General features: G+C 27.6%; 4 protein-coding genes and 2 long non-coding RNA genes across 17 annotated transcripts in view; 4 read left to right on the top strand and 2 right to left on the bottom strand.

The window, feature by feature from the left end:
• Positions 1-45,533, bottom strand: part of LOC100204665 (voltage-dependent L-type calcium channel subunit alpha-1D) — a 196,755-nt gene extending 151,222 nt beyond the window's left edge. The window contains exons 1-3 of one of the 4 annotated variants that reach the window (XM_065798025.1): positions 45,223-45,533; positions 35,846-35,966; positions 369-587 (exon numbers count right to left, since the gene is read on the bottom strand). In XM_065798025.1, the coding sequence (XP_065654097.1) occupies positions 369-587; positions 35,846-35,937 (311 nt within the window). In that variant the 5' untranslated portion in view covers positions 35,938-35,966; positions 45,223-45,533. Of the gene's footprint in view, positions 1-368; positions 588-2,540; positions 2,619-2,988; positions 3,250-28,191; positions 28,613-35,845; positions 35,967-43,012; positions 43,362-45,222 lie in introns of those variants that run through there. The other 3 variants (XM_065798024.1, XM_065798027.1, XM_065798026.1) reach the window with 3 other exon arrangements.
• Positions 45,534-59,489: 13,956 nt separating this feature from the next.
• LOC136080811 (uncharacterized) lies at positions 59,490-64,769 on the top strand. The gene is made up of 4 exons (XR_010638657.1): positions 59,490-59,715; positions 59,927-60,524; positions 60,735-61,008; positions 61,272-64,769. It is a non-coding gene; the product is annotated as an uncharacterized LOC136080811 (long non-coding RNA).
• Positions 64,770-67,764: 2,995 nt separating this feature from the next.
• Positions 67,765-106,254, top strand: LOC101237114 (uncharacterized). 5 transcript variants are annotated; one of them, XM_065798019.1, is made up of 12 exons: positions 67,765-68,018; positions 69,903-72,030; positions 74,808-75,026; positions 81,246-81,468; positions 84,062-84,195; positions 96,519-96,689; positions 102,549-102,624; positions 102,760-102,993; positions 103,162-103,380; positions 103,561-103,645; positions 103,747-103,822; positions 105,826-106,254. In XM_065798019.1, the coding sequence occupies exons 2-12, from the start codon at positions 69,955-69,957 to the stop codon at positions 105,940-105,942; spliced, it is 3,630 nt and encodes a 1,209-aa protein (XP_065654091.1). In that variant the 5' UTR covers positions 67,765-68,018; positions 69,903-69,954; the 3' UTR covers positions 105,943-106,254. The 5 variants fall into 5 exon arrangements, with proteins under 5 accessions (XP_065654091.1, XP_065654094.1, XP_065654093.1 ...); XM_065798022.1 differs by lacking the exon at positions 67,765-68,018 and adding an exon at positions 69,547-69,675; XM_065798021.1 differs by lacking the exon at positions 67,765-68,018 and adding an exon at positions 69,547-69,794.
• Positions 106,255-108,911: 2,657 nt separating this feature from the next.
• Positions 108,912-109,529, top strand: LOC136080039 (uncharacterized). The gene is made up of 2 exons (XR_010638401.1): positions 108,912-109,138; positions 109,286-109,529. It is a non-coding gene; the product is annotated as an uncharacterized LOC136080039 (long non-coding RNA).
• Positions 109,530-119,236: 9,707 nt separating this feature from the next.
• LOC136080809 (uncharacterized) lies at positions 119,237-124,240 on the top strand. Of its 3 annotated transcripts, XM_065798018.1 has the most exons (5): positions 119,658-120,184; positions 120,567-122,459; positions 122,657-122,757; positions 123,612-123,773; positions 123,953-124,240. In XM_065798018.1, the coding sequence occupies exons 2-5, from the start codon at positions 120,623-120,625 to the stop codon at positions 123,962-123,964; spliced, it is 2,112 nt and encodes a 703-aa protein (XP_065654090.1). In that variant the 5' UTR covers positions 119,658-120,184; positions 120,567-120,622; the 3' UTR covers positions 123,965-124,240. The 3 variants fall into 3 exon arrangements, with proteins under 3 accessions (XP_065654089.1, XP_065654090.1, XP_065654088.1); XM_065798017.1 differs by lacking the exon at positions 119,658-120,184 and adding an exon at positions 119,237-119,622 and having other exon boundaries at positions 123,612-124,240; XM_065798016.1 differs by having other exon boundaries at positions 123,612-124,240.
• A 3,552-nt stretch (positions 124,241-127,792) lies between these two features.
• LOC136080808 (uncharacterized) lies at positions 127,793-131,892 on the bottom strand. Of its 3 annotated transcripts, XR_010638656.1 has the most exons (4): positions 131,353-131,892; positions 130,871-130,924; positions 129,236-129,349; positions 127,793-128,895 (listed from the first exon to the last, which is right to left on the bottom strand). XR_010638656.1 is itself a non-coding variant. In XM_065798014.1 (3 exons), the coding sequence occupies exons 1-3, from the start codon at positions 131,678-131,680 to the stop codon at positions 128,834-128,836; spliced, it is 444 nt and encodes a 147-aa protein (XP_065654086.1). In that variant the 5' UTR covers positions 131,681-131,892; the 3' UTR covers positions 127,793-128,833. The 3 variants fall into 3 exon arrangements, 2 of the variants coding, with proteins under 2 accessions (XP_065654086.1, XP_065654087.1); XM_065798014.1 differs by lacking the exon at positions 129,236-129,349; XM_065798015.1 differs by lacking the exon at positions 127,793-128,895 and having other exon boundaries at positions 128,960-129,349.
• Positions 131,893-144,179: the final 12,287 nt, after the last annotated feature.

Raw genomic sequence — 144,179 nt, 5'->3', positions numbered from 1 at the left:
GTACCCCATGAAACAAAACAATTATATAGGGATATAAAAGTATATATATACCTATATATATATATATATATATATATATATATATATATATATATATATATATATATATATATATATATATATATATATATATACAATTATTATATATATATATATTACAATTTTTGACTGAAAATATTATTTGCTAAGTTTGATTATATTCAAAGTTATTTTTTACCCATTTTCTTTTTAATCAGTAAATTAGACAATGTATTGCAACTGTATTGAATATGTATTAATAACTACAACAAGAAACTTTATAACAAGCTATTACACTTGTATAATTATTGTTTTCATTGTTTGAATAAGATAGATAAATGAAAAGATACTTGTTTTCCACAATTTTTTTGCAATAAACTCTGACAAAACTATTTTCTGAAAACACGAACAATGATCTATCCGGTTTAGGTTTTACAACATTACTTTTGACACTTTGTTGAAAAACAGGTGTTACAAAATTACGATCACATCTATACGATCTTTTAGGAGGTAACCGAAGGATTTCTGTAGTATCTTCTATACTTAATAGGTCTTCATCACAAGCAGATCTAAAAAATTTAAATTTTAACTTAAAGATAACTGTATGTAGTTTTAACCTTTTAAACCTAAAAACCTTTTAAAGTTCTCCTTAACAATTAGTTGAAAGACTGGAGCAGAATTATACAAAGCTGATGATGTTATTATTATTATTATTATTATTATTATTATTATTATTATTATTATTATTATTATTATTATTATGTATTTCGCCGATAAGAATAGTTTACAAGTTTATACAATACAAATATATAAATACATGGCTGGGGAAAGAAGAAGACAAGTTCTGTCTTATCACCAAATGATATTATTTTAAGTTTGAAATAATTATCATAAATAAAAAGGTTTTCATTTTAATTATTTTTTTGATTTATAAATAAAGAAACTATTAGTAAGAAAGTATTAAAAAGTAATTATTAAAAAGTTGTTAATTTTCAATTTTTAATGAAGTATTTTTTTTAATTTAATTATTTCATTACTTGATTATTTTCAAAAATTGGAAAGCAGTAGATAAAGATTCTTGAAATTATAATAATTTTATTGAAAATAAATTTTATAGTTAATTATAAAATTTATAAGTTTTGCCTGATTATAATCATGTTTTTTGTTTTTTATTTTTAATAATAACAAATATTTATTATTTATTACAAATGAATATTATACTTATTACCAAATTCTGTTCAAATAATGAATCATTAAACATCCAATTATTTTTATCAAACAATTAGCCCATGTTAATTGTAAGCTGTAAATCATGTATGTTTATTGAAATTATTTAACCTAATTGCACAAGTAAAAAGAAAAAATACCTATGTTATCAGATAGAATTGATTTCTTTTCTTTTTACTCAAGTCGTTCAGGACAGGTCATCTAGACACTCTATAAATAGTATTTCTAGGGTTCTAGATCTACTTATTTTGTTGAGAATACCATGATTTTAAAAGCTCTTCTTGTTTCTAAAGACACAACTTATTTTAAATGTCCTGATTTTGAAATAAAAGTGTCTGGGCACCTAATTTAGGCACCTATTATTAGAATCAGGAAAAGTGTATAAAAATCAAGACAATCGTGATAAAATCAGGACATTAGAGCACCTAAAAAAAACAAAACTGTTTATTCAATTTAAGGTATTAGAATCATCATACTTTCTGATATGAAGGTTTCTAATAATTGCTCTCGTATTTCAAATATAGCAAACTCTCAAATTCACCATCTTTCAAACTCTTTATCACTAACAGTTCTCAACTTTTGTTAAAAGCCTACAAAGCTTATGTTTAGCTTGTGCTAGAATTTAGTACACGAGTGTATATATATATATATATATATATATATATATATATATATATAATATATATATATATATATATATATATACATACATATAAAAAATAAAGATCACGTAGTTTAATGCCTTTTGCAGCCTTATTAAAGGTTGTCAGCTTTGGTATCTTCTGCAAAAAGACTCATTTCATTATCAACATGTAGCATGTAGTAATGCATAGTAATTGTCTGATTCTAAACAAAGCCACCTTAAAACAGTGCAAGCAAACTATTTGTAAAGCATGGTGCCCATCCACTTAATGTTGTTATTCATAAGCAACAATACTCCTCTTTATTGTTATTGCAGAATAGTAAGAACCTCATTATAAAATCTTTTGTATTCTTACAATATCCATTAATGTATAAATGGAGAGTAGAGTTATATTTACGATACCTTAATTATTTATATTTAGTACATTATAATTATTTTATACTCTTTATTTTACCTACTGTATCCTTATTATTTTGGGCCTTAGGCTTGTCAATAAATTTGAAAAAAAAATTCTCTCCCATATTAGAATATATCTTTTAAAGTATGCCATAATATAACATAACTTTAATTAATTTGAAGTTGCAAAAATAAAATTGTTTAACATTACAACTTATTGTAATTGACATTGCAATCTAAGAAATCAGAACCTTACTTTTATAAAATCTTCTGACATTTTGACAAAACTAATGAGTAAAACCAGTACTGTACAAGTGAAAGCAGCACAAATCATCTTAAAAAGAAGTGTATAATAACCACAACATCCAAAAATAGATATTATTTTTGAAGTAACTTGTAAATTTATTATCTTTGAAAAATGGAGTAAATTACCACTATGTTGTGGGAATTTACTACAATATTTAAAGAAACACTTTCAGAAAAGAAATTCCCTTCAGATTTTCTTGAAAAATTAAAGTTTATGCGGCAACTAATTGTTTATTACAAAAAAATTGTTAGTCATAAAAAATGCTTGAAAATTTTTGCCGTTGTAGCGTAATTTTCAAGAAAAATATGCATTAGTTTTTTAGCTGGATTTTATATCCGAAAAAAGTCTATGAAAAAACAAATACTTTTAAAAAATAATATATTTGAAAAAAGCTTACAAAAAGATTGCAAGTAACTTTATTGAGTTCAAAAGTAATATAAAGCATTACACTTTCATAGGGGATAATAATAAAAACAACAATACGAAAAAAACTACAAAAAAAAAAAATTGATTTTATGATGCAACTTTTATCTGATATGATCTGAAGATCTAAAGAGCTTTTATAAGAAATGCAATTTGCATTTGCCATTTGTCTAGCATATTTAATTTATTTAATTCCTTAGCTGTACCAATAGCTATTATACAGATTAGAAGTACCAATGTTTTATTTTATTTTTTTCGGTTATTAACTTGCTCCAAAAGACATAACGGTCGTATCACAAAGAACCGTTGAAAAGCATTTAACCAGGAAGTTCACGCCTACTTCCTTATCAATGTTGCTTATCTGGACAGAGCCGGCATTGAACCAAGAATCTTTGGTTCAGAAGTTTTATAAGTCAGAACTCTTACCACTGCGTCATGCTGCTTAAATGAGGATATGTAGATGATTTGAAGTAAACAACTTCTGATGTGTGATGGGAGGAAACAAAATTACTGTTACACGCCCAAAAAAAGTAAGTAAGAGCCATATATATATATATATATATATATATATATATATATATATATATATATATATATATATATATATATATAGAGAGAGAGAGAGAGAGAGAGAGAGAGAGAGAGAGAGAGAGAGAGAGAGAGAGAGAGAGAGAGAGAGAAAGAAAGAGAGAGAGAAAGAAAGAGAGTGAGAGAAGAGCGGGGCTAGTGGAGCAATTCGTACTAAATCTAACAGATCTCATCAACGGTGCGTTGGACTTAAATAATTTTTTCAATATTTGAAAGATAACCTGCTAAAAATTTATAAAAAGAACCTATAGTTTTTTTTTTTTTGAGAAGATATTGCCTTAAGTTTGCGAATAGGGATGACACTTTTGCTTATTTTGATGTAAAAACACGAATTACTTATTATGTAAATTGCTTTACATAACGCATATAAAAATATATAATTTACTTACATTTAAAAGTAATTCGTTTTTTTTTATATAAATTACATAACGTGTAAAACTTAATTGCTTAAGTTAAGTTTTTTAGATGAGTAACCGTAACTTGAAAAAGTAATTTACTTTTACAAGTAAAAGTTATTTGCATTTTTACTTTTACTTGTAAACGTAACTTACATTTAATGGTAAGTCGTGTAAAGAAACAACTTTGAAAAGTAATTTTGGTTATAATTATGTAAAAAATTTACATCGAAATGTAATTTACTTTTTAAATGTAAAAAAAGTTATTTATGAAGTAAACTTACGTAAATATAATATTTAAAAAACATTACACTTACTTTACAAAGTAAATTAAAACTACATCATAACAACAAATTACTTTTACTTGTAAAAGTAACTAATTATCAAAAACAGCTTACATAAAAGTAATTTGAAAAAAAATTTTATTTATTTTTACAAATAAAAGTAAATTTTTTCTTTGAAACTTTATAATTTACTTTGTAAGTAAAATGTAAGTTATATTATTTACTTTCTCAAAGAACAGTCATTTCATGTTGATTTAACATAAACTTTGAGATAGGTAGCGTATTCAAATCCATTGCCTGTTTGAGGGCACTTTGGGTAACACTTCAGGTAATACTCTGATGTATGTGGGCAGTGTTTGTGGTGGGGAATCAGGAAAGGATCTTTTTCACGTATATCATAAAGAGTAGTTCTATTATAATTAGGGGCAAATATAGTCAACGTGAGGGTACACCAGTAGTGAGACGGGCTCCCTGCCGCATGAGTGCTAATAGGGGCTGCTAAATAAGTATTGATTTTTTATTTCTATTTTTTGTTGGGCAGAAATAGGTTAGTGCCCATAATGAAACTTTGGAGGGAAGGGGGAGAAGGGGCATAATTTCTAAACTATGGGCAATTCATGCATGTGTAAACCTTGACAGAGGTTTACACATGCATGAATTGCCCATAGTTTAGAAATTATGCCCCTTCTCATAGTTTCACTGTTCGTTAGAGCGCACTTTTTCTCCAGTTTTTTTTTCTTTGTAATTGCCTTTTCAATCAAGTATTTTGTTACGGTAATATGACGCAATATAACATTTTTGGTATCCGCAAGGACTGCTATAACAGTTTTCAAAAAATTAAAAGTCATTTAAACTATCTGATATAAATTTATATGATTAAAGGAGGTTTATCAGATATTATTTTTTGTTGCGTTTCATCATATATAATTTATTTGAAAAAAGTTTGGAAATGAAAACTGTTTAATCTTCTACTATGGGTTGTGGGCACCCTAATAACCTCCTTTTTGTTGCGTTGGTGTCCAACCCGCACAAGGATGATTAGAAAAGTAAAATCTTATTTAATTAAATTAGTGCTTTAGAATAAACTTTTTTTTTTTCCAAACTTTCCAGACTAGCTAGAGCTCTAAAACTTCCAGCTTTTGTGTAATTTAACAAAAGCACATCCTAAAATTGTTTTTAGAGCCAACTGGAGAACTCCACTTTTTTGAATCTCGTTTTTTTTGTTGATTTTAATTGATCTTTTAGACTTTACTTTATCTTGACAGCGTTTTGTGTAGTTCCGATGAAAATGCGTGTTAAATTTGTTCCTGGGCAAGGAGAGTCCCTTCTTTTTTCTCTAATATTTTGTTTTTCTTTAAAGTTGTAGTTTATAAGTTTTTAGAAAGAAAGATTTTTTGCAAAAAAGCTTTGAAAAGGCATTTTTTTGATTTATTTGATTTAGTGTTAATTTTTTTGTCGGGAGCAAATAGGTTAGCGGCCCTGATAAAAATTTACCGTAAAGGAGCCGGGCATATTTGTAGCAATGCTACTGCTTTTCGCTTCTCTTATTCAGCGTGGTTGTTGTAAGGGGCATCCCGCAGAGAATTCTCTTATTAGGGAGGGGTAGGAGGGGGTCGTATGTGTTTTTGCATGGCTGTCTGTACTAACAGGCCTCGTAAACGCGTTAATCGGGGCCTGGGGCTGGGGGCTATGAAAAAACAACAACAACTAAAGAAAAGTTTATGATTGCACGAACTTTTGCTTGTAAAAAACCATTTACATTGAGTATGCATGAACTATAGCTAATTTATTTTATCTTACTAAATAAATAAGACCAATTTATAAATAACAAGTTGACACAAAAATAAAAAAAAGGATTCTCTAGCTATAAAGCTTTATCTACAAAAACTAAACCTAGTAAAACATTCCCTTGCTATAAGGTGCTAAAAATCATACAAAATCACATAATCATTGATTGAGCATATACATAGAAAATATAGGAAATATATCAAGGTGGCTACACACAAAAAAAAAACCTGGGTATATTTTAAAGTGCAAAAACAAAAATTGAACATTTTTAGTCAAAGTGTAAGTAACAGCAAGATTGTAACAATTTTTAAAAAAACTCCCAAATTATAAATTAAAGTTATATTTTTTACCGAAATCACATAATAAGTAGAAAATACACAAACCATACTAATTTAAGGTCTACTTTGAAAAATTCAAAATCTTTTGTGGCTCTTTAGACGACCTTCGTGCATATAAATTATCATAGTTTTTTAAAAAAATGTTTGAAAGTGATTTAGCATGTTTTTTTTCCATATTAAAGTTAAAAGACTCTGATATCAACATTAGTACATTGCAGAGTGACTTTCGGCAGACTTTACGAACAATTTCATGAAATAATATATAAGAGAAAATAGTCCACTGAAAAAAATTGTCATTTGGTATCTTCAAACCTCCACGATCTATTTCTGCAGTATAATCACCAAATTCTCCATAGTAAAATTTAGCATCTTCTTGCTCTTCCTTTTCATTTCGCACAATATATCCAGCAATATATACTAATCCTGCTTTTGTATCTATTTGCAAACTTTTTCCAAACTCAGGCAAATTGTCAAATATATCAATAGCATTACTGCTAAGAAAGTATCCACATTTTTGGCAGTTATGTCCACTTTCTGCAGATAAAGAATCAATATCATATTAACATATTGTCTTTAGTCAACCATGGATCAACACAATCAAACTTTTTAAATAGTGCTTGGTTTAGCGCTCTTTATTCCTTCTAAGTCAAATTGAGTTTGTTCGAAAAGAAATTCAGAATCAAGCTCACAAACTGGTAAAATTCTGCAGAGATATTGCGGCCCCCCATAAAGTGACACTAACATAAAACTTAAAACAGTTGTTGCTAAAGAGTCTGGTCTATTTACTGCTTTACCAAAGACTGAGCCAGCATGATAAGTAAGCGATAATTTAACATAGACTTAAAAGTATACACTTTTTTTGCATTTCATTGTCAAGCTTTGAAAAAATGGACGTTATAGAGTTAAAAAACTTTATAACGTCCATTTGAGAAATCAGTTTTGAAGTTAGCTTTGTTAAGAGGGAAATACTTGGAAATTCAAAATCTTCCCTTAATCTTTCATATAATGATCTTGAAATCGCAAAATAATCAAATGCTCTAACAATAGTTTCTGTACTGTATTTTTTTTTCCCAATTATAGTAGAGCTCATGTCATGAATAAGCTGCAAAAGATTCATAATTTTTCTGCCTTTTGTTAAGTTATTCAAAAAATTAATAGCTTCTTGTAATTTTGAGAAAGAATCAATCATGAAAATCCTATTTTGAGATAGAGATGCAATTTTATACTTAACTCCACAAAAGTATCTCTCAAAAGTAAGATCATTCTTAATCTTAAACATAAATCTGACAATCGAAGAGTTTTCTTCAAAGTCTGTTGACTGAATGATTAGCAAATGTTTACCAGCAAAATACCAAGTTACATCAACTACACCAAAATCAATTTCTTTATTTTTTAGCTTCTGATGTAATGATTTAAAACATGAAATCTTATCAGCAGCTAAAAACATATCAAGTTCATCGGCTATAATGTTCCGGACAGATGAAGATGCTTTAAAAGTTGTTCTTTATGGTGGTGGAAAAGTAGGTATCAAACTAGGCTTGACACATGTGTAAACTGATAGAGGATCGCGAGGCTTTTTATGGCCAAATTTGGTAACTGTTAGATATCCAGGTGGAAAGTGTCTTTCGCAAACAACTGTATCTGGGCTGTCAGGTACATTATCTCGTAGAATGGGATTCATCCAACGGTTATATTCTTCTTTTTCAGATGGAAGCCGAAAAGCTTTTTCTTTTTTTTGCTTATTGTAATTACCATTACAGTTGGTCACGCAACATTTTTTAGGCATTCTAGATAGATTTTAGATTCAAACAAGATAATATTTTACTTAATTTGAAAATTAACCAGGATGTCGCTAGAACTTACAAGATAAGCTTAAGAGTATTAGATCACCCCCAGGTCCCGATTAACGCGTTAACGAGGCCTGTTAGTACATGGTGTTTATGGGCGTTCTACGATTCAACCTAATCGTACATTTCAATTTAGAACCGAATATGAGAAATTTATTACACAACCGAAAATATTCACGAAAGAAAATTAAACCCGAAATAATTTCAATCGAATTTTCGATCGAAAGTCATAATTGTATTTAGAACCGAGAAAAATTTCGATCGAATTTTCAATCAAAATGTCATAAATAATTTTAGAACCGAAAAAATTTCGATCGAATTTTCGATCGAAAAACGTGAAATGAAGTTTTTGAATTAAATTAAATAAAAAAAGAAAGGATTTTGTAATTCGATCCAAATTTTTTTCGGTTGTAAAATTCGGTTCTAAAACTTTCGGCGCAAGAAAGGATTTTGTAATTCGATCCTGCAATGAAAGTATACTTTTCGGTTCTAAATTTTTCGGTTGTGAAATATTTCGGTGATATTTTCGAGGATAAATATTTTCGGCTCTATCATGTGACACGGTTTTTTTTTGCCAACTAGAGACAAACACACACAAAATAAAAAGGGTCCTCGATATTTGACATTTGCCAACTATACTACAAAACTTGCCAATTGAAATGCTAAATGTACAAATGTGCTAACTCAAATGCATATTTAACAGCTGGAGGGAGGGAATACCCCCTTCACTATCCGTTCTGGACGGCTCTGGTCTTAACCAGTGTTGATAAATAGCGTAAATATTCTCGCCTCCACTTTTCTTCCACAGCAGACGGCGACTACCTCCCAATTAATTCTTAGCGGCAAAATTTTCTTTATTCCACCTCTTGTGGCTTCCACCTTTTTATTGGCGGTCGCAGTCAGAGTTTTTTTTTCGAGGCAAAATGTTTGGGAGGCCGACGCCAATAGAGAGACGGAATAGAGGTGGCCGCCTCCAGAAGAAAATTTGAAGGCAAAATCATTTGGACGCTGCCTCCAATAGCTTCTGCCTCCCAGCTGGCTGAGGCCGCCAAATTTGGAGGCGAAATTATATGCCTCCAGCCGGCGGACGTAATGAAAAATAATTGCACGTTTGTCTTTAAGTTAACGAGCAATTAAAATATTAACTGAGAACAAATGTTAAATATTTGACAAAGTTTTGTTTTATACAATTTATTGACTATTTAAATTTTTTTTTTTTTTTAAAGTTAAAATTTTGTCAGAGCGGTTGCTTATCTAGGACTATCGAATAAATTTTTAACTTTTACACGTTTTGAACTTTTTATCACTTAAAACTTTAAAATGTGTAAAAGTAGATGAGTCTATATTTTTAAACGTTTTAAAAGTATAGAGTAAAATATAAATAATATTTATAAAAGTATATATATATATATAAAGTTTATTAATTTTGTTGTTGTTGTAATTTGGCAAAACTTATTAGCGTAATACAGCGTGGTCGCAAATTTTTTATAAACATTAACAGATATTTTTTCAATAACTTTTACAATATCCAATTATTAAAATAAGTATTTAACATTATGGCAATGATAAAAGCATGTCGATTTGTTCTAAAAAACTTTAACTAAAATCAGTTAATTTAATTACTTTTTGTAATTTTATTTTTTGTCAAAAAGACTTATTCGCTAATGACGTAAAAAGTAAAATTTAACTTTTAACTTTTATTTTTAATAATAACTTATTTATTCTACTTATTTATTAGTTTAAAAAAATTTATTAGTTTAAAAAAAAAGACTCAAATTTTTAAATACTCAAAATTTTGAAAATAAATGAAACTTGATGTCAAATATTTAACATTTGCATTTAACATTACATCCGCCGGCAAGTGGCAAACATTTCCGCCTCCAATTTGGCGGTCGCGGCCAGTTTGAAGGCAGAAGCTATTGGAGGCGACCTCCAAATGATTTTGCCTCCACAATTTTTTCTGGAGGCAGCCACCAATGGCTTCCGCCTCTCTAATTCCGTCGGCTTTCAAAACATTTTGCCTCCAAAAAATAACTCTGGCTGCGGCCGCCAATAGAGGGGCAGAAGCTACTGGACGCGGAAGAAAGAACATTTTGCCGTTAAAAATTGATTGGGAGGTTGCCGCCAACAGCTTTTGCCTCCCTAAAAAGTCGGCCTTTCGGCAGAAATTTACTTTGCTGCCGGGCGGCATGATTAACTCTGGTCGTAACAACCACGCTAACAGAAATGGAAATTAATTTTTTTTTTTCAATTTATTTATTAATAGCTATTCATAATACTGTTGTCTGGAATGAACTAATTTTAATTAGTCTATTCCAGGTAATTATTCCTTTATTATTCTATTATCTAACAATTATTCTAGTTAGTTTTTTCCAGATTAACTCCAGAACGTCTTTTCCAAAATAACTTTCATTTTGGTTAGATTATCTTTTCCAAAATAACTTTCATTTTGGTTAGATTATCTTTTCCAAAATAACTTTCATTTTGGTTAGATTATCTTTTCCAAAATAACTTTCATTTTGGTTAGATTGGTTTTTAATAACAAGCACGCTGAATAAAAGAAGCCAATATACAAAACTTAGAATAAAATTGCAAAATACAGAGCCATTTCCAAAGCAAGAACAATAAACAAGAAAAAAAAACTTTTAAATAACAAATGTAAATAACACAAGATTAATTAAAAAATTAAAAAATTAAAGTTAAAAAAGTAACAGTAATTAACTTATAAAAAGTTTGTAACTTTTCATAACCACAACAACCGCTTATTTTAATTTATTTAATATAGCGAATTTAGAAGGAGGTTCAAAAAAGCACACTTTCAAATTTAAAATTATATGGTCAATTTTGAAGAAAAGTGTTTTGATGTTATTTTATCATACAGATGAAATAACTTCAAATTCTTTTTATTTCAGTAAAATTTTGTTACTTTTTTTACTTTAAATTTTCAAAAATATAAAGTTAAAAAAGTAAACAAAAGTGCTGATCGCAATATTTAAACAACCATATTCCAATCACATTTAAAATCAGGCCCGTAGCAAGCTTTTTGTTTTTGTTTGAGAATTTAACTTTATGTAACGACATGGAGCAAACTCCAAACATTTATATATCCATGTTTATGTAAAGCTTTTCAAAAGTTTTTGCGAATTGGAGTTTGTTAACAATATACCCTTAAAATGTTAACTTCCCTTTTATGCTATTAGTGTGAGAGCGATGAGTTTATAACATTTATAAATACATTTTTTTAACATTTTAAACTAAATTTAAGTTCATCAACAAGTCTCTAATGTCATGCAATAATCTTTTAGTGTTCAAAAACTATGACCATATAAATTTTGAGCAACCTCCCCAATTATTTAGGGGATTTAAAATATTATTTTTAATTAAGTTATAAGTTCGTCTGAAAATCAAATTCTGTTCCTCATTCAAAAGTTCGGAACGAAAGTTAATTTAATCAAATAACGCGGACTTAAAATTTTTCGAAGAATAACGAAGAAAATTAAGTTTTTATAAGTGACTTTAGTCTATAAGATCATTTATATTTTTCAAACAATATTATAATATTGTTCAAATTATTCTTATTTTTGTTATTGTTAATTTGATAATTATCAAATTAGTTTTTTTTTTAATTTAATTTCGTTATTGATTTTTTTTTAATTACAAAAAGACATTCTTTAAATGCAGTGGTTGATTTTTAATTTTTATAACTTTTTATTTTTCTAAATTTGCTGTTACAAATTATTACTTTTCTTTGGTAAAATATACGGATGACGGGGACAAGAAGAAGACAAAAGTAGTCTTATTGCCAAGCCCCTAAATATCCGTACATAATAAAGTCATTAAAAACTTATCATTAAAAGTTGATGATCATGTGTTTTTCTTAAGTTTGAGTTTCATAAGTTTATTTTAGTTGACAATTATAGTTTTATATTTTTTGGGAATATATCTAAAAAATTAATATATGTGTCGCTGAAATACCAAATTCTCCTGCTTTAGTATGTTATTTTAGAAAAAGAGAAAACATTTTCTAAAAAAATATACTAAAACAGAAGAAATGTTGCATAAATAACAGAAATTTTGAATAATTTTATTTTTTTAACATATAAATATAATGGTTTAAAAAAAAATATCCATGAAAGTATAAATTAAACAAAATACAAAATTTAATTTTAAATTGATTTAAATACAAGTATTGCGTGGTATTATACTACGTGGTACGTATTATACGCTTGGTATTATACTACGTGAAAAGCAATGTAAAAAGGTTTCATAATTTGAAAATGCGGCGATTCCTTTTATCACCAAACCGATTAGATTTACATAATCAGCAGCATATATAACTAACTATTATTAATAGTTACGTACAAATTTGGTCTTTTAATGTGTTGTTAAAAACTATATTAAACTTATTTAAAGACTTTATGGTAACCAATAGTATAATGATGTCTATTTACGAAAATTTCAGATGTAATATTATTAAAGTTATGAAAAACCAATGATTTTGGATAATAAATATACTTTTGGTAAATAAAACATACTTAAGTGCCAAACCTAAGTATGTTCTTGTTTATATCACATTAGAATGTTTAGTAAAATGTTGAAACAACCACCTTATTCGGTTTGCGTGTAAACTTTATATAATCATAACCTTTGAGTTTTGAATTTTAAAACCTGTTTACTTAAATTTAGTGTAAGAAAATAAAAATCAAAAGTTACTAATTTATTGCCCTCACATTTGGGGTAGGAATGGTAAATGTTTTAGGGTTGTTTTTTTTTCCAGGCCCCAATCACTAGATGCGTAGATTAAGACTATTTCTTAATCTACGTATAAATCGTTGCTTAGCTACAGCTCGGCTTATAAGTATATTGCACAGTGGCCTACCAAAGTATTTTTGGTCAGTAGATATACGTTGTCAAGGTGCCCAATTTCTGTTTCTCTGAAACAATAACTTTTCTAAAAAAAAAAAAACTCTTTAAATATATCTTAGGGCTCCTAAACCTTGCGACTCTAGGTTCAGTTGCTTGTGTAACCGTAAGATTTGCTTAAAATGGCCTTACGTTGTCTAGGCCACTGATACACGCAGATAAAGATATTTACGTGAAAAGTTCTAAATTTTTCATGCCCACATAAAAGTACCATAGTTGTTTAAACCAAGACTTTCAGAGCCAAAGGAAATTCTTGAGCAGGTGGACATTTTTTGTATCTAAGTGGCAAAAAATCTTTACAAAATAAAGCGTCCACTTAAAAAGTTCGGGGCTCCTTAATCTTCAGGGAATGGTGTTATAGCCCCCATAATTCAGGACAGGATTAAACTTTCTCTCCTTAGTTTTTAAATAATGAATACATTTGCGCAAAAAACTTGTTAAAAAGAACTAAATATTATGCCATTATTTTCCTTTCAAATAAACTGCCCTTTCTGAATCTCCCATGGATGTATGCGCCTTCTGCTAACTGCCTTGTTTCAGCTTTGTCTAAATTCCAGACCTTCCGAATGGTTGGCCAAAGAGTAAACATACTTGAAATGGTTTGATTCAGATAAAGTTTATTATACCTCAAACTATCATGGACCGGAACTAGAGAGGGTTTTAATCATGGGCAGAAACTTATTACTGATATTTTCAAACTTTACAGGGAAGAAATACCTAAAACCGCGCAAATCAAATGTTGCGGCAAATTAAATGTTAGTGCCTTAAAGTTTTGTAAATTAAATATAAGTAAATTTGTTTACTTACTTTATATAAATTGTTTTTAATTTATTTTACAAATTATATAAAATGTAAGCTAATGTAATTTAAATTTTACTTTGCGTAATTTATATTTAATAAAGATTTGTTATTACTTTTAATATAAAAAATTCCTACTTAAAAAATATGCTACCAAATGTAAATTTAATTTACATTTGGTAGCATATTACTTTTGTGTAATTCACTTTCATATGCAAGTTACTTTTTAATATAATTTTTTTTAATTAGTTAATTTCATAAGTAAATCTAAATTACAGTTTAAGGAACTTTTATATAATAAAATGTAATTTTCAAAAGTAATTAATTTTTAAATATAAAAGTTATCAGCTTTTTCATGTGACTTACTTTTCCATGTAAAAGTAAATTACTTTTTGATGTAATCTTCTTTTACATAACTTACTTTTAAAAGTAAAAAAACTTACATAATAAAGCAAAAGTCGTTTCAAAAAAATTAATTACTTTAGGGTCGTCCATAAAGTACGTACGGTCATAAGGGGGAGGTGGAAGGTCTTCAAAAAGCGTACGAAATAGTATGGAAGGGGAGGGGGAGGGTTCAATTTAAAAGTACGTACTTCAATTTTCTAATTTATCACAATTAACCTGCTAATCAATATAAAAGTTAAAATTCAGACAAAAGATCCTAGTTTGCCAACATAAAAAGATGTATGGTATAGGGAGTAGAGGGTATAGTATGCCTCTTTGCATATACATGCACGAGCGCAATCGTTTCAAAACTTTTTGTTCCCAGGCCTCTGCCATTCCAAATTTTTGCAAGACTTCTCATTTGGCATAGGTATAAACATAGTTAAGTTTGGAGCTTGCACAATGTGTGAAAGTGTCCTATCTAGAACATCAAAAAATCCTGCGGGAATATAAAAAATTTTTTGGGGGCTCTTCTGGAACCTCAAAAAAAATACAAAATACAAAAGTTCGTTAACTTACCCAACCCCGGGGTAAGTTGGCGCAAACTATAAAAAGGAATATTAAAGTACTATTAAGAGCAAAATTTTTAAACTATTTAATTTAGCAACAGTTTTAAGGCAAAAATTTAATATTACTTTAGCTGGTACCAAATATTAGTTCATATAACAAACCCACTTTTTATCTGTAAAAAAAAATTCTTTCATATTGTAAAAATTAAAAAAAGAAAAGTTTTATACAAATGAAGGGCTTATTGTGAAACAATTACAAGCCAAAAAAACAAATATTTTAGAAAAATGACTTTTAAGTTTTATTTAAATCTATAAAATCAGTGCTTACAGTAAGATGATTTTATAATTATAGCTCCAATTTTGGGAATTATGCCTTAATATCTTTTTGGCTATTGAGTATACTATTTATGATTATAAAAATGATAACTCATTTTTGAAAAAAGTGTGGCTTGTCATTGTTTCATAATAAGCCCTTCATATATATATTTCATATATATATTTATATTTCATATATATATTTTTTCATATATATATTTTTTCATATATATATTTTTCATATATATATATATATATATATATATATATATATATATATATATATATATATATATATATATATATATATATTTTTTTTTTTTGATTCATATATGTATTTTTTGAGGACGTTATAATCAACTCTAACTATTTTGATATTGAGAAAGTATCTAACCTCATGAATGCGTCACAAATGTTATTTTCAACTCTAACTTTAAACATTCGTAGTATGAACAAAAACTTTGAAAGTTTTAAATCAATGCTCAAAAATATAAACTCTGAGTTTACGGTAATATGCTTAATAGAAACATGGTGCAGAAATGAAAAAAATAATTTTCAAATTCCAGGTTATAAGGCAATCCACCAAACTCAAGGTGGTGGCATTGGTGGTGGTGTATGCATTTTTGTTCATGACTCAATCCATTTTCAGAAAATAGAAATTTTAAGTATTCAAAACGCGGACTTTGAATTTCTAACTACCGAATTATTAAACCACAATAATAAAAAAAACATTTTAATAACTGCTTTGTATAGACCGCCATGCGGGAATAAGAAATCTTTTTTAAAACACTTAAAATGCTACTTAAAAAAAGTAAAACACAAACAAATTTACATCACGGGAGACTATAACCTAAATCTTCTTAATGTTAAAACTGATAGCGATGTAAAACGTTTCTCAAACACTCTTTTTCAGTACAACATTACTCCCTTAAATAACAAACCTGCTCGCGTAACTCTTTAAACCGAATCTCTCATTGATAATATTTTTACTAACAACTTTACAACATGCAACATTCAAAGCGAAATCATAAAAAGCGATATAAGCGACCAATTTCCAATCTTTTTCATTTCGGATATTTTTAAAAAAGGAAAAAAAAAGCAAAGTACAAAGGGAAGTAAAAAGGCAGATTAATGAAATTAATATTGAGGCGTTTAGAAATTATTTACTCAAAGTAAACTGGAAACAACTCAATAATTGCAAAGATGCTAATATAGCTTATGATTTTTTTTACAATGAGTTCATTAATGCTTACAACAAAGCGTTTCCGATGAAGAAAATAAAAACTAAGCTTAAAAACCTGCAAAGTCCCAAAAGATTACAAAAAGGCTTATTAAATCTTCAAAGAAAAAACAAAGACTATGTGAAAAATTCTTAAAAAATAAAACTTATCAAAACGAAAAAAAATATAAAATTTACAAAAACCCGTTTGAAAACCTGAAAAGAAAAGCTAAAAAAAATTATTTCTCAAAATCATTACAAAATAATATTGGTAATAACAAAAAAACTTGGGATATAATAAAGGAAGTGATAGGAAAAAATAAACAAGATCATGGTAATACTTTACCAAAATACGTATACACTAAAGATGAAAGAACAGTAATTAATGAGCGAAAAGTTATTGCAGAGAGTTTTAATAATTTTTTCATAAACGTCGGTCAAAACCTAGCAAATAAAATAACTCCCGGAAATAAAAATTTTAAATCATATATTAAAGAAGAGGACTGTGTGATGGATGAGCTTGAAGTATCTCTTGATGAACTTCGGTTTGCTTTTAATATGTTAAAACCAAACTAAAGCTCAGGTCTTGATGACATAAGCCCAAGGGTTGCTAAAGAAGTTTTTGATATTATTGAAAACTCCTTACTAATTTTTAATCTTTCATTTAATAATGGTATTTTTCCTGACCTCTTAAAACTAGCAAGAGTAGTTCCAATTTTTAAAGACGGTGATATTTCTAAATTATCTAATTATAGACCTACCTCAATACTTCCATGTTTTTCTAAAATTCTAGAGAGAATAATGCATAATAGGCTATACAATTATTTTATAAAACATAAATTGCTTAATAATAATCAGTACGGATCGAAAGAACATGCAGTAATTAAATTAGTTAAAGAAATTTCAAACGGATTTGAAAACAACCAATACACTCTTGGGGTTTTTATTGACCTCTCAAAGGCCTTCGATACTGTGGACCATACTATTCTTCTTTACAAACTTAGAAATTATGGTGTCAAAAATAATTATTATAAATGGTTTTTTTCCTATCTTAATAATCGCAAACAATGTGTATTTTTTGACGAAACCTGTACTAAACTAGAAAACATTTTTTGCAGAGTTCCACAGGGATCTATTCTTGGGCCTTTATTATTTATTATCTATATAAACGATATTTACTTATCTTCTAGTGTATTAAATTTCAATCTTTTTGCTGACGACACTCAGGTTTTTTATACCCACTCAAACATAGAGTCAATCTTTATCACTATGAATCGTGAGCTTGACAACCTCAATGAATGGTTAAAAGCCAACAAACTATCTCTAAATTAAACTAAAAGCAAATATATTCTTTTTTATAAATCCTCTAAATCTGAAACTTTGCCCCTAAAACTCCCAAATATTTCAATAGAAAAAACTAATTTACAACGGACATTCTGCATTAAATTTTGAGTCGTTTAACTTGGCGAACAAATAAGTTGGAAAGACCATATTAATTTAATAGAAAATAAAATTTCAAAGAGTATTGGAATTATGTACAAGACAAGACATATGTTGGATAAAAACTGCTTAAAACTTATCTACTTTTCATTTATCCATAGCTATATCAGTTATTATAATATTGCGTGGGCCAGCATTTATCCATCAAAATTAGAGCGTATCTTAAATAAACAAAAATAAGCAAGCCGCCTTATATTAAATACTAATAAATACACCAGTGCCAATCCACTGCTTAGAAAGCTTGGAGTGCTTAATTTTTAACAATTAAATAGTTACAGTATTCTTTTATTCATGTTTAGATTTAAATATCGTATGCTGCCAAATATTTTTGTCGACCTTTTTGTTATTATAAATCATAAATATCAAACAAAGCATTCGTTGCATAACTATCAGGTACCAAAAACCTTATTAGAACAGTCTAATTTCTTAATAACATACCGAGGGCCACATTTGTGGAACTCATTCCTTCCAATTGAAAGTAAAACTTTAATTTCACTTCAAACTTTCAAAGTTATTTTAAAAAAACAGTTACTTGATTATGACATATCTCAAATTCTATTTTATTTTTAATATCTTCTTTTTTAATTCTTAACTTTTCTTTCGTTTGCTTAAAAGCAAAACATATTTTTTTTTTGCTTATTTATCTAAATTTATATTTATTTCCTTTTTTTTATACATATATAATTTTATGTATGTAAAAATATTTTTTTTTATGTATAAAAAAATGTAAAATGTTTATTTAAAAGTATTTATACTATTTTATTGATATTGTAAAATTTTATGATTTATGATACAACGGGGCTGGATGATAAGACTTTTGTCTTCTGCCTGCTCCGGTCATATCTTAACTCAAAATATTTTGTAAATAACTTATTATGAAAATGACGAAATAAATTATAAAAAAATATATATATATTTTTTTTCCATAGAAAATGCAATGAACCAATTTGCCCCGTGAAAATTTTGCCAACTTACCCCAAAAGCCTTTTTTTCAATAAACAGTCTATAGATCCAGAAAAACAGAAAATTATTGAAAAAAAAAGAAAGAAATAGTAAACCAATTGTAACTGAAATTTTTCAAAAAATTTTTATACATACGATCAATAATTTTCTTTGTAAAGTAAAAAGGAAGCGATGTTCCAAAAGTTATGTTTTTGTGCAAAAAAACACATAAATCCCAATTTTTTTTTTTACATTTATTGGTCGTATTACAATTATAAAATGCGCAAATCCTAAAAATACTCCTGTTAAATATGAAATGGTCAATTAGGAAGATTCTTTGTAGTTTTTGACACTTTCTGATGGAAGGATTTGAAGATAAATGCAGTTAGTCAACTTAACCCTGCTGTTAACTAGATCTGGTCTAGTTGTTCCCTATATATTTTTTAAATCATTTATCTATTCTTTTGGTTAAAAATGTTTAATTTGAGCAAAGTTAAACAATTTTTAAACGAGATATCTTCTAACTAAGACCAACATGTGGTTTATCTATTCTCCATTATGATTAGTTACCATGGTAACTTTATTTTGGAATTTTTAATTTTTTAAACTAGTTTTTGTGTTTACTTTTAAAATGAATAAGTTATTTTGCACAAATAACAAATCTTCTAATAAAACATTGTTGTGGGGCAATATTCACCTTAATATATTTTCTAAAGCTTCTTTTTTGTTATCTATTTATATTTTACTTATATCTATTTTCTATTATTTTAGAAAATCCTTTGGGGTTTTTTTGCTAAATATATTTTCTAATCTACCAGATAAAATTTGTTTCTGCGGCTTTTCTCTGATCTTGACAAACAATAAAATATCAAAGGGTTGATTTGTTATTGTTGTTGTTGCTGTTGTTTTTTATAACAATAACAGTGAACGTGTTAATTATATGTGTTAAAATACATTTATCGATGAAAAATACAAAAAATTGTTTTTTAAAAATAACGATAAGTTTTAAAGTGGGGCACGACATTGGATTTAACTTTTTAACTAAATTAGTTCTAAGCTCGTTAATACATTTTTTTATATAAAGATTTTTATACAAAAACAAACAAAAAAAAACTGGCATTTTATGATGCTCAGTTTGCATAATTTGTCAAAAATCTTAAATTAGCTAAAACAACGTTATCTTAAGTAAAATTTGTACTAAGTAAACCATATTTTGCCATATGATAGCAAAAGTTTGCTTGAGCTGAGATATTATTTTATATTGTTAGTTAAATTCAAAATGAACATACAGAAATTGAAATTTTGTCTACGTCAGTCTGACAAACTACATTCAAACTTATTTTTTTTATTTTTTTATTTTATCAGATAATAAGATGAATTATTAAACACACTGTAACATACATCATAGATAAATTAGTAAACACACTGTGACATACCTCATAGATAAATTAGTAAACATACTGTGAAAATTTAGAGATGTATTACCAATACTTTAACAAAGTTGAAGATACGTTTTTGTAAGTTAAATATATTAAAATTAGGTCTAAAAAGTTAACAAAAAAAAAAAAATTATAAACAAAATATTTTTTTTTTTTATTAAATTGTTGTAAAATCTCTAACTATCATAATAGTAATAACATTTTTAAAGAAATTTACTTCCAACATGGCTGCAAGATACTAATTAAGCTGAAAGCTAACAGAAAACTAATAATAGCACGTAAAGGTACTGCAAATGGAACTAAACCACGGTAAATTATAGATTGAGATAAATAAAATGTATTTTCAAAGTCACAGTTTTAGCGTATGTAAGCACATCTAGTGTCATTTTCGGAATTAAAACCTGTATAGACACGTGTTTGTCACAATCCCGGCGTAAACCAAAAACACCTATTTTCCCGGGAGTTTTACTCAAGTTTTAACACGTGTTTTTTGTTGTTTTAAAATTAAATTTATAAGTGTCGTATGCTTTTATCACTAGTTTCACATTCTGTACGAAAAATTAGTATAATATAATACAACGTTTCCGTGGGGGTGAAACCAATAATATTTAGCAGGTACTTTTGGTAAATAGTAGCAGACAGTTTCACGCAATAGAAGCCATTTATGACACGTGTTATTCTTTTTGTTTTAGAAGATTTTAAACACGCAACAGAAACAAGCGTAACTATATTCTGAGTTGTGCCGGCTGGGCGTTTTCAAGTACTTTACAATAGAATTAACAAAATCTAATTCCTAGCCATGGGTTAGCATTAGCTTAAAAAAACGTATTCTCTATAAGGATTATAAAAGAACCAATATTACAAAAATTTTTTAAATAATGTAATGTTTTCTTACAGTTCTTTTATGACATTTTTAATAAAGTTTCTATCAAAGTCTTCAAATCCCTATTTTTTTTAAAATCAATTGCACACGTCATTGTTATTCTATTCCGTTTAAAATGTTAATGTCAAAAAATGTACCGTAAAAATAGAAAGCCATTAAATGTCCAATATTTAAAAAGGAAACCTAACTTAAAGCACAAACTATAGACCTTATTCATTAACATGAACTGTTTGTAAAGTTGTTAAGTTAAGTGGTGCAGAGTATAATTTTATTTAATTTTAAATATGAATTTATAATGTATTTAATACAAATTTTTTAATTGTTCTTTTATTTTTCGTCAAACGTCTCGGGTATGTCTAGACGTCCGTAAGACGTTCGTCGGACGTTCCCCGGACAACGCATGCCAACTGGGTTATACTTTAAGACTCTTCAAACTTAACTCTCTTGAATAGCGTAGAATAAAGTTAGACCTTTTAATGACCAACAAAATTATTAAGAACTTTATCGTCTTTTTTCTGACTTTTTTAGATTTACTTAAGATTTTTTTAGATTAACTTGTGAACTTGTGAACTTTTCACTAGTTCACAAGTTGTCAATCTCAAAAATTTATTCTAAGTAACAATTAAAACAATGATATGCAAAGATTTCTTTCCGAATCAAAAATCAATCAAAGATTGATTTTTGACTCATCAAAGATTTTTCTTTTGAAAAACTATTAATTAAAGAAAGAACTGTCTACCTGACCTTATTGTTTATTCATCGTCTTTGTATAAATTGAATTTAAAAACGCACATTATTCAGCACCTCTGTGTACATGTCATCTTTGTAATTTATTGTTTGAAAATAAAAACCAAAAATTTTTTTTCAATATTTATAAAAATTCAATATTTATATTTCAATATTTCAATACATTTTTTATTCAATATTTATAAGAGAGTGCACTATCTAATGCACTTAAACATAACAAAGTTAAAAGAACTAGGAAACTCAAAAAATCTGGGTTTATATATATATATATATTAATTTTAATTTTAATTTTATTTTTAGGTGCCCCAAGAAGTCCTAACGGTCTTGTCACAGAGCACCGCGGAATTGCATTTAACCGGGAAGTTCACGTCTCCTTCCTTACCGTGACGCGAAAATTTGTCCAGTGCTCGTTTCGAACCTCGATCTCCTGCTTATAAAGCAAGCGCTCTAACCACTGCACCACGGCCGCAAAGATATATATATATATATATATATATATATATATATATATATATATATATATATATATATATATATATATATATATATATATATATATATATATATATATATATATATATATATATATATATATATATATATATATATATATATATATATATATATATATATATATATATATATATATATATATATATATATATATATATATATATATATATATATATATATATATATAACGTAATTTTAGAAAATCTTTTTCTTTTTACTTTACTAAAAAAATAGTCGGTTGCATGAAAAAAATGATTGAAAAGAATTCCAGTCACAACTGATTTTCTATTTTCTGTCTATTACTATCACTTTTTTTTTTTGTTAATTTAAAATTGAGAAAATTTATTTTTTACAAAAAAATTATAAAAAAGTGATTTATTTAGCAAGAAAAACAGTGGGTTATTGTTTTGGTTTGTTATGCATACTATTTATGCTACCAACTTAATGTAATATTAAATTAATTAAATTTTTAAAATTAAACCTTAAATTTTTGGCTATAAATTATTGGTAAAATTAGTAAAAAATTAGCCCATAGGAATTTTTATTTATAATATACAACTTGAAAGTGTTACCTTAATTCATACTTTTCATGTAAACATGAAGAGTATAAATTTAGGTAACACTTTTAAGTTGCATTAATTATTTAATATTTGCAATTAATTAGCCCTGTTTTCATCTGCAATGATTTTTTAAATAAGCTATGGTCATAAAATTAATATCGGTGAAGAAGATGGGGGAAGCTTCTGCATTGAATGCTCATTTACGGTGTTTTGTAACAAAGTCTTTTTTTGAAGCACCAAAGAAACAAAATGTATATATATATATGTGTGTGTATATATATATATATATATATATATATATATATATATATATATATATATATATATATATATATATATATTCAGAAAAGAAGTTTTCGTTTAAGTCATGTAAATGATGCAACCATTTACATAATAAAAATGATTCAGTTATTTAAAAGTGTTTAATACCAGATGGACACCAACAAATATTGTACTTTTGACAATATTTTAGAAAAATGTTTAAATAATGTTTAGACATTTTAGACCTTTTTCTCTAGTTATTGTTATTGCGCGTAACAAACTGTGAAGTAGTTAAGCAATTGTTTCGCTGCTTGGTGCCTTGCATGATGCCTTGCAGTTTTGGATTTATGATAATTTACAAAAAATTTTTTAAAGTGTTTTTGTATAATGTATCCAATACAAATACAACCATGCAACCAGAGTACTTTTATATTTGCATACTTCTCTCGTTCATTTAAACCACAACCTTGTCAAAACGTTTTTGATGTTTACTTACAAAATTAATAGAACAATTACCTTTCAAAAAAGAAACATTGTAACAGAAAACGATAAAACTGTCTTTGCGTTATACATATATTATAAATTTTAACTCCTTCGAAGACCAAAATTAGTTTAAAGTTCTCCTGATTTCTTTTTCTGTATTATCTCTTATTAAACGAAGTCTTCATTTATTAATTTTCTTTTATATATATATTCTAAATATTTTCATCGGAAAACAAATTTGTAAAAGTTGTAATAAAGTTGTAAGTATACCGTGTTTGGTGTAAGATATGAAAAGAAGACGAAAACTCGCTTTATAAATCAACAATATAGTTCCTACAATAATTCACAAACTTAAGTTCAAAAACTTCTGAAGGATTAAAAATTTATCGGTCCTTAAGAAATGTCATAAAAGAGAAAAATATATTTAACGTCATATTTATTTACTGTGATCATAAATAATATCCCAAAGCAAAAGAAAACAACAAAGAAAATTTATATTGCCTAAGTTAATTTAAATAAATCTTTTTTTGATTGGTTCACGAGCATGATTTCTCGATGTGCTAATGTTGTTCTGATGAACCCATCTCTTCTATCTTTTCCAAATACCGACAGAGAAGCTCTTGTGACTAGACACATCTTTCAATAACTTGCCCATGAACAGGAAAACAAGGTACATACATCGGGTTATCATTGTATTTTAAAAGTTTATCCTTTGAAGTAAAGGTTCGTGTACGTCCGAACTCCAATTAATTAGATCAAAAAGTGAATCAACATTTTCATTATGTATATGATGTTTTCTACTTCTTACATTAGTGTTTTCGTATTCTGAATCTCCTCCTAATTTTAAAACTATTTTATCTGCAAATTCTTTTTCTGTTTTTTCTAGACTACATAACAATGCTTGAAGAACATTTTCACTATGAGCATTCCATGAAAATGATAAAACATTACAATGTCTTCAACTTTAAATCTTCGATAACAAAAAAGTTTTAATTGCTTGAGTATACGGTTAGGCCCTTCAGTCCACTTACATTTGGGTTTCAAACTAAAGTGGCGCATAAACTCCAACAACAAACTCCACCAGAAGTTGAAGATTATATGTTTCTTCAACTGAAAGTAAGATTTCTGATAACCAAAGTAAACATATTCTATTTGCAAAATTCAACCATCTTGCATACGAACTTGGCCCAACTTCTTTGCTTTTATGATTGTCCGGAAAAATTGTCCATAAAGATACTTTTGATTATCTGAAAGCGATTGCATTAAAAAAATCAATTTTTATTATGCTTTTTTTGACTTTAAAGCTAGTAATCTAGTAACCTACCTAGTAACCTTTCCTATAAGTTTTCCAATAGAACTAGAAAAGTTATTATTGATGTAGTTTTTCCGTCAAGCTGAATCGTAAGATGTCGGAGAGGTAGTTCATTTGTATGTAGAGCACAAATAGTTTTTTTATCTAATTTATGTTCAAGGTAGTGGGCAACACCTCCTTTCCAACCAGTGTTTAAATTTGTTGAGATCGCACCACTGGCAACTAAAGAGTCTCCAACATCATGATGCACAATCCATTTATAAAGCTTATCAACTAATTGCTCAGCTGCAGTTTCTACGCTTCCTTCAGAATTGTTGGTGAAATGAAGTTAGTATTTACCTCCAGGTTCAGAACAAACTGAATAATGTTCTTCTTTTATTTCCAATGATAGTAATTTTCTGTCTTCTTCTTCTTTCATGTACTTAGTTAAATCTTTTTGACATCAAAAAAATACATTGAATATCATTCGTTGTCACTTTTTCAGCTCTACCTTTGATTTCTTTCATTAAATTATTTTTACCTCGTTTTAATTTGCAGTGAACGAAAACATCTCTTACAGAAGCTAAATCAGCATTACTTTTTGTAGTAAAGACTATCTTTATATGTGTTATAAATTTGTTCATTACATCAATTTTTTATTTTTTTAATACAATATTTAGGATGTTAAAGCGATCATAAATAAATAACACGTTTTAAAAGTAAATCTTTTAGGAAATTATTATCTTAGTAATCATCTATATTAATTATCTAATTAGCTATAAGACCAACTTTAAAAAACCACACACCATTTCTTGCTATTGACCAATTTTTTTGGTTTTTAATAATAATGGAGAGGGGAATATTAGCCTCAAGCCCACAAATTTTGATGATTCATATTTTATAATTTACCTCATTTTATATATTAGTTGCATTATGTACATTGAAAATAACAAATAAGATTCTTATACTAATTTTTTTAAAGTTTTTAGTAAATTGACATTTTTTAAACGACCTGCGTTCACACAAGACAAGCTTTAAAGAGAAAAAAAAGTTATTCACGTTTCTTCCAATATCCTATTACATAATTAAATTATCACTCGCTCTACAATTTCTAACATTTATAAATGTTTTTTTCTTGTAAAATTTATAATGGTAGACAACTTTTCTTACGTCTACCGTGTTTGTATGGCTTAAATAAAGTAGCAACATAGGTTATGTTTTATTTTTATGTCAATATTATGTTTTTTTTTGATGCTTGCATTTCAAGAAGCTTTTTAAAAAAAGGGCAGAAAAGTACCATTTTAAATGAGTTTTAGTAAAACTTACATTTTTCAAACTTCCTGCGTCTCCATTAGATAAACTTTTAGATAAAGAAAAAAAAAAAAATTATCCACGTCTGTTCTAATATCCTAATACATAAATAATAGTTGTAAATAATAGTTTTACGATCCGTTTTGTGATACGAATTAATGCTTTCACAAAATTTTGAGTTTTCAATATAAATTCTAATTGCCATTGTTCATTACAATCAGTTAAATATGTTTTTATTGTAAATTTTATTATAATTTCTATTTAGCAAGGTTGCAGAACTTTTGAATAATAAAACTTGTGCAATGATTATACTGGGTGGCGCAAAAAAAAAGACATAATTTAGATTTATTTTGTTATAAATGAAAAAAAGAGCTCTGTTTCCATCAAAAGTTTGTTTGAAAGTGGTTACATTACATAGAAAGAACTTATATTGCTCAAATAGCCACCTTCCGAGGATGTAAATTGCATAGTCGTCTCCTTGATGTTTGTGAATTCTCACTGACGTCGTCGGCAACAACAGCAGTGTTCTCGTTCGTATGAGCACTTTAAAGCGGCCACTTCTAGACATACTTGTAATCGATCCAATTTCCACGAAGCGCTCAGACAAACGCTTAATTGATTGAACATATGGAAAGCGATGACAGAGCAAACGACGACGTTTTCACGTTGCGTTAAAACAACTGACTGAAAATTTGTCAAATAGGCAGTAACAATAAATCCGCGTTCTTGAGGTGTGTATTGCTCCATGGCTTCTTGACAACTAATTCACTATATATTTGCAACATAAAAGTTACAGTGTCATTTGGCGCCACCTGCAAAAATGGTAGCTAATTCAACATATGATTTGAATTTTTGAATTGAAAATATGACTTCAGCTTTCCATATTTCAACTATTTCATTGTTTTTTTTTAATTTATTTTGAATTTTTTTATGCGTTTTTATTATACTATTTTATACTAATTTATAATAATTATTATACTATTGATATTTTAAAAACAGGAAAACTGACTGATAACAAAGATGCACTATATTTTTCATTATCATTTTTAATGATTATTAAAAAAGACTAGGTAGGAGGACCTTTGTTCATGAGAGTAGTATCTTAACACCTATGGATTCACTCCCTTCTAATAGACGAATGGATTTCAGGAAAATATTTTATTTAAAGAGTTATTTTTTTCTATAAATGTGGAAAAGAAAAATGTACGAATTCTAATCCTTATAAATGTAATAAATTTATAGATTGATAATTATATTATTAAGTTTTTAAATAAAAGTAATAATACTATTTAAAATAAAAATAACTATTTTAGAAATAACAACCGGTTGCCTACACAAAATAAGAAAATATGAAAAATTAATTTTTGAAAAGCCTTTTCAAATTTTTAGAAATATGCCCGAAGTTCTTATTGCTGGTCGAGCAGTTGACAGATAGAATAGATGTTTTATCATATTTTTTAGTGTAGTTTTTTTTACTGTGAACTAAAAGAATATATATATATATACATATATATTCTAAAAGAACATATATAAAAAAATACAACTTATAACATCCAATGCATCATGCTGATCCCATCAAACAAGAAGACACATTTATTGGAGCACGTGCTTTACTTAAAGCAGCTAAAAAAACTAGGTTGATAAATATTAGTAGACAGTACGCTGCCAGTTTGTAAATTATGTTGGTAAATACTAGTTAGCTGCACTATTTTTTTCATAGAAAAGTTAAAGAATAAACAAATTCCAAATAATTAAAATAGATAAACTGATAAAACATAATGAAAATATTTTGGTCTTACGTTACCATGGTTGACATAAGGTGCTGCCATAATTTGAAATTAAATGAGGTTCTGAATTTTTTTTGACCCATGTCTTAAAAAAAAATCTTTTTTCGACATCAAAAGTTATAAATAGCATGCAATTTTTACTAACGAAAGTCTCCGAAATACAAATTTAATAAATTATGCGGAATAATAAGTATATATTTTAAATCTGCATCAATATAAAAAATTTCATATTTCTTTGAATCTTCAATATATTTGTGTAGCACCTGTTCTTTGCGAAATGCGATAAAAACTTATTTTGTGGATTTTTACTGATCACGATTTATGAATTACGAATTACATTGATACATTTTTCGTACTTTTTATTTCTTTTAACTCTTTAGTTATTATTTATAATTAGCAAAATAACACGTAAAAAAATAAATAATTTACTTCTGCAAGATAAAAAAAGTATATGTATATATTAAACATGTCATGCAGAGATAACCTAGAGTCGCAAACGAACATTTTGTTGACAATTGTTTAATAAACTACCAAACGATTATTTTTTTGTTGCTAACCCAGTATAAAATATAAAGTAACCTGGAGTTGATTTTAAAGTACCCTGGCGTTGAAGCTCTAGTATACTAGGATTGCTTTTAAAAGAACCAAGAAAAAATAAAAAATAATAAATTACTCAATGATTGCTTTTAAAATAGCCTGGGATTGAACATACAGTACGCAACGATCGATTTTAAAAATGGAAAACATTAATCATTAATTTTATGTGTTATTTGATTGAGAAAGATAAAAAACAACAACAAAAAAAACAAACATATGTTTTGTGGCGCGTTTAATGATGCGTTAAAAGTAAGATAAGTCCCCGCGAAAGATATCTCGGTTTTAATTTCTTTTCATTTCTAAAAGTTTTTTCGCATAACAAAAAAATATTTTATAATTCATATAATTGATTGATTGAATTGATTGTTCAATTTTTAAATTTTTTTTTTAATCTACAAAAGTTCTACAAACTTTTGTAAAGCAATTACTAAATGTCAGTTTTCTATAACAATACTGTTATAATGCAAGTATAAATTGAATTATTTCCTTTCAAACATTTTTGAAAAAAGATAAACATAGCATGATTTTTTCATTAAATAAAACTAAGAGGAGAAGTTTGAGATTAGGTTTTGATTTTGTGATCATAATTAACATAATTAACAATATCAACATTTAATAGATTGAACCAAGATTATTGGCAAGAATGATTAAAAGCAGAGGAGATTTTACGGGGGATGGGGTGTGGGTGATTGAGGGGGTGTAGTTAGACCCCCTCCCCGAAGAAGGTGATTTTCAGGTTTTAGTCGGTTTTTTTACGTATTTAATCGGCTATTTGTCACAATTTATTCGGGTAAATTTTCGTTTTGAGGAACTTTTTACTTTTTAGAAGCCAGTTGATACTTTATGTAGATTAACCCCCCCCCCCCCCCTTCATTTTATTCGTAGAATCGCCTCTGATTAGAAGTATATATTACTGTAAAATTTAATAGCAACAACAACATCAACAAAACAAATCATAACAATAAAATCAATAATAACAAGAAAAAAGAAAGAAAAATATTAATATCAAACAAGCTCTAACTAATTGAAACAAACATAGGTTTTCAATTTTATGACCCGCAACTTGACTACGATCCACGACATTTTTTTTGATTCTCTTAAAAAACACTTAAAATACATTTAAAAAACAGATAGTCTACAGGGATGTTTGAATTTAATTTGATTTAAAAACTTTATTTATCATTAATTAGTTTACAATCGCATAGCTGCAACAAACAAATTAAAATCAATACATTTAACATTATGGGCAACACACATAAACATGAATGTCGTTAATAAACATACAATTAAAAAGATTTATGAATAACAAAGAAAAAGCCTGTACAAAATCAAATTTGGTTATTTTTGTTTTTAATAAATAAAAAACAAACAATAAACAAAATCAAAGCTTAAACAAACTTTGTAGAAAAATCAATTTCAGTTTAAAAATAAATTCAAAAATTTTAAAAGTTTATTCAATAGACAATTTAAAAAGTCAGAAATAAAAAAAGAATTATAAAATTTTCCAAAAACATTTTTTTATTAACCATTTTTTAATAAGCTACTTGAAACTCGGTGAAAATTTTTTGAAATAGTATATCTTTTTAAGAGATATCTAGAGAGTAAATAAATTAAGGTGGCTTCAAATGATTTCTTACTAGTACTTCTTAGGTATCAACAAGATTTTATATGGAGCGACCTCCTTTCTAACAGCTCTTTGCAACATCGAAGTACATAAGGTAAGTTTCTTATAGTAAATAAATTTTTAATAACTGGTGGATTTAGATTATTAATAGATTTAAACACTGCAATTACAAATAAACCTTAAACGTTGATCATGGGTCTATTTCTCAAACTTTTTGTGCACAATAAAAAAGATATGAAATAAAAAAGTTGCTTTTTTTAGTTTTAAAAGGTTTCTTATGCAAACAAGAGCGAACATTGATTACTAGCTTTAATTTATAACAATTTAATGTGTACACCAAACTTTAAATCTTCATCTATAGTAACTCCAAGCAGTTTTCTTTTTCTGGTTAACATATTTCCGAAATTGTTGTTTTCACACATTTTAGTTCTGTATTAATTCATTTTTCAAACAACAAACTTCTAATCACGCTTATTGCTTTATTGGCGCAGTAACCAATAAATATAGTTTGATCTGGGTACAAGCCCTAACTTTGATTTATAGTTATAGCTAATCCCAATTATATAGACAAAAAAATGTTTTTTTTCCTATTTAATTAAGTCGGCTGCTAAAATATTTTTTTCTGTCATTTATTCTTAACAATTGCTAATAATCAATTTAACTTTAAGGACATTCTTTTTAAAAGAGATGTGTAGATAAGTGATTGATGTCGCCCTATATCTGCAGATTTTATTCGCTCATTTGTAAGATCTGATTAAGCAGCTGGTTTTTAACACCTGGTTTGAATATTAACATAATATTTACATTTTTTATATTAAAATAATATATTATTCTACATCGAATACATTAAAAAAATATTTATATTATATAACTTTATAAATTTCACCGAATTTTAGTGTTTTTATTAAATTTGTTTTTTCTTTTATGCAGTAACATTTAAATTCATTTATTTCTATAAATCTTAAGGATTATACATTTAACATATGTAACTCATATGACGTTATAAATATTTTTGTATTTAGTATAAAAATATTGTATAAACATTCTTATAGTACCTGATAAACTCAAACTTAAATAGAAAGGCCTTTGTATTAATATTTTACATTTTACAAGTTATAAAATTCATAAAAGGTCAATTATTTGTAATTGACCTTTTATGAATCTTATATCTTGTAAAAAATTTGTGAATTAATAGAAACTACAATAAATAATTAAAAAAAAAAAAGAACTTAATAATTAAAAATTATATTTAATAAGTTATTAAATAATTTTGACAGTCCTTTATTTATTGATACTAAAATAGTTTAAATGTTTGAAGGTAAATCTGTTAAAAATTAACTTCATAAAAGACCAGGTCCCAAAAAACTGGTATGAATGAATTAATGGCTAAAACGAAGAGTGCATATTTAACGTGTGCATAACATATATTTAACGTGAGCATAACGTGTGCATATTTTGATTGACTTTTAAAGTAATGTGTAATATTCATATTTATGCTTAAATAATCACCTTTTTTCAAAAATATTATAAAATTGACTTTTTTGATGTCTTTACTAAATGAAAAAGTGAAGTTGGTTGTTTAGACGGATGAGTTACCACAAATTTTTTACAAAAAAAAATAAGATTCAGAATTTACATAATAAAATACTAAAAAACTTTATTTTACAAAACGGAAGTTGTTTTATGAAAATGAAATGAGATTATCTATACTTAATTGCATTGTTACAAATAATTGAATTACTTTTATTGACTTTATTTATAATTTTAGAAACATCAACTGATTTTTCAATCAAGTTTATTTGAAGTTCCAATTTTTAAGTGGCAGTCTTATCATCAATAAACTAAAAATATGTTTGAATAAAAGAATTTTTTTAGTTTTTTTTTTTATTCACAAATATTAATTTAAGTTAATTTTTTTCTTTTCATTGAAGAAAACCTTTGTTTTGCTTTCGACAAATTTATAGCAATAGTGTTGATCTTATTCTTAGATTTTTAAGTTGTATTTGTTACACAGTCATTTTTCCGGTTTTTTTTTTTCCATTTTCCATTTTAAGGTTTAAAAACATTACCTGTCAGAATTATTTAATATATTGGAGGCTTCATCAATAACTTTTCAACCTTTTGAATTAAATGCAGTCATTTTTTCAAAAGTTTTTCATTTGCTTTGCAATACGTTTTGCAGTTCTAATTGCCGTAAATCTAAAATTAAGTGAAATTTCAAGATTTTTTCTATTGTTGATATAAGTTTCAACTTTCGCTTTCATATTTAGAAATTAATATTTATAAATAGAAATTTTATTTTGGGAATGCTGTAAAAACATTAAAATTTTTACAAAAACTTATCTTATTTTTGGCACAAAATAAGTATAGGATTCTGAGCTCACAATGGTTTTTTTTTAATCTAACGACTTTAAGTGTGTCTTTGATTTAAAACTTTTTGACATTTTTCTTTTAGAATCTAGTTAAATAGCTTTTGTTGTTCACAATGATTAAATTCTAAACTTCGTCATACTTTTAAAGCATTTATTAAATTTTAAAGTGTTTCATACTTTAAACAAAATAACTTTGTGACTCTTACAAAACCACATATTAAATCATTAAACTTCATTTCCAGGAATAAGTCAATAAAATGTATTGTAAAGAGGAATAGTCGTGCTTGCCTTATTGTTGATCGAAAAAAAATAGTTAAAAATATCTCACAAACCAAATGTGAGAGCAATCACTTAAATAATTTTTTTTTACTATCTGAAATTTAAATTTATTCACGGGTTTTAAAGTTAATCTAATAATAAAATAACCTAAAATTGTCATCTAAAATGACATATAAGTAACAAATTCCAAAAAGAATCAAATTTAGATAGTAAAAAAAAAATCAAACATTTTGGTTTTTTCCAATAAAACATGAGATTGATCATAAAAGCAAAATTAATTGGACAAAATTAATAATAATTTTAGAAATAAACTACAAAAAAAAATACTACTGACGTTATAAATTGGTTTTTTATTTTCGAAAATAAATGACTCTTTATTCATTCAATTTGAAACTAATGAAACCCCTGAATAACAGCAGTTATTTTAAATAAACCAACTAGGTTTGCAAAAATCTACACAGTTATTCCAAAAAAGATAGTTTGTAAATAAAGCTTTGCATAAAAATCTTACTCTATTTTAATAAGGAAACACGGAAGAAGAAAAACAAATTTTCAGAGTCCGACTACGACTGCGACTTCAAAGCAAAATTTATGAATATTCTTTGAATTCTTTAAAAAATATTACGCGATAATTAAAAATTTTTATTTTTGCAAAATATATAAAAAATTTTTTTAAATATTTTGTACATGCTCGTGAAGTGAAATTCGACTCCACAGCCCTGTGTGTAACAAATGTGAATTTTTTGGACTATAGATTTATTAAGTAAAATAATTAATGTAATAATTAATAAACCAATAAAGTTTTTATTGCGATGATTTAATAGTAATTTGTAAAAAATCAGTTTTTTTCATATTGAAATTAGCCTAAATTTAAAAATTGTGAGTTTTCTTGATGTTGCATTTAATACCTTTGAAAATTCATATAAACTTTTCAAGAAACCGAATGATGAATTATCGTATATATATTTTAACTCAAACCAACTACCGTATGTTCTAAAACAAATCCCAACTTTAATTAATAACAGGCGAAACCAAAACTCCTCTCATGAAAATTAATTCAATTTCTAAATTTATTTACAAAACTTTTTTTAGTTTCCTTACAACAACATACTTTCTTATTTAATTTTCTTATTTTATTCTTTATGACATTATTTCATCGAATGGAATTGTAATTTTATTAAATGTTATGCAGTTTTAGAAGTTTCTTGAGAAAAATTTGCCTTATGATTGGTAAATAATTATCAAAATAATGTAGTACATTGATAAATGCGAAAATCATTTACAGTCATCCAAAAGGAACCCGTTTTGTAAGAGTATTTAAAAGACAATATCTTTATTTGCAAGCTCATCTTTCTTCCTACAAATTTTATTTGTAAGTTAAAAGATTTCCAATTAGCAACAATTTCTTCTCTAAACCCATTTTAATAACAACCTTTAAATAAATAAAAAAAATAAAAAAATAAAGGTATTTTATATTACTGGACTTTAAACTTTATGTTTTCAAAATACAAGGAAAGTAATAATCTTAATTGAGAACATTAAATTTTGATTGTTTTGGTATTTTTTCTCGCACAAAAATATTGGCAGAAAAAGTGGTTTTAATTAGATTATTTAAGTAAATCAGTTAAAGCTCTGTAAGCCCCTGACTCCTGAAACTCCTGATTATTTGAAAGTACTATGAAAGTGTCAGATAACATTAATAACATTCTTGGTTTATAAAGGTACAACAAAAGTGTGTTTGTAAAATTTGTTTGCAACATCTACTAATTACAAACTTGTAAATAGTAAATGTTGCTTCATCGTTTTGAGTTCCGCAAACTAATACTAAGATTTGCAGTAAGAAAAAAAAAGAAAAAAAGCTTATTAAGAAAAGAAGAAAAGGTTAATCTTTGTTGACTCTCAGAAGAAATATTTATTTTTATCATCCTGACCTCACTGTCATAATAAAAGAATAAATTTACACAAGTTTGAGACAAAATGTTGCTGGTTGTGTAAGAAAATTAAAAAACTGATTTCTAAGAATATTTTTTTAAAAGTTTCTCAACAAAAAACATTTTTAATTAAATAAATACTATATGCAACTAGTCTAATTTTTAATTTTTTATTATATTTCAGAAAAAAGTTGTTTATAGTAACAATATAAAAGAATAATTATCTTAAGAAAACTGCAGCTTTCTTTACGTAAGCACTATAAACAATCATATATGATTCTTCCCATTGAGTTGCTTTAACATCGGTAAAAAAAATATTTATGATGAATATTAAATTACAGGCTTATCTGTTGCAACAAGCAGAAGCTCATCAAGTCAACTTAAAGCTTATTAATTCAATTTGAATACTTTAAGAGTAAACATCTAACAATAAGAGATGTTCTCTTTAAAAGAAAGTAGTTTTATATACAAAACGCTGTTAATAAAAAAGACATCTTTTTTTAGATTATTTGACTACTTGAGCAAATGTAATCACATAATAGAATTAAAATTTAAACGAGCATCAGAGCAAACGTCATTAGGTATTACAAGTTTTAAATTATACGCAAAATATTGTCCGTATAGTTAGAAAAATTGACAAACATCGTCATAAAACACCCTCCCAAAAAGTTAGGAAACGCCCAACCATGTGGTTAGAAAACACTTGTCTAGTGGTTAGGAAAAGGCCTTCCATGTGATTAAATACCTATAGGCTACCTGTTTTCCGTAATGAACCACAACCTTATAAATAACTAAACCTAAATACAAACAAACATAAAAGGAAAATGAAAAAAAAAAAATAAAATAATAAAAAAAATTGTAACCTTGGAGTAAGATAACATTGCTTTTTAACATCATCCTTTCCGATTGAATTTTCGCAACATTCTTCAAGAATTGGAGTTTCAATGCCTCTCATTACTGTTGGTTTTATTAACGTTTATGATTCTAAATATTCATGTAATAAAACGTTGGAAAACATACATAAAAGCAATTTTATTGTTAAATAAATGCAAACATACTAACCAACTAGGACATATTTTACATAGTCTCATAGTAATTTTTTGAAATATGGCTTAAAAATTTAAATGTTTGTCAATGGATATCAAAATCGAAAAAAAAATTTAACAACATACAAGGATGTTACAATTGCACTTTTTATAGAAAAGACACTCTTAAATACATGTTTTGGTTGTAATATAAAATAATACATAGACTTTTAACTAAATTTAGAGTAAACACAATCAATATATGAAGGATAAAACACCAACACACCGCAGAGCACAAATATGTAAAAGATAGCGCAAAAAATCTTTGAAATAACGATACAAGCATAAAATTCATGAGTGTTCAAGAAACTTTTAGTCATAGAAAAAATTCAATATTCTGGCTGCAGTTCAATAATCAAACGTCACAATCATAGGCGTCCGGAGGATTTTGTGATGTTTTAAATACAACACTTTCAGGCATTATGCAAACTCCAAACTTAAGTATATTCATGCTTATGCGGTGAAGGAATCCTAAAAACGAACAAACCTTAAAACGTTTGCCCTCCTGCCCAAACCTCCTTGTACACAAACATGTAAGGGATCGTCCAAAAAGTACGTACGCTCGGAGGGGAAGAGGGGGTCTGCAAATGGCATATATGAGATGGGAGGGCAGTGGGTCAATTATATAAGGAAGGAAACACTAAATTAAAAAAGTATCATAAAATGTTAAATAAATAGGTTAAAAGCGTAGGTACTTTTAGGGAGGTGGAGGGTACTCAAAAAAGTGTATTGCAAAATGCGGGGGAAGGGGAGAGGGGGTCGGACGAGAAAAAAGCATGAGTACTTTATGGCCGACCCCTAAGCAGCGAGTAAATAAAACTTTGGTTTTTTCATCTTATAATAAATTTAAATTTATGACAGGTTTTAAACTTCATTTAAAAATTTTGTAACGTTCTTATAGTCATACAAAATTTACAATACACTTTCAACACGCCTTAAAGTTTTAAGTTTGCGCAATGCCTGAAAGTGTCTTATCTGAAACATCTAAAATTTCTGTGGCCACCCATAGTTACAATTAATGCATTAACTACATTTATGTCAGAACAAATTACATATATAAACAGTATATAAAATAACACAAAACAAGTAACCCTAAAATATTTACATTTGTATAACTTTACTACTATGACTCTAGTACAATAAATTTGGATTTGAAAAAGTACATATATAACATTCATACGAGCCTAAAAAAATGTTTGCACGCGCATCTATTGTTTTCAAATAATAATCTAATTACCAATGTTATCAAACATTGGTAATTAGATTATTATTACTAGTAAGCATAAAATTTCCCGTTTGGATTTTACTATGTCTATTAAACTTCCCTTTTGGTTTTTTATTCCTTTATTGTCTACTGTGACTATCTTGTATGTAAAAAAAAAATACATGTTATTTTGCATCAGAGGCAGCATGTCAGTAGGCATGTTAAGTTGCTACAGTTATATTGTTTATTTTTTCTTTGCTTTTCATATTCACGTATAACTTGACTTAATTTTTTAGCGTCTGCAAAAGAGGTTTAGAGGTATCTTATTAGTTATCTAATCAATAACCTTGTTTATTGACTATACTTGTTTGTTAACTATACAACAAGTAAAAAATTTATGCATAACATTACTTAAGCAACATACCGATCTTTTTTATACTTGCTTGATATTCCCAACGATTACATTACTATGCATATAATTTACAACAAAAACTATTTTTGAGAAACATTTGTTTAGCAACATAAATATATTCTTAAAAATAAACTTTTGTTTAAAAAATTTATTTTAGGTTAGTTGTACTGATCTCTTATTTGAAATTTTTAAAACCTTTCTATTTTTGTTTGTTTTTGTTTTATCTGTCTTTATTAAAATACAGTCTTAATTCGTTTACAGTAAAATAAACATAAATATATAATAATAGTAAATTTAAGCAATAACGGATATAAACTAATATAAGTTAATAAGAATATAAAAAAACTCAAGGCGTATGGCGCGACAGTATAATATTTTGTAAAAATAGGCTACTAATGTTTTTAGTTTTATGTGCTATATCTTTATTGCTATATTTTTTAATATTTAATAATAATAATATATTATAATGTATAATAAGTCTTATTGCTTATATATTAAATATATGATAATTTATTTTATTATTGCTTATACAAAATTGCATATTTTATATTATTATAAAAATTTTATAATAATATAAAATATGCAATTTTGTATTAATGTATTAAAGTTTGTTTTATTTAAAAAAAATTATGCAACAAACTGTATTTTCTGTTGCAATAAATTGTGAGTTTACCTGCAACTAGTTGTGCATTTAGCTACAATTAATTAGTAAACATTTTTTAATTAATGATTTCAAATAAATAACCACAGATCTCCAAAGTTTCATAAATAAGTTCATGCTTATACTAAAAATATATTTACTTTATAAAAACAAAGTTGATTTTTTTTTTTTTTTTAGTTTTTTGCTTTAGGTGCCCTATCAAGACCTAACGGTCTTGTCACAGAGCACTGCGGAAGAGTATTTAACAGTTCACGTCTCCTTCCTTACCGATGGCGCAAAATACGCCCTGTGCTCGCTTCGAACCCTGGATCTCTATCTTTTCGTGGAACCGCTCTACCACTTTGGCACGGTCTCTATCTACCACTTTGGCACGGTCTCTGTCTACCACTTTAGCACGGTCTCTATCTAAACTTAAATATCTAAAGTTTCAAAAATAATTCCCATATTTATTTATATTTTGTTGAATGGTTGGTTTTTTAATAAAAAAAAACCTACCCATGTTAAGACATGGGAAGGTTTTTATGGGTTTTATGGGTAGGTTTTTATAGGTGAATAGGTGCTATTCAAAACTATGTTTTGAATAGCACTAGAAAAGTAAACCGTGAAAATAATGTCAAGTCCATGACTAACATTCAATACTTTAAATAGTTTTTATCCAATATGTCTAGTACTGGATCATTTCCATACCTGGGGTTTCAACACAGATATTTTAATTACCATTAAAATATCTGTGTTGAAATGTCTAGCACTGGATCATTTCCATACCTGGGGTTTCAACACAGATATTCTAATTACCATTAAAATGTCTGTGAAAAAAAATGAGTTCTGTTTTGTTAAAAAAAAATTCATTGTTTATTTACTTGTATTTGTTACTTTATATTCAATTATTAGTATTATTAAATAAAATAAATTTATGACTTAATACATCAATTGCTTCATTATTCATATGAAATAATGAAGCAATTAATGATTGCTGTGATGTCCTTCTTGTAATGCATAAGTCTTCCATTATTTTTTTTTGTCTGGGTGAATTAAAATAAATTAGTTTTACTCTTGTTGTAATTTTATTATTTTATAGTGTAATCAATTTTAAATTTTAATGTGCAACTGTAATTTACTAGTGTTAACAATTTTTAATTCAAAAAACAGAAAACCTCTAGTAGGTTCTTATATACTTGAAAAATGTGTCTTTCTTCAAACCAAGATGTTAACGCTTCTTTCAACTTAATATTGAAAACAATTAGCCATCACTTGTTTTGTTTATTGTAAACGATAAAGTGTTATTGGCTGAAAAATTCCGTTCAGCATTAAACTTCCATAGGTAATGTTACTAATGCCAGCATCTAACCACAAAATACACTCCACTCCACTTCAGCTGTTGATGTAACAAAGCTGATTAAACTCATTAAAGATTTTAAATTTTACTATAATGATGTATATTTGTAGTCAAGGTAACTTCTATTTATCATTGTCAACAGTTTAAGCATCTTACTCTCACTATATAGTCGCTATTACAGTTGTCCTCACGATTGAATAAAACTTATAATTATTGGTAAACTGTATAATACGTCAATTACCCAGGCACAGTGGGCCAGAATAGTTAATTTTAGGACAAAATTAATAGTCTAGACATCTTAGCTACAAGCTTGGTAGTTGTAGTTTTTTTATGTGTTGTATAAACTAAATTCTTTACGTGCATTTATATATACAGCACTATTATTGAAGGTGTTTTTTTGGTTGCTATAGATACTTTATTTAGCGTAACAACAACTATTTTATGCGAGTTGCAGTGTTTGTTTGTGCAATGTACAGTATATTTGGTACGTGTATTTATATTTCTTAGATTATTGCATTAAAAAAAAATAGTTTTGTCAGCTACCTGACCTACAGACCATGCCCACACCTACCTTTTACATTGGGTTAATTTTTAAAAAACCTGGCTTAAGGTCAAAAAATGAAAATTGCAATAACTTAAACTAAGTCTTGTTGCATTTTTATCTTTTAAAAAATAAGTTCATTAATTTTATATTTATCCATAAACAGACAAACAAATAGGTTTGTTTATGTAAATGCAACATATCTATTTTAATAATGTATTCTTTGCATAATCTGTAATCAAGGATCGCGGCATCGGTTTTTTTCTTGGGGTTGGGAGGAGGGGAGGAGGTTCAAACTTTTTTATATATTTTTTATTATATTTATAAAAACTTATTTTATATTAAATATTGATGTTAAAAAATTTGGAAAAAAGTGGGTGGTCAAGGCACAGTAGACCAGAATAGCTTGTTTCTATAAAAAAAGGAGGTATCCGTAACAACCAAATAAAAAAAAACTTTTAATAGTAGTACTGTCTTCATACAAATACACGTACTAAACATAGTGTATGCAGCCCTGATAAAAAATCTGCAATTACAAAAAAAAACTTGTTGGCATGCAAAATTAGGTATCCATAACAATCATATAAAAAATACCCCTTTTTATAGGAAGTGCAGACACCATACAAGTAGTCATGCCAAGCTTAGTTAATGTACTACTAATATCAAATTATATATAAATTTTTTCTTCAAAATTAGCTATTATAGTCTACTATGCCTTTACGACCCACTTTTTTTCAAATTTTTTAACATCAATATTAAATATGAAAGTTTTTATAAATATAATGAAAAATATATAAAAATTTTTGAATCTCCTTACCGTCTTCCCAAATCCTAAGAAAACCAATGCCGCGATCCTTGATTACAGATTATGCAAAGTATACATTAGTAAAATAGATATTGTTGTTACATAGACAAACCTATGCAGAAAAAAAAAAAAAAAAAAAAAAAAAATTATATATTAATGCTTGATTGATATACGTATTATATAGACAATATTGTTATATGTCAGTCACTGTCATTTAACAATTTCAGACTATTTTCAGTTAATTTTTCATGAATTGTTTTGTAAAACGAGTATACAATATAAATTGCCTTATTTCAACTTTAATAAATGTATTATTTAATTTATATTTTCATCAAACTTTAAACTATTGATCTATTAATAAAGATTCACCAGAAATATGTTGCTTAAATGTTGATAAAGTAAAATAAATTAAATTTAAAAAGTATATAAAAAGTGCAATTTTTAGCATAAAAACAACAACAACGCAATGCACTTTTAAACCTAATCTGATGTATAAAAAATATATAAATCAGCCTTAATTCAGTTAATATACAACTGAGCAACAAAATATATAAAAAGATTTCTTATATTGTCACCCTTAAAAAACTGGCACACTGTGGCATGTGTGTACAATAAAAAAAAGTTAAAAATTACTGATAGGCAGGGCATTGATAAAAGTTACTACTGATACGTAGGGCGTTGTGTACATCAATCAGTCATCAGCAATAGCTGGTTAAATTTCCTTAAAATATTTGCTATTACTCCAAAAACCCTTTTATAAAAGCTTGTATAATTAATTTATAATAATATTTTGAAATAATACTTTTTATGTAATAATATTATGCAATAAAATGAGTTAGAATACATTTAACAAATCAACTGTAAAGTATCAAAATGCCGGAGTTTAACTTCACCCAGCATTAGGATTTTAATTATATAAAAAAATATATTTATTTTTGACATTCCGGTTTCTTAAGTTAAATGCACGAACTCTATCTATTAGAGGAAATAAATCCGTTTTGGTGTTTAAAATAACAGGTAACATTCAGAGTATTTAAACCCCAAATATTTAAATGGCTTTGACGTTGTTAATATCATCAACATGGGTCTTTTTTTAATAAAAAATCACGGTGATCAGTGCTTAAGAAAAGTACTTCTAAACTCCACACAACTGTCTTAAAAGACGTTTTTGTTTTCAGCCTCCGATCACCACAATTCTTTGAAAAACATTCTTATTAATTACTAGTTTGAATATATATTTGAATTAACATAATCAATATAAATGAATAATAAGTAACAATTCAGTATCATTTTTCACACATATATTTTATAACTCTTTGTAAGAATAATACCAACATAGTACTGCAGAAGAATTTTGCAAGAATATTTCAACATAGTATTGCAGAAAATTCAAACTTATTACTTTATGTAATAAATCGAGCAAACATTTTTATCTTCGTACGATAACTTTTATTATAACTTCTGATTCACACTTTTTGTTTTAAAATATCACAAAACTGAGTCATCAACATCATCCAGTTTGCATAATATAACATATTTTAGATTTTGCTGTACTAAACATTTGAAAATGTCTTTTATTGTTTAATGCGCTTTAATATCGCTTATATCGAATCTTATCGCTTATGTCGTTTAAAAGAAGAAAACGAAAAACAATGAAACAGCGTTTTTCACTAAAAGATAATAATGACTCGGTAGTATAAAAAAAAGGGGGAGTTTGATACTTTAGATAATGTAATAAATAGATTCATTCTTTTGCAAAAGCTTTCAAATAAATAAATGTGAGGGACAATAAATAATTTGGTAGAAAATGTCAGAGTTATCTTGTTATTGTTATCTTTAAAATGTAAAAGGAATGATTTGTATAATAAATGGAATGGTGTTTTAATTTGAATAAAAAGTTATTACATAAAGCAAAAAAAAAAAAAAAAGAAAAAGTTTATCAAACTAAAAGTCAAACTTTGACAAAAAAAATTTAGCAAAACATACTTAAATCCAGCATATATTCATTAAAACTAAAATGATTTAAATTTCTTTCAAACATTTGTTTGGCGAAGCTTGGCATAGATTATGGCAATTATAAAAACGTCAACCGTTTCAGCATAATTCGTTGAAAGAATATTTAATGGAATCCCACATTTTCAAGCTTAAAAATTAAAGCTTTGAACTGCAAATTATTTGTAAATAATGCATGGCGTTTACAGTAAGTAAACAAACGGTTGTTTTATCGGCGTTTCTTTTTCTTTACAAGTTTTTTTTTATTAAAGTTCTTTTTGTAAGTTTAATGATGAACTTATTAAGAGTTACGTCAACGGTCACCCATTGTGATTAACAATTTGAAAATGTAAAAACAAAAAAGTACTCAAGTAGTGAAAACAAAAGTTACTTTTTCACTAAACAAAATTTGATGTTAACGAAAAACGACATCCTACTGTGGCAGTTACAACTATTTGAAGTAAAAATAACTCGGTAATAATGGTATTTAAAAATCAAGTGAAAGTATAGCATAAATGTTTTGTTTATATACGCACACAAACAAACACAAACACACACATATATTTGTGTGTGTAGAGATAGAGAAAGAGAGAGAGAAAGAGGTTACTTAATGTTTGGTACATTAGTATGGTTTTTCGTAACATAATTTATTTATTTTATTTGAACAACAACAAAATTTGCATAACAACAGTAACTCACGTATAAATCACGTTCCAAAATCGGTATAAATAAATTTGGGACAAATAGATTTTAGGTCAAGATTTAATAGACAAATTTAAAAACTAAGTTGTTATAAGTGAATGACTTTTTTAATAAATTGGCTAAATATGCCAATAATTGAAACAAAACTTTTTTCAGAGAATTGTTTGCCACCATTTGTGTTAGACCTAACTTTGTATTCGATCTAACTTCGAATCAAATCTAAAGGATGTGGTATTTTCATGTCAGATGTAAATAAAAGTTTCAATAAAAAACGTTATTGAAATAGTAAATTAAATAGAATAAAAGCCGGGAAAATTTTTTAAGTATTTTATGTTAAGTAAATATTCATAATGACTCATTGCAACAGGTGTTATGAGGGGAGGGGGTCTTTTCTTAGTTTTAATGTTTATAAAATTAATAACATCTTATGACGTATAAAAAAAAAACAACAAAGAAAAATATCTTTTCAGATCTATATATAGCATTAATGGCGTTGAATAAATTTTACAAAGAAATGAGAATCACAAGTGGTTTTTCAACCAGTAAAATAATAATATGCGAAGAAAGCTTACAAATGTAAAGGAGCTAATATATGGGAAGAAGCAAACACTCAAAAAAAATAATAGTTAATAGTTATGCATAAAAAGAATTCGAATCAAAAAAAGATTTGGAACGAATAAGTTTTAATAGTAATGTATCATTCACTTAATACTTTGGAGTTTTTAAAAACGTAGTACATAACAAGCTCTTGAACGCATGCGTACAAGACGTTTTAATAATGTAAAAAAAAGGGTGAAGTTGTGCAAACTCAAAAATAAACTAGAAGAAACTTAAAAATAAATTTGAATTTAGAGTAATACTCTAACCTTTGTTCCAAATACAATTATTTTAAAGGAAAATAAAAACTTAAAGTAACAACAACTATTGATTGATTTAAAACTTTAAGACGTGTTCATTTTGTACACATTATTATTGATATTATCATCATTATTATTTTAGTTATTACTATTGCTGTTATTTTTGTTGTTGTTGTTGTTGTTGTTGTTGTAGTTGTTGTTGTTGTTGTTGTTGTTATTGTTGTTGCTAATTACTATTATTATTGTTACTATTACTTATATAGGTTTAAAAAACGTTTTTAAGAATAAGCAACTTTTTTTTTTTGGAAATATTTTCTTCAAAAATTTCGTAAACTATAGGTTTATTTTCATGAAATATTTATCAAAGTTTATATAAACACAAAAGATTTTCAAAACAGTTATTTTTATATATTATTTATATATATTTTACGATTTATCTAAATAAGTTTAAAGATTTTGATTTGTTGGGTTTGACAGTTAACGAGGGTTGACAGTTAACGAGGGATGTGACAGATCATTAAATTTGTTATGACAAGTTCTGGCTCTTTATGACTTTGTAATTTCTAAAATTCTGTTAAAGTCAGTAAAGACAATGAAAGTACTAAGTTACCATTCAAATGTAAAAGCTAAAAAAAATATTCTTACTTGTTATTTAGTCGTTTTTCAACTTTACACAACGTTTTTTTGATATGTTTGAGTTTATTTTATTTAATACATTATGCACTAGTTATTCATAGTTCTTCAGTCATGCAGTAGTTATAGGAACTTAATGTTTGTTTATTATTTTTTCATTTTTTATTACATTACGATTTCAATTATTATATTTAATACTTTTATGTAGAAGTTTGATGATTATTAATAATGTAATACACAATGATGTATATAAGAATACATTTTCACCTGAAGGTAAGAGAAAGCTTAACTACTCCATTTAAAGTTTTAAAAATTTAAACAATGATAATGTTTCATTTGTAAAGTAATTACTTGTATCTTATCAGTCAATAATATTATTATATTAATAATTTAACATTAAATATCTATCTATTTATGAAAATGTATTCGTAGTTTATATGCTCCTTAAATAAACAAAATTCAATTTTTTTTGTGGTTTTAATCTTGCGAAACAGTTAATTACAACAGTAGTACAGATTATTTTAAAACACTGTTTTAGATAATCCAAATTGGTTCAAACTTAAATGGCGTTGATTTGTAAAAGATCGATTACAATTAAACTCACAAAAATATTTAAACACACCTCGATGAGAAAATTTGATCGTATGTCATGTAATGATAATTAGAAAGTAAATAGCAATACCAAAAACCCAAGAGAAGTCCACTGAAACATTGTTTATCGCTTACATAACATAAAAACATATGTAAAATCTGCACTTTAAGCAGATAAGTACAGATAAACAAGAGATTTTAAATGCAAGGCAATATAAAAAATAAATTAGATCTTAACTTCTCGGATAAACTTTAACAAAAATTCAAACCATCAATAAACAATATTAAAAAGAAAACCGAAGTATCCGTGTTTAAGTCAAATTGTGAAACGTGTAACCTTATAAAACATCAACAAATAATAAAATTAGATAATTATACGTAAAACTCACTTCAAAACCAGATGCAAAAATAGGGCCCGAGACCAGACCAAGCAAGTTACATTAAGCAATTTCCAGATTTGGCAGAGTTGAAAAAGAAATACAGAATTGCTTAGAATTTGATCTAAATTATTTTAAACGCTAGACTTTATAGTTAATACCATTAGACTCTGCTCCCCGGTTTGTTGTTTGTTGGCAAGGCTAGACATATTTCAACAATAAAGTAAAAACGAAACAATTACATGGTTTTTTAAGTCATAGAACAGAAAACTAGATATAGTACCAGCAAAAAACTAAGTTTCGGAATAAAAAATGAAGGTTCGCAAAAGTAGGTCCGAGTTTTCGGTTTCCGGGTACTTAACACCTTATCTTGGGACGGTAAGAAAACTTTCTTCAAGAAGAATTTATTTTATTGTTACTTCTTTATTGTAACTTTAACATAAAGTAAATAAATAAATTAAAATACTAACTAACTTATATATTACGGGGGCTTAGGAACACTACAAAAACAATAAATAGTTTAAAGATAAATTTAAAAGTATAACCAAGACAGTAAAAATGGATAAGACATGACAACGACATTATTAAAAGTGGAATAAACTCAAAACACGCATTTTTGTGGTTAGATTCCTATGACACTAAGATGATGATTAGATGTTATGAAGCCTCCAAATAATTAATATCAGTTGTTTTTATGTTTAATCTCTAATGTTTTAAATTTTATAGATTGGTTTCTATCACATGATTTTAAAGGTGCCCGGCCGCCATATTATCGGTCAAACAAAGTACGCAAAGTAAGCATACGTTAGCTAACATATTGCGATATCTTGTGAAATTTTTTAATTTTTAATTAAATTAATAACTTAATTTTCTCATAATTTTCTTTATTTTTGTTTAAACTAAAACTTTAATGAATATCTTTTTTTCTAAACACTGTCAAATTACCCATAGCAACTAAGTAAATTGTATATAATGGATACCAAAACATTCACCAATTTAAGTTAATAAATTAAATTATTTTTGCTTTGCATTTTTAAGATCTTTTTTTGTGTATTATATAACATCAGCTTTGATTTTGTTTTGAATTCATTTCCATACTCATACACAGTGAACATGTTTTGGTTTTTTAAGCAAGCTAAATAAATTATTAAATTGCTTTAGTATTTTTAAAGTCGACGTATATAAATAATATGAATTGAATAATATGCTGGTTTAATAATTAAACTGCTTTAGTATCTTAAAAGTAAAAATAAACAATATTTTCATTAATAATGTCTAATTTTATTATTATAAACAAAACCACAAATTTAAAAACTTATACAAAAAGCCTAAAAACGTTACAGAAGATTCTAATGATTAAAAGATGATTGTAAATTGTTGTTGAAAAGTTATGTTTATCCTTTGCTGGCAACGTCTAATATTTTTTTAAAGAAACATACACTTTTATGACAACTTAGCTTCTTGTATGGGTGCTGTTCATTCAGTTAAAAATCATGTGTCAAAGTTGTGGGTTTAAAAACTTCTTTACATTAAATCATACAGGAAGTAAAATTATATATGGTAGACAAAAATTTGATACAAATATGGTATTTACATTGCTTTTAAAAGAAGTTGAAAGAGAATGGACTTATATTTTTTTGAAGCATTCTTCTTCCATTTTATGATTACTTTTAAGATACTAAATTAATTTAATAATTAAATCAACATATTAGTTAATTCATCTTATTTGTTTACATATTCTTTAGAAATACGAGAATAGTTTCATTATTCATTCAGCATACTTAAAAATGTAAAAAAATATGTTTATTATGTTTGCCAAACACAAACCCATAAAAGTGTTAAAGAAATAATTGAGTTTATTACTTTAATTGTAAAAGTGTTTTGGAGGAGATTTTATACTGTTTCTAAGCTGATAAGGTTATTTTTGACAATGTTTAGAAAGCAAGATACTCAATAACGTTTCAGTTTAAACACAAATAAATTAATTATATGGTGAGATAGAAAATTAAATTCTAGATAAGTTTAATCAAACTTAAAAGAATTTCATTCTTTTTTTTATAGGAAATCCCATATAAGATATACTTGTAAGATTTGATAATATATATCTTAGAGCTATATCTTATATGGTATTATAAGTGGGTATACTAAACTAGCAGACTGTCAATCATGCTAGAATTAAAGACAAAGTTATCTACAAAATGTACTTGACAACTAGGAGCAAAAACTTATTTAATTATTAGGTTTCTCTCGTAAAAAAGAGACGCAAGGCAACACTATATATGTCGTGACGTCATCCGAAAGTTATCTTCTATAATATAGTGCTTAAATTAGTTTATTATATTAAATTGATTTACAAATCACTTTCTTTCGGCACGTCTTATTTATCTGAGTGTAAATAGCGTTCGTTTTAATGACGTCAAGTAGTTTGAATCCAACAATGGATTGAGTTTTTAAATATTTATCCGAATATCAATTCTATAATGCCTTGTGCTACTGAAAAAATATATTATAAAGCACAAACATCGCTGTAGGCGTTAAAGAAAATTTAAATAGAAAGTTTATAACAATTTATTTCCAACTCATACTAAAACCTATAGGTGTTGTATGTACACTCATTGCGTCTATTGCTGTTGATCTAATAGACGCAATGAGTGTACATACAATAGGAAATAGTTTTGTGTAGAAACACTTTTAGTAAATTCGGTTTGGTATCTAAAGTTTTTTCCACATGCCTGAACCAGATTTTTTTGTATATTTATTTGCTTTAAGAAACTGTATCCATGTAAAGTTAGATTAATACTATCTATTTTATTGATGGTTTTAAAAATTTAAATTGTATCACCTCTTAAACGTCGAAATGAAAGTTTCTTTATATGTCATGTTTTTAAGAGAGGGAACTAGCTTAGTTTCTCGCCTCTGTGCTTGTTCTAATATAGATGTATCTCCGTTAAGGTAAGGAGACCATACAGCAACATTGTATTCAAGATGTGGACGGACAAGTATAGCGCAAACTTTAAACATCTGTTTAAAGTTTGTACTAAAGTTGTACTTTAAACATCTGTTAAAAGTTTGTACGAACTTTAAAGATCTGTTTCTCTATATATTTATTATGATAATTCACCTCCCCACAATTAAAGTAGTTGTTGGGAGACGAATTTTTTAACTGTAACCACAACTAAAGTACCCTCCTCAAATATAGTCGAGGAGGCTACTTTAATTGTGATCACAGGTTTAATTGTGGTTACGAGGTAGTACCACGCTTTATAAAATTGGTTTTATCTGTGCAGATAAAACTGATATCTTGAAGTGATACGTTTATTAGTATTTTTCATGTTGTTAATGTATTGATATAGAAGCATTGAGTATTTTTTTGCTGTAACTTTTTTCAAATTCCTTTCTTCAGTTCTTTGCCTCCCGTCTGAGCGATTTTAGGGCTTTATAATCATTAAATGTGCCTTTTCGTTTCCATCCACTGGCACAATTAAAGTAAAAAGTATTTTTCTTTTTCGAGTAAGATTGGCGATATATTTGTTGAACTTGGGTTACTCGAGGATGAAGTTAAAAAAAATTAATTTTCACAATCCTTTTTTATTTAACAACATTTGCAAGAATACCAAATTAATCTTTGTAAACAATTATCTTACCATCATCAAATCTAGCTTTTAACTCATTAATTAAATGATCTAGAAGAGGTGATGTAATGCAATGTTTATAATATTGTGAAACAGTGTTTGAGGGATAATTATCTCTAAATATTTGTCTGCCACATAAACTTGGTTTAACCTCTGGAACATCAAAAGTTTTAGTTAGTTCAAGAGCAAATGAGTACCAATCAGTATAATAGACAATACTTTTTTTAGATCCAAAGTTTGTGTTTTTAAACTCCTAATTTCATTACAATGTTATGATAAAGCAAACCTTTTAGTTCAGAGGATATCAGTGATGGCGTAGAAAATATCCATCATTTTTTTTGTTCAAACAAAACTTACCAAATAAAAAAATTTGTCATGTGGTTTGGAACACATGAAGCTTTGGAAGATGTATCAATGCTATAGTTTTTACCTTCATTGCATGTTAATTCATTCATTGAATGAAAAAGTCAAAAAAACATCTAGACCTCTAAGTATCTGAATCTAACTAAGATGAACGGAGCGAATTCTAAAGAACTGATGTTTGAGGAAAGAAAATAGATGAATGAGAATTTTTGGAGCGCTTAGGGACAGTCACAGTAAAAGGATGAAACTTAATCAAATCACGAGTAACACGAGAATAAATTTTAGTAGATGGCACAAACAGGGCTGGTGCGAGAAGGGGTCACGTGAAAGAGGAGTGAGGGTTGGCATTACAATCTTTGCCTACTAAAAAAAAGGTCCTCGTTTTTTGAAATTTTTCGACTGCCTAGTCAACATTTGCTTACTGACTGTCTAAAATTGCCGACTGACTTGTCTAAAAAGGGTTAAGTTTGCCGACTAAATGCACAAAAAAATCGTTGATGGGGGAAAGGGGGGTGTTATATCCCCCTCCTTCACGCCAGCCTTAGGCACAAGAAAAGCTAGCTCTTTAGAGCAGCGCCTGTTAAAATATTAATAGAAAAAAGAAAGAAAAGCAACATTACGACGATGTGACAATGGTTAAAGGTTGGCTGCAATAGCAGGTCCAACAATGTTTACAACTCGTTTTTGCATCTTGTCTAAAAGAAAAAGAGCATCATTCGAAGATCCGCTACAGATGTGGAAATGGTATTCCATACAAGGACGGATTTGAGATTTGTAGAGATAAAAAGTAGAATCCGGAGTAAGAAAGTGGCGAGCATGATAAAGAGATGCAACCTTAGCAGATGCTATTTTTGCAACATATTTGATATATGGTTTCCAAGAAAGATCAAAAGTAAAAGTTAATCTTAGAAGACGAAGAATAGATGACTCATCGAGTAAACTACCGTTTGTAAATAAAGGAAAATCTAATCTGTTGCAATAGCAATTAGCTGAAAAAATATGAGTTCTATCTGAGTTAAAGTTCACTGAGAGTCCCATGCTGTAGCAGAAGCAAGTTCCTATTAAAGCTCAAATGCTCCCTGCAAGCAACCAGCGAGTGTTGACTTCCTACCAAGAAAAGAATAAATAGTAGTATTATCAACAAACAATGCTACCTTAGATATGAGAATTTCTGGGAGATCGTTAAAGTAAATTAAAAAAAAATATAGGGTCAAGCATAGAACCTTGAGGATCCCCTGAAGTTACAGGAAATGATAAAGACCTAGGAAAAAAAGTTTTATAGAATTTCTATAAACTTTTGAAACATATGGTCTATAGAAATTCTATAGAATTCTATACAATTTTTATAGAATCTCTGTTAATTTCAATAGAAATTCCAATAGAATTTTTTTTTCTACTTTTTATTTTATAGAAAATAAAGTTTTATAGCAATTTCTATAGAAATTAATAGACATTCTATAGAAATTTTATAGAATTCTAAAGAATTTCTATAGACCATATGTTTCAAAAGTTTATAGAAATTCTATAGAACTTTTTTTCCTGGGGAGTGCTATATATCAAGGACAATTTTTATACTACGATTGTTAAGGAAGGGTTCAATTACCTTAAAAATGTTAACTGATACACCGTAAAAAGAGAGCTTATGGAGAATACCAGCATGCCAATCTTTATCTATGTTAAGAGCGATAGCCTTAACCTCTCCAGATCTATCTAATACACGATAAAAATTTATCAATTATTATTCTAAACAAATCAGCTGTTGAACGAAAAGATCGAAATCCATATTAATGATAAGAAAGTATATTATAAGATTCAAGATAAGAGATTAAGTATTTGTTAATTAAAGACTAAAAACCCTGCTTATGATAGGAAAAAAAATAATACGATGGTAGTTAGACGAGCCAGATCGCTCTTCAGAATTTTTGAAAATAGTGATAACAGATGCCGCTTTCCAGCATGCTGGAAAACAAGACTCTGATAAGAACTTGTTAAATAGTTTTGAATGTATAGATGACAGATCATGGGGAACACTTTTGCAAGGCTATAACAGGTATATTGTCCGGGTCACAAGCTGTAGAAGAGTCTAAGCAGGATATCACTTTAGATACAGAAGCTGGAGTAATACAAATGTCAAGCAATGGATCAAGCTGTTTTTCGGCTATATTAGGTAGGATGTGATTAATCGGCTATATCAGGTAGGAATCAAGAGATAAGATTGATAAAAAGTTTTTAGCTAAAAATTCAGCTTTAGTTGTCTTTAGGTGAGGTAATAAAATATGAACCATGTAAGAGAGAATAACAGCATTGCTTCTCTAATTGTTCTGGCGATAGATATGAAAGTAATGGCTATGATTGGAAATTGCAGCAAAACAATGATTGTCACTGACACTAGAACCAAGCCATTCAGTGTGATAAGCATTAAAGTCACCAACAACAAAGATATTGGCTAAAGGAGATAGAGAAATGGCTTGGTAAATTTAATCAGAAATAATATCAAAAAGAGCGCAGTCTTGAGATGAAAGAGAGCGATATTAAACTAAGAAAAAGGCGATAGAGTGAAGTGGTGCTAAACGAAAGCAAATAAAATTTAGTATAGCCTGTGGATTAAAACCTAGTTTCCTGAAAAATAGGTGAACTCTTACGAATAATAATGCTCAGGCCAAGCATGTGACTAGCGAAGACTTTACGAATTAAAGGAAGATAACCATCAACACTGAGATCACAAGATAAGACGGTTGAACTCAAAATAGTCTCAAAAAGAGCAAGTAGGCCTGGTGAACTTTCGAAAAGCTAAGACTCAACAGGAAAAAAGTTACTTCGAAGACAACGAATTTAAGTGAATAATAGAATTAGAGAACTTGTTCATAGTAATTGTTCTTTGTGTTTTATAGTTTTTAATAATTTAGTCATTTTTAAATTGGTTAAAGAACTCAACTCAAAGCGCAGATAGTACTCAGTACATTATCTAATAGTCCTCATTACTATTAACAAACCCTAAGTCATAAAAAAAGAGCTTCAAATGTGGCCTCAACAATGTACATCAAAAATACAAACAGGGACATCATCTACACGCAATATCGCGTCAGTCTGATTTTTTAAAGCTGTTGCCTGAAAAAGTGTATTCTACAACGCAGCAAGATATGGTTGTACTGGGTTACATTTTACCAGTTGCAGAATAACCTAACCTGACCTTAAGTTTCATTTAAATTTAGGGTCGGGTCATGTTATCCGTCATAGATATTTGTACACAGATTAAAAAGTAATAGCTTTTAAATTTTCTAACCATAGCAGTAAAAAAAAAAGACTAAAAAGATTAAAAAAATATGAATTAGGCCGATGCATATACCTTTAAGTTTCTACTTCTATAAATATAACCAAAAATTATTATATACAAACTATATCAAAACAAAACACCTTGAAATTGACTACATTAAGTTACACAAATAGCAATCATCAAATAGGTTCTGTTTAATGTGCAACAACTTTATTAACTATGTATATATGAAAAAATAATTAAGTAAACATTAGGAAAGTTTGTAAAATGATTTAAACAATAAACAAAATATAAAGTAATTTACAACTAGTAAATGTTAAAAGACAATAAAAATATTTTCTTTTTTATTAAAATACTTTCAAAGCATTAACATGTTTAATGCATTAAAGTTATTATGAAAAAACAAATAAACTTATTCTCAGTTTGAGTACCCATAGTTTCCATATTTTTTTTTGTAATTTATTTAAAACCTAAGTAAGGCAAGATTGCAATTAATATTTCTTAAAGAACCCGCTCCCCTTCTATCTCCGTTGTTTTTGAAAAACAGAAATTGGTTACCAAAAGTGCTAAACTGATTTAACTATATTTTTCTCAAATTTTTTGGAAATATTTTTTTGATTAAAACAGCATCCAGGTATACACCTCTACATTCATTCCTAATAAAATAAATCACCGACTGTACCTTTTTATTCAATTTTGATAACTTTTAAGTCTACCCATTTTTTGAGATTTACCTGGCAACGCTCTTAGTTAACGTTCAAAATGTTTATGATCTAATATAATTCCTTCAAGTGGTTTTTTTTCTTTTTCTTTTTCAGGTAAAACAATTTAACTCCTCAGTAAATAAAAAATCTCATCTTTCCAACTTTTAAAGTTTTAAACAAACGAGACTCTGAATGCAATCATATGGTCTCGTGTACTAAAATCTATGCATGTTGTAAAGAAGAAACAATAAAAATGGATATCTATTCAGTTCCTATACATTTTAACAATAGCAGAAATAGAATCCTTGGCCTCTTAAAACATTTCAGATTGAAAGGAATAGTTTTGTGCCGAATTGAAACTGGCTATTTCATGTGTAAAACGCATGACTTAATATGCTTATAAGTTAATGACAATGTAAATAAGCGAAAGATATCAGAGCAAAACAGAAGAGCTACAGTGACATTAAAAAAAAAAGAAATTGAAGAGACTCTTATGCAACAAGAGATTATTAGGATTTAAAGATTTATTTGTTTTGATTTTTACTTTTTAAACTTTCTTTAGTGTTTTTCTCAGTTTCGAATTTTAAGCGTTTTCTGAAGACTTAAAATGAGATAACTTGATGTTCAATAAATTATTTATTTTCAAAATGTTGAATAAATTATTTATTTTCAAAAGTTCAGGATATGCAATAAAAATATATGCACTCCATTTAACCTTCAAAATTTTTATGAACCACTCTAAATAGTGATTTATAAACCTAGACGTTTTAAAACATTCTACGAACTATTGAAAATGAATGGGTTCATCCAAAAAAGTCAATAACTTTTTTATTATTCTGATTTACATAAAATCTGACGGTTAAATGGAGTATCTAGAGTAGAATATTCTAAATTTTAATTTTGAAATGTGATCAGTTTTGCTGATTTTGTGACACTTTTTTCCCTATTATGGATCAACCAAATGTAACTTATTTTATTTTATTTAAATCAACTTAATGCTCTCTAAGAAACTATATAAATACTTAAGTATACTAGATTTCTTTCTATTTCTCAAAATCGTCTCTTTTATTTGACTACCACTTTAGTAGTATTGTAACTATTTTTAATAATATTAGCTTCAGCTGAATAATTAAAGCATTATACAAAAAATTAAGTCTTTATATGAATAATTAAGGGTTTATTGGAATATTTAAGGATTCATTTTTATGTATAAACGGAACCGAGAGAAACCTTTTGATTAAACATTCAAGCAAATTTTTTTTTTTATGTTTACAGTAAAATCAGGTCAAATGAATCCTGAAACAATGGGGATATTTTTAGCCTTAATTACCGTAAAAAAAGCAAAACCTCTCTAAAAATGCTTGATTAAAACAATTCTCTCCGTTTAGTTTACTTTAAAAAAATGAATCCGGAAATATATATCATAGTGGTTTTTTAAGCATAGCGGAGAATAGCTGTTTTTTGTTTCGTTTTGCTTAAATTCCTCATAGCATTGATGTCATAGTTATTTTCCTTATGGGAATCTTCCATTAATTACGCAAAGTTAAATTTATTTTAAAATAAGAAGTAGGTAATCTAAAGTTCTTTTACGTGGCGATTTTCATAAAACTAAATCAGGGTGCGGATTCACAACACTTTCGTAAGTCCAAAATTTGCGTAAAGTTTGCGTAAGTTTTGCTTAAGTTCAAAGTTACGCAAAGTCATATTCACAAACCTTGCGTAACCAAAAACTTAAGTTTTGACGTAAGTTATTACTTACGCAAAAAGAATAAAAAATGGTATTCACAATATTTTCCTAAAAAATGCTCAGCAAACTTTACGCAAGAAAAGCTACGTCTGCTATTTTCTGACTTAAGTTTGGCGTAGCTATAAATTATCTTATAATTTTGAAAAATGGCGTTTTTATTATTGTAAAAGATTTCAGATTTTGTATGTTATTGCCCAATAAAATATAATTTTATATTAATTTTATACTGCTATACGTTCAGTTATTTATTTAAATAATACAACTATAACTTTTTTTTAACAACAACAACATTAGCAATATATTTACCAAAAGTTTTGATGTATTACATAAACTTGTTTTATAAAACTTATTTTCACCTTAAATTTAAGGTTAAAAAATTATACACACAATCTATATAATGGATGGTTCACTCTCTCATAACCTAGCTAAAACAATAAAAGCGACCATAGTACGGATATATCATATAGTTTTGTAGTATGCCAATAACTTATTAAATAAGTTAAGTTAATAACTAGTTATTAACTTAACTTATTTAATAAGTTATTGGCATACTACAGAACTATATGATATATCCGTTCTATGGTCGCTTTCTTTGTTTTAGCTAGGTTATGAGAGAGTGAACCATCCATTATATAGATTGTGAGTATATTTTTTTAACCTTAAATTTAAGGTGAAAACAAGTTTTATAAAACAAGTTTATGTAATACATCTAAATTTTCATACTTTTCGTCATACTTTAAAACTATATGATGTATCCATACATAATAAAAGCGACCATAGTACGGATATATCATATAGTTTTGTAGTATGCCAATAACTTATTAAATAAGTTAAGTTAATAACTAGTTATTAACTTAACTTATTTAATAAGTTATTGGCATACTACAGAACTATATGATATATCCGTACTATGGTCGCTTTATTTGTTTTAGCTAGGTTATGAGAGAGTGAACCATCCATTATATAGATTGTGTGTATATTTTTTTAACCTTAAATTTAAGGTGAAAACAAGTTTTATAAAACAAGTTTATGTAATACATCTAAATTTTCATACTTTTCGTCATACTTTAAAACTATATGATGTATTCATACTATATTAACTTATGGTTGCATTTTTACTATACTATCTATACTATACTATACCAAAATGTATACAATAATATTATTGAAGTATATACTTTAACTTGCATAACTAGCATAAAGAGAGAGAGAGAGAGATTTCACTCTCTGTGTGAGAGAGAAAATATGTGTGCTAAAATAGATACAATATTCACAAAAATACGTAATTAATTCATTAGTTTTTCAAATATCTATTTTTTTTTTTTTGAAATTTATAAATGAGAACAAGGCTATTTCAAAATACAATAACGCTAAAATTATCTCTGAATAACCAGGCTATTGAAGTAAAAAAGTATTATATCCTAAATATTAAACTTACTTTGAATCGTGATTCTATATTTTTCGATGATTTCAATTATCCAAAGGTATTAACAATATTAAGTTTTTTTTGAATAAGAATACTCTGTTTTTAATTATTTCAATTATCAGGAGATATTATTAATATCTATGAATAATTATTAAAAAAAAGAGCATTATTTTCAAAGCCTAATTTCTTGGTATATAATATTGCTATTTGCAAAAAATAAACATATTCTGTAATAATTTAAATTGTTTTGTTAGATCTTTTATTTTGTATTTCTATATAAATTCTCATTCTTGTTGTTTGTTATTGCAAAGAGAAGAAATTCCATAAAAAATTCCTTGATCCACCAGTTAATCCAAATGGAGTGATAGCGCTTTTCACAATTCACTAGAATTATTATCTGTTGCTGTTGAAAATAGTATTACAATTCTTGAGATAACAGCATGTTGTTCACACTGGTTGTAGTTTGGTTTCGATATTTTACAATATTTTGTATTAGATATAACTAAATTTTAAGTTAAGTTATTTTGCAATATATTTTCTCAATTTATTGATTAAAATATTGATAAAAATTAATAATCGCTTAATTTTGAATGCCATTTTTTAGATTAAATTGTTAAAAACGGCTCAGGCGGTTAGGAGAACAATCCAACTGTTTAGTTTTTTAAATAAAAGCATTCCGTGGTGTGACCTAACAAAGTCCTATGCTTTAAGAAATTCCTAAATTTAAGAAATGGCAAATTTCGTATATATAAAAGAATCATTTGCGGAAAATAACTTTGTTGTTTTATCTTGATATATAAGGTGATGATGATTTCCTAATTATTTTGATGTTTTAATCGTTTGTGGGTAAATCAATTTTTAATTACAACAATTGTAGTAATTTTTAATTGAAATCACGTGACAATTGAATCAAGTTACTATTCTCAAATCATGCTTTAAGCGATCATCAAATATTAAAATATTTTCACATGCACTATTTTTATCAAATCATGTTAAATACTGATCGTTTAAATGCCTTATATCTCATAAATCAGTACAAAATCAAATCTATTTTACTTTTTTAAATATTTATATATTCAAACAAATTTGAATGATAAATAAATGTCATAGTTATGGAGTTTTTGAAGATTATTGTTATTATTATCAAATTTTAGTTAAAGTTAGGCCCTGCTAAAATAAAATGCTTATTTAATTCAACTGCAATATCGCTTGAAGAATATAAAATTTTAACATTAACTTTGATACCGTAAGGCAAAGTGCCTGATTTAGTTTTAGCATTACCAGTGATTTCTCTTAAAACTTACCAAGTACGTTTTGAGTTGCTTTTTTTTTTCTTCAAATAAGTCAAGATAGTATTTTTTTTTGAAATTTTTCTTTGTCTTTCAAACTCTCTAGCATAATTTTTGTAAATGGTTTTATTTTGAACTGATTTGGATTTCATGTACTTAATATATAATTTTTGTTTAATTGTGGAAGATTTTCTTAGTACATCGGTTATCAATGGGATGTTATTTTTTTAAGCTTTTGGTTTATTTCAATTTTAGGAAAATTTACGTCATAAATATCATAGAATGTTTTAAGAAAATTGCTATAAGCTAAGTTGGCGTCCTGAAAATGATCAATATGGTGCCAATGAAGCATTGATAATTGGTCATTAAATGATGCTAAATTTGCTTTACTATAAATGCGTTTACTAAAGATTTTTTTTTTATCTAGTGTTAATTTAGTATTTGTATTTATGGAGAAAAAAATCGGAAAATGATTTATGATATCGCATTTAATGATTCCTTTTTTAAGAGAAACGCTCCGTTTTTAAATAAGTCGTTGTAAAACTCTTTAATGTTCTATTTGACGCGATACTGTAAACAATCAATATTAAAATCACTAATTAAATAGTTTAAGTTCTTTTCGTGGTTACTTTTTTTAAAAATAACTTTTTTTTGGTTTTGGTTACGGTTTCAATTACGGTTCTACTGAACCGAAATTAACTAGCTAATTGTAATAAAAACGTTTTTAAAAACTCTCTGGGAAAAAGTTTTTGAATACTCTTTAAATTACTTAGATATACATTATAAGGCTCTTAAAATAATTTTTTTTTATAAGGAAAGATGTTAAAGTTTTAGTTTGAATCAGTATCAAAATTGTAATTGAACAATATTTTAAAGAACGCCAAGGCCAAGGACCGAAATTTGGAATCACTTTGATGAAGAGGTCAGTACTACACCTGATGAAGAGCAACATATTACTGCAAAATGCAAGTATTGTTTTGCAATTTGCAAGTTGACGGACAGAAACACATCTAGCATGAGATCATATTTGACAAGGAAGCATCCTGTTTAGTTTGCAGCCCTGGAGAAAAAGCGCCATGTTCTTTTTGATGAGTTAAAACAGGTGCAATAAAGTTTAGAAAACGTTTTTACTTTTTTAATTTAAATATTAACTTTTATTTTCATATGTGTTAGTTATCTTGTTAAATCTTGGTATATTACTATTAAAATACCAAGATTTAACAAGATTTAACAATAAATATCAATAACTTTCAATAAATGCTGATGAATGTTTCAATATTAGGTATTTTACCAGGTTTCATTTTGATTTTTAGACCTACAATGAAGACGAGGTTTATGAGCAGGTCCGAGATGATAAGACGCCATTAGTGTTGGGCAGTAAAGTTACACAAGGAAGACTTTCCGGACTATCAGAAGAAAAGGTCCAAAATCTAAAGCATTGGGTCAAATACAAGCCACAAGACCGTGAACAGCTTAGAGGAGACAAATTGCAAATTTTTAAATTTTATTTTGGGTTGGGGAGTCAACTCAATGGGAGTTCCAAGAGAACTAAATTTTTTAAAAAACCTACTTTTTTAAGACCAATTCACACCAATTTTTTTTTGGTTTTCTTATTAGGTAACAAAATTGATATGTAACGAGAAATACCAATAATAACTAATTTTTTATTTTAATTTTAGGTTGCCGTTGTTGTACAAAAATGTGAAAATCTGTGTGGATGACATTCTGAAGGAGGAATTGCCAAAGACCGCTGGATTTGCAATCTCAACTGACCTATGGCAAAGCAGAAACAATGATGCATACCAAGCCAGTACATTGCACTATGTGAGTGAAGACTTCCGGTTAAAGATGTTTGTGATTGGAGTTTTTCCGTTTTCATACAGCTAAAGCCATTGCTCTTCGTCTGGATAAGTATGTTTTAGTATTTTATTTTTATTAGGTTAAAATTTCTGTTAATTAAGTTAACCGTTTAAATCATTTAGATAAAGCAAAACCCGCCATTTGGTTTAAAATTAATGGCACAAATTAATACTTTTACTTATATCTAAAATAACAACAAAAGTATTGGTTTGTATTTTAAAATATCAAAAAGCAAACAACTAATTTTACTTTGCTTTTCAGGAATGTCTTAGAGTTAGCCGGAAATATTGGAGTTTCGTCCGTTGTGTGTGTCCATGATTCAGTCGCTAATATGAAGGCGGCAATTAACAAGTGTTATTTTGTAGATACATCTCTTTTTTGTGCTGATCATTTTTTGAATTTGGCAGTTGAAGCAACTGTCAAAGAAACAAAAGGTTTTGACAGTTTGGATCTTCACAAAGCAATTTAAAGAGCAACTGAGTTAAGTTCAAGATGCCATAAGTCATCTTTGTCTGAGGAAAGAATTAAAAAAGAGGTAACTAGTTTTTAGTTTAACATCCTTTTTAGCTTTTATTTCAATTTAGTTTATAGTTTAATACAATACAAGCGCAATTTAAACTTCTCAGTACACTTTGTGTGACAAAGTTTTTCTAATGATAGCTATCATTAATAACTGATAAAATGTTAACACTTAAAAAGTAAAAACATATAACATAGCTAATATCAGTTTTTAATAATAGTAAATAGTACTAATCACCTTTTATGTTATGTTTCTTATAATTCTATTTTAATTTTTAGCTAAAGCTGTTGCTTGATGACAGTGATGTTGTTGGCAAGGATAAGTTAAAGTTTGTGAAAATCATCACTCCGATGAAAACACGCTAAAATTCAACTTTTATGATGTTGGAAAACATTGTAAAAATGCGTCGTATCCTCAGCTCCATTAGAGACATTCCTTGAAAAAATGACGCCAAACTAGCTCCAGTCATTCCATCAGAAGATGAGTTCAATCTTTATGATGAAATTTTGCCTATTCTGTGGAGAGTTACTGAGATTTCAGAATGTTTCTCTGCTGACAAAGAAGTAAGCATTCACCTCGTTATCTCAAACATTTACATACTGAGGCACAAATGCCTGGATTTCATCAAGGCTGGTGGGGCATCACCAACAGCACAAATGTTTCACCAAAAATTGGTGGAAAACTTGGATGTTCGTTTTCCGGACACTGGTTGTCAAAACTTTTTTTACTCTGTTTCCAACTTGCTTAACCCCTTGTACAAGGGAAGAGCTCTGAAAAAACTGGGTGGATTTGATGAAGCCCATGAGACACTGATTACTCAAGCCAATACTTATCAGAAATGGATTGCTGCAACAAAATTATTTAATGAACGATTACATGCTGAAATCCAAGGTCATGTTTCAGAAGATAATCCTTTGTATAATGTTGGAATGGAAGAAGCTCCTGCACTTATGACTTCTTATTCTGGTTCACCTCCAAAGTCGGACATTGTCACTGAATGGGAAATATTTCAAAAACTCCCAGGGGTTGTTGGTGTGGACGTGCTGGAATTTTGGAGAGTAAATATGTAAAAATTTCCTCTCCTTGCTCAAGCTGCTAAAAAATGACTATGTGTACCTGCTTTCTCAGCATCTTCAGAAAGAGCCTTTAGTGCCGGTGGTGGAATCGTCTCTTATAAAAGAACATAATTGCAGCCTGAACAAGTTGAAAAATTGTTGTACATTCAGCAAAACTACCCTAAGATCCAGATCAAAAGATGGTTTCTAACCAGTCAGGATAAAAAAGAAGAATTGTTTGAAGAGGCTTCTACCAATGACTCTGAGAATTCAGCTGCTTCAAGTCAGGGACCTTCTACTTCAACTCTTACATCAGCAGTTGAAATGGATGACTAACTTAAATTGATTCATTGCCTAAGTGGCGTCATTGGTCTATTTCACTGCTTAGCGTTTATAAAATTTGCCATATAGTGATTTAGTGATTTCAATAAACCTTGTCTTTGAGATTAAATTTTAATTTTTTTCTTATATTAAGTCACAAGCACAAACCTTAACATGTTAAACATGTCAAGCCAACAATTTATCAAGTAAAATATTGTTATTTTTTGTTTTTAGTTGATTTTTGCTTCAGCAAAATAAATAACGCTGTTTTTTGTTATAAGAATATATATAAACAAGTTACAAAAAAGGGTGTTGAGTCAATCTTCCTTGGTCAGTTGATTAAAAAAAAATATTCACAACACAAAGTGGCGACCCTGCCAGGACTACAAGAATCTACTAAATACTCTACAAGCTATCAACTGACGTAAGGAGTCAAAAATTACAGTATAATTTAAAATGCCTCCGAAGCAACGCGAAGATCCAATTACTACACTATCAAGGGAATTAGAACTAACATTAACAAAAGTTGAGCGACTTGGTCTGGAAGTACGCATATTATTGAACAATAACGATGTACACTCATTAGATAGATTGGAACCAACCATCAAAGCAAAACTGTCGGAGACTTTCAACTTAATCAAAAACATAGAAGAATTAAAAAGAGACGAAGAAAACGCCGATAATGAAGAAATCGACTACTGGTACGAACAGCAGCACAACTTAATTAAACAGCAAAGCAAACTTCTGACCTCACTGGAAGAACACCGTATAGAAAGAGAAACCACGAGATACTAGAAGACGCACGAAGAAAAAGAAGAACTAAATGAAAAAAAACAAGAAACAAATCAAAGCATGCACAGTGCATATACAAATGATTATAAAGCAACTCCCTACACAACAAATTTCAAAATTTGATGGGACTATTCTAGATTGGGTACGGTTTTGGGAACAATTCAGCACAAAAATTGACAACACAGGCTATCCTCCAGTAACTAAATTATCATACCTACGTAAACTATTATCAAGTACGCCAAAAGAGGAAATTGCTGAACTCCCTTTTAATGCAAATGGTTATGAAAAAGCGAAAAATTCTAAATTAAAAGTATGGAATCCTATCTAAAATTATACGCCAGCATGGTCGTGGTATCATGGATCTTCCCTACATAAAAAATACCGACGTGGATCAAATACATAATTTTTACAGAAAATTAAATGTAAGCGTAAACTCGTTGAAAACTTTAAACAAATTGGAAACAGCAGAAATACTGGTAGCGAAAATCTCAACAAACTGGGCCCTGTTAACCCTGATATTACTTGAACAGATTCAAAATGGCAAGAGTGGGGCTTTAAACAGCTAACTGACTTGCTACCATTGTCAAGGAGGTATCATTCATCTATATGCACTGGGGTTAATAAAGACGAATAAAAAAGGTATCCTTATGGCTGGATACGAAGAACAAACTATTCATCCCACAGTTGTTGTGAACGTTGGCAAGTATAAAGTGAGAGCACTCTTGAATACGGGAGCTGGTAGTCCTTATGCTTCATCTACGCTAATCAAGTAGCTAAAGTTATAGCCAAATAGTTGGATATCGAAAAATATTGAAACAATGACTGGATCAGTACGTCAAAACCTTCCGTTGTTCTATACGACTGTTTATATTTACAAAGTCAACCAACGACTGCTACAAAAAACTATACAGCTTGGATGTTCTTGGTCTTGAAGATCAAAGCGAAGGAAGTCAAAATAAAGTGTATGAAGAACTTAAAGAACAGCTACGACAAGACTTGACTGATTTTTATCACATTGGATTACCATGGAAAGAGAAACGTTTAAAACTTGTATCTTATTCAGATGGGAGTATCTCAAGGTTGCATAGCGTAGTAAGAAAGCTGGAAAAGAAACCAAATAATCTTATAAAATATAACGCTATTATTCAAGAACAACTCAAGGATGGGATTATTGAGTATGCACCAAACAAACCAACTGGCTAGAAAATATTCTACATGCCTCATTGAGCAGTGATTAAAGAGGACTCTGAAACAACCAAGCTAAGGATTGTTTTTGATGCTTCAGCTAAAGAATACGGATCATCGTCATTAAACGACTGTTTACATATTGGTCTTCCATTACAATCCTTACTACTCAATGTTATTTTACAAAACAGATTGCAACCTGTTTGTCTTACTGGAGAAATTAAATAAGCCTTTCTTCAAATAAGAGTTGGTACTAAAGATTGTGATGTTTTCCGTTTCTATTGGGTATCAGGCTTAAAAAGTAAAGAAGTAATAACTCTTAGATTTACTCGAATCCCGTTTGGCTGTGCATCTAGTCCCTTTATTCTTGGGGGAGTAATTAAGCAACATTTATTGACATGAAAAACATTATCCGCATAAAAAGAATGAAATTAAGATAATCAATAAGGGCATATATGTTGATGATATAATCACTGGTGGAGTTGACTTTAGAGTATGTCAAAAAATTAAAGCAAACAGCAATTCATTTGTTTGAAAAGGGAGAATTCCAGCTTTACAAATGGCACTCAAACTTTTCTGTATTGGAAACCAATGATTCAGAAGAGAACTATCATGAAGTTACCATCAATGAACAAAATCAACGTTGTTCAAAAAATCTTGGTTTGTTGAGGGACAAATTTGAGGACACTTTAATAGTGGATTGTAGACTGACTCGCCAAACCATATCACAACCAAAAGAGGAATTTTAGTTTTTGATCCACTTGGTGTGATTTCACCAATAACAATAACAGCAAAACTTATATATTGACAAATTTGTGATTTTAAGTTTGCTTGGGACAAAAACTTTCACCTGAATTAACAAAGGAACGGATGCTTTGGAAAAATACCTTACCAGACCTGACACCAATACCAAGAAGTATAATTGTTTTGAATCAGATAATAAAAAAGATTGAAATCCATGGATTTGGTGATGCAAGCAAATATGGCTGCTGCAGTGTATATATACGTAGTATATATACACTGCAGCAGCCATCTTTGCTTGCAATCTTTACAATATACGTAGTGTACATCAAGGAAATAAAGTAACTCAACGATTGTTTACAGCCAAACCACGCATATCAAAACGAGGTTGTTCTATTCCGAGACTTGAATTGATTTCTGGACACATGGTAGCTAATGCTTTTACAAACGTTAAATTGGCACTTGAAGTATAATTAGTGATGGAAATATTGGGCTGGCTTGATAGTTCATTGGCTGCATTGGATCCTTAATGATAATTGAAAATGGAAGCAGTTTGTATCAAATTGCGTCAAAGAAATTAATAAACGAGGTTGGATTATCTGGCGCCATTGCCCAACCAATCAGAACCCAGCTGATATTGGAAAAATTCCACAAATTCGATTAAATGGTCCAACTTGGCTTGCCAAAAAGAATGAGTGGCCACCCAATATAGCCCATACATAAATGGAAGAAGTTATAAAAGAAGTTAATCCAACTAAAATGCATAACCTTGCCACGGTTATGTATTTTAGTTGGTTTACTATTTTGATGAACTTATGAACAAGTATCAACTACCAAAAGGTATAAGAATAGTGGCATGAATCTTAAGGATTACTACAAATCTCAAAAGTAAAAGAAGATGTCGTGGTGTGCAATCAGCTACTGAAAGAAACAACGCAATGCAGAAGCTGATCAAAATTGCTCAATACGAATTTGAAAAATCCGAACAATGTAAAGAAACAATAGAAAGATTACGATTACATAGAAATCACAATGAGCTATTAGTTTGCATGGGTTGTATACGAGGTGAGCATCCAATATTTTTACCTCGCAACTATCCTTTTACAAACTTGGTTATTCAAAGAGCACATGCACAAACTCACCATGGAATGGTTGGACTAACAATGTCCAAGTTTTGTGAGCATTATTGGACAGATATCTTACGTAGTCAAGTCAAAAAAATAATATACAATTTTGATTGGTGTAAAAGATTCATTTGCAAACCATTGCTAGCTCCATTAACAGCTGATTTGCCAAAGTATTGAACTAAAAGTAAATACCCCTTTGAAACTATTGATTTGGATTTCGCTGGCCCAATCAAATATAAAGTAAGCAAAGAGTGTTAATGATTGCAAGAAGAGGCACGCCTGCACTCATAATAAGCGACAATGCTATAACATTGTTGCTTATTATAAAAGGAAAACTTTGGTGAAATGAACATAAAATGGAAGTTTAATTTAGCTAGAAGTTCATGGTGGGAGGTTTTTTTAAAAGAATGGTGGGTTTGGTAAAAAGATCATTACACAAAGCAACTGGAAGGATTCGTCTGACTTTCGAACAACTTAAAGAAGTTTTGATTGGTATTTTGATTGAAAATACGTTAAATAACCGACCATTGGGATATATCAAAAACATTATTCAACTTCTGATATTAACACCAAACATTTTTACATGGTTCTACATGGGAAAGGTATTACTATCCCTTCCGAAAATGCAGAAGATGGCGATGAGAAAGAATTTAACAACAGCACGACTACACGAGCAATGCGGTATATCGCGAAATGCAATAACTTAGCGTGGAAAAGGTGGACAAGCGAGTACTCAAAACTATTACGAGAAAATTACCAACACAAAGATTATAATCAAAAGGACATAGCAGTGGGAGAGACCTTCTTGCTTAAAGGAGAAGAAGCGAATAAAGGCGAGTGGATAGTTGGTGTGGTAACGAAACTTGTACGCGGAGAAGATAATATAATCCGCGGTGCTAAATTAGGAACGGGAAATAATCAAGTAGTGGAAAGACCAATACAGATGGTCTATCCGTTGGAAATTTGTTGCCAAGGTCCTACTGAGATTGAGGAATTCCTAAGTGATTCTAAACCTTGCGAAAACACATCAGCAGAGCAAACAAAAACTCTGAGGCAAAGACCTTCACGAAAAACGAAATCAAAGGCTGAGGAACTTATAAAAATAACAGCCCTTGATAAACATTTTGATGAGAATTTGTAGATATTCTTTCTACATATTGGAGAAGTGTGTCATAAACATTTATTTAACCATTTGGTGCCCCTAGGATATCTGCCGCCCGGGGCCCTGATCATTATTATTGCTATAACGTTATTATAACATTTTTATGGTTATTTTAGTTTTGTAACTAACCATAAACAACTTATTATTTGTAAATATCAATAAATCAATATATCAAATCATCCTAAATATCAACTCATCCTAAATACTCGTAAATAAAACGGAGTTAATTGCATTTGAATAAAATTGTTTGTAGTTGTTAAAAATAAATTACTAAAAATAGATTGTTTAACTTCTTTATTTAAATAATTCATTAATTAAAATTTCTCATTACTTTGGAAAAGCAAAAATTATCAATTCAATAGTTTTGCTGAAATATAAATAGTGCACTGACAAGTATTAAATATTTGAATAAAACGTGGATGTTTTATTTAACATAACGTTCTATTTACTAAACTATTGTTATGGTTGCATAATTAGGAATAAATATAGCTTTTTCTTTAATGTATAAACTTTTTATCAAAAAACTTATTATGTGTCACAGCATATATAGTTAGTATTATATTAGGAAGTTCGAATTTATCAATTTAGAAATCGACGGTGTCGAATTGAAATAAATTGTATTTATGGATCGTAATCGCGATGGTAATTTTTTTTAATATAATTTTTTATTTTTACGAAGTTTATATTCTTAAACTTATATAATGTAAACACCTTCATGTTTAATTTATAATCATTAAGAGTTTTTTAGAGTTACAGTAAAGTTTTTGCATTTCACTTTAGAGCAAAAAACCAGTAAAAACCGAATTATATAATTAATTGACACAAGATATACTTTTCAAATATTTCTAGAATTTGATGTATATACCAATCATTTAGTTTCATGATAAACGAGATAAATAAAAGAAAACGGTGCTGCAAAAATAAGCATAATAATAATCTAAAAAGTCCCTCCCAAGCTCATACGCATGCTCTTACGCGTGCTTAATAAACCTGTTTGCTTGAAATTTAAACAATTCTAAACACTGACACCTGCAACACCACCCTGAAACCTTAGTGTACAAACTATTCCAAGCTATGTTTTTTAGAATAAAATCATTAATATAAAGCTTTATTTTTATTATCTAACGCGTCAAAAATGTATTAATCACAAAAAATTACTTGGTTTTAACAGTTTATGGATCCACTAACTTATCTCTTTACACCGCTTTATCTTGCCGTACCTTATGACCCTCCTTGACATGCATATAACTTTTTCCAGCACTAATTTGGCAAAAATTGTAAGTATTATAATGTTTTTCTTAAAAAAAAAAAATGCAATAATGATGCAATAGCAAAAATCTTTCGTAGTGCGATAATGCGTTTGTGTCTCTAGGTTTGTTCATCAAGATTTGTATTTCTAAATTAAAAGGTTGAGAAAGGATTGTAACTACGATTAAAAAAAAAACCCTGTAAAAACAAGAAGCCTTAACTTTTTTTGCAAAATGAATTTGCAAAATTCATAATAAAATTTCACAAATTATTACGCTGTTCTGAATAGACAAACATATATTTTCTGACTGCTTTGTATCCGTCAATGAAAGTGTTTAAAATGTTTTACAACTTTTATAAAATTATTTAACCTAAGTCAGCTAGGTCTAAGAAGACCTAATGGTCCTACCACAGAGCACCATTCAAGGGGGTTTGACCAAGAGATTCCCGCCTCCTTCTTTACCAATGTCACCTATCTGTCCAGAACCAACTTTGAACCTGAACTCTGACCACACAGCCACGACTGCTTAAAATGAACATACTCTTGTATTTTATCTATTGCTAAGTGTTTAGTATTTGATTAAACCTCTTATTTGCTACATAGTTGATGAACGGCTGACGTTTTTTCACAGATACTTTACTTTAGTGGAAAATTTTTTTTTGGTGGCAAAATATTCTGGCCAATGCGGACATTGGTGTTTGCCGTCAAAACTTTATTTGAATGCAAACTGATTTCCACAAAGTATCGAATCCAATTTTCTTATATTGATAAGGTGTGAATCTACTCGTCGTAACCAGGTCTGACGAGGGAAGTGGTTGACGGGGAAGGTTTCTGTTGCCCGTTTTTTTGAATTTTCTCTTTTTTTTCCCGGTCCCGAAAATTTCCGCACATTGAAAATTCCTGCACTCCGCATTTTTTAATAGTCGCTTAATATCGGATATAACGTCGCGTTATGTGCGGATTGTTTTGTGAGAATCAATTATAAATGATTGTATGCATGGTATCAAAATAATACATGCAAATCTGATAAGTAACACGTTTCCGTTAACGGTACGCGTAGATTTGATTTTAAACATTCCAAAAATATTTATAATATTCTTGTACCAGTGATTAATTTAGAATTGCAACGGGTTAGTGAGTCATAGTATGCAGACTTAAATTTATATATAGTATGCAGATTTAAAACATTTTTTATAGCATTTTATATCAATATTTACTGCAAGGAAAAAAATTATATAATAATAAGGGAATATTTTTTTTGTGGTTTTCTTTTTTAGGTTAAACTGTAATAGTGTTAAAGTATGTATTTATTGCAAGTAAAATTTAAAGATGTCTACACCTAACAACATTAGCAATGAAGAGACCTTAGCTGAAACTTCTGTTTTTGGAAAATTATTTTGTCTTTCTGGTATTAGCTTAAACAATTTTTCAACTTCAATAAGTGATTCTCAAAACCAGCATAATTATAAAAGTATAACTAATCTAAATAAAGATTCAGTTTTTGATGAAAATGGCAATTTTTTAAAAGAAACTTTTAAAGATGGAAGATATTTTAAACTAATCAGTTCTTGTCCAGATACCAACAACTTGGATAATTTAGATTATAATAAGTTGAATGATTGCAATGGAAATGACAATTGTGTTGATAGTTACAATGAATACATTGGAAATCAGAGTGGAAAAAGGTGTCAGTTTAATGCAGGTACTTGGTTCGTTTTTGCTGGATATTCTGAAAAATCTGATGATATAAATTCTACAAGAGTCTATGAAAATTTTAATAATCCAGTTTATAATCAGGAGAAAATTAGCATTTCTGCAAAATCAATAGTGCATGAAAGTGAGATATTCGTTAAGACTATTTATGATAAAGTTAAATTAGATTTTGAGATTTTAGAAGAAGATATGAAAATAAGAACATTTTATGAGAATTATACTTCTCAAAATAATTTTAAATCTAAACCACAAGGTATTCAGGAGCATGAGCTGTTTCCAGAAATTTTTTTTGATAATATAAAAATTAACTTTCATGAATTAGAATTGAATAATAAAAATGAAAGCTTAACTCAATTACTTGAAAAAGTAAATAATAATGCTGTTGACAACTCTTTGAATGAAGTCGAAAAAAGTAGCATTGGCACAATATGCACCAAAAATGCAATTCCAGTCACATGCAATCAATCCACAATCGTTTTGACAAATAATTTTGAAGAAATTTCTTTAACAATTAACACAGAACATTTAGGTGTAAATTTAGATGACTCTGAAAGCACAACTTTAATTTTAAATAAGCCTCCCGTGTCTCCAAGATCAAAAGTAATTATAAGGCAAAAAGATTTGATTGATAAACCATCTAAATCTAACAATTATAAGGAAAAATGCAGAAAGGTTAGTGATGAATATATTAAAGAAGTTTTTTTAAAATTAAACAAACTTGATTTAGATATAAATTTGGATGACTCTAAAAACAGACCAAACGTTTTCGAAAATGAACCTCTTACTTCTTCAAGATCTAAAATTATTATAAGACAAACAGATTCAATAAATCACCAATCAGACAATAAAACAAACAGATTCAATAAATCACCAATCAAAATTGAAAAGCAAAGAAAAGTTAGTGATGAAAATTTTCACGAATTTTTTCAAGAAGCAAATATGAAAGAAATAGATTTTAATTTTCCTGACACTGATAACAATTTAAACTCTCAGATAAATGATACCTCTGACTCAGATTGTTCTTATAAAAATGAGTCTTTTGGCTCTCCAAGATCATCCGTTTTTATAAAGTCAAATAAAGTGTTGGATAAATCATTTTCTACAGATTCATCAGGAGGCAAGTTTATAATCAAAGATCAATCTAGTGATAAAAAATCGATGTCTATGAGCAAACTTATAAAAAAATCCAACTCTGTTTTGAAAAAAGGTGTTAGCAAAAGTTTAGACTATAGCTCAAGTGAAGATGAAAATACAAAGTCATTAAAAAGAAGTAGGAGTTTCAGGCGTAGCATTGTCATTCAAGATGAAGAAGGTGAAATAATAAAAAACCAATCAGGTGTTTTTGTAAGCATTAATTTCATAACACCATTGGCACAATTTAATAAGGAAAATAGTAAAGATATGAACATTGATACTCATCAGAGATTAAGAAGTTTACTTTTGTTTTTGGAAAATATGGTTGTTAGTGTTGCAACATTTGCAGAGTACTTTGAGACTGTTAAACAATTACACTCAATATTTTCAGAGTTAAATGGGGATGTGCATAAAGGGTACAGTGTAAAGACAAAAGATGATTGTTCATCCATGTTAAACTATTTAGTATATTCTGAGTGGCCAAAAGTTATTTTAAGTTGCATTAGAAAACTTGTCACGTCATATCCCAATGTTTTTACAGAATATGAATGCATTGAAGTAAGTCTAATTTTTTTGTGTAAATGATGGTTATTGTTTGTTTTTTAAACATACTATTAAATATGGGCAATTTCTTGTAAAAAAACTCCAGCGCATACAACTCTAAATCTCAGATTTTATTGATTTTTACACCACTCAAGGATTTTAATAAGTTATAAATACTCCCAAAATTTCATCATCTAATTCCAATGGGTTTCAAAGATATTTTAAAACTATTTTAACTTTACTATAAACCAGAGTTGTTAATAAGGCCAAAAGTAGCAAGGCTAAGGCCAAGGTCATGGCCACAAGTTACAAGGCCAAAGCCAAGGTCAAGGCCAAAAGTTACAAGGCCAAGAACAAGGCCAAGGCCAAGAGTTTTATGGACAAGGCCAAGATTAAGAGTTTCAAGGCCAAGGCCTACCCAAACATTTTCGAGACCAAAGACTTCAATTTATGCTTTATGTTAAGGCCAGTTATTAACAAAACTGTAATTAGCAACTGCTGTGACAATAAAAATCAATAAGAAAATATTTTTTTTTTTAAGGCCAAGGCCAAAATTTTTAAGACCAAGGCCATGGACTTACAACTCTGCTGTAAACCAATATAAATCCTCCATCATAAAAAATGGTTTTGGCCTGTTCTCTGTGCAATAGAAAACTGAAAATGTGTACAGTTACGTATTTTGAGGCAAGGAAACCAATAAAACAACTTAAAATATTTAAAAATAAACATTACACCTTCATCACAATTTTAATCCTCCCCTCGTTTATTAAATGTTACTTGTTATGAGCAAAGAAAATGTATCTTTAAATAAAAGAAAATTTCCAGTTTTTATTTTCTAATTTTTAAGATTGGTTTAGGTCTTAAAAATTAGAAAATAGATATTCACTTATTGAAATAAAAATTTCCTCCCACCTGTTTATTAAGACCCATCTCCCTCTCATTTAATAGATCTGGACAAAAGTTCCCACCCACTTTTTTATTCCCAACCCACCTTTATTAAAGAATTAAGTATAACTTGCCACTAATTTAATTGAAGCAGTTTTGATCATATCAAATTGTTCCTTTAGTTATCGTTGACTTGCTGTTTCTGTTTATTTATGGTAGTTTTATAAATCCTGATCTTAAATTTCAAAAATTTATTAAAACTTCTTTGGGGGCAAGTTGTATTATAAAAAATGCATATGTTTAGCTCAATTTTCTTCTTCAGAAGTTGTCTTGAATAATTTAGTTAGAGTTATTACAAAGAATCGGATTGTGGTCATTTTTAAAACAGAAATAAGAAATATTGTCATGTACTTAAATTTATTCTAGACAAATAAACTAGAAGACAAACAATGCACTTGTAAAAAAACATATTAGAAACCCAAGAAACAAAAATAGTATAAAAAATCAAATAAATTTTAAACTCTACAAATTAAACTGACCAAATGTTTTAGCCACTGAAAGATAATGACTATAAGGGTGCATAAACTCAATTGGATAATGTTACCCATGCAGACCCACCAACAAGTATCATATAATATGCTATCACAAAAAGAAATCATACTAATTATATTAATTTGTAGAGTTTGAATATTTTTTAATATTTAGTTATTTTTGCTTGTCAAGTTTCTAATGTTTTTTTTACAAATGCTTTGTTTGTCTTCTAGTTTATTTGTCTCAAATTAATAAATATAAAATGCTTTATAAGTAATAAACTTAAGAACACTCCTAATAAATTATTCAAGAAAACTTCTGAAGAAGAAAATTGAGATATACATATCAATTTTTTATAATTCAACTCACCCCCCCCCCTCCCCCAAGAATTTTTAAAATTTTTTTGAAATTTAAGATCAGGTTTTATAAAACTACCAAGAAAACAGAAATAGCATATCAACAACAACTAAAGGAACAATTTGATATGATCAAAACTGTTTTAGTTACATTACTGGCAAGTTATACTTAGGTGTTTAATACAAAGTGGTTTGGGAATAACAGAGTGAGTAGGAATTTTTGTCTAGATCTAATAAATGAAAGGGAGAGGGTGTTAATAAACAAGTGGATGAAAATTATAATTTCTATAAGTGAGTTTATATTTTCTAATTTTAAAGACCAAACCCAATCTTAAAAGTTAGAAAATAATAACTGAAATTTTTTATTTATTTTAAAGATACTATTTCTTTGTTCATAACATGTAAAGTTTGAAAAACAAGGGGAGGAAGTCTTTATAGCTCAAGGTGGTGAAAAAAATTTCAAAAAATCAACATCAACTTCCATATATGTAGCAATTAAGATTAACTTTGATTTTTATAATTACTGTTTTATAAGTAATAAATTTAAGTAAATTTGACCATATTTTTTTTTCTGTTTAAAAAAAGACCACTCTCCAATTCTTTGTAACAACTTTGACTATATTCAGGACAACATCTTAAAGAAAAAAGTTCAACCTACATCTGTATTTTTGTAAATAAACTTGCCCCAGTAAAGTTGTGATAAAGGTTCAAATTTCAGGTGTTTGCTCCTGCTCTTTGAGAATTGTGGTTGCACTTTATGAAAAAATTAGATGTTTTCACATGAAATTGCCCATCTGTAATATGTTTACTATTATTGTTTATTTAGTTGTTTATTTTTTACTATGTAGTTATATTATTTATTTATTTATATAATTGTGTTTAGTTTTTTCTTATTATTGCAATTAATATTTATTTATTGTAATAGTTAGTATCATTTATTATTAGAATTAAACTATCTATTAGAAATAAATTACGAAGTACTTTTTAAGAATTAAGTAATAAATTGATGCATAAATTTAGAAAGTTGTTTACTATGGAGGAAATATGCCATCTGCTCTCAGAATGAATCGCACAACTCCTGAATTTGCTGTATCTGTTATTTTTGATGGACTACTAAAGGCTGCAATTAATTTTACAAGTTTGCATGAACCAAGTCGTTTATCATGCTGTGAAGATAAATTGGTTTTTTTTTTAGTTGCTGATGTCCTACCGAAGCTTAAAAATATAATCTGGGGAAAGGTTTGGTTTAAAATTTTTTTTTGATTACTCTTTTATATTTAAAAACAAGGTTTTTACAATTTATTATAAATATTTTAGGCAATTTTTATTATCTGTGTTTCAGCCCTCAGAATTAGGGTCAGCCATGCCTACCTAACTGCCCACCTAAAAGTGGTTGAAAATGGCAAAAAATCGCTGACCTTGTTTTTACGTTTAATGGTAAAAATTTTTTGCCAACCTGATGCTGACCTCTAGCAGTTTGAGGTTGGTATTTTATTGCCAATTTCATTTGTCACGATTCCAAGCGCTAGTGTTTGTTTGTAGTGTCTAAGTTTAAAAAACTTTGCATAATTAAAATAATTGTTAGTTAGATATATAAAACTTTAAAGGTTCAAAAATTGTTTTTAAGCATTTAAGGTGTTACATAAACATACATAGAGATGTATCACATACATTTATTTCAAAATACATTGATGTTTTTATTCAAAACCTGGTTTATTGATATAAAGGAAAAAACTATAAATAATTATAGTTATAATTAGTACAGCTTCATGTAGGTTATTTTTGTAAGTTAAGCACACAACTTTACACTTAGGTTAGGCACAGGACTTTACGAAATAACTATAAACTCCTATGTTGTCTAAGAATAGCCTTCCTTTTTTAGGTTACTTTTTTTTTCATATAGGTAGTTTGTGTAAAGTATTGATAGTTTTAATGAAAAATGTTTGTCTAATATTTTATGCTTAGGTTTATCCTCCATTTTTGGTTAGGTATTTTTTATTGAAAGGCAAAGTATTACTAATGTATTAAGTAATTTTTAGAAATAAATAAAATACAAACAATCCAAACGATATAAATTAATAAAAATTGAAAATAGTTAATATTTATTTTCTTTAAATTTTTTTAATTTTTGGTGGTAAAATAATCTAAGTTCTATATTATAATAAGGTCCTTTTTTATTGTTTTCCATTTTCCAGTTTTTTATTAATATTTTTTTCTTTTAACTTTGTTTTCAGTTGTTTTGTTTTTCAATATTTTTTTCTATTTTATCTTTTCCCATTCAATTCAAATCTCATCCGATTCAAAAAAGAACTAATAAAAGAAAGAGAGAATTTTATTTTTAATACAAGAGCCACTGTATGGAATCGTCTTCCTCCATCTATCTTGCTATCTACATCAGTGAAAATTTAAAAAACGATTAGAGGAATATATTGAAAGCAAATATAAAGTCATCGGCTGATATAGAGTTTGCTTATTACACGCTCTCATTTAACATGAGCATTTCAATTATTTTAATTGTTATTTTATTAAATTTCAGCAATAAATATTTTTATTATTATTTTTCAGCAATTTTTATTATAATTTTTATTTATAGCTTTAATATATTTTCATTTTTCTCACTTGGTTGAATAGAAGGTTATAAAAATGCTATGTATTTAAAAATCTTATTTTCCTAATATTTTTTGTTTATTTTTTCTTTCCTCATTTATTTTTCTCCTTTTTGCCTTTAAAAAGCATTTCCACCATTTTTCAAAACATTCCTGTCATTCCCATCAAGTTTTCTCTTATATCATATAATTATGACATTTTCTCCTTTACAATCTTATATCCAAAAAAGGTTTTCTGAATTTAAAATTTAAAAATTTCAAGATCTTGTAAAGTTTTATAGCTGTCTTTTTATTTTTGATTTTCTCCAAAATAATATAACATATTAGTTTATTATTATTTTTTATTAAAACAAGTGGTTATCATAAATATTATATTTGAAATATTTAAAATGGTAATTTTTATTTTGATACTGTTAGGGACTAATAACTTAACTGTAATAACTATAGACTATATGATCAAATATCAGCAAAACTTTTGAATAATTAATGTATCTTTGTATCTACTACTTAATTGAATGTTCCAAGTGTTTTCTATGGTTGTCATGGCTTTGTTTAAAGCACTCTACTCCCTATGCCCTTATTAGCATTTCTGAAATGGTTTATGATGTGATTTATAATGGTTTTTTTGCTTGTGGCATCTTTTTTGATCTTCAAAAAGCTTTTGATACAAGATAGTAGTTAAAAAGTTGCATCACTATGGCATACAAGATCATTATTACAAATGGTTGGTTTTCATCTTATATTCAAAATCGTACTCAGTTTGTCTTGATTAATGGGTTTGAATCCAAAAATAAAGATATCAAGTATGATGTCCTACAGGATTCTGTTTATGGGTTTTTGCTGTTTTTAATATACCTTAATGATTTGTCTCAATCTATAAATAATTACATTGTTCATCGTTTTGCTGACAATACTAATCTTCTATTCATTAATGAATCACTTGAGCAGCTTTGTATATAAGATAATTAGGCCCTGGCTAAATCATGACATCTAAGTATCAATAAAACTGGATTTATTTTTCTGGAATTATATTGATAATGTGAAAATAAGAATTAATGGTAAATCACTTATCCAATCTAAATATATCAAATATATTTCTTTCATGATACTATCACCTGATTCAATTAAATGAAAAAACTAGTCAAAAGTATGTTATCTTTAATACGAAACTATGTTTCTCAACATACTCTATCAATTTATTTGTTAATATATATGTATATATATATATATATATATATATATATACATATATTTATATATATATATATATATATATATATATATATATATATATATATATATATATATATATATATATATAGTAACAAAGTTTTTTAATATTATGTAGCTTTAAAGTGCTGAGACAAGTTGTGTTCATATTAAAGAGAATGATAAAAAAATGTTTGGACTAAATTTTATTGAGTAAAACGAAATAATAAATGTATGCCAAGTGAAACTAAGTTCGCAGTCTCCATGTTAGCCAGTTGCTTTAATTCTTTAAAATACACGTCTCAATCTATTGACATTTTGATTTATTCAAGCGAGTTTAATTCCAAAGAGTTTTAGTATATGACGTCATTGTAGAATTTCAATAAGTAAGCTAAAAATTATTTTTTTCATTAAATTATATGATTTTTTTAATTCATTGTGGATTACTAAAGAATTTGTTTAGTTACTTATTACTATATAAAAGTTTTTTTTTCATCATAAATTACTATAGAATTTTTTTAGTTATTTTATTTTGTAAATTTCTCAAAGTTCAAATTAAAAACATGAATAAAATATTTCAGATATTTTTTGCTTGTCTATTGCTATAAATTATTTTTGTATTATATATTTATTGTTGTTAAATGATTATCATCGTTACTAAGATTCTATTAAAAAAATTATTCTGTATTATCATTATTTCAATAGGATTTGGTATGCTAATATAAGTTTTATACTTTGGTGAGAAATAGACCAAAAGCTCATTTTCGACAAATTAAGATTTACTAGGTTAGATTTTTAAAGCGTGTTTACACTGAAAGGTTTTTGCTTTTATTAGTGACTGAAATAATTATTTTCTATTTTGTAAGGCCAGTTTTTTTTTAGTTTTGAAATATAAATTTTTTGTTGATTACAAGTAAAAATAATTAATAAATAGGAGAGGGGGGGGGGTCCTAATAATTTTAGAGTCAGTGGGAAAACTTTCCAAAAATTAATAAATGTCCCCAAACCTCCCCCCTCCCCCTCTCCTTGTATTAAGGACTCAAGAGTACAAATATTCTCAAAATTCTTATTTAATCATGCAAGAATATGTTTAATAAAATTTATTCTGTAATAAAATTTATTCTGTAAAACATGTATTATTTATTTTATTTTATTTTTAAAATTGAACAATTATTGGTCAAGATTGCAAAAAGTGTAATGTTTCCAAGTCAATTATAAAATTGAAATCATTTAATGAAAAACTTTTTATTGTCAATTTTGGTTGTTTTTTGATTTGTTATATTAAGAGACAGGTTTTAATGTAAAATACTTGCCAAATACAACATATAAATTGGAAAATAATAAATTTAATATGTTTTTTAACATGCGCTGCAACACATTGACTATTTTATTCGCCATCTGTCTTGAATTATTGCCATAAAACATTATTTTTTGCTTTAATTAATAAAAAACTGTCTGTAAATTTGTTAATTAAAAAATCTATAAATATTTTTTTAACTATAAATGAAAGATTTTGGCAAATATCTCTAAGAAATAATGTCATTTACCAAAATTACTTATTAATTAAAAATTTAAGAATTTGTAAAATATCATTTTAATTGGAGAACAAAAATGTCATGCCAAAAAATAAACTAGAAAAAAAGTAGTTTACATAAAAAGAAAAAAGGTTCAGAATATATAATTAGGTGGTCAACATCTTTTTTATATATTTATTATATTTTAAAGTGTATTATAAAAATCTTGGTTCTTGCGCTCTATAAAAACATTCTTTTGTTTAGCTTCCTATAAAATTTATTTACAATTGATGATAAATGCTTATTTTAAAAAACAAGTAAAAACAAATAATATTGATTCAAAAAAAAAATTCAATTAAAAAAACAAAAACAATTACCTACAATGACGTCATATACTGAAAACTCTTTGGAATTAAATGCTCTTAAATAAATTGTTAAGCCTGTAAATTGTGGTATATATTTTAAAAACTTAATGCACCTGGCTAACATGGAGACGGCAAGCTTCCAATAAAGCATGCGTTAGTGGTGTAGTAATAAAGCGTTCATCTCATAAGCAAGAAGTTCTAAGTTCGATCCCCACCATGTCCCTGGTAGTATCACACTCAATTTGTTTCTCCATGCAGCAGCCATGTTCGTCAAGGTTCGTGTTTTGGAGTTATAGAGTTGAGAGAGGGTTATAACCACAACTAAAGTAGCCTCCTCAACTGTAGTGGCCTTCATGGCCTTGAGGTAAATTGAAATAAAAAACAACAACAATAAATTAAGTTTTTCTTTGTATATTTTTATTATTTTGTTTCACTCAAAAAAAACATTTTTTTTATCATTCTTTTTAATATGAACACAACTTGTCTTGGATCCCTTTAAACCTAGCACTAAAACAAAAATAAAATAAAATAAGATTTTTTCCTTCTTTTATTTAAAAAAAGGCCTACCAAAACCTTTAGGTGATGTATGTATACTGCCCCTATGGCTATATTATTCAACATATGCACACTTTATATAAATATTAAAACACAGAAAACAAAAGAAAAAATTAAAAGAAAGTATAAATGTAAAAAAATAAACTTTATCAAAAAAACATGTAATTAAAGTTTATTTTGCAGTTTTTTAAAATTTGATAAAATTTTCTCTTGCAATTAGTTTAAAAGTTTTGACTGTGGTAACAAGATAGAATAGTTAAAAAACTTTTTTTTTTTAAAAAAGAAATTTTTCTTACAGTGCAAAATTTAGAAATAAAATATTTCATAGGTGCACACATAAGTTTTTCAAAACAAGGAAAAGGTTCAGAGCTAAGGTCACAGATTTACAGAAATTCAGCAGTGTCTTAAAGACGAGAAAGTGTTTTAAAAAAGAAAACAGAATTGCTTGAGCTTGGATTCACTACATTCTAAAAATAAAATTACAATATTTTTGTAGCTACAAATATTTTTTTTTCACCTAAATATGATTCTTATTGAAAAAATCTTTTTTTAAAAAAATAACTATTAAATGAGACAAAATAATTCCTAATCTTAATTTTTATAGATTATTATAAAACAAATATTATAAGTTATTAAACAAACACACTCTGTGCCACATGAAGTGAAATTAACAATAAACTGATTTTCTGTAAATTATCAGCTCACTAATAATTTTGAAGACCTTTGCTATTTCACAAGAACTCTAGGTTCAATATTTTTTATTTACTCTAAATGATTTTTTACTTTAAAGTAGTCAAGATGTCTCTAGGTTCATGAAGCTCACTAAAGGACTGGACACCATTTCATGGTCACCATAGATCAAGAAAAAATAGTCATTTTGTGACTTTGGCAATTTTATTATATTTGTTGTGTGGAATATTAATATAAAAAATAATATACTGTATTTATTCATATTTTTTACGAAGATAATCTTGAAAGAATTTTAGTAATCTAAAAAAAATTTGATGATACTATAAAATGTTGTTTGAATCAGGCTTTATTAAATTATTAATTTTAACAATTTTTTTATTGTAAATTTTTGTTATTCAAATGTGCCAAATATTACTATTAACAAATTTTAATTTTTTAATTTTTTATTACATTTTAAAATTTTTGTTCTATATTGCTTGCATATCAGTAAAAAATTGTTCAAAATAGTCATTTTTTTAGTCAACAGCCAGAGAATCGTTTTTAAACTCCACATGCAAACTGCTTTACAACTGTGCACAATCAAGAAATTGCATTCCTATCTTTATAAATGATGGTTGTGTTAGCATCTTATCAGATATACAACATGCTACTATTGGTATACAGGGTGCTCAAAAACCTGGAATTACTATATTGATGATACTTTCTTTCATGGTTGATCAAAGCCACGAAGTGTTTGATGAAGGTAAACCAGAAAAAGTTTTATATTATTAGGTCTAGCTAATATAAGGTTTTTGAAAAACCTAATATTAGCCAATATTTATCAAATTTTGTTAGAAGATTTCATGACAAAAATGTTACATCCTTACACCAGTAGTTGTATGACTCAAAGTTTATCTTAAACAAAATCAATTAAATCTAAATCTAGCAGAAGGAAAATTTGGGTTTATTGCGATTAATCCTAGCCTTATTCTTAGGGAGCTTAAGCTCTTTAGCAACAGTGAAGGCAACTTAACTAAGTGAAGAAAAACTAAGGATAGAAGCTTTTAAACCAGGTGGTAATCATTCTAGTGATAGTTAACAATAAAAATACCAATTCCCAATCCACAAGAATTAGGGCTGAGGCAAGCATTTAGTTGTGAAGAATAGCTTCAACTTTACCATTATTTCAAATTTATATTAGGTGAGATAATTATCTGAACAAAATTTTTTTTTAATTTTTCTAAAAAAAAAATCTTATAAAAAAATTTATGATTATTATGATTATTATAAAAAAAGTTAACCAAAAATTAAAAAAAGCGAAAAAAAATTGAATAATTAACTTTAATTGCAAAAAGCTTAACGATGCATTCAAATTATGCATTTTTTTTTTACATTAAATAAGTATCCAAACAAAATTTTAAATATTAAATGTTTCTCTAAGTAATTAAAGTTTTACTTTAAGCTTTTATGACTTCTGCAAGTCAATTTTGGATTGGTTTGACCAATTTTTTTATCTTTTCTAGATTGATTTGAGTCTTCTTGGAGCATGACTTTAGCTCTTCTTTTCTTTTTAGATACTGCGTGCCACTTTTTTGATTCAGAATGGCCCACAGATGTTTAATTGGATTAAAATTCTCAATCTGCTTCTGGATAAAAAAACTTTTTTGCTCTCTTTGACATTAGGCTTAGGGTTGTTGTCTTGTTAGAGGAAAAATTGTTTTCTTAATTTTTTTTGTTTTCCTAATCTCAATTTTTTTTGTTGAAGCTAGAAGATTTTTATTGAGAATGCTGACATAAACCTCAGAGACCATAATTCCATCAACAAACTTTAGCTTTCCTGTTCCTTTCCAAGCCGTCGATCTCCAGACCATTGCATAGCCTCCACCAAATTTTACTCAGGCCTTGTTAAGAAGCGTTACACTATTTGAATTTTACGTATGTATTCACGATTTCACGTACGCCTTTCGCATTTTACTTTACGCTAAACTTTTTTCAATTCAAGTCAAACATCTTTTAGAACAGTTTATGCGAAAAACATTAGGCTGTAATTAATTGTTATAAAAAACATTTGTGGAATATTTTTTTTATTAGATCAAAAAACAGATAGATAAATTAACTTTTTTCTATTTTTCCTTTTTTTAAAAAAAAATATTTTTGATTTATTTTATTAAATTTAAATTAAATTTATTATAAAATATAATTAAATATAAATTTATTTTATTAAATTTAAATCAAATTTTTTTAAAAATTAGTAAAAATACATTAGGTTTAACAGTAAATGAAAACAAAATGTTTTAATGGAAATAAAAAACAAAAAAACAAAGCAGAAAAGTGGTAATCTTTGTTTAATTATAATTTTTTATTATTTTAAAAGCCAGGTGAACTAAAATGTTTTAGGTAGCGTGAACGTTTTTCTATAAAAGGGAAAACCCAATCTAATTATATAGTTGTGTAAACTGTTTAAAAAACTGCAGTACATTTAAATCCCATTAAGAAATTCAACCATAAACAAGTGTTCCCTCATTAAAAAAAAAAAAACCATAAAAAAAATGTTTTAAAGAGTAAAAAAAAGTTTTAATAAGTATAAGATTTTAAAATAAGGAAATGTCTTTTTTTTTTTAGACAAAGTTTAAATTTTATTTATACTTTTTTTTTATAACAACATTGTTTAATTTAAAGATATTTCATAAATATAAAGACTTATAACAATTATTAATGTGGTTTTAAATTTAATTACAAAGAGGTACTTTAAATTTTTAACTATGTAAATATCTTTATTGAGTAAAGTTACATTTATTAGCATTACGCTTTTCCGTTACGCAAAAAAATCTCATAACAAGTTGCATTTTTGAGATGACCAGCATGTCAGACGATATGAAAACTTTTGATATATCAAAATCCATAGCTTTTTAATGCAAAAAAATAAGATATATTAAAAGTAATAGTCTTTGCCTCTCAGTTTTCTTTTAAAGCACAAAATAAACTTTCTATTTTTTCACAAAACTGAACTGTTGCATTAGGTTACCATTGATTATATTCATTAAAATAAGATTTAAGAGATTTAAATCAATTGAGTTTAATTTACTTTACAACCATGTTGATTCCTATACCTTAAGGATTTCATAGAAATATTTATTTTGAAATTGAAGATTTAGGTTTCAAATTTTTGTGGTTACACAACAGGACCGGTTAACAGGTTACATAACAGTTGTCAGGAAATTAAAATCTTAAACTTAATACTAAGAATTTTTTCAACTTTGGGACGAGAAATTAAAAGCATTAAATATTGCAAGGTTTGTAGTATTTCTATGTAGTGAAAGAATTTTCTTTCTAAAAAAGCTTTTTTTTCTTTCTAGCTTCTGTTATTTGGCTGCTTCAATGTCTGGACAAGTCTCTTGAGGATTCTAAGCATATGATTCATGATTTTAATGCCTGTGATCTGGCAAATTGTTTTACAAGAATAGCTTCAAATGAAGTCATTAGAGAACGTGTAAGTCATATATTTTTTATACTTCTCAAATTTATGTTAAGTTTTGTTTCTATACTTTATGTATGTATGTATGTATGTATGTATGTATGTATGTATGTATGTATGTATGTATGTATGTATGTATGTATGTATGTATGTATGTATGTATGTATGTATGTTTGTATGTATACATATATATATGTATGTATGTATGTATGTATGTATGTATGTATATATACATATATATGTATATATATATATATATATGTATATATATATATACATATATATATATATATATATATATATATATATATATATATATATATATTTATATATATATATATATATATATATATATATATATATATAAAAATATATATATATATATATATATATGTTTATATATATATATATATGTTTATATATGAGGGCGCAACAAATCGATGAACGTGCGAACGTTTGTTAAAAAAAGACAGAAAAACAAACTCAAGTTTCTTTACTTTTAACCAAACTTTGGCGTTTGCTCAAAAACTTTTGAAACGAAAGCATAACTTCAGCAAATTTTTTTTTCCTATTAATTGATAGTTTTTTAATTATAATAAAAAAACAATTAGTTGCTAAAATTTAAAATGCATTTTCAACAACTTTAAAAGAAACCAAGCTAATTCAGGATTATTTTCATTAATAACATTTCAATTACATTACTTTAAAGTTAAAAAACAAGTACGCTATTAAAGAAAGTTTTGTTTTAACATGGCTTTTACATGGGTTTACAAAAGCTTGCAAAATTTTACTTAAAATGAATGCGTTTGCTATTACTTTAAAAGAAACCATGCTAAAACACTGCTTTATTTAAAAGCGTGCTTTTTTTAAAAATGTTTTATTATCATTTAAATAATGTTATTAATAATGTACTAAAAACACTTTTAAAAGTTTCGAAAAGAATTTTTAAGTTTAGCTGAAACATTTATATAAACATATAATTCAAAATAAATCTATATAATCTAATAGATTATATAGAATTATTTTGTTTATTTTAGTTTAATTTATTATTATAGTAATAATATGATATTTTTAATAAAAAATACTTAATATTAAAAATAAAATAATATAATAATTTCATATTAAGTATTTAATAATAACTTAATATAATAACTTATTTAATACTTAGAATGGTATTATTATTTTTTATTGTTTAAAAAAAAAAGTCATTGCAACTTCTATTTTATTTTTAGTTCCCTTTTATTTCCTAAAGTTAATACATTTTTTTATATGTAAATAAATATAACGAACTAAATTTAGAAAAATTCACTATTTTGTATTAATAGATAACCATTTACAATCATTAAGTTATTGCATATTAATGAGGCCCTTTTCCACAAGACAAGATTATTTTGTCGATAAACATGCCCAGATAAAACATTTCTGCTAATATTGCTGATCATTTCGCTGCAGCAAAAAAAAAAGTTGATCGTTATGGTGGTCTCTCTTTTCAAACCCCTATTCTGACGTTGAGCATCCTTGATGTCCAAAAATCTGGATTTTTAAGGGATAGACAAATTGGGATATATAGGGATAGGTGCATCACAGTGTACATACATCAACTGATTTATATAGCAATAGGCACAATGAGTGTGCATACATCAACTGAGGGTTTGGGTTTGGGGAGGTTGTCTTGAACTGAAAGATTAATCTTTTTCATGTTTGTGGACATCAAGAACACAGTCATAATAGGGGTTTGAAAAGTGAGCTTAACGATCGTTATGAGCAAAAACCAATCATGTTTAAATAATATATAACGTAAAGTCAACAGTAAAAAAAAGCCAAAGCACTTTATTTTTATAAAATGGCAACAACAACAAGGAACAACAACAGCAACAATAAACAAAATGCTCAACTTGATGTTTTTATTTACTTAGAACTTGCCCTGAAACTTGGCAGGCAGTAGTGAATTCATCAAGTAAAGATGAATTTACTAATGCTGTCAAGTCCGAGAGTTTCACTTCACTAGAAGGTTCATCTTCTTTCAGAGTTAAACCATCTATTACTTCTTGCAGTAACAGTTTTTCAACAGAAGCGTTTATATGAGAAGTTAGCATTTTTTTTCTTAAACATTTTAAAAAAATACATTACAGATATACATCAAAAACTATTTTTTATATTTATATTATTTTTTTCAAAAGCATACAGCATAAACTTATAGCTGCCATTTTTTATTGATAACAAAAGTAATAGCGTAAAAAATAATGTGGAAATCAAAATGGGGTTTCGTTGTGACAAAAAAATTAGCTTTGTGCCATTTTTTTTAATATGTGGAAAATGGCCTTTAATTATCATTAATTTGCACGCACTTTGCAAATGCATGAAATATTGCATTGAAATAATAAAAAATTTAATAAATTCAACAAGCATGTTTGATATGTCTAAAATACATTAACTTGAATAAAAGTTATTTGAAAATAAATTTCCTTTATAATTTACTAAAAGATTATTTGAATAAAAAAATCATTTGAGAATAAAACTCCTTTATTTGACATATACCTCTTAAATTAGATGTTCGTCAATAAATAAAGATATGAAAAGTCAATATAGTTATTCGATCTGTTTATGTTGACATCAATACTAATGTTGTTAATGATTGTATGTGTTATAATTAAGTTGATTTTGTGAAATAAAAATAGAATAAAAATGGTTCTAATTTGATGTTTTTATTGCAAATTTTGTTTATTGCTTCTATTTATTGTTTGTTGGATACCTTGAAGTTTAAAAAGTTTTTATTTATAGTATTTTACTTGATGTTATCAAGGATAACAAAATCAAATTGTTTGAATAAATTCATTGGATTTTTGTTATAAATTTTATTGCATAGTTGTATTGCTTTACAGAAAAATTGATGATGAAAGCTTAGTACGTTGTATGCATTAGGCTGCTATTTATAACATTTTTAACACATTTAATGATGCCAGAAAGTTCTTTAAAAATATAACTTTATCATTTTTAGAAATACAAACTAACCGAAAATATAATTCAAACCACATCTTAATTTGTGTGGATGTGTGTGGAGTTTTTAGAAGATTTGTTTGAAGGAGTTTTTACAAAAAGTTATATTTCTATACAACCCTGTAGATAAAATAATTTATAGCAAGTTTTTTTCCTGCATGAAGTTGACATAAGTGATTTAAGTGATGATGGTTAGAAAAATAATTTCTAGTCTTGAATCCTGTGATGCAACAGAGACAGTTGCCATAGAAACAGTTACCATTAAAACAAGTTAGTAAATCATTATATGAGGATAGAGTCCTGTCTCACACCTTTTTTATCTTAACAAGTTGAGAAAAAATTCCTACCTAAATAATTAAAAAGTTTAGTTTTTTAATTTAAAGGTGTATATTGGATTGTTAATTTTGATGGGTATTTTCATAACCAAGCATTAAAATTTATTGATTATTTACCATACCCTGATTTTTTCAAAAGTCATGTCTTGGGATTGGTTCAAACTAATTCTTTATTAATCAAAAAGGAAAAATAAAGTTGTACACAATCACCATTTAAGTTATAAGGTAACAGAAAAAAAGCAGAGATTTAAAGAGTAAGAGAATGGTTGATGGAATACTTTACAAACTATTTCTTTATTTCAATAACAATGCTAACTTTGATGCAGAAAAACTTTTATAGAATTGTGATCAATTCTGTTAAGTCTACCTTTTAGACATATAATGCATTTATTGCAGAAACATGTACAATCCAGGAAGATTTTTTAGCATTGATAAATCTCTTATACAAATGCTATTTTTTATTTTTAGGGTGCTCTAAGAAGTCCTTGCGGTCTTATCACAGAGCACCACGGATGACCATTTAATAGTAAGTTCATGCCTCCTTCCTAACCGATGTTGCAAAACTTGCCCAGAGGTGAGATTTGAACCGCGGATCCTTTGTTTCTGAGGCAAGTGTCCTACCACTGCACCACGGCTGCTCAATACAAAGGTTGATTATATTTATGTTTGGTGCCTTAAAGTACTCTGTTATTTAGGCAAAGGCAAGGAGAAGTTAATTCCGATGTAAAACGCTCTCTAGTCTCAGGGGGTTAGGTAAAAGCATCTTGATGGTGTCTCAATAAAAATAATCTAAAATAAAACAATGTTAATTGCATAGTTGTAAACTGCCTCTGAGTGTCGAAGGTCTTGATTTTAGGGGTAAACAGAACATTTCTGTTGACCAGCCTCTTACTTCATTATCTAATTGGCTAGCATAGATGCCTCTTACTTCATTATCTAATTGGCTAGCATAGACCTGTGTTTCATTGAAAAGTTTCATAACATTATTTACAAATTCAGTGAAAAATTAATTGAATATATTCCACTACACATATACCCCAAATACAATATTGCTATTTTATTTAGACCACCGTCTGAAGATGCGATTTCATAGCGTTGTATTTCAAGTGCCTCCCTCACTTTTCTGTTAAAATTATCAATCTCTTTTTTTTAAAGAATTTTTATTGTTCCATGTAAAATTACCATGATAATTTTTTGAATGTTCCGCTATTACTGAATAATCTCATTTTCTTTCATATGTATTTTTTTGATGTTGGTAAATGAGAGATGAGATTTTTAATTTTGTTTCACTGATATAACATTTTTTGCAGGAGCATTAAAGTTTGTACACACCTGGGTAAGAATTTATAAGAACAGGGGGTTTATTTTTTGTGGTAAGTATATGTTGTATATTTTTTGGTATTTTAATGACTGCTGTGTAACCTGTTTTTTTGAAAACTTTTCTTAACTTTGGGCTAATTTCTGGAATCCATGGTAAAGATACAATATTTTTTGATAAAATGGATAAATGTTGAGTTTCAATATTTTTTTTTTTATTATGTTGGGGAGAATGGGGCACCATGAAACACTTTTGGTTTTCACTTTGTAACAAATTTTTAATACACCTTTTTTTTAAGCGATAGGTTTAATTTTTTAGAATGAATTTATACCCACAAAATAGAGACTAGTTAAAGTAAAATTAGAAATTTGTTTCAAGGTGCCCCACTAGGGTGGAGCGATTTTCATAGCAAAAAAAAAAGAGTTTAAAAACCAATATTACTGAGACACGAATCAATATCTATTAATTATAAGATAAAAGTAAAAAAATATTTTTTGATTTTGATGAGATCTTGAGGGTCCTCTTTGGAATTTAAATTCTTGACAGGTCCTAATATTTTTGAATTTTTTTTTTTCTAAACCATATCAACCTTGGACTCAAAAAAAGCAGAAAAAAATGCTTGTTTCATAAATAATAATTTTATTAAAAAAATTTTTAGTGAAAAAAATACTTGCAAAAATATACCTTAAAACCCCCATTTTGTTGAGGACGGGGGTTTTTAATGAAAAAACAACTCTACTTTTTTAATTTTAATTTTTTAATAAAAACAAATATTATTTTCAAAATCAGCATATTATTTTGCTTCTTTTAAGTATCATGTTGATATAGTTTAGAAAAATAAAATTTAAACAATATTAGGACCCATCAAAAATTTAGAATCCAAAGAGGAACCTCAAGAACTCATCTAAACTAAAAAAAAAAAGAGTAAGGTTCTTTTTTCACCAAAAGATATTGATTTGCTGCTCAGGCAAATCAAATTTCAAAAATTTTCAAAATCGCTCCACCCTATGCCCCACCCATTAATGATCGACCAAAATTCAGTTCCAGTTCTGGCCACAACTCTGACAGGATTTTTTTGGTTCCGGTTCTAGTATTATTTAAGATTTTTGTTCTAGCCAGAATTTCGGTTCAAAATGCTACCAAAAGTGGATATCTTAAAGTTTTATTAAGCATTATCATTTTGATTAAATAATTAAAAAAAAAAGTTTTTAAATTAAATGATAAGCTTGAGAATTAATGGAAATAAGATTTTGCTTTGTTTGAAAACAAAATATTTTTCTTGTTTTTATTTTGTTATTATTTGAAAGATAATATTGTTGTTATGAACATAACTTTTATATGAATCAATATATACATTAAATATTACAATTAATTAAAAAAATCCAACATTTATCCTAATTTTATATAATCTATAAAGTGTTTAATTATCTGTTGTTTCTCTTCAATCGACTCTTTTTTAAGTTTAGCGCAACAGTTTTTAATTGCATTCACACGAGAATTTCCCTTGGAAAACAATGTTCTATTGGACAACTACTTCAATTGGACAACAATTTCAACACTGTAATTTCTTTAAGGGGATTGTAGTGTTGAAATCATTAATATTTGTCCTAAGAGAGCATATCGTTAATTATTGTCCAAAGGAAATTTTTGTGTAGCAATCATTACAATAAATATTAGAAATACAAAAAACTTGTTAATTATATTTTTAACATTTGTATTTGATGCAAACCAGCAACATTGAAGAACTGTCTTATATTTAATATCTTATATTTCATTCTAACAAAATGAATTCAAAAAAGAAAAACAAGTATAGCATGGAAATACTTCATTATCGAAACAATCCAAGAATAGTTCAGTGCAAAATATGCAACGGCAAAGTTTCAAGAGGATCAGACAACCTAAAAAAACTAGGATTATATGGATGTCACACCTGAAGAATCATCATCCTGGCATCAAATTTACACCAAAAAGTTCAGTAAATCCAACGAAGAAGCTGAATTAAAATTAAACAGGAGAAAGACAGTTCCAATCTTCAATACATGATCAAAAAAACAAAGAATTGACATGATAAAATCTACAATTCTAAACTGGGTTCAAGCTTCTTCCAAAATTGACTCTAGTTATGAAAAAGGCCAAAAATTTCACAAGTCAATATTCGAAATGATGGTTCTTGACCTCTAGCCGTGGTGTATTGTTAATGATGCTGGTTTTTTGAGGCACCATGCTCTTTTTCCTCATAATTACAAAATTGCTAGCGAAAAGTACTACAGAAGTTTACTGAATCCAACTTATGAAAAAATAAAATTTGCTCTCAAGGAAAATTTGGTTAAATCAGAAGCCGAAAGTGTGTCAGTCTGTCTTTATGCATGGTCATCATTTCATCATGACTACCTGGGGATGACAGTTTACTTTACTTCCAAAGATTAGAACCGTGTCAAATTCTGCATCTCTTGTTCTCAATTTGATGAAAGCATACCGCAAAAAACATTTTTATTAAGATTGAAATAACAGCAGAGGAGTGGGAAATTTTTTAAAAAATTGAAGTTTGCTTAGGAGACAATGCAGCAAATGTAAAGGCAACCTTTAAACCAAGCTGTAATTATGTGTCAGCTGGATGCCTTAACCACTTCCTTCAACTTTTCATTAAAAAAACACTTATTTTCACATCCAATCATAGGCGGACCGATTGCATAAAGTCGAAAACTCTGTTCTTACGCATTCCATTCTACAGCTTTCTACATGAACTATATAGACAGCAAAAAATCCAAATGGAAATAAAAGTCAGACTTGGCTTTAAAAGCGACGCTTCCACAAAATGGAGTTCTATTTAATATATGCTTAGGCGAACTTTACACCTAAAGTCAGTGATTGCTGCCACCATAATTAAATTTCCTTTAGTGAGAATTAAATTTTCTGATCAAGATTTGAGCCTATGCGAAAAAATGGTGAACATAAGTGTTTTTGAGGAGACAACAAAAATGTTGTTAGGTGTTAAGTCTTGCATCTGTTCCTGTATTCCAATTGTGATAACAATAGTTAAAGAAAAAAAAATGCAATGGAAAATGTTTTTCAGCAATTGAAAAAACAGAACATTATTTAAATGCTACTCTACTCGATCCAAGATACAAATGGTATTTTTTCAGATCTCAAAGTACTTTGCAAAATGCTAAACATGTCGTCATTTCCCAAATGGACAATTTTGAACCTCCTGATGAATTGGCTCCTGCAACTCAAACTCTATCTGGTGACAATGAAAAAAACGCAGTGCTTGTTCATATAATGTCAAAAATTATTATGCAATCTTAAACTCAAATAGGATCAAATGCAGGTTGAATGATTTTTGAAAAAAAAATGCAAATTCTAAAATCAAGTTAGCGTTGACTAAGGTGGCAAAAAAGTACCTCACACCACCTCCAACATCTACAGATGTTGAAAGACTGTTTTCTACAGCTGGAAATATTCTCTTAAATGAAAGAAAAAGCTTATGGGTTGTAGTTTACAAAATAATGTCACTTATCAATAGACACATTGAATAAGACACTTTTAAACTTATGAGCTTCAAAAACTAATAAATTACTTTGTCATCAAAAAAACACAAATTTCGACCCCACGCAAGCCTAATGATGTCAATTGATATAATTTTTTTTTCAAAACATAGCTCTAGTAATAACTGTTTCACTATATGAAAATGATTGTCACAACTCTTAGGATGCCTCCACAATTACAATGTTTCATGGTGCCCTACTCTCCCCTAAGTTTTCTTTAGTAGTTTTTATAATATTTTCCAGGCTTGTTTTTCATAATCATTTACTACAAAAACATCAATTAAAAATAATAACTCTTGTTCAATAATATTATCAGAGCATAAATATAATGCCCTATGAACAAATTCTTTGAAAACTCTGTGTATAATTTTGTGGATCATGGCATGAGTTAGGTTTGATTTGGATAATAGTTATGTCCAACAATTTTAGCGTGTTAGTTTCATTTTCGATTTCCATGGTGTACTGAATATTTTTCATGGTTATGTATGGCTACATATGGTTATGTATGGCTACATATGATTATGTATGGCTACATATGGGTATGTATGGATACACATGTTACAGCTGTTGTCTCAGATTACTAAATACTATTTTACCTCTTAACTTTATTCGACCTGTGAAGTTTCTGAAGACAATTCTATCTTAATAGTTTATCTTTATTACTTTAATAGAAAGTTTATAAATATATTATTAATTTAGCATATTAAATATAGTATTAATTTTTATTATTACAAAGGAGGTGTGAACTTTGCAGTTAAATGCTTAAAATGTCCACTACTTTAAGTTTTAGGAACAATTCCCAAATGAATAAACCGGTGTAGCAAACAATATTGGCACAATATTTTTATATAGTTTACATACTGTAAATAATATTGCACCAATATTGTTTGCTACTTGGGAATATTTTACTTATTAACAAAGTTACAGAAAATTATCTTATTAGTGTATATTTGGTATGACTTTTTAATATTACAGTTTATTATACTTAAAATAAAGTTTTTTTTTTTTTTTTAGTATGAAATAAAGTAAGAAATAGAAATATTCTTTTTTTAATAATTTATAATGAAAGTTTTTTACAATACCTTTGTTATGTTTTTTTTGTCAATTTGATGATTTGAAGTTCATCTTTATCTAGTTTTGCACGTACCTCCTACCTAAAGTTTATCTTTGATTACAATAATAGAGATTAAACCACTCTTAAAACTGGAAAAAGCTTTAGTCCTAATAGCCTTCCTACATTCCTTCTTAAACTTATTCCAGACATAATTTCTAAACCTCTCAGTGTTATTATAAATAACTCATTTCAAAACGGTTTATTCCCAGATGCTTTCAAAGTTGCTAAAGTCATTCCAATATTTAAGAAAGGTTCTATAATGGATATGTCTAACTACCGACCTATCTCTCTTCTTTCAAACCTAAGCAAACTCTTCGAAAAAGCTATGCATAAGAGGCTCTATGCATTTTGAATAAATTTAAATGCCTTTACCAACACCAGTATGGGTTTCGTGCTAATCATTCCACAACTCACTCACTTAATAAAATTACTGAGTCAATTAGAAAAGCTCTCGATAATAAAAACTTTGCATGCGGTGTCTTTGTTGATCTACAAAAAGCTTTTGATACAGTAGATCTTTCTATCCTACTCAAGAAATTAGAATATTATGGAATCAGAGAAATACCTCTTAAATGGTTTACCTCCTATCTTCACAACAGATCTCAGTTTGTCTCAGTCGGAGACTCAAAATCTACTCAAATAAAATGTTCCAATGGTGTTCCTCAAGGGTCAGTATTAGAACCACTACTTTTTCTTCTCTATATTAATGACCTCAATAACTCAATTAAGTATGCAACTCCTTACCACTTTACTGATGATACTAACTTGCTCATTATCAACAAATCTTTAAAAAAATTAACAAATACATTAATCATGATCTTGCCAATTTAATTCAGTGGCTTCGCTCAAATAAGCTTTCCCTCAACTGTAACAACACTGAACTGGTCATATTCAAATCTAAAAAAACAAAAATCAATAAAAATTTAAACTTTAGATTAAGTGGGCAGAAAATCATTCCTGTAAACTCAATCAAATATCTTGGAATTGTAATTGATTCCAACCTATCGTTTGTATCCCACCTCAAAGACTTAGCCTTAAAATTAAGCAGATCAAATGGAATGCTGGCTAAAGTTCGCCATTATGTCAATCTGAAAGCATTATTAAACATATATCATGCCATTTTTGGCTCGCATATACGATATGCTTGTCAAATACGGGGACAATCTCAACAGCAAGAAGTTTTAAGGATATCTCATCTTCAAAACAAAGCTTTAAAAATAATACATTTTCAGAATTACAACTCCAATCCTAATGTGCTTTATCTTACCTCTAAGATCCTTAAACTATGTGACCTTGTTCAATTCTTGAATTGCCAGTTTGTCTGGAACCACCAACACAAAAACCTACCTCTTACTTTCAACAATTTCTTCCCAAAAAATGCAAATAACCGATACTATCTTGGATCAACTGATAATCTCAATCTTACAGTCTTATATCATCGTTCTGTTACTTATGAATATAAGTTCATTAAAAATCAAAGTATAAAATCTTGGAATAACCTTCCCTATGACCTAAAAACTCTTTATTCAATTTATGTTTTTAAGAGTAACCTATTCCATTCCTTCCTAATCAAATACAGTTTATAAATCCAAAGATATGTGTATCTATGTATAAGTGTTTGTGATAAGCGCATGTGAATAAGTGTGAGTGTATATGTATGTATGTGTATATGTATACATGGATGTGTATGTGTGTATGTGTATGTTTGTATATAATTATATGTGTATATATGTGTGCGTGTGTATGTAAGTATATATATGTATATATATGTTTGTGTGTATGTATGCGTATATATATATATATATGTGTGTGTGTGTGTGTGTGTGTGTGTGTGTGTATATGTAAATATATATATATGTATGTATGTATATATATATGTGTGTGTGTGTGTGTTTATATATGTGTCTATATATGTCTGTATGTAACATAATGTGTGTATGAACATAATTTTATATTCTGATATTTTCATAATTACTGTTGTGTAAGGTTTTTATATAACCAACGTTATTAATATATTTGATTATCTATTTGAGATAAAAGGTGTATGTGTGTGACTAATACTAAATTACTATTATTCTTTTTATGATTATTGTAATTATTTTTAATGTTGTCATTTTATTTTTATTATTATCATTATACTCTTATCATTGTATTGTTATTATTGTTACTACCACCACTCTTATTATTATCATTATTAGTATTTTACTCCTTTAACTTTTAATGTTTGCTTTGTTACTGCTGTGGACGATTATTACTATTAGCATTAACAATATATTTAGTAGCTTTTATTTACAAGGTTTTTACTTAAAATTAGTACATGTACTATTTGTAAACTTCCGTGAATTTAACAACTATTTCAGAATATATATGAATTGAATTGAATTGAATTGATTATAATTCAATATTAAAAATTTATTAATGAAATCAATTGGAATATTTGCTTTAAAAAAATTTCAGTTCAAAAAATGTGCCTTTTTTTTAGATTTGAAGCATGTAATAATTTTATTCTTATAATAGATTTAAATTCAAGAATAAATTTTTTATTCATCAAATTTAAATTTAACTTAATTTAAAAGATCAAATTTAAAGTTAACTTGACCCTCCACCAAGTCAGTGGAGGGTCAATACCAACAGCCTCCACCAACTTGGTGGAGGCTGTTGGTGTTGACCTATTAATTTGAACAAGTGCGATTGTTCAAGTTAATACTAGCCAATTGTTTATTGTCTAGCCAATCATATTATTACCTCACATGATTTTTTGAGATATGAGATTTTTACTAGCTTCTTCTCTTCTTCTTTTTTTATTTTTTTTAAGTTCCGCTTTACCATAAATGATTAAATTATTTTCTTTATATTTATTTTTATCATTTTGTTCAAAATAGTTTAACATCTCAGTTATATGGATTTGATTTTTCTATTTTTCTATTCATCTTTTCTAAGGATAAGGCACAACTATTTAAAATTTTCTTAAATTGTAATCTCAAATCTAATGACCGCACTCCTTTTGATTGCTGTTATGTTTATTTAAGATTGTTCAAAATAGTGGCCAAGAAATATTTCACAAATTCCTTCGGCATTCATATAATTATAATGAACAGATAGCTGCAATCAATTCGTTATGGAGTATTGCATTTAATAGTCAAGCTAAAGATATTATTCGAGGTATGGGCAAGCTCATGAATCTCCTGCTAAAACTGAAGGTTAGATTTTTTTTCTTTTTATTAGATTTTTTTTTAAATATAATATTTAGATTAGTTTTTATATGAAAGTATAATAAAAAGTATAGTAAAAAAACAATATAATGTTTACATTATATTGTTTTTTTACTATAATAAATATTCTTCGTACATAGATACTCCCTACCCAAACCTTAAGTTAATGCATATTTACTAAATTCTCCACTGTTTAGTGTTATATATATATAAATATATATATCAAGGTGGAAAATAATGCCTGGTCAATGGTCAAAGACCACCCAATATGACTAAAAATGCTATTTTGACCTCCCAAAATGAATCCTTGGCGGTCAGGATTGATCGGTTGAAAAAGAAATCTGAGTTTTGGAAAACAAGGTTTTACAAGTAACCATGATTTAATTTGAAAAATGCATATACTAAAATTTTATAAAACCATTTAGATTTAAAATGAATTGAAGTTTGTTAAAAGGGCGGATTTGCATAAGATGTTTTGAGCAAATCCAACTTTTCAAAAACACTGATTCAAATAAGCATTTAATTGTATATATATATATATATATATTATACTTGATAACAAGATCTCTACTCCCTTGAAATATTGTATATAAATTAATTAAAAAAAAAAAAGGTTTACATCCATAATAGAAGTTTTTTATTTAATTATATGACATAAACTATTTAAATTATTTAAATTATATTCATTTTACTTTTAAAAAACCTTTATTTCAAAAATGATTGAAGTTTTTATTTTTTTATTGTTCTAGTAAAAAATATTTAATATATTATTTTTATAATAATATAAAATTATATGATGATTGCTGTATTTAACTGAGAACATTTTTTTTTTTAACTGTACTTAATCACTTTTTTTTCTTTCAAATCTTTTCATTTATTTTCTTGTAAGTTTTTGCAGCAGATGTAATAAATCTATAAATGATTTATAGATAAATTAAAAATTATCTCTAATAGGATTCTTAAAAATATATATATTTACTAAAATCTTGTTTTATGAAACACTAGTAATTTTTGTAGTAGTGTTTCATAAAACGATTGTCTTCTTAGTATTAAGTATTTGTTTAAATAGTTTCTGCGCATAAATTAAATATCGCACTGGTGTTAATTACTAATTTTAACAGTTTTTAAAATGAGCAGAGATAAAAATAATTTATATCTCAGCTCATTAAAATCAGAGATATAAAATCATTATTTAAAATTTTTGTATGTTATTAAGAACATTTTCTCTTCAAACTGTACTTTTTTTAATTATTTAATCTTTTCATTAATTTTTTTCCCGCTAATGAGAAGTCATTGCAATGAATGAATTTTTTTTAAATAAATTTAAAATTATCAATTGCTTGTTTGCACTTTTTTTTTCTATCTTTGAATTGTAATGTAAATCAAACATCAACTTGTCTCAATGGAGGCAAGTATAAAGAAACAAACGACACTTTCATTTTTCAATAGCATTTCATAAAACAATTTCTTGTAGCATTAAGTATTCAGTTTAAATTTTATTTTTTTTAATATCTAAAAATAAATAAATAATAAATACTAAATTACTTGGATATTATCAAACTTCTTTTTTTAAATTAAATGAAACTCCGTGACGCGAGTGTTGTTTTAAACAAATTAACATTAGTAAGTAATTTGAACGTTAGTTATTGCGAGTTTAAATTTAAAAAAATACATTTTATTTAAAATTATTATTTTAAAAAGAATATGAGTTTGTTTATTTTTAAGCATTAAGTTATTTTTATGTGCTTAGTTTTAGTCATAAATTATTTATACTCTGAGGAAAATTTAAACAAAGTAAAAAATAAAAATTTTGACTGCCCAAAAAAAAACAATTGACCGTCAATTCCTTGTGTCAGCTGGTCAAATTGACAAATTGCCTTCGATTTCTTATTTTCCACGCTGATATATATACATATTTTTTTTTAGGGTGGTCGCCCAAAATGAAAGTTGAGAAATTTAAAGTCTTACCATTATCCTTATTCTTATATTAAGAAAACATTATGTAATTTTGTTTAGCTTGATATTGTCATTCTAAGGGGTGCCACTTTTTCAGAGCATTTGAAAATTTTTGCTGATGTGTTCTTCTACACAATAGGACGTTGACTTTTTTGTAAATTTTTGGTATCTCCAGTTTCCTGTATAAAAAACAGGTGAACTTTGGTTTGAAAGTAACTGAAAAGTCATTGGTTTTATTTAATTATTGAAAAAGGTCACCCACCATGACCCTTGATTACACACTGGCTCCCATATATCAGTGAATTTTTAAAGTATATCAACCTGGGTCTTAAAAGAACTTTTATAGTGATTTTAAAATTTGTAATCTTTTGTACCAAAAGTTAAAAATAAAAAAAATTACAAAAAAATGTCCTAAAAAACTACCTTTTTAATTTTTAGTTAAAAATTATTTTTTTTTGTATATAAAATTTAGGCAGTTTGTTTTTATTTGCAACCATTATTATTTCTGAAATCTCTATGAAATTCTGGTTCTTTTGAGACCCAGGTTGATATACTTTTGAAGAAAAAAAAATTAACTGATATATGGGAGCCAGTGTGTAATCAAGGGTCATGGTGGGTGACCTTTTTCAAAAATTAAATAAAACCAATGACTTTTAAGTAACTTTCAAACCAAAGTTCATCTGTTTTTTATACAGGAAACTAGAGATACTATATGTTGATATTGGTTTCAATATCAACAATATAGTGTTATAGTTTAATGTTGAAGTAAAAAAACAAAATATCACAAAAGTGCTAATTTATGCTATTTTTTATAAATCGTCTTTATAACGCTACATTACACAACAAAAAGTACTGGTTTCTATGAGCGTTGAAATATATGGTAAAACTCTTTTTTTAAATTTAATAATGAAAATTCAGTCTTCTCACAAACTTACCGTTACTTGATATATGTACATTTTGCCATGCATATTCTTAACTGTGTAATGTAAATGTAAGGACGTTTTACTGTGTCTAACCCCCAATGCATGTTTGTTACCCATCGCTTATCCCTAACAATCAGTTTGTGAATGTATAATTTTGAATATAGTTAATGAACAAAATAATACAATTTTAATTTGCTGCATCAAATGCATTAGTAATATTTAAAAAATTGAACAATTTGTAATAAAATGTTTAATAGTGACATTAAAATGATTGAAAAAGTCTTTTAAAATGGTTTTAAAAAACTTTTAAAAGTACTGTATATTAAGATAGTAATGTTGAAAATGAAATTTTTTATGAGAGAAAGCAAAGTGTAATTAACTTGGCAGCATATTATATAACCTAACAAGAATACTAAGGGTTATGAACTGAATCAATGGTGGACAATACCAGCAAGAATTTTTCTAGTGTTCTTTGCAAGATTTTGAATGTTCTGGCAGAGGAAAAGTGACATCAGCAACTTAGTTAGTTGTTCTGACTGCTGTGTCCCTTCGGATCAGATTGGATCAAATCAGAACAATATAAAATCAAATAGTGTGTTTTATTACAAAATACTTACTTCCTAGTCATTTATGTTATTACAAACATTTATGTTTTACAAAATACATACTTCCTAGTCATTTATGTGTCCAGAAAGTGGAACATTTGCATAATTAAATTTAAAAAACTCACAAGGATAACTGACTTTTATAATCCACTTGGATTGAAAAGGACCCTCAAACAAGTTAATGGATAAAAATCCTTATCATTATTAATGTTATTCAAATAAATCCACAAGATTTCAAGGACTATTGTTTAACAGCAAAGCTATTTAACTACAAGTTAGTTCCTTTTTCTAACATTGCTCTGCTAAAATTATCTATCTGTGATTGACATGAGCCTATGACTTGTGCTAATGTCAAATTCATTGAAAGAACATAACAGAAAAAATGCCAGCACAAACCAATCAACTTCTAGAGTTTTAAATGTTAAACCAAAGCTTATAAAACTTTCATAATTTAAGGCTGTTTTTTCTTTTGTGCCACTCCAGAACTGAGAATACTAACCAGTGGTTCTTCACCTGTAAAATGACAGGATGCAATGAAAAGCTTTTAACTTTTAGGCCATAATGTAATGGTTATTAGATATAATATAATGGTAGAATCTTGTTAGATATTATGGTAATTACTGTTTATTATACTATTGTTTCAGTTATAAAATTTAAAAGTAGTTAACTACTTCACAAAATTTTAAAGTAGTTTTAATGTTTCTAAGTATTGTTATAACCGCAATTAGAACCTTGTTATAGTAAAGATGTGATTATTTCACTACAATAAGGTTCTATCTGCATTTTGGGGGTATTTATTTTTCAATGAAGAGTGAAACATTTTTTAGTTACAAATATTAATACTAAAGGCAAATGCTTATGTTATCTTGGGTGAAAAATATTATGGATTGATACTAATAAATTTTTAAGGTAGGAACATAACAATTTTTGACATTGATTTACTTAAAACTACTCACGGATCAATTAGAACCTTGTCAAACCAACGCGATTATCTAGGTCCTTAATCATGTTTAACTTTTTAGATAAACAAGTATCTGGATCAAAGAATGCAAGTGATACCATCAATTCACTGATGTACCCAAGTGTCTGGAAAAGGCTGTTTCAGCTCCCTTTGAGGTTGTCCTGTCTTTGTAACTTGCTACACGATGGAGAAACTCCAGATCATTGACTGATGCTGCAACAGCTAAAGTAGTTGTGAACCAGGAACGCACGTAAATAATGACTGTAAATGCCAAATATTGATTGATGCCATTCTGCTCTTGTTTGGGCATACAAAATTGATTTTTAAATAGAGTTATCTTGCTCACATATATGATACACATACCTTGCATGATGGAGTGCTCCAGGTTGTATAAAATAAATACCGCAAGGTGTACCGCCAAGGTTATTATTTCCAACAACCGTAAGTCATCTCTAAGCTAATTCATGTAGAGTTGACACTGACAAAATGAAATGATTTCATCATGATTGGTAATCTTGACAGCATTATCCATGACTTCAAAATGGGTTTGATTAATATACTTCCTATTTTGTTTGAACCTCGTCTTTATATATGACGGACTAGCAGCTGTGGCCATAGATGTTCACTAACTGTTTATTCTGAGTAAAACATGAAATTTTGATATGCCAATACTACTAAAAATAATTTATAAATTAAATACTATTAATGTTACTCTATAGCCTATTTGCTTTAAAATTGCTTTTGTAATTGGTACAACAAATTTGATTGAAAATAAGTAACTGATACAAATAGAAAATAAACAATTTAAAAACATGTTAAAAAATTAAATAATAAAAATGATGCACATACCTAGATCTGCAGTACAGACTGTTGAAGAAGCTGCCAGACTAAATTAGTGCACTATCAAAATATTTTTTATGATAACTAATAATCTAATAATATTAATAATATCACAATAATTTTATTAAAAGTAAACATTTTTAAGCAGTGAATATATGCAATTATCCATTATCGAACCAATGCATTATTCATTATTGGCATACTGCAAACTTGTCATCAAGTGTGGCACCACACTTGATGACAAGTTTGCAGTATGCCAATACTGAAAACTTGTCATCAAGTGTTAAGACGATTTTGATAAAATCGTCTTAACACTGCAATTTTTTTTTTTCATTATATGGAACAATATTTTATAGTAAGACATTGAAAAAGTAACATTTTTTTTTGATTATGCACCACCTTGATATATATATATATATATATATATATATATATATATATATATATATATATATATATATATATATATATATATATATATATATATATATATATATATATGTATATATATATATATATATAATATTTTTAGAGGATTCTTAATAAATTTAGCTTGTTTTAGGAATCTGATAATGATGGTTTGCGCTGCGCTGCTAGTGGAGTAATTTGGGAATGTGTTGAAAAGTATGAGCTTAATGGTAAAAATTTTTATATATCTTTATATAAAAATATACTTATTTAATATACTTGTTTATATATCTAGTATAAAAACAAGTATATTAAGTATAAGATCATAAAAAAATTATTTAATCTTTGTATGTTTGTCTCTTTAGGAAATAAAGAATCTCTTCCTTCAATTGATTATGTTGTTATTAGCTACGAATTTGATGCTGAGTCTCTTGCATTAGATATCAAAGAAGAACTCCAGTGTAATGGTTTTGTTGTTTGGACAAAAAATACCGAAGATGATATTAGTTTTCTGGAAGCCATGGGTGAAATACAATGTTGTTCTATTTTTATTGCACTAGTTTCAAGAGTATATAAAGAAAGTCCAAGGGCATTTTCTGGTAGGTATTCTTTCGGTTTACAAAAATATATTTATTCCTTCATAAAAATTTTATGATTGGAGATCATTTTCAATGTAACCAATAAAAACCTTTTTCATTACAAAGATCATAACAATTAACCAGCTTAAATATAACACATTTTATAAATTTTTAATATTTTTTATCTAGAACTAGAGTTAGCGCACACTTTGCGCAAACCTATTGTTCCATTGTTACTAGAGAAAAATTTCTGTCCTGATGGTTGGTTAAGTGATGTGATGAAAAAGACTAAGCCTATTGACTTTAGTATTGGTTCAAGCCATAGTGTTAGATTTGAATTACTTGTGGACTTAATTAAATCAAATCTGGGTCATAGTACCTTGAATGAGAAAGTGACAACAGCTGAAGGTAAATTACTGAATAATAACCTACGGTTTTCTGGAAAATCTATATGAAAAGCAAGTTTGTTTTTTTTATTTTCAGATTTATTATGTGTACCACAGGAATTTTTTCAAGAGTTTTTATGTAGTAATTATTATTTTTTTTATAAATTATTAAAAGTTATATAGAAATATTTTTTTGATATAGAGAATAAGTTTGAAAGAAATCAAGATGTTACAAAATGGTCAAATAAGGATGTTGTTGATTGGTTAAAAGAAAACAACCTAATAAAGTAATTATAAGTGTTTTTTATTTTTTATAAAAATAAATAAGGTAAACATAAATAATTTAAAAACATAAGTAAACATGAATACAAAGAATTTTTTTTTTTAGATTTACCAATGCCAGTAAAAGGTTGTTAAAAATCAATGGTTTACACCTGCTTATGTTTTATGATCTAAAAAAGCAGGTAATTTTATTAAAACTCATTTAAAACATTCTTAAACTGTTGTAATTAAAAACTTTTGTTTGTTTTGTTAACATTTATTTTGTCTAATTATTATTATTTTTATACGTTTTAAAGAACTATTTAAAAACACAATTTAAACTCTCATGTTAATTTTCTCTCTTCCAAATTTCACCTTTTTTACGAATTTTGCTGAGAATAAATAAGAGAATTGTTGTTTTAAGCAGATTTGGTAAGATAATTAAATAATTAACACAGGTTTTTTTAATTTTTTGGATACATAAACATTCTTTAGGGACTCAAAAAGTAACAACTAAATGAGCTACAAAATAAGTTGAACAAATAGTCTACAGAAGTAATATTCAAAATTCTGTGATTGTACAACCACTTTTTTTTTTAACTGGTATCATTGATAAAAAATAGTTTTTATAAATTTTAGCTGTTTTTATAAATTTTTTAAATAAATTTTTTTTCAGATTATTTGGTCTGTGTTCTTTTTTAAAATTAAATACGAATAAATTAAAGGGGGATTAATCCTTAAAAAGTATCTACTGGTTCCTTGATTTTAAAAAAAAAAAGTCCTAAAAACTAAAATTCACCTGACTGAATTGTTTCTAATACCAGACTAAAATCACCTTATTTAGGGAGAGTGGAACATCCCCAACCCTCCCCTCCCTAAAATCGCCTCTGCCTGTGAAAATATTTTATCTTTTACTTAGTTGTTATTGTATGATTATTATTTGTATGATTATTGTATTATTATTATTTGTATGATTATTGTATGATTATTATTGTATGATTATTATTATTTATATGTTAATAATTTTATTGTACAACGGTTTACTAAAATGTTTACAAAAAGAACAAAAATATATATTTAAAAAAAAATTTTTTTACATTCTTGGGAAATCTTCAAGATAACAAAATATAATAATAAAAATTTATTTAAGTAGAGACACAAGTTTTTAATTAAACGTGTTTTATGCTTATTTTCGAATTAAATATTTTTAGAAAGAAAAACTTAAAAGTAATTATTATTTTGAAATTTTGTATTTTAAAATATATAATATCAATATTCAAAAATAATTACAAAACATGAATAACTGAAATTTGGAAATTTTAAATTTTATGTTTAATAAATGCAAATTCTTTGGATTTCTTTATAAATGCATAGAGTATGCATTTAGAGTAGGTGTCGCTTTTAAAAACGAATTTTTGTTGAATTCTATAAAATATCAAAGCATTAAAACTTGGAACAACCTTCCTTATGAACTAAAAGTTCTCGATTCATTCTCAACCTTTAAAACTAGATTATTCTACTTTTTATTAAAAAAATATAGTTAGTGTTTATAATTTCTATAATCAATTTTTGTTGTCTTTAGTATTTTTTTTTTTTTTTTTAATTTCTACTATATATTTTGTTGTCATTACTATTGCTTATTGTTATTTCTATAAATATTTACATTACTATTATTAACTACTTTTAACTATTACTACTAATATTAATTTTGTTATTATTATTATTATTATTTTTGTTATTATTACTATTATTATTATTGTTATTATTGTTATTATTATATTATTATTGTTATTATTATTAGTGGTATTATTAACATCGTTATTTTTATGTTATAAAGTTTATTATTTTTATTATATATTATGAAAATTAGCATTATATTTATTTGAATTAGATATTATTAACATTAGCAGATGTTTACTTTATATTAGTAAATTTACTATTTGTAAACATCCTTGAGTGTGAAATCTTATTTCAGAAATAAATTATTGATTATTGATTGTTTTATAAAAAAAGTTGGTATTTAATTATTATTTAGTGTCATATACTGCTTTTAATTTTGACTTAAATCATTTTTTGTTTATCAAAGTCATGCTAATTTTGCTTCGTGATGTTAGTGTGCTTAAATTTCTGAGAGAATCAAGTTGATTGATTTTATTAAAAAACTGATATTAGTTTTTTTTATGTTCAATATTTTTATTCGTTATAGAGTCCTGATTACTATTACTCCGTGTTAGATTTTCGTCTTGGATTAAAAGATATTCTAGATACGCTTGAGTTCACCTATGCGCTTGATAGACTACTTGGAAATGAGCGTCTGATTTAACTTTTGATTTGATCGTCCGATTTAACTGATTTAACGATTTAAAGTATTGCATCCTTATGTTTTTTTAAGGTTGTAAAATTTTATGAAACAGCTTTTTGCTCCGAGTATCTGACATCGTTATCGGATTGCATAGTATGAACATTTTGGATTATTCATTCAACGTTTGAATTGATACCGTTATATAAAATGATGGTCGCAAAGGGATGTTTTTTATTATGAACGATAATAAACAATTAGAAACTTTTACAAGTGAAAAATCGATGTTAATATTTTGTATATATTTGTAAAATTTAAATGTTTTTATATTTAAAATTTTTGTTTTGATAAAGTGGCCAATCATTTTGAAATAATCATTATTTGATTTTGAGACAACTTTCTTACATTTCCTCTTTTTTTTTTCCAGACATAACTTCCTTAAGTTTTCTTCTTTTCATTTGAAGACACAACTTTTTTAAACTTTTTGAATTTCATTAGAAAATTAAAACCTAGAAAAAATTTCTTTAATAATTTAAAGCAGATTGTTGCAATACTTTTGTTGAGTACGACTTGAAAACAATTAATTGATTTAAAATATTTTATCGTTAATCGATTAATTTATAAACAATCAATTAATTTGTTGTTTTAAATGTTGAACTTGAAATTAAAAAATATTTTGCAAGAAACCGGAGTTAATTCTATTCTTAAACAAGTAATACATTTTTAGTGCAGTTATCTTGCTGCCATTTTTAATGCTTTTTGAAAAATATAGTTCTTAAGTTTGAGACAAATTATTACGCAACTCTTCTCAAAGCAATCTGCAACTTTTTAGAAATTGTTTTGTTTGATACACCAGGATTTTCAACTAGAAAATGCAGAAAAAATTTCTCGCTTCTTATCTTCATTTGATGACATTTCAATTGTTTTGATAACAGAGTTGTTCAAATTTCGCTCGGAGGTTTAATTTCAAGCATATGCTGACATTTATCATGCGCATGCGTAACTTTATAAACAACAACAATGTAATTTTGATTTTTGATTTTTTTTTTTGTAATGGTCTTTTACCGTAACCTAATAAAAAAAGGTTATATCTTTACTATAAAGGTGTATATACCAGATCTCAATTTATAAATTGATAATATTGTAGCCAAGGAAAATATATTTCATTAGAAACATTTAAATTAAATAATTTTCATCTGATAAAATACGCGGGTATGTCGGAATTGATTTTATGGTTATCCACACTACTAAAACTATAAATTAGCGTTAATTACAATTACAATTTTTATTTTAATTTTAATTTAATTACGATTCTTATGCTTTAAAGCTTTATAAATTTAAAAAAAAGATATGAAATAAGCGTCCGGTTACTTTTTTAAGTGTAAAATCAAATCTAATATTTTAGCAATAAAAAAACACGTAATAATGAATGAGTCTCACGAAACAAAACTAAGAACGTCATCTAGAATATGTGGAGAAAGTCTAGGAGTTAGTAGTGTTCTTTAACAAATCACCTTGTTAAAAAAGAATTTTTTTTTTATCCCAATCCATAAGAAATATGCATCAAATTTTTTTTATCCCAATCGATAACAAATATGGATCCTTAAAAAAATGCGATATAGATGGTTTTCAATATTAAAAAAATATTGAAAGTTAAAATATTAAAACACTGAACTAAAATTAAGACTTTAACCTGATAAAATATATGATATAAATCTAAAATATATAAACCATATATTATTAAATACAAAATAATAAATACACAAAACTATAAGACAATAGTAAATAAAAAATATATAAACTGAATGAGTTTGCTTTAAAACCAATGGAGGAAGGAAAAAAATGAAAAAGATGAGCGGAAGACCTTTAAGTAATTTTAGTGAAAATATTTGAACTAGACATACAATAAATAACAACATTGAATCTTAAACTACAAGATATTAATCACATTTAAAAACCTCATGTGTATTTTTGTGTGTGTGTACTATTTGCAACGACATTATGTATAAACCAATTACTTTAAAAACTTCAATCATTCTGCGCACTATGTCTATTACCACTTATCATTGGCAGACTAATATCGAAAACAAAATGCCCTAAATGTTTTTTTTCAATTCCAAATAATAGGTTAATTTTGTCGACCAATGTCATTAAGTTTTTGAAAGAAGTATGAAATTGTGGTAGATTGATTTAAATCACACAACTGTCAGAACAAAAGAAACATCAAAAACTTGTCAGACAACTTTAATATCAATTTTAACAACATTATCAGTGATAATGTTGATTGTGATCACTATCAACATTATCACTGATAATGTTGTTGAAATTGATATCACTATCAACATTATCGTCACCAACTTCATAAACAAACCTTTTAGATATATTTGCATAGGAATCAGCAAGTGTTATGCCAAGGAATATTGAAGATGCTGCTTTACATATAATAAAACAAAAAAATCTCAAACAACATCCAACGTTATTGAATTTCCAACAGGTAGGTCAAGGGTAAGATTATTTTACCATAACAGAAAACTGTCAAATTACTAAAACAAAACAAAAATGCTATAAATTTGAAATAAGGAAAATGTAGTATGGTTTTAGATATTTTAAATAAATTACGCAACATTTTCGTCCTTATGCTTCACCTTAGCATCAAGATGCCTACAAAGAAATTTCAGATAAATGTTTATGCATACTCACAGACAATTACAGCTAAAACATAGTGTGAGCAAAACATTTGGAGAAAGCAACAGTTTTACAATCAAGCAAACTGCTACTTTTTTGAAATTCTTTTTTGAAATACTTGATCTGCTCAGAATACGTTCTTTGAAAAAGAACGTATTCTGAGCAGATCAAGTATTTCAAAAGTCAAAATATCTGCTAAAGAAATGATAAGTTTAAAAGCAAATATTAGCAACACTAATGTCAACATGAAAATATTATCACAAGATTGATAAACAAGATTACAATTATTAGATATATATCTTGAAAAAACAAGTTTAACATTTTCAATAGTTATTGATAATAAAAAAAAACATAATTTTAGGTAGTTGAAAACCAACTCTAGTTAAAAATCGAATTGGGCTTAACAATACTGATATACACAAGTAAGCTATTGAAACTTATAAAAACTTCAAGGTACTCTTCTCTATGTTTGGAATTTGTCTCAAGCTTATCAACTCCTGCATTCAGTTCAATGAAGATAACAAACAGGATCTTGGTATGTCATATGTTATTTTCTTGGTAAAACACAATAAATGTAGAAAATCATTTTTGTTCTTTGATCTTCAACTTTGCTTTTTAAATCATTGTGTTCAATCACATCAAAGCTTTACACGCTGGAGTATCATGTATTATTTTTCATTAGAAATTGGAGAGTAGTACTTGGTGCTTATGGAGAGCAGGGTGGAGAGAGTATTCATGCTGAAATCAACTGCATAAAGAGTACCTACTTGCATATGAAGGGAGCACATAGATTAAAAAGCATAATGGATGAGGATTTTAAAGAAACCACCCAGCTTAAAAATAACAAAAAAAGACTCTGAAAGATAATGAAAATAATTCGATAACTATTGTAAAACGGTTTAAAGATAATAAATGACAGTATTAAAGCCTAAATATTATTTCTGTTTGTATCTTTAAGCACTAGCGTAGCAAAGGACCCGCAGATGCAGGATAGCCCAGAGTTGTTGGGGGTCCAAGCCAAATTTTACAATTTTTTTTAAAGTTGTCATTCTTAAAAATAATATGCATGTTTATAAACATAACAACATTAGCAATTGTTGTTATTATTATATAGCTAAGAACTACAAACTCTTTTTCTGACTATATTTTTAAATTTAATAATAACCTTGACTAATGCTTCAAATAGTGAGCTTTTTTTTATTTATATCTGAAAAATTAAAAGAAACTGTATTAACTCATAAATATACAATTTATAAATTGTATATTTATGAGTTACCACTTAACTATAGTTAAGTAGTAAGTATGATATCGTAAGGTTTTAAAGCAAAATACAATCGTAAAGCTATTGTATTAAAAAAATAACTTATTTTAAAACAAAGGTTGCTAAGACGGATGTCGAGGTTGCAGTATAGCTTAAGGTGGTTCAGATTAAGGTGAAAATTTTTTTCAAACTTGAGTGAAAGCTTATAAGTTGCGCAAACCATTGTTTTATATGAAAGACTTTTTTTTTTTAATTTAAAAAAAAGTTTAAGGTTGGCACACGGCCTCAAAGTACTGTTTTTTCAGCCTTTTTTGACATTTTTGACCCATGTGTGCCACCTTTTAACATTTTTTCATTTAATTTTTTTTTTCTATATTTATTCTCACATTGACTAAAACTAAAAAAAAATTAGGCACTCTTTCTGTATATTTTTTTTCTCAACACTGAAAAGGTTATTGAAAAAGTTATAAAGTACACAAAAAATATTATTTCTCTATTTCTACGATCTTTTATATTACAAAATCCACTTTAATTAGTCAAATTATAAATAAGTTATTAAAATGTGCTAAATTATTTTAGATATCAAACTTAGTGAAGTATCTAAAGTAAGGTGGATCAGCTCTCCCCTATTAATATACCTATCTTTCAAGTTGAAGAAAGACACGTGAGAAAAATAAAGTTAACGTAACATTAGATTATTTTAAAATTATTAACAAATTTTTGTTTGAAAATACTATAAGTTGTGTTCGATACTAATTCCGTTTTTTTTTCCTATTGCCTACTTCTTTTGTAAAAATAGTTAAACAAGAACAAATCTTGTCTTTTCTTCGCTTTGGTTGTTTTTCCAATCAGTTCTTTAACTAGTAGGCCTTCTCTGATAAGTCATTGACCACAGCAAGGAATTAAATAATAATTTCAAACTCAACATAAAAATGGTTAAACTTTCAGAACTATGAAGGGATCTTAAGCTACTGCAACTTGCTCTTTCCGTATCTAATCCTATCAAAGATAAGCACAGATTGCTCAGTTACTAGAGCACTACGAGATGGAGACTAATCTTATGCAAAATCTATAAAGTGAAAAAGCTTCTTATTGGCCATGACACTTTAAAATGTAAAACATATTCTACCAAGATCAAGATACCAGCTGTGCCTGCCAAATAATTTTATTGCTGAAGTAGCCGCATAAAGATTTAAATCCACAAACCTCTTCATCTGCCACAGTGTTTTCATGTCCTACAAAATATTTGAACAAAATTAGATTGTTTCATCAATCAAACAATTAACTAATTCTTTTTAATCTGTTTTCTTATTTCTTCTAATTATTTTTAATTTGATATGGAGAGGCAGTTGCAGATACTGCTCTAAGGAACTACTGAGTGTAAATGATGTCTACAACATAGTCATACCTCTTTTATATTTTCCTCTGAAAGATTTGAAACAACTTCCAACAGTAAATATATTTAAGGTAATACAATGCTTTTGCCATAATTTTTGTATGAAACAATGGACCAGGAATATGAAATTTGAACCTCTCTTTTTGAGAAACTGCCTTTCCTGATTTTAGGTGTTTAAAGAGCTGAATGTCTGGACCAGACATTTTACTACCGGAAGAAATCTTGTTAAAGTGGGTAACATGTCTTTCTAAAACGAAATGTTTACGAGCAAGGAAAAGTAATAACTGCCCAAAATTATTAGTCATTCTTGTTTTTACTCCGTGGTGTTTTCTAGTTTTGCAAGCAGTTGTATCAAAACATATACACTGTAAATGATAACTAAGATCAAAAGATTCTATTAGATTGTAAACTGCTTTGAAATGCATTTCTACAGCGTCTGACTCAATATGAGGAATGCCTAATAGCTTTTCCCAATCAAATTCGCTAGAACAGCAAATCTTTCTCTTGTGGCTAAAACGTGATGATGACTCAGACAAAACAAAATCATTTATTCCTCCTCCTGAGATGGCTATAACACTGTTTATGATAGCAGCGTACTAGGTGACAAAAAGTCCTTCTATTACAGCAGTTAGCGTATGTTTTAGAATATCTTTAGGTAGTATTATACTTTGTTCTTCTTCGTGTTTATTATCATTCAGCTCACTATTAACAGAGTCATTGCATTCTGAGCTTAAATAACCAGTGAAATTACTGACATTCTGAGCTATGAAATATTTGTAAGTTTTCTTTTTCTGAGGATTCCCTTTAAACGTTTTTTTTTGCAGATCTCTCAGTACCCTTTTTAAAGCCAGTATTGGAACAACCCAGACAACATTGTCGTTTTTCCTTATGCATTTTCAAAAACATAATGTTCATACTTTTAGTTTCTTTTGTTCTTTTTCTATCCAGTGTTACTTCATCAACCATTATTTTTATGTCATGTCCCAACCAAAATATATTTTTAGATTCTGTTTAAAAAATCTCTCTATCCTTGGTGTCAATCTGTTTTTAAGGGGTTGCAGATATTTATATTTTATTTTATAGAGTTTTTCCTTCTTTCCTAAAATTAATGTTAATTAGACCGTAAAACGCATAGAATGCTACGAGTTTTGTGTTCTTCAAGTTCCCAGGAAGCCTTCAGTTTAGATATAATGCAACAGCTCGCTTTCCGCTTCTGGACAATTTGGTGTAAATGTGAAACCTTTGTTTGAACAACGAACTAAGTTTTTACGAGAAATGGATGTTTTGAACTCTCTTAGGTAAAGATAATACTGAATTATTTCTTCAACAGTTAAAAACTGAATAGATGATAGTTTCTTCCTAGTTTTTTTTTACTAAAAATATTTCACAAATGGTTCACACAGGGTGGCACACATGGGTATTTAATGTAATAAACTCTCATGAAGTTAATTAGTTCTATAAAACTTATCTCAAACAAGAAACAATTTGGCATCTGTAAAAGTTAACAATAAACACATACTTATCTAGATTATACACAGACCAAATGATGCTAATTTATATAATATATCGCTAAATCCTTTAAATTAGCTCATAGTTTAAAAAGGAAGCCCAATTAAGCAGCTTTATTGTCAGTAATTTTAACATATCACATTTCCTACGTCCAGACACCCTATGGATGCTCAAATCATGTTCGACTTGTTATTTATCTTCAGCAGTAGTTCTATTTTAGAACTGTTTCCTAATGCTATATTAGGTAAAAAAAACTAAGGGTCGCTTTAGTATAACTTGAGAAATTTTGGTTTCAAAACCGCGTGAATCTCAGTTGTTTAGTTACAGCACGTGATTACAGTTCAATATCAAACTTTTTTGTATCAATCAACTGGAATTTATTATTTTTACATAAAAGCGGGGATCAAATGTTTAATTTAATTTCCAACAATTGTACCGTTTGCGAATACTTTAAAAGTATGATTCTTGGGTTACTCCACATATTAAAAACCTAATCCGAGAAAAAATATCCGCTTGGAATATCAACTGCTCAACTAAATGGAAGAATAATAAATTTAAAATAAACTATCTTCTTAATCGTTCCGTAAAATATTTAAGCAAAAAAAATATTTAAAGCTGTATATATATATTATATATATACACACATATATATATATTTTTATTATATTTATATATACACACATATATATATATATTTTTATTATATTTATATATACACACATATATATATATATATATATATATATATACACACACATATATTTACATTATATAATATTATTATATAATATATATATATATATATATATATATATATATATATATACATATACATATACATATATATATATATATATATATATATATATATATATATATATATATATATATATATATATATATATATATATATATATATATATGTTCATATTTAGGGTTTAATTAAAAATTTGTTTTTTGCTGTTTTTACTTTAATTATTTTATTAAGGATTTAAAAAAAAAAAAAACGTTTGCTTTTTTTTTTGCCGCTGAAATATTTAAAGCAAAAAGAGCACACAAAAATTAATAATATTAACACCCCTCTGAATAATTTCCATCGTTAAAAAAGTGATACTAACCTGAATGAACTTATAATGAAAATTTGGGTTTTTCTATTTCAGACATTATTAACTTACCAATTTAATTCCTTATAAATATTTTTTTTTATTTACAAAAATCTTTCATAATTTCTTTAATTCTAAAATACTACTCACTCTCTAAAAATTACCACATTTTTGTTTGGTCTATAAAAAAACGGAAGATAAATTACTTGCTAAAAACTCTCGACCTATTTCACTAAACTTTGTTACCATAAAAATAGTCAAAATACTTGTTTAGAACAAAATCTTTAAGCACATTAATGATAATAAAATGCTCTCTGTAAATCAACATGGCTTTCTTCACCATAAGTTATACGTGACTAATCTAATAGAGACTAATCATCTAGAGTATCAAATTGAGATTACATCACCAATTTGTTGATGAAATCTCAATTTCGTCGAAGCGTTTATTCTCTACCTCAATACAGATTTATGTTAAAATCAATATGTTTTGGAATAGATGGGAAACAAAATAAAAAGGTATAATAAATCAATCACTAAAAAGCTCTACTAAATTGGGTAATTTAGAAGTCATTATTTCATTTAACGCCAAGTGGAGCACACATTTTTTAACAATTGTCAAAGTCTTTACTGGTATGCAAAAAGACATTCACCATCATTGATAAAAGTATGGTTCTCAAGTTATATAAAGTGTTTATTAGAACACAACATAAATATACAGTGTCTATTTAGGCTTCTTATTTAAAAACTGATAAAACCTTGGTTGAATCTGTTTAACGTAAAGCAACAAAATGGGTCAAGACATCTTTAATACTGCGAAAGACTAAGAAGATTGAACCAATAATCATTGACTATGTGTTTTGGTTGGGGCAGCGATAAGCTTACGGTTAAGAGGAATTATCCGCATCTTTTCCCTGCATTTTACACATTGAAAATTTCCGCATTATTGCATTTCACTCGTGTCCAAAATAACATATCATGATATAAGTTGCTCATTTAAAAATATAATAGTAGTACTTATGTATATTTGACGTTAGCGTACCAACTGCAAAATCATCCATAAGCACATTAAAATACATTTAAGGACAACAATGGCGCAGATCATTTTGTCTGCACTAGACTTAATAGCTACTGAAGCAGAAATAGGAGCTAAATTAAATTCAAAAGGTATTAAAGTCCAATTTGCAGCTATAAAAACAAGATAAAGTATTAGATTTTCTATTTACTAAACTTGCATAGTGCAACATACTGGTTCCTATTTAATTATATCAAAATTGTATTTAAAAATAATGTTTCTGTTTTCATGTATAATTTTTGTCAAAAAAAGGGAAGGGAGGGGGGGGGGAAGCAGAGAAGTTATTTTGGAGCCCGAATTAAAATTTTACGGGGAAGCATATTTTTTGTCGCTACGCTACTGTCTTTAAGCCTTCAAATAAAAAAAAAACTTATCAATTTTTAAAAGCAAATCAAGATAGTGACTAAAAATTTACAACTTTAAAATATAGACCATAATGTAAGCATGGAATAAACTTTGCCGGAAAAACGACAAAGTTTGCACTTTAATTCTACATCTATTCTCTTCTTAAAATAATTTTAATGACGGCTTTGATGACACATACCAATACCTAAAATATTGTTTGATATCATTCCTTTGAGACAACTTAGTATTATCAATAAACTAATCTAACTTGAAGTGTAGACACCTTTATTTAGCAATTCTCTATTTACCCGCAAACATTTACCAACATTTGAGCAAAATATGACTCATGCGCATAATCAAAACCACCATGTTTAAATAACACTAATATAATGACATTTTAAAACAATTAGCTAATAGCAATGACGTAAATAAATAACTAGATGTCTAACTTCGGGATTTTTATAAAATACAAGTGAAGCCGATTTATTTGTTTACTATTTTAATCAGCCATTATTATATCGGGCAGAAAACTGTAAATATCATATAATATAGAGAGTAAATCCGTGACATTATTTTTTTTGCCTTGCTAAAGTATTTATTTAATTCAATTATTTTTATCAAAAAATGGTAAATTCTTGTGCTGCATATGGATGTTCTAATAGATATATAAAAGGCGGCACGAAATCCTTTCATAAATTTCCTCTTCAAAATTCTGAATTATGTAAAAGATGGATTGTTGCTTTGAAACGTGAAAATTTTCTTCCATCCAAACACACCTGTATCTGCAGCGACCATTTTTTAGAATCAGACTACAATTATTGTATCCCATACAAAAAAAATCCAAGTCTTGATCATCATCAAAAGCCTATTTTAAAATGTAATGCTGTGCCATCAGTTTTTATATTTTCTACAAATATTCAAAAGACAAAAAGGAAACTCCCATTAATACGAACATCAGTAAATTCATTATCTAAATTTGATCCTTTATCGAAAAAAACAAAGTTTGATGTTTACCCTGCAATAGACAAACCCAGCAAAGAAATTAATTTAACACATAATGATCAGCCAGAAAACACTATTGAAAAAAATGACCACACCAGTCAATCTCCAACACAATCTATAAGATCTTTATCACCAGCAAAAGAAAAATTAAAAAAAAAAGTGAAGGCTTTACAGCAAAAATTAAGAAGAAAAGAAAAGAAAATCTGTTCTTTACAAGACATGGTTTCCCTTTTAAAATCTAAAAATTATTTGACCACTGATGCTGCCACTGTTTTAAGCGAAAATTTTTCTGGACTCTCATATGAAATTATTAAGAACCAATTTTCCAATCAAAATGTTAAACCAAAAGGTCACAGATACAACGATGAAGTGAAAAAATTCGCTTTAACTCTTCATTTTTATTCTCCACGTGCGTATAACTTTCTTCGGCCAATGTTATGTCTTCCTGCTGCCAGTTCAATATCACATTGGACATCATCTGTAAATTGTGATCCTGGTTTATTCCTTGATGTTTTTTTATATCTTGGTCATAAACAGAAAACAGATATTAATTTTAAGCATTGTGCTCTTATTATTGATGCTATGGCAATCAAAAACAGTATAACTTATGACAAAAGTTCAGGTCACTATATTGGTTTTTGTGATTTTGGTAAAGATATTTCTGTATGTGAACCTGATACTCCAGCTACAGAGGCATTAATTTTCATGTTAGTTGGTTTGCGAGGACATTGGAAAACACCCATTGGTTATGTTTTATCAAATAAAGTTAAAGCAAGTGATTTAACATGTTTTATTAAAAATATTTTAGATGTGGCTTTGACATATGAACTTTGTATCAAAAGTATTACATTTGATGGTACTAGTACAAATTTAAATTCCGTTGTCCCATTTGGATGTAAGTTTGGCAAAGTCATAGACGATATAGTTAGTACTTTTTCATATAACAATGAACTGCTCCACATTTTCCTAGACCCATGCCATATGCTTAAATTAGCTAGAAATTCTCTAAATGATTTGGGTGTTTTTATTGATGATGAGGGCCACTATATTAAATGGAGTTATATAAAAGCTTTGTTTGAGTTACAAGAGCTTGAAGGTTTGAAATTTGCAAACAAACTTTCAAGAAAACATATTGAATTTCATCGCCACAAAATGAATGTCAAAATAGCTGGCCAAACCCTTAGCAGCTCTGTTGCTGATGCAATTGAATTTTTAATGGTATCACAGCATCCATCTTTCTTAGGAGCAAATAGTACAATCCGTTTTATAAGAGTTATTGATAAATTATTTGACATGCTCAATTCCAGAAATCCAAATGGTAAAGACTTTAAGAAACCTCTATATCTTAATAATCAGCTTTATTGGAAAGATTTTTTAAACAATACGATTACTTATCTGAGCAAGTTGACTGATATTAATAGCATTCCATTGCTTTTACATCAAAGAAAGACATTTGTTTTAGGTTTAATTGTAGATGCTAAAAGCACTCTAAAATTATCCACCGATCTGTTAACGTTTCATGAGAAACCATTTAAGTATGTTCTAACTTACAAATATTCCCAAGATCATCTTGAACTACTATTTGCTTGCATTCGTGGAAAAAATGGTTACAACAACAATCCTGATGTAGTGCAGTTAAAGTCATCGTTAAAACGGATTCTTCTGCGAAACTCCATAGTTGGATCGAGTCATGCTAACTGCCTGATGTTTGAGCCATATTCTAATGGCTCTATTTTTTCTCTTAGTTGGAAAAAAAGGTTGTGTTCTGTTGATAATTTTGACCAAGAGGATATTGACTTTAAAGAAGTTTTTTTGTACTGCTATGAACTTCAAATGTCTAGCTACAAAGAAGCAATATTGGGATATATCTCTGGTTTTATAGTCAGAAAGTTAATAAATACTATTTCATGTAATGTTTGTGCTCAATCATTAACTGATATTTTATCATACGAACATTCCTATGCGAAATCTCATTCTTCACTAAATAATGTTAAAGATCGTGGTGGTTTGTTTTTGCCATCAAGGGATGTTGTTTCTGTTGTCGAGTCGTGTGAGAAAGTATTTAATTTCTTTATTAGTGGTAAAGATTTTAAAAATCTAAAAATAACCTCAGATAAAAATATAAAGCATAAGATGATCCATTGTGTTAACAAATTAATTATTAAAAAAAAAGTCTTTAAAGGACTTGATAGTCACGACTTAGAATTGTGGACTGAGAATGAAGATTTGCATTCCAGCCAGCTTGTTAGAAAGATATGTGAATATTACTTTAGAATTCGAATGTTCAGATATGCCCAGGATTATACCACTAAAGTTCTAAAAAAGTCGTCAATTGGTTTAAGACAGCAAACTAACAAATTAATATTGTTTAAGGGTTTATGAATATTTCATTTTTAAAATATTTCATTGTATAAAATATTTCATTGTATAAAATATTTCATTGTATAAAACTTTTATTAAAATATTAAAATATATTATACGATGTTTTAGTTTGATGTTCTAAATGCAAATATGTTTTTAAATATATATTTTTGTGGCTATAAAAATAACAGTTTGTTTTAGTTTGTTATAACAAACTAAACATGCTAACAATATCATGTCCAATCTTTGACCAAAAAATATGTATGTATTGACTGTATGCTCATTAAATTGATCGTCTGTGATTCTAATCATCTTTAATTCCAAGAGTAAGGACGTTAAAATTGCCAATATCTTTTCATATGAATGTGATTGCTAAAAGCTTTTTGCCCGATATAATAATGGCTTCCAACGCATTAAATTGGCTTCACTAAAAACGGCGAAGTTAGATATCTAGTTATTTATTTATATCATTGGCTAATAGACATTTTCGCTAACTCAACTTTTATTTCGGCAGAATATTAAATGTTTGGTGCGATGTAAAAGTTCATAAAAATTTCGAGCAACTGATGAAAACAATGGCGAGCTTTGTGCTAACTTGTATAACTGCATAACTCATTAAAATTGCGTATCGATGTTGAGTAACGTATTATAAAGAACGTTTTGAAAAGAATAAATAAGATTCACTGTCGAGTTAAAAATTAAGTAATGTTATCCAGTATATTTTATTTTAAAGAATATTTGGCCCCCTGATACTTTTAAGTTTTTTTTTTCGTTTGGTCAAAAAAAGATATCCCGTGAAGTTGTTAGACAAACCAAGGACGTAAAATAAGATGGACGTTCAACGCTTTGTTAAAGATCAGAGGTACCGCCAAATAGCTAAAATCTATGCGTGTTACCGTCAATTTTCTAAATATAAGATACAGACATTCCGATGTCTACCCGTCAAATTTGTTTCGCTATACTTCACTCGGTAAACCCATTATAATTATGTCTATACTGAAGCTTAAGGTTATAAAAGACACATAAGTTATTCAAAAATAATTCATAAGTTTAAAAAAAGTAGAGTTGAGTCATGTACTTTGCTTAATAAAAAGATACCTAAGGTTAAACTTTGACGTCTAAAACTAAGCTTTTGCACAAAGGCAATATATAGTTTACAAGAATAGATAGTATAAAGTGAAGCGAATTTTTTACGCTAAATTAAAATTACTATGATATAATTTAAAGGACGAATAAGATATTTTCAGTGTTCTTTTCACCCCACTCTCTGAATATACTTCCCACTTTAGGGTTTAAATAAGGGAATATTTCAAATTTTTGTAGGAAATGTCGAACTTATTTGCCTCACTTTTTTTTTAAATAAATATGTATTTTTTTTTTCGCGGACGACCTTTTCATGAAGTTTCTTATTTTTGTTTCATAAATCGCATTTTAATATTTATTAAGTTTAAAATTTAAAGGTATTTTAACTAAGAGCATCTTACAATTCGTATAAAAAATTATTAGTTTCAGAAGCTAGAAAGAAATATAAAGTATGCATCTTTAATTAGTTTTTTTAATAAAACATTTTTTAATAGTCAGTGTAAACTACTTTATTTAATAATAATAGTAAATAAATAAAACTTGATAATAACAAATATAGTCATAAAATTAATAAGATTATAATCTTATTATTATTAACAATAATGCTATTGTTATTACAATAAGATAATCTTATTATTATTAACAACAGTGTTGTTGTTGTTATGATAAGATCTTACTATTAATCAATATTATTAAGAATAATAAGATAATCTTATCAATTTTATTATGCAATTGTTATAAGGATATTGCTATCTTGTAGATTGTATCTTTAGTGTCAAATTTTATGTATTCTACAAATGATGCACAACTTTTTTTTTTAACTTTTTATAGGTATTATATCAAAAGAAGTATATGTACATATCTTTTATCTCATTACTGGATAAATAATGAGTCTTCATGAGGAATCTTTGAAAAATTTATGTAGAAAGTGTGGCTTAAAAATAAAAAAGGATAGTCACTATCAATTAAAACCTGTTATTATCTATAAACATACAATTCTTAGTTTTTACAAGCTGGATATAACTTCAGATCATCAAAAGGTACACCCTGAATATTTATGCAAATCATGTTATATGGTCTTATATAGGTTAGATTTAAAAACAAAAAATAGCTTTGTAATTGAAAGGAGTGATAAGTTCTTCACTTTTACTGAACACACAGAAACCTGTTATGTATGTAACACACTCACAAAAGTTGGAAGAAATAAAAAAGTACCTGCGATAAATACAAATCAACAGTTAAAAACAATTGCATCGAAACATGGTTTTGACTGTTACAATGAAAACAACAAAAATTATTTTGTAATAGTTGAAATCAATAGTTGTCGCCAAATTGTTAGCAAAACATTGTCATTAGAGTCAAATAGCATGTGGAGACTAATTGTTTTAAATCGTGAAGTGCCATTATCCAATAATGTTATTAAATCACTACCAGTTCACCTAAATCTTCAATCTGCTGATATTATATTCTCAACCATTTCATGTGTAAACATATGTAAAGGTAACAATGACTTCCACTATTTAATAAGAAATAAATTTTCTGATTTTAAAAATTTCCAAAGCACATCAAATGAGGATGTTGGAATAATTGAGATGGAAGAAGGCAATACAGTTGATAACTTTAAAGTTATTAGACATAAAGATTGTTCATTAATATGTTCCGAAGCCTGTTGCAATTCTTGTACCATGTACCGTACTAACTTGCGTGTAATGGAATCCAGAAGAAAGAGTAATGAAAACCAATCATCTATCTCATCTAACAGTAAGAAAAATGACAGATACTTTTCTAAATCAGAATTATTAACAAAAATTAAACTTTTAGAGAAAGAAAGAAAAGAAAATCTTGCAAAACAACAACGAATGCAAAAAAAACTTGAAAAATCTATAATAGAAGAAGGGGTTGTTCTTGAAGAGGAGGAACACACAATTATTGAGGAAACATATGAAAAATATGGGGAAGAAAATCCATTTACTGAGGACTCACCTCAAGCATTGTTGTGGCAGCAACAAAAAATCCAGGCTGGACTTAAAGACAGAAGGTCTATGAGGTGGCATCCTTTAATTATAAGATGGTGCATCAGTTTATATTTGAAATCTCCGAGTGCCTATCGTCATATTTGTTCAACACCATTTTTAAATCTACCTTGCAAAAATACTGTTCAGAAATATATCAACTTTACTGATCCAGGCTGTGGTTTTAATAAAGATGTAATGTACAACTTGACCAAAAAAATTGATTTACCAAATATAAAAGAGCACCAGAGGTATGTTTCAATCATTGTTGACGAAATGAAAATAAAAAGTGGGCTTGCTTTTAGCTCATCTACTGGAAAGTTGGTGGGTTTTTCAGAAAGTGGATCAATTAATGAGCTGCTCTTGAATTTTGAAAATAAATATACAGAAAATAAAGGAAAGAGCAATGTAGAAGATCCAACAGACATACCGTTGGCATCATATGTAACTGTTTTAATGGTGAGGGGCATCACATCTTCTCTAAAATATGTGTTTGGTCATTTTGCTTCTGCTGGAGGTCTTTCTAGTAGCCAATTGTACTTTACTATATGGGATGGTGTAAGGCAATTAGAGTCTGTTGGTCTAAAGGTGATGGCTATTGTAGCTGATGGTGCATCTCCAAATAGAAAGTTTATGCGTCTCCATTCTTGGAAATCTGAAGAAAATACTAAAGATGGTGTCATTTACTGGACTTGGAATGAGTGTTGTCCTGGTATGTATAAATAATTATAGTTATAAAAATTGTAAAAAGATGAATGAAAATAACAAAGTAATGAATATAGTTACACTAAATTTATTAGCATTTATAATCTACAGATGTCAGTTTTCAATAAGAACCAGTGAAAAGTGGCTCAACATTAAATTGTTCAAAATAGTTATCTTTTAAGTATTATTTAAACTATTTCTTAGACCGGAAGATGTTTTTTATTTGTGATGTACCTCACTTGATAAAAACCACTAGAAACAACCTTGAAAAATCACATGAAAACTCTTCAAGTAGAAGTCTTATGGTATGTATATGTTTTTACACTTTCGTATTTTTCAACAACATATTCAATTTTTGCTGTTTAATTTCTATTAAATAAAGGTTTATTTATATCCTATTAAATATGTAATTTCTCTAATATCATTAACAAGGAGGGATGTTTGAATTGCTTTAACATTTTTACTATTTCAATTTGTTCCATATATATATTTTAGGAGCACTCATTTCTGATGATTAAAAAATTCAATTTAAATATTATAAGCCTATGCAATATTAATAATAATATATTTTATTGCTTATCAAGAAAAAGTAGGGTTGTAATGTTTTCTAGGTCTTAGGCAACATTACAATCAACAAATGGTTTGCAAAGCCCTATGGCTTACCTTCCAGATGGTGCACTTTGTTAAGTAAGTTAGTCATGTTGTATGTATAACTTATGAACAGAATAGCCAAGGCAAATTTAGTATTAATTTTAGCACTAACTATATAATAGGTGTAAACTTAACTAGGTTCAAGATGAAATAGCTCATCAACTCTTTCATTTATCATTTAAAAATTGAAAGAAAAATTCAGTCTTGCCATGAATTCCAGGAAAACCTGTTTTTCTAAGAACTATCAAGACAGATGATAATGAATTTGTAAAACTTTGGTGCTCATGTAAAGCATTTAGCTTGTCAAATGTAAAAATATGTTTAAATGGATAAATGCAAAATCTCCGGGTTAACCTGAATATATTATAGAAAGTCAGGGAAAACTATGGGAATTTAATGAGCACAACTTAAAGTTACACTTTAAAAAAATCATATAGATGCCCCTGCTTTGTAAATACTATCTTAGGTATTTGTTATTTGAAATTTTATATTCTTTTGTGAATTTCAGATTGATGGTCAGCCGCTTGTTTGGGATCAAATAATCAGGTTGTATGACTGGGATCTTGGAATAGATAGAGATGCCGTGGGGTTGACAATGGGACACAAGTTAAGTGAAGAACATATCAACCTCAATTCAAGAACACGTATGAGAGTAAATCTAGCAGTACAGGTTAGAATTAAACATATTGTACTTCTGCTGACCTGGCAGATATTTCATACATGCCAGTGAAGAGGGTTTAATGATATACATGTATTCCTTAGCCTATTTGCAATCTGTATTAGGTTAAAGGCTGCTGTTGCAGTAAAAATAATGTATTCTTTTTATCTGTAGTATATTTTTATAAAAAGGTACTCAGTTAAACAGTAGCAGACATGTTAGAAGAACAAGGGCTCCATTCAACAAAATCATTAATCAAGTTTATTAGAATGATAGATAAATTTTTCGATTGTTTGAATGTTTCAAAAAATTTTAATTACTCTCGAAAACCAGATCTCGACCGATATAAAGCCATAGGTGATGTTAGATTTGATGTAAGTTATTTATGATTACACCAAGCTTTTTTACTGAATTATTTGAGAAACTTCAAATAATTTTGTAGTAGATGTAGTTAGACCTTGGTTCCAACAGCTGATTTGTAATCTATATATATGTATATATATATATATATATATATATATATATATATATATATATATATATATATATATATATATGTGTATATATATATATATATATATTTTTTTTTTTTTTTTTTTTTTTGTATATATATTGGCTCCAGAATACATTTTTGACTTTTATCAATAATTGGGAAGAACAATGCCAAAACATTCCTGATTTGTCTCAAGCAGAAAAAAACAGATTTTGCTTAAGTAAACAAACTCTTGAGGGGCTTCGAATTACTGGTAAAAAGATTTTTACTGCATCACGTTAGTCAGTTAAATATAAATAGTTATATGCTTTCTATATATGCAGAAAACATTATAGATAAAATCATTTTATATTTATTATATTTCAGTTATATAAATAATAAAATATCGTTCATACATATTTTGAAGTTCATTCTCATTTAAGGTTTGTATAGTAGTATATTTTCGGAAAACTTAGTTACCACAATAAATTCATAAAAAGACTGATTTCTTTTTTAGTGAATTCGTTTACAACCCTTGGAAAGTTTTTGCTTGTAGAAGGAGCCGAATACATTCTGTCCGAAAAGTTCTGTCAAGATCCGTTAGAGGAATACTTTGGTAAGCAACGAATGCGATTAGGTAGTAATGACAACCCTTTGTTAATTGAATTTAATTCCAATGCGCTTGGCTTAAATGTTGCCGGAGATAATTTGATTCGTGTTTTTGGTTCAAATACCAAGGGTCGAAAGGATGAATTTCAAAAGCTTGATGTGAAGAACACTGATTTACCTTTAAGTAAAAAACGAAAAAATGATTTAGTGTTGTAAATATTCTCTTAAGTTATATTAAAACATTTTCATCAGGCAGTGACTCGAGTTTAAATGTCAATTTAATAAATATAACATACAGATATCTTGACTTAATATTACTTTTTAAATAATCCCATATATTCAGGGTATTATGAGTGTATTATCATTATCGTAGTATTCAGCTTAATTTTAAAAGTATTTTCTATATTTACATATCGTGACGTTAGAATAATATAGTTTTATCTCTATTTTATAATGTTGAGAGAATTTAACTTCTGACTTTTATTTATTAAATTATTTTGCAGCATGAGGTCTTTTTTTTATGTTATTCATGTTTTATAATCAATAATTTCTGAAATTGTCTGTTTGGAATATTAATTCTTAATAAAGTTGGAATTAACTAAAAAAACAACCTTAAAAATTATATAAATAAGATTAATATATTGAAATTTTGTAATTAATAATATAATAATTAAAAACCGATAGTAATAATTGAAAAAGCGTCTCTTGAATTTTTTTTGTTTGTTTTTTAATTTAAGAAAAATAATCCAATATTCAGCTTATTTCCCACAAAATCGATTTACGAGATTTTTTGAAGTTCACCGATTTTTAGGCCTGAAATTGATAAACATGGGGTGTTAATAAGCTTGGGACATGCGGGAAAATTTTTAGAAAATTAATAAACTTTTCATCATTAAATACCCCTCCGTGTAGTAAGAGTACAATAAATGAAAAAATTTACTATTAAAAAAATAATTACCTAATCAATGAAAAATATATCAAAGCAACGATAAAAACCAAAAAAAAATACTGTTGTCAGTTATTTTAACCAAGGACGTAAAATAAGATCTTATTTTACATCCTTGTTTTAACATTTCAACATTATCATTCCAAGATGATTGTTAAATATACACTTCCATTTCACTTTTAATATTTTAATACAACAAAATCTAGTTAATTTCCATCAAATTTTTAAATTTAATCCATCTATTTTTAAAAAAAGAATATTTAATGAGTTGCTCATTGTAGTGTGAACGAAAAATATTTTTGAAAAAGCAAACAAAAATAATTTAGTAGTGTTTATTTTTACCAATCCTTTGTTAACAAAAAACAAATATAAAGATATATAAATATAAAGCTAAGCATAAGATGTTAAACAAACATAAGTAAGATGTTTATTCTATATATAATAATATACAAATTTCTAATTACTTTAAAAGATTTTTCTTTTTATGCATTGTTTTTCTTAATGCCGGTTCACCTTTTTCTGATACATTGTTTCCTATTTTCCCACTTTTTCTATTTATTATTCGGACCCAGGCTTTTAAAAATGAGCGCGTACGTATGCTCACCCACTTTCGAAGTATAATTTCTTTTAATAAATCCTTTAAAGATTGACATTCAACATTTTTGGTAAGAGATGTCCAACTCAAATCGATAAGGAAACTTGCTTGAAATTTTTTCATTAAAACGTCTCTCAGATCTTCACCTTTATATTTGATGATGAGATGAGAGTTCAATACAGTCCTGGCAACATTTTCAACCCTTCGAATGAATATAAAAAAATCATCATTTACAGAAAACAGTCCACCTCTATTTATTCTGTCTGTCCAACTTCTTGTATATTCTAAAAACGTTTTATTTAATAATCTGTTATCAGAATCTGATTCCCATGACTTAATTAGGTCCATTACAGCTTTGGTCAAAACAGTGTCTTTACGATTAGAATACATTTTTCTCAATGAAAATGGAATAAATCCAGCTACATAGCGAATAGTTTCTTCTTCCTCTGCTGTTAATTTTAAATCTAGCTCTTTATAATTTGATTCTAACAATACATGATTCCTCCACTCAATGACATTCTGAAACCATGTCTTTAATAGAAATATATACAGAAGGTCAAACCCAGCTTTATAATTAGAAAAGTCAAAAACTAGTTCATTCCATGAAGAGCGTAATACATTATTCTTGGAAAGACAGTGCAACATCGTACACTGTTGCTCTCTTAGCTGAGATGTGTTTCTACGCAAATTAACAATGGGAAGTAATACTTCAAAAATATTTTTGCAAAAGTCAATCTTTTTTTCTCTAGCACTTTCAAGTATGCATAACGCTAACTCAGCTGCATAATTGCCTGGAGTTTTAAACCCTTCAATTGTAATACTAAAAGTTTCATCTAATATAGCTGTTTTTATACTTTCTTCGAAGAATTTAACAGAATTTTCATACAATTCTTTTTTAAGCTCCAATGACAGAAGTTCTATAGAAAAAAAAAATTATTGGATTCTTAAGATAAAAAATTATATATTTGTATATATTATTTATTGACTGAATATTGTGTAATAAAATAATTGAAATTGATAAGTGATTTCTACTAATTTATATATATATCAATATCCCAGCCAACATGTTTATCTGAGCTCTAGGTGGACCCAGTATGGGTTTATTGACCCAGAATACCTATACGGTGGGTATAATAAACTTCATATAATGAATCACCTTATCATACGTATTATATTTGATATTAAATGGGTTAAAAAAACACTAGTGTAGCAGTACTTAGCTAATTAAAATTTTACCTATAGTTGAAAAAAGTTTGTTAGTCTAACTTATTTTTGAATCAACATTATTTTTTTAATAAATAATTTGCTTGACGATCTAAATGGACTGTTTAGGCAGATAGTTTTATATTCCGTACACTGCTTAGCGAACAGTATTCGAAAAAATTATGTAGTAGAAAAACAAAACAATGCAATGGTATTATAATATATTATATACTTCATATTATTCATTATTTTATGTCCAAAGATATTTCTCGGTGAGGCATTGTGTTCAGATTGAAGTCAAACGAGATGAAGTCATGAGATGGCAATTGAGTCAAATGTGCTAAAGCCTTCAAAGACTTTAGCACGTTTGACTCAATTGCCATTTTAGTTTTGTGACGCAGTAAGCCAAGCCTTCACATTCGACTTTGATGTACATTTCTCTTTACTGTTTCTGCAAACAAAATAATTTAGATTTGAATAACTCATAAAAGAAAGTAACTATAAAAAGTTTTAACAAAACTAATTATTACTATTTACTATTTACTAATTAAATTTTTGTTTTTGTAGTTATATTTACAGTTCATATGTATTTGTATTTATTGCCATTACAGCACTATTGCGGCCAGTAATCTCCAGTGTACAACCTCCTTAATCAAATTAGCATCCAACCTGTTCAAAACAATAATTTTAATATTTAAAGAAAAAAAATTTAAAAAGTTGAAATGGTTTCTAAAGTACTTAGTAGACAGAACACACAATAAATTTTATATATTTATAGTTTATTCCTTATTAGTGAAGATGAGGGATCCTGATATCTTTAAAACACAAGTATGTTGAATGTTAGTAAGCATCTATTATATAATACATTTTATAATATAATATATTATATAATGATGCCTATTAACATTCAATTTACAAGGTTTTCGTCAAAATCTCTCAGCTTTAAACTCAAGCAAATTAAAGGAAATTCAAGCAACTAAGGAGCCTAACAGTTAATGCTACTGTTTCTTAAGAGGCTGCACTATAATATTCTTGTGTCATTTTTATGTTTTTTAGTATTTACATTTTAGAATCGTATTTTGCAGCTTTTTGAATAAACAAAGCGCTTTTAATACAGAAACAAAAATAATTCACACTTAAATTAAATTAAGCAGGGATGGAAAGACTTTGTGAAGCTTTGTGATTAGGAGAAGTTAATTTTTATGTACTTATACCAAATTTCAGGTAAAAAATGTACAATGTATGTTTTAAAATGTACATTGCAAAAAATCTATATTGCAGTCAGTAGATAAAGTAGGTGGTAACCATTCTAAAAGAAAAAAGCATTAGATTAGAATAAAATAATTATAAAATCATTTCAACAAAATGTAACTAAACAATAAAATAAATGTACCTTTATTATAAAAACTTATTTACATATTTATTAGCTTAATAAAATTTGCTATAATTTCATGTATACAAAGTTACTAAAAAAATTTTATATATTATCCAAAAGTATAGGGTGTGTACGTAACAAAAACATAATAGTAATTTCAAATTTTTTATTTCATTCTTCAGCGTAAGCAGTAAAGTAACTTTAGCATTTTATATATTTGTAAATGAGTTCAAAATTAATTACTAAAGACATTTTTTTATCATAAAGATATTACCTCTTTATTTTTAGCATATCTGTTGGGTTTGTGAGTGTGTTTTTATTTTTAGTAATATTTAAATCAAATGAGTTTTCTGAAAACTTTAGTTTTTCTCTTGCTCTTTGGAAGTTACTAAAGTATACAATAAAATATCTTTTGAGTAATGATAACTATGCTTAAAAACAAATACTTTATAACTTGGGACATAGAAGTGGATAGCATGTTAAAATATTAAACTACCTGCTTTTCTTTAAGTCCAGCATTAAATTTTTCTATGCAGGATTAGGTCAAGCTTGATGGCTGACCAGTAGAACCATTTCATAGGAATCATTTCACGGATTGAATTACTATGCTGTTTTTTTAAAAATAAATACTTTTTATATGCTGTGTAAAAAAGATAAAAGATTTTTTTTTTAGTTTGATAACTTTTATGTCATTAATGTTACATTTATACATGTCACACTTATACATGTAAAAGCATTAATTAATTATTTGTTAAATGCTAACCAGTGCTAAACGATAACCTATTATAATTATTAAAATTGGTTAAATGGTAACCAGTGTTAAATGGTAACCTATTATAATTATGATTATGCTATATACATGCTTTATTACTACAGATATAACGAAATATTATTATTAATGCCATTTAAGCCATATATGATTTGATTATTAAATTAACTAAATGTCAATTATTTAACATTTAAATTTTTACATATTACCACATTGTTATACATATATAATAATTTAGATTATTATACATATATATTACATATCATGGTATATGATAATATATTATATTATCATATACCATGATATATAATAATAATATATGTATAAAAATGATTACTGCAACAAGTTAATATTAGCAATAACTTATAATGCAAAAAAAAAGAAAGAAGATAACTTTAAGTAAAGTTAAATTGTAAGACATCTACTGCTTTGTGTGCTTTGTATGCAACATAACTATGTTGAATTAATAATATTGCATATTTAACTGATACCACTTTTAATAAATTTTGCTAACTTTTTCACAAACTAATAAATCAAGTTAATTTTTTGAACAAGTGCATAACTCTTTATATTTTGTCAAATTAGTTTAATGGGATGGCCCAAATGGAACCCATATAAACATGTTTGCTGGGATATATATATATATATATATATATATATATATATATATATATATATATATATATATATATATATATATATATATATATATATATATATATATATATATATATATATATATATATATATATATATATATATATATATATATAGTGCTTGAAGTGGGAAGAAATAATTGTGAGTATGATTTCACAATAATTTTAAAATAATATCCCATCTAGTCATTGTTATATTAGAAAAAATATAAAAAATGTCAAAATGGTTTGTGTTTTCTAAAAAGGTAACTGAATTTAAGCAGCTTCATTTTGAGAACATTATATAAAAATATATATATATATATATATATATATATATATATATATATATATATATATATATATATATATATATGTATGCATGTATGTATGTATGTATGTATGTATGTATGTATGTATGTATGTATGTATGTATGTATGTATGTATGTATGTATGTATATATATATATATATATATAATCTTCAATAAATATCAATAATTTACCTTTTCCTTTATCATTTGATTTGATTTTAGCAGCTCCACCATTATTCACATTATCTAAGTAAATGTATAGTTAATTATCAAAACTTGAATAAATTCATTTGTTGGTTTTATAATAAAACTATTTATGAATTTAAACTAATGGCCTTAGTTAAACTTCATAAATAATTATATGACATTAAAAAAAAACATTCAATAATGGTAATAAAATTATAACATCAAGAATTGGTTTATATTATATAATATAAATCAATTCTTGATATCATAATTTATATAGGTATACTATCTTTTAAAACTTAATTTTTAATTTCTAGGAAATTTTTTTTAAGTCTTTTTAGTGTTTGCTTTAGAAGTTTAAGGCCCAATTTATTATTTTACAAAACTGGTAAACTCACATTATGAGTACTCATAATGTGAGTTTACCCGTTTAGACACTACCAGACATTCATTGAGTACTAAACAATAAATACTCGAGTATAACTCACCTTTAGTACCAATGTAACATTTCTTTTCATGTATTTTAAAATTCGATTCTCTAATATATTTGTTGTGACATTTCGGACAAGTATATTTAGTTATTATTCGCTCTTCTATTTTTTTGAGCTTATTTGGTTCTTCTTCTGAAATCGATTTTTCTGTAGGTATTGCTGATGGTATGAGCTCTAATTCCAAATCATCTGAGAAGAAGTCGGCTAACTCGTCAAGGTCTAGCTCGATAAAATCTTCCACAACTATTTCAATTTCAGAATCAACATTTTCAAGCAAAAAAGAATAATCTTCTTGATTAATATTAAACTCATCTGTCATATTCATTTTATGTTTAACTGTTCAAAAAATATATTTTACGCATTCTTAAGATATTTTATTGGATAGTCGAGACCTACTTTTTTTGACGTCGAATCTAATAAAAATATTCCCACATTTTGCAATTCTCCCTATTGTTTTCCTATTGTTCTCCAAACAATTCCGTAACACGCATATCTTTTTTTTTAAACAATGCGTTGAACGTCCATCTTATTTTACGTCCTTGGACAAACTCACTATTAGCGAAGTCATGTATTAAAGTAATGCACGGTTTCCGTAAACACGGTGACAGAACATTCGCAGATTTTTTCTGGTACAATTCTTAAAAAATCCACTTTTTTATTAAAACAAAACTACTTTTTTTTATGCAATAAAAAGTAGTTTTGTTATTTTTTCAATTTTATTAACTCAAACTTTTAAACGATAAAATTAAAAATTTTCGGAATTTAAATTACAGAAAGATATTTAGTATTGTTAAAAAATTAAAATTTTTCACTATGTTTCGTTTTTATTAAAAAAGCAATTAAAACCACGATAATTTTATGACTTTAAACAAGGTAATTTCAATGAAAAAGTTTGGATAATTTCAGCTCATATTTTTTGATTTCAAGATTTTTTTAGCACATAATTTTTTGTAGAGCAGTTTTGATCGACGAATTGTAACATTTTCTTGCTTTTCTTCACGACGAGGAACTTTTTTCTTTTTATAAGATTTATAGCCACAATTTTTCTGTATAGTTTTGTATAGTGGAAGCCATTATCTTAAATTTATTTGCTAAAGTTTGAACTGAAATTTTCAGATTTCTATCTAAGTTATTTTTCACTTTTTTAAAGATAAAGATGCCTTCCACTTTCTAATTTTCTTTTGATTGTTCCAGTGTCCTAAAATCGTTTTACAACGCTCTGTACTGCTGTCAAACAAATTTTATTACATTTTTTAACTTGCTATTAGATTTAAAATTAACTATAACTCTTTGAATTCATGAAAAAATCATGACTTTATATTTTAGATTCCGAATGCTCTTCGATTATTATAATTGGTATAGTGGCTGATTCATCAGTTTCTTGTGGAATCGACACACCAAAAAAGTCAACATCATTGTCATCTAACCATTCTGCGCTAGACTGACTTGTGAAGCAACATAGAAATCACAGGTTTTAAAGATCAGTTTAAACAACGACAACTCAATGGAAGAAGGAATAGATTATTTGGAAGAAATCTGAATGTCTTTGTCGATTGAGGTAGCATGAAGTTAACCTTCAAAGACTAAACGGAGAAGAGAGATGGAAATATGTACAAATTGTTTTTAACTGCCGTGCCGCATTGGTCAGAAAGCTTGCTTTGGAAGCAACAGATCCAGGGTTCGAAACAAGCACTGAGCAAAATGTAAGTTTACTTCTCATCCGTAATATCAATTTAATTAAACATGAGCTGTTTACTATACGATTAAATTTAAGAAAATTTTGAATATTTCTTTTATTTATGTCTTAGTTGAAGTTGCTATATATTGTTTTTCATTCATTGACAAAGTAAGATGTAACCCACCCAGTAGACACACGACGTTATGTCAACGTTGATTTACGGTTCATTTTTAATCGCGGCGTTGAATCAACGTTAATTCAACGTCTATATTATGAGTTCCACCGTTCGTTTTGCATTTTGAGAACTCAAATACGCATGCGTGATTTTACGAGTCATTGATTAGGCCATCAATTGCCATTTCATAAGGTTTTGAGTTTGTCAATTCAACGATACCACATTGCTTAATTTGCGATGCATTAGCGATAAATATTAAATAGATCATTTTTTTTTATTTCATCAGTGTGTATTGCAAAAAGAATTTGATTGAATTTTTTTAGAGTTTGTTTAATAAAGTGGTTTTTTAGAGATTGATTAAACTGTTTTACTATGTATATTAGTATATTTGACCATACTAATTTTATTTAAATAAATAAAAAATATATATTATCAATGTTATATATATATATATATATATATATATATATATATATATATATATATATATATATATATATATGTATATATATATATATATATATATATATATATATATATATATATACATATATATATATACATATATATATATATATATATATATATATATATATATATATATATATATACATATATATATATATATACATATATATATATATATATATACATATATATATATACATATATATATATATATACATATATATATATATACATATATATATATATATATATATATATATATATATATATATATATATACATATATATACATATATATATATACATATATATATATATATACATATATATATATATATATATATATATATATATATACATATATATATATATATTCTAGGTCCAATCCTGTTCATTCTATTTATTTCCGACATTAACGTCTATCTTCCACCTGAAACCATCCTCGAAAAATATGCTGATGACATACTGACCTATATAATTAATGATAATTTTCCTACCAACCTGCCTCAATCCATTGTTGATAGCGTCGCTCTTTGGTCAAAGGTAAATGGAATGAAACTTAATGGCCCGAAATGTAAAATCATAAGAATTGTTCCCAGATGCTCCGAAATTCAAGCTTTACCATCCATTGTACTCAATAACACTGAACTTGAAATAGTCAGCAGCCACAAATATCTTGGAATCATGCCCAATGAGAATATTGATTGGGATGAACAATGGACAAAAGTTCACAACAATATAAAATCAATACCATATCTGCTCAGACGTCTTAAGCAAATTTGTCACACTCAGCCAAACCTTTTACAGGTCTACCAATCTTACGCTATTAGCCACTTGATATATAGTGCTCCTATTCTTACTTCGTGCAGTGCTGCTGCAAAAAGAGAGATCCAACATTTTCATAAAAATGCCCTACAAATTATTGGAATTGATGTAACCAATTCAAGCAGCTTCAATATTATTTTTGACATTGAAGAGTTACTTGACAGAATCTGTATTAATACACTCAAAAAGATCCTTGCAGACCCATGCCATCCTATAACTACTAATTTAACTCAAACCAACAGCAGAAACCCTAATAGATTCCCGTATGCTCCTAACACCGCAAAAACAACTACTTACCAGAAAACTTTTATTCAAAAATACCTTCAAATCCTTCGTGATGGCGTCAGTGACCTCTACCTCCCAAGCAATATTGGAAGCTCTACTGCCTTTTCGGTGCATAAATAATATTCCTTCCCTGTAGTCTTAGCAAACTATTGATATTAAAGGACAGAAAAAATTGTACAATTCATTACTTGTAATGCTAATCAATTTAAAATAAAGATTTATAAAATAAAAAAAAATAAAAAAATTTACATATATATATATATATATATATATATATATATATATATATATATATATATATATATATATATATATATATATATATATACATATATATATATATATATACATATATATATATACATATATATATATATATATATATATATATATATATATATATATATATATATATATAATATATATATATATATATATATATAAACACATATATATATACATATATATATATATATATATATATATATGTATATATATATGTATATCTATACATATATATATATATATATATATATATATATATATATATATATATATATATATATATATATATATATATATATATATATATATATATATATATATATGTATATATATATATGTATATCTATATATATATATATATATATATATATATATATATATATATATATATATATATATATATATATATATATATATATATATATATATATATATACATAAAATTGATAATATATATTTTTTATTTATTTAATATAAAATTAGTATGGTCAAATATACTAACATACATAGTAAAACTGTTTAATCAATCTCTAAAAAACCACTTTATTAAACAAACTCTAAAAAAATTCAGTCAAATTCTTTTTGCAGTACACACTGATGAAATAAAAAAAAAGATATATTTAATATTTATCACTAATGCATCGCAAATTAAGCAATGTGGTATCGTTAAATTGACAAACTCAAAACCTCATGAAATGGCAATAGATGGCCTAATCAATGACTCGTAAAGTCATGCATGTGTATTTGAGTTCTTAAAATGCAAAACGAACGGTAGAACTCATAATATAGACGTTGAATTAACGTTGATTCAACGTCGCGTTAAGTTGGTCGTTATCAACGAATTTTTAACGTTGATAAAATGTTGATTTTTGGCTATATGACGTCGCGATTAAAAATCAACCGTAAATCAACGTTGAAATAACGTCGTGTGTCCACTGGGAATGAATATTTCATTTCAAAAGTCAGCAAGTAACAGTAGCATAAAAAATGGAGAAAGCTTTTTCACTAATAACAACTTTTTATCATCATTTTCCAAATCAGAGTGAGCTGTTGTTTCAATCAGAGTTAGAAAATACTAAGCCAAAAGCTGAACTTCTTTTAAAAAGGCTGATGGAATGAACTACTTGGAAAAGACTGCAGGACATGTGTTTATCGGAAGCAACATACGAATTTGAAATTTACTATGAGTTGCGTAATGATCTTTGTTATTGTAAAGATGTGACTGGTTTGTTTATTCTTGTACTCAAGCACAATCCTGCACAATGGTGACTGCTTGTCGATGATTAAAAACAAAGTCTCAAAACAGTGTACCTCCATATTTGTCTCCTGCATACTCGGTACTGAGGAAAAAAGGTTATGAAAATTTCATAAAACATTTTTGAATTAAGTGGGATGTTAATTAATTTTGAATTAAGTGGGATGTTTCTAACATGGCTTGCATAGGAGACACACAAAGTATCCATGTTTCTTTTGCTTATTAGACAGCAGGGCTGATGATGGTTTATAGCGATGATATTACAAGAAAGTTTATTGGCTCACACAAACGAAATTACAGCCAGGAATGTTTAATGTACTCAAGCAGCCTCTATTAGATTCCAAAAAACTCTTATTTACCCTTCCTCATATCAAACTAGGATTTTTTCTTTGTTAGTTATTTAGGTACTCCCAGAGATCCTATCAGTTTTATCACAGAGCACCACGGAAAAGCTATTAACCAAGAATGAATATATGATCAGACCCAGCTTCAAATCACAGACCTCTATTCTAAAACCAGAATTCACCACTACACCACAGTTGATTTAATTGATAAAACAGTTTGTGAAAGCCTAAGATTATGGAGGAGTAGCATTACAAGAATATCCTTTCATGTTTTCAAAGCTATTTGTGGTCAAATCAATTCAAAGGTCGTATATTCATTAGATCCCAAACTAAAGCAATCTTAAAGTCAAAGAAACTTAAAAGGTAATGACAAAAGTTGAAAAAGAAGTTTGTATTCATTTTGTGATGTAGTTTGTGGATCGTAGGAAATTGTAAGGACCCTAACTAAAAAAAAAACTGCTTGCAAAACTTATTGAAAAGTCAATAAAATGAGTTGACGCCTATATATTGTTCATTAAGACTCATGTACTGCATTCATACCTAGATTACTTCCCTGAAAACATGGGTAATGTCAGTAAGGAGCGTGGTAAAAAATCATTTCAGAAAATTGAAAAAAATGGATAGTATATATCAAGGGCAATGGATATCTGCTATGAGAGGATATTGGTCTCTCGTCGGAAATTTATGGTGTCTTTTTTGTTTCACTAATATTGTACTTTCTAAATATCTTTATATCTATACAAAAAAGCACTTTATGTTATGTTATTATCTATACAATATTAGAATAGGTTGATACAGCAGTTTCTTTTTAAAAATTGGGTATGTAATGCAGCCATTAATTTCAATAAAATCCTGCCTCCTAATTAGTATTTATAGGGTCAGGGTTAGGGGTTAGGGTTTTACATTTCTTATTTGAGAATTTATTTAAATATCCCTATGTTTATTTTTAATTCGCGAATTTAATTACTGTTTTTAACTACTGTCCGAATAGCAAACAATATTTAACATTAATTGGCACAATATTTTTTTATATAACTTACATACTGTAAACAATATTACGTCAATATTGTGCAATTTTGTTACAAAACTATAGCTCGTTTTCGTTCGAATTTGATTTATTCAGGGCCGTATTAAAACATTTTTAGACCTTAAGGCCTGGAGTTGTAAATATAACAGGACCTAATGTGGCGGTCATCTAAAATTACCGAGCGGGAAAGAGGCTGTATCAGGGGGTCAGGGTCAACTTATTTTTGGTTAGCTTCTGACTTCAAACTTGTTGCTTGTTTTTGTCTTCTTAGAAAGGTTAATTTTCTTAAATGGTCAACCTAGTCGATATCTTCTAAAAATTGATTTTCTTTGGACATTTGTTTTGCTTGTTGTTTTGATGTTTCCACGTTGCGACCAATTTTAACACATGTTCGAGGTTTATATCTCTATCTTCAAAAAACATAGTTTTTACATGCAGTATTAATGTTTTTTATTGCGAGTCTTCTGTAACTCTTCTTGCAATTATATTCAAATCAAAATCTTATAGAACTCAAAATAAACGAACGATTAATGATCAAATTTTACTGCGGTAAAGGAAGTGACCTTAAATTTTACTGCGGTAAAAGAAGTGACCTTAAATTCTACTGCGGTAAAGGAAGTGACCTTAAATTCTACAGCGGTAAAGGAAGTAACCTTAAATTTTATTGCGATAAAGGAAATGACCTTAAATTTTACTGCGGTAAAGGAAGTGACCTAAAATTTTACTGCGGTAAAGGAAGTGACCTTAAATTTTACTGCGGTAAAGGAATGACCTTAAATTAAAAATGACCTTAAATTAAAAATGAAATAGAATACTATATCTCTATTAATTTATTCGCTTTCCATTTTAAAAACTGAGAAAGATACGAAAAAAAAAGTTATGCGGTTCCATATAAAAAAAAAGGGTTAGAGGGCAACTTTTTTAAAGGCCTGGGGCTGCATCCTCATCAACCTCGCTTTAATACGGCCCTGGATTTAATACACCAACTCTGATTGAAATTTGCTGAATACCAGATCGGTTTTTAATTAAACTTTAATGTCTTTTTTGATAGGAATGATTTTTCCTTCATGCAAAAAACTAAATCTACCTGCAGTTAGATAGTTTTTTGTTGTGGTAGGTTCATAAAATAAAATAGATTATATATACATTTTTAGAAAATTTCTATGAAACGAAGATATTACAGAACCAAATTCAGCAAGAGTTTTAAGAGACATTTTATTGATTTTAATTTTAAATCTAATTTTTTGAGCTTCTTTTTGATTATCATAAAACTATTACATATTGTAATAAATTATTTATAAAATATTTCTAGAGTTTTGAACATTCTATTCAATTCAATTAGAACAAGCCTAGCAAAATATGTATAATCAATTTTTTTTTAAGGGTTTAGATAAATATCTGTATTTTTGGTTAAAAAATTATGGTTTTTTTCTTTCTTCTTAAAAAACAGTATAATTCACATTTTAAATCGGCTAAAATTTTGAATTTTGAATTAACAAACACTTAATCTCTCATCTTGAATCTAATAACTTACTTTCTGTTCAATAATATGGATTTCGATCTTCTTGTTCTACAGCTGATTTGCTAACAGTTATAACCGATAGCTTTAATCGTGCATTAGATAAAGGTGGAAAAGTTAAGGTCATCGCTCTTGATTTTTAAAGCTTTTGATAAAGTTTGGCAAGCTGGTCTTTTCCATAAGCTTTCTTCTTATGGTGTCTCTGGTAACATCTTTAAGAATATTGAGCCCTACCTTTCCAATCGTATTATAAAGCTGTTCGATGGACAGCACTCTTCTTCATATTCTGTAACTTCAGGGGTTCCTCAAGATTCTCTCTTTGGCCCTATACTATTTTTAATTTACATTAACGATCATCCAGATATTCTCACATCTAAGGTGGTATTGCTTGCTTATGATACTACCATTTATTCTTGTCATGATAAGAAGCCAACATTCTCTGATTGCTTGGAGGGGGCATTTAAGCTTGAAAAGGATCTCGCATTTTTTAACACCATGGGGCTCACAGTGGTTGGTGAAATTTAATTCAGATAAAACCCAATTTTTTCAGGTAATCGTTATCGCAATAATTTAGATCTTCCTATATTTATGAACGATAATGTACTCGATGAGTCATCTCCTCTTCATCTTCTAGGATTAACTCTTACTTTCAATCTTTTTAGGAAACCATATATCAAATTGATTGCAAAATTAGCATCTGCTAAGGTTGCATCTCTTTATCGAGCTCGACACTTTCTTACTCCGGATTCTATTCTCTATCTCTATAATTCTTAAATCCGGCCATGTATGGAATACTGTTGCCAGATATGGGGCGGATTTTCAAATGATGCCCTTTCTCTTTTAGACAGGTGAAAAAACGCAATGTAAACATAGTCGGACCTGCTCTTGCAGCTAACCTCCAACCATTATCACATCGTCGTAATGTTGCTTCTCTTTCTCTTTTCTACAAATACTATAATGGGCACTGATCTAAAGAGCTAGTGTCTCTTGTGCTATCTACTAAAATTCATTTTCGTGTTACTCGTCATTCAATGAAGTTTCCTCTTTTTTATGTGACTGTTCCTAAGTGCTCCAAAAGCTCTTATTTGTCTAGTTTTTTTCCTCGAACATTAGCTCTTTGGAATTCGCTTTCTTCATCTTGCTTTCCTGATTCATATAATTTGCAATCCTTTAAGTCGCCTGTCAATCGTTATCTTCCTCTACAATCTTCATCTTTTCTCTTTCAGTAACTTCCAACTCTAATTAGTGGTTGCTTACAGCCTTGTTGGAAGCGAAGATGTTAAAAAAAAAAACGTTTATTACGAAGTGCGGTGTTGCTTTTAAAACTTTTTCAACAAATAAATTAAAACTTTGTTATTTAGATTCATAATATAATTTGAAAATAATTCAAAATAAGAATAGAATTACTCATTTTACGTAGGTTTATCATTTATAATATTTTAATCAAAATAAAATACTCCTTTAGTTATGACTAAAGTTTATTAATTTGTCTTCAAAAACCACACTTCGCATTTTTGTTACTTTCTTTGCAAAATTAGGAGATTTTATTGCGAAAAATGTTCCTTATGTACAGTATCGATGATATTCTGAAAAACACAAACATGTGCCAAAATACCTTACATCATTAGTAAATACGCGGTTTTCAAGTGGTCTTTAAAAACAAATAATTGACAATTAAGAAATCAAAAGGTTTTTTAAATTTACCGAAAATATTGATTTACGGTAAATTTGAAAAAACCGAAAATCAACATTTGAAATGTAACATTTCAATGTGGTTTTTGCATATCACGATTCAATATTACTTATCAAATAAATGAAAAATATTTTAAATATATAAAAAGATTTTGTAGAAATTTCTTATGTAGTTTATCTAATAAATCTTTTTTTTGTTTGTTCGTGTTTTGTTTCTTCGTTAAGGAGGAAAGACTATCAGATAATCTTTTCTTGGTTTTACTGGTGGAGCTTTTCCCAGAAATCCTGAAAGCAGAGCAAATTCTGTCAACTGATATCAATGTGTTCTGTTTTTCCTCTTCGTTGTTGTAAGGATGGACATATTGCTGCATCATGCCGACGGCTCTTTCCGAATGATCATTGACAACAATAAGGCAGTATTCCGGTGGAAGTAAAGCCAGTCTTTTATTCTTTCTTCAGTTAAACCACTAAAACTAACATAAGGTAAGAAAATTCATGTACCGAAGGGGCTAAGCTTGGTGGCTCTTTCTCAGTACTAGCATTTTTTTCTATCTCTTTTCTGATTTTTTTTTTTCTTTTTTTTGTTTTCAAATTTAAAGTGTTTAGCTATAGACATTTTAAATGAAAGAATTGCAGTTGTAATTTTTTGTTTTTCATACAATTCAAATCCTCATCCAATAGAGCTAGTGGGATCATAGTTGAGTCCAAGTACCAAATGTGCTAGTGAAGCAAATCAAATACAACATCAACTGCTTTTGGATTAAAACAAATTTTTCTAAATTGATGCATTAGATGAATAGCTTTTATATCTAAGTTGGGGGTCTTTGACGCATTACTAGATTCTATACCACTTGGCATAAAAACAGACCATAAATTCCGCGATAAGCTTGATTTCTTTTTTGAGATCGTTTTTTTTGAACTAAGTCAAGTTGAGAAAACAAAAGTTGCATTTTCAGAAAACGGGCATTATGGATAGCTCCAGTTTTTCTGATTTTATAAACAGAAGGTGATAGATAAGTTACAACTAATTTAGCTAGCTCTTTTCTGTCTTCACCTTTAACTTCTCCTGCTATTCTCTTTCTTTATATATGCTTTACAAAAATTCATAGAATCTTCAGCAGCCTTTTCACTTATACTACCACTCGTCTCCTTCCAGTTAAACTTGCACAGATCACTTGAGGCATAACTAAAATTAGGATGTTCAAATAGGCTCTTTAATTTTTGAAACAATAAGTTTTCTGGTCCTATCGTCAACTCATTTATTGTATGTTTCCAAAAATGCACCATTCTTAATTCTGTTATATGATGCCTGCATATAACAGAATTAAGAATGTTTGTTTTTAAAAACAAGAAAATTTGTTTTTAAAACGCCAAGAACGTTCTTGACGTTTTAAAAACAGCTGTACATGTATAAAAGCACAGGGCCTCAAACCAAGATTCCAATTTATGTTATTTTAGACTGAAAGGATAATGATGCGTAGTTGAAGAGAAATTAATTAATTAATATGGCATCAAGAGGTTGTTTGCATCCAGCTGATTCATTCTGCTACATGTGCGGACATAAAAACAAGAGCGAAAAAGTATTCCGCAAATCGTATATGTGCGAGGCCTACAAGGCACTTCAGCGTGGTTGGGAATCAAGACAAATCTTGGGCACCGCATTTCACTTGCGAATATCGCAAGAAAACGATTGAAGGTTAAACTGAACAGTTGCTTCTTGCTTAGATGTGTTTTAATTTTTTTTATATATTTCAATTTTTTAGATCTAGGTTATTTCAAGGAGTTTCAGTTTACAAAGTTTTGTCAAGTCGTGTACCATAGACAAATACGTTCAATCTTGAAATCATTCCATATTTTGAAATTTTCTGTCTTCAAATTATAATAATTTTAATGTATTATTATGTTCTATGTTACAGGTTGGTACAGAGAAGAGAAGCAAGCCATGAAGTTTGCTATCCCGCGAATTTGGCGAGAGCTGACGGACCACTCAAGCAACTGCATGATAAACCCAAAAAATTGAAGCTCCTCAGAATGTTTATCCAGACATACCTTCTTCCATCACCCAAGTAAAAAAAAGCCCCAATCTTCCAGTTCTGACTTCTCCTAGGCGGCATTGGCCATCTTCAGGAGACAACAGCAAGTCAGAGATTAAGGCAGATACTGGAGATATGGCCTACAATTCCGCTGATGAAGTTCGGAATAAAAGCCGTATTTCAGTAACCAAAAAGACGTGAATGATTTAATTAGGGATCTTGGTCTTACAAAATTGAATGTTGAGCTTCTAATATCCTGGCTTAAACAGTGTAATTTGGTTGATGATAGCGTACAAGTAACGGATCAGGGGAAGCGGCATCAGAGATATTCCAACTTCTTCAAATAGCGTGATTGGCTAAGCTTCTGCAACAATGTTGCCAATCTATTCAAGGCTGTCGGTGTCGGATGTAGTTCTATTGAATGGCACCTATTCATTGACAGTTTATCCCGAAGCCTCAAAGCCGTGTTGCTTCACAATGGAAACAACTACCCGTCTCTCCAAATAGTCCACTCTGCGCATCTCAAAGAGGACTAGACCAGTGTCAAAATGTTGCTTAGTGCATTTAAGTATAACAACTACGGATGTGAAGCACCGGTGACTTCAAAATGGTATCATTTCTCATGAAAACTATGCGCCGTGACAATATGGCGCATTATCGTACAAAAGGCTGACCACAATGGACCAAGTTTTCTAAAAGGAAGAGCAATGTGAAGTGAGAGCCGCTAATAAAATCTCATAAAGTGCTTACGCCGACGCTGCGTATAAAGATAGGCCTCGTTAAGCCATTTGTCACTGCTGTTGACAAGGAGTAAGCAGCATTTCAATACCTCCAAGATCTTTTTCTAAAGCTGTTTGAGACTAAAGTTAGAGCTGGTATATTCGTCGGACCACAGATCAAGAAGATCATAGAATATGAGGATATCGCACAGCTGTTGAACAAAACTGAGCGAGCGGCTTAGAGCAGTTTCTTTGCAGTTGTTCAGGCTTCCTAGGTAATCACACATCTGAAAGCTATGGTGAGTTGGTGCAGACTCTCATAAAGAATTACGCTAAAATGGGATGCAGAATGTCTCTGAAAGCCCATATCCTTGATTAATATCTTGAAAAGTTAAAGGAGAACATGGGTGCCTACTCCGAGGAGAAAGGCAAGAACTTTTATGAAGATATATTGGACTTTAAACGTTCATCCTAAAGATCATCAAATCCTTCTATCGAAACTCAAAAGTTATGGTATAA

Source organism: Hydra vulgaris, chromosome 05 (genome assembly GCF_038396675.1).
Source record: "Hydra vulgaris chromosome 05, alternate assembly HydraT2T_AEP".
NCBI lineage: Eukaryota > Metazoa > Cnidaria > Hydrozoa > Anthoathecata > Hydridae > Hydra > Hydra vulgaris.
This window is presented reverse-complemented; position numbering and strand designations above follow the sequence as displayed.

Coding starts and splice junctions, on each gene's coding strand:
- LOC101237114 (XM_065798019.1), top strand. CDS start 69,955: ATGTCTACACCTAACAACATTAGCAATGAAGAGACCTTAGCTGAAACT. Junction 96,690..102,548: donor ATCTCCTGCTAAAACTGAAG/GTTAGATTTTTT, acceptor AGCTTGTTTTAG/GAATCTGATAATGATGGTTT. Junction 103,381..103,560: donor GAAAGTGACAACAGCTGAAG/GTAAATTACTGA, acceptor TTTTTGATATAG/AGAATAAGTTTGAAAGAAAT.
- LOC136080809 (XM_065798017.1), top strand. CDS start 120,623: ATGAGTCTTCATGAGGAATCTTTGAAAAATTTATGTAGAAAGTGTGGC. Junction 122,460..122,656: donor TTGGAATGAGTGTTGTCCTG/GTATGTATAAAT, acceptor ACTATTTCTTAG/ACCGGAAGATGTTTTTTATT. Junction 122,758..123,611: donor CTTCAAGTAGAAGTCTTATG/GTATGTATATGT, acceptor TGTGAATTTCAG/ATTGATGGTCAGCCGCTTGT.
- LOC136080808 (XM_065798014.1), bottom strand. CDS start 131,680: ATGAATATGACAGATGAGTTTAATATTAATCAAGAAGATTATTCTTTT. Junction 130,925..131,352: donor ATGTTACATTGGTACTAAAG/GTGAGTTATACT, acceptor ACATTTACTTAG/ATAATGTGAATAATGGTGGA. Junction 128,896..130,870: donor ATCAAATGATAAAGGAAAAG/GTAAATTATTGA, acceptor TTTTTCTTTTAG/AATGGTTACCACCTACTTTA.